General features: G+C 39.9%; 2 protein-coding genes across 3 annotated transcripts; both read left to right on the plus strand.

The window, feature by feature from the left end:
• Positions 1–2364: 2364 nt before the first annotated feature.
• TRIP11 (thyroid hormone receptor interactor 11) lies at positions 2365–31826 on the plus strand (the record flags this gene model as incomplete). The annotated part of the gene is made up of 19 exons (XM_009875982.1): positions 2365–2441; positions 3419–3529; positions 4677–4952; positions 6011–6079; positions 6782–6947; positions 9136–9480; positions 10099–10139; positions 11143–11349; positions 12383–15412; positions 18016–18156; positions 18375–18568; positions 20048–20211; positions 20525–20628; positions 20973–21072; positions 26379–26460; positions 27173–27287; positions 27856–27978; positions 29268–29415; positions 31618–31826. Coding segments are annotated over 19 exons (5702 nt in total), but the record flags the coding sequence as incomplete, so codon positions are not given.
• An 18467-nt stretch (positions 31827–50293) lies between these two features.
• FBLN5 (fibulin 5) lies at positions 50294–97223 on the plus strand. Of its 2 annotated transcripts, XM_009875981.1 has the most exons (12): positions 50298–50376; positions 50548–50744; positions 52917–52971; positions 55433–55484; positions 56635–56877; positions 83266–83388; positions 86664–86780; positions 87751–87870; positions 90674–90796; positions 91342–91468; positions 94338–94533; positions 96371–97223. In XM_009875981.1, the coding sequence occupies exons 2-12, from the start codon at positions 50728–50730 to the stop codon at positions 96530–96532; spliced, it is 1335 nt and encodes a 444-aa protein (XP_009874283.1). In that variant the 5' UTR covers positions 50298–50376; positions 50548–50727; the 3' UTR covers positions 96533–97223. The 2 variants fall into 2 exon arrangements, with proteins under 2 accessions (XP_009874282.1, XP_009874283.1); XM_009875980.1 differs by having other exon boundaries at positions 50294–50744.
• The last annotated feature ends 15027 nt before the right edge of the window (positions 97224–112250 follow it).

Raw genomic sequence — 112250 nt, forward strand, 5'->3', positions numbered from 1 at the left:
CGGGAGAGCGGCCGGTGGCTTTGCTGGCCTTGTTTTCGTTTCTCTTCCGCCCCTGTGACCTCAGGAGCTGGAGGATAAACAAACGTATTCCCAGGCTGTAATACCAGCGGGCGTAAACCTGCTCGGGGTTTGTTACTGGGAAGTTTCCGAGTCGCGGGCAGCGCTGTGTTGGTCAGTGCCCGAAGCGGGCAAACAGCGCTCTCCTCCCGTTCCGTTTGCTCGGGGTATCCCCACCCCCGTTCGATTAGCTGCTTTTGGAGTGGTTTCATGAAACTGCGAAGCAGTAGTAGTGCAGAGGGGTTTTTTTTGTCACCGGTGTGATACAGGTCTGACGTGTCACGCAGGCAAAGGTCCAGTGCGCCTGATGCTTTTGTCACTTGTACTCAGTTGGTCCCAGAGAAACGTGTTGGGTTCTGCCGTTCTCCTGCAGCCAAGTAGGGGAACGCAGCCCTTGTTCTGTAGGGATTGGAAGCTAGGGTGATTTACATTTAAAACAAAGTAGAAACCAAAAGCTGAGACATCAGCGTAAGATATTAAAAAAGTAATAGTAAATTTATTGTAGACTGTAGTATTTTAAAATGTTATTAATAATACTAGCATTTTAATAAAAGTTCTATTTTTTCTAGTAGACCCTTAGTATAACATGGTGATATATATCAGTAGGTTAATACCACTGCTGTTGTTTACCATCTTGAAATTACAGCCTCTTGAAAAAACTGAGCATTTTCAAAATAGTGCTAAGAATAGCAACCACAGAGGACAGCTAAGACTCTGAGTACTTGTCTTAGATGTGAAATTAAACAATTTTACTTTGTCTGCAACTTAACAACTGCGAAGCAGTGTGAAAGTATTGTATAAATCTTGTTGGCAAGCTGATACTACTGGCCTCATATGGATGAGTGTTTTTTGATATACAGGTAAAAGGCTTGAAAGGGAGAAATTTATTCTGATAACTGCAGTTATATTTTTTCAGTTTGCTGAAAGATTTGCTTAGAATTGTTCTAAATTCCAAAATCCATATGTTTGGTTTTGAAACTTATTTTATGCTGTTAAACTGTGTAGTCATCCAGTGCATTTATTTTGCCTTATTGGAAGATCAGGTGAGATTCCAAATCACACGTTTGGGCTTTAGTTTGTGCAAGAAAGATGTGGTTATGTCCAAGTGTGCTTGACTGCTAAATACTGCTGTAAACAACCTCTGTTTCCTAAAAATGTCTAAAGTGTAATAAATTTTTATGGATTATTGACCTTGAGGATGTAAAAATCTAATGACATCCAAGTACTCTTTGGTAAAGACCACATACTATGTGGCCTAAAGAATGTTTTTCAGGCAGGTTCTTACATTCTTTTTTTTATATTTCTCAATTTTCCAGTGTTTCCTAATTTTTAATATTACCTCTAAACTCGCAGCTTTGACTGCCATCTGACTTGAAGATGGTGTTCATGGATTATAGACTTCAACATCTTCAGTTTAGCAGTTTTCATGGGTAGATTGTTGCCTCTGCAGCACTTGAGCTGAATCAGTTTTAAACAGCACATAAAAAAATAAGAAATAGAGTATTTACTTTAAAAATTATTTCAAATTTTGATAAATTGCCCAGGTTGCCTTATTGTCAATCCAGAATGATTTCTCATTAATGAAAGGAAATGTGGTATGTCTATCCATTGAAAGTGGGAGATTGAAATGGGAGAAGTAAACATAACCTGTTTAAGGAAGGTTGATCATTAAAGGAAGAGTATTCAGGAACAGAATTAAGTGCTCTTTATATTAGATAAAGTGGTGTGATAGATTGTGTCACCTTTGTGTAAATGAAAGTGAGTCTTATAGGGGGTTTGTACCTTTGTGTGAGGGGCAGGATTGATGTTTTGTTGTGTGGGTTATTTTGTGGAGCTTGATGGTTTTGTGGTGATACATTTGGGTTTTTTTTCTGGAAAACTTTGTCACTGCTGTGTGCATTTTATAGAACTAATTCTTGTTTTCAAACGTCACATGAGATGAATGAGAAACACGTAACTGTCATGTCATGGGCAAAGTCCTAAATAAAAACCAGATTTGGTGACATGAAATAGGTAAACGATTTTCATTTTTCTTATCTTTAAAGCTTAAGTCCATACTTTTCTGTTGGTTTTGTGATCTGACTTAAACTCTAGATAAGTGAGAATTAAATTAGGTTCAGAAAGACTCTCAGGTCTGACAAATAATTCTGATAGTGTTCTGATAAAAGCAGCTTTTGGTCATTACCTAGGAATTACCATTAAAGCGGTCTAAAGTAAGACACTTATTAATAACTGTGGTCTTAATTGGTGTCTACTTAACAAATTAGAAGTAGTTTAATAAAAATTAAAATGTTCACTTTCTTTCAGATGCTGCTACAGAGCTCCACGTGTCCAATTCCAGACTGAGAGAAATAGAAAGTATCAATGCAGCACAAAAGTTTGAAGTAAGATATTTTGGAACACTACTGTAATTAAGAGCAATAACATTTGTTTCTTGTAGAGGTGAAATACTGCATTGAAATTACTTTTCACTGGCTAAATCTGGACAAAAGAAGGACAGTGGTGTTAGAATGTGGCTCTTTTTTTTGGTGACAAACCGTCATCACAGTTAGGGGGCACATTTGCTCACTGGACTGTGAGTGTGATGTGGTCTTTACATCTTTTAACTACTGCATCGTGTGACTTGGACTGTGCAATAGACTTGACTCGATAGTGCCTGGCTATGCCAACAGCTTGTCTTCTGTAGCAAGTTTAAAATTCTAGAGCGTGTGTGTTCCCTGATGGAGCTCTCTGTGTTTCTGTGCCGTGTGGTCATTTTGACATAGCTGCAGATGCTCGTGCTCTTCTAAAACTGCAAATCCCACGTGTCCTTGTAGGAAGTGACTTTGTGTACTTTTACAAAGGGCCTATTGGCCTTGTGACTTTATTTGTGGCTGTAAACCAGCAACTTTCAGGTGTGTCTTCAGCCCTTAAGAGCATCAAGAAGATTGCATAGTATTTTTGAGAAGTAACTGTTCCTGCCTGTTCTTTTTCTAGATTCTTGTCCTCTGGTTTTGGCCAGTGTCAGAGAGAGTACTGAACTGTCTGGATATTGCCTCAGATTTGTGCTCTGACTTCTTAAATTTCACCCGTGGATCATGCTAAGATGCAATTCAGCCCTGAATTTTACTTCTTGACATTTACCTCTGCTTCACCACAAACTTTTTTATGAAAGTCAGCTGGAGTCTGGAGTCCATGCCATAACAAAATATAAAGTTTGTATATATATGTGATTTGGGGCTCACACCTGGAAGTTACTGTGTGTTTTCAGTGAAATAACATGAGAAATCTGTACAATTTAATTGATTTCTTTGCTCTTCAGCATGCTTTTGCTTTTCTAGCCGTTTTGAATTTCCCAACATTTTTTTTCATTTTTTTCTAGAATGAGAGACTGAAAAAAGTTTGTAGTGATTTAGAAGAAAAGCATGAAGCAGCAGAGCTTCAAATAAAGCACCTATCTCTAGCGTACCGAAATCAGCTTCAACAGAAAGAGGTAGGATACAGAGTAAAATATTTGAGTAAGTATGTCTGATAAACTTACATATTATGCTGTTTAATCGCTTTTTTTTTTTGGTAGTAGTAGTATCTATGCTCTCTCAGGGGAAGTATTGGCCACAGTTATGGTTTCTTAGTTTGTTAATGCAGACACTGAGAGACTAAAACGTGTGTATCATGTAATACAAGCAGAGGTGCCAGGAGATAGTTAAGACGAGAAAACTCCCTGGAAATGTGATACGTATATGACAACTTCTGTTGTTTGTGGAATCACCATGAGAAAAGACACTTAAAGTACTCTGTAATTCTGATTCAGTTATCTTTAAGGAAGGCAGCAGGAGCAAATTCTCATCTAAAGCAATTATATTGTCTGTAGGTATAATTATTTATCATAACATATGCAGCTGAAAGGAACAGAACTAGGTTTCATAATTTGAGAAGTGTCCCTTTGTGCTGGAAATGCCAGCTTTATAAACTATTGTATAACGTGAGATTTCACAGCCTTTTAAATGAAGAAAGTTCCCAGTATGCCTAGAATTACACAAAAAGAGTTTTAACTCTAAATGTATATGGGAACTAGAGGAAGCAGAATTCTGAGTTGTATAGAATTCTGCTTATTAAATACAATAACAGAGTTTTTTTGAGAAAATTACCTGCAAGTAATTTCAGTTTATTGTAAATAAGTACATTTCCAGAGCACTGATTTGTTAGATATAAAAGAAATCAAATGTAAATAACTGGAGAAGCATCTTATAGTGCTCAAGTTTCATATCTGAAGATGCTCTTTAAATATTTGAATTTTTGTGCAAGCTGTTAACCTAAATTTTCTTATAATACTTACGTACCTTGACTGCTGAAAAAAGTCGACAGACGCTTTTACTGAAGTTTTAGATAACTGAAAACTATTAAAACATTTAATATGTGTACTTGTGTGAGATACTTTGTACAACATCAGCTAAAACCACTTTTTTCCATTAGGGGAGTGTTTGGATTTTTTTCTTCCCTTTCTTTTTAAGGGAAGCGATCAGTTCTGGGAGTGGGAGGAGAGTCGTTTGGTCAGTTTACCTTTCTTAAGGCCACAAGTGGTCAAGTATTTTGATACACTTCATACTGAAACAATGCATTTTTTTATTCTGTATATTCAGGTGGAAATCAGCCATCTAAAAGCAAGACAGAATGCACTACAGGAACAACTGCAGAAAGTACAGATGGCTGCTCAGTCAGCACAGTCAGGAGCTGGGGTTTTGCCACCAGCCACTACGTCAGCTTCGTACGTTCCAGCGGTCAGGCACTCCTCAGGTTTTGAAGGAGATGGCATGGATTTCGGAGATATAATCTGGTCACAACAAGAAATAAACAGATTGTCCAATGAGATTTCCAGGCTTGAATCTGAGGTTGACCACTGGAGGCAAATAGCACTGGTGAGTGGTTCACCTGTATCTTATAGGGGGCTGGTTAGCTCAGTGGTTTGAGCGCAGTGCTGACAAGAATGACAGCACCGAGTTCGTGGGTTCGATTCCCGGTCGGTCCCCATGTGTTGCCTGATCTAGTCGAGAGGTGGTGTCCCTGCCCATGACAGGGAGGTTGGACTAGATGATCTCTAAGGTCCCTTCCAGCCTAGGCCATTCTGTGATTCTATGATCTTAGCCTCCCCTCTTCCCTCCACATTAGGGTTGTCCTTGCATTTGTTGGTTTTGGAGTGAGTCTTTTAAAAGTTCATGGCCTACAATTTCTGGAAGGAACATGACTTGATGGAAAAGCTGAAACCTAATGATCTTTGAGTCATTTTTTTTTTCTGTCATATGACTGGGAGCACATTAAAGAGATTAACTTGCAAATGCATTTTAGTGATGCTTTTAAGCATGATTTGTGAAGTTAGGACAAGGATTTCGTAAACGTTCGCCTTGCATACTACTACGGGGTTTCATTTTTGTGCAGCCTTTCCAAAATTACTTTTCTTCTTCCTGTCTGCAATACTGATTATTTATTGACAGCACAGTACAGTTCAAAATGGTAACTGGATACTTGCATGCTGTTTTTATTTTTCTCTCAGTCCTTGATATGTCAGTTATAATGCATGGTCTGCTGAGAGAAAAAAAGAACATAATCTTTCAGGCTGATATGAGTCATCCTTTTTCAAGCTACAGCCTGATTCCAGAGGTATACTTTTCCCATGTGGAAATACTCAAGTAAAATTAAGCAACCCTGTTATTAGCTACAGTAGCACTCGCCACCCCAAACTTTAACATATTTGCATGTAATAGTAAGAAAAAAAACCCATGGAAACCAAAATGTTTCCATTAAAATGTCTTCTTTTGATCAAAATTATTGTAGATTTGAATTTTGCTTCACAACAGCTTTGTTTTCTGTTTTTGAGCATCAGTAGAGGAGGCGCTTAAGTGAAAAGTGCATGTATTTATCACATTTTTCACATGACCATGTGATTTTTTTTTTTGATTTTTTTTTTTTCTTTTCTCAGTCTTCCAAAGTGCAAGGGACACACAATGCTGAACAAAATGAAATATGTAAACTGCAAAACATTGTGAAGGTAAGATGCAACTTTGACAAACTAGTGTTCTCTCATGCTTTGTTCTTGATGGTTTTGTATTTAGTCACATAAGTGTTGTAAATATTTTAACTATAGTCACATAGCTATACTCACCTGTGTTAAAAATGCGCGTGGGTGTGTAATAGTGCAGCAACATTTCAGTCAGCAGAACAATATTTACAGTGAGTTATTCTGAGAGTATATTTATGATTTGAATAATAAAGTACATAAGCTTAAAAGCACTAGTGTTTATGAGGGAAGATTGCTCTCAGAAGCTGTTGACTACCTATGAAACTGAATTTTAGATACACGAAAGAATTTTGCCTCCCTTCTCAGAAACATTTTGCCTTGTTTCACCGAAGATGCAAAATATGATTTGTATGTCATCCTTGGAAGTTACTGGAAATAAGTCCTAGTGTATCCACCTCCCATGAAAGAGTTTTGATCTCTCTATGTTGGTTTAATATTTGCTGTTGTGTAGAGCATACTGTTTGTGTAAACATGTTTTTTAAAGCAGTATCTTTTAACATGTTTAAAAATAACAAAACCAACAAAAAACTTGCCTTCTCCTGTAAGAAACTTGTCTTCTCCTGTGAGAAATCCTTTAATATTGCTAGGGAAAACTCATTTCCTTTTGAATTTCTTCTTTCATAAGCTTACTTACTGTATTTTACAATTTTGTTTCTCTAATTTTATTTTCAGGAGCTCAAGCAGAATTTAAGTCAAGAAATAGATGAACATCAACATGAGCTTTCAGTGTTGCAGGATGCACACAGACAAAAGCTGGTAGAGATAAGTCATCGACACCGAGAAGAGCTGAGTGAATATGAAGAGCGAATTGAAGAACTTGAGAATCAGTTACAGCAAGGTCTTTATTACTGCATGCTTTCTCTTTTATTTAATGTACAGTGAATTTTGGTTAAATCATCTAATCTGTATATAACAGTGCAATAGATGTCAAATGCTTGATGTCACGCTCCGACGTTCAGGACATTGGCTCACTCAGGTTCCTGATTCCCAGGCCAGTATTAAGGTGACTTACACCAAAGATCTGAACAGCAATTTTATTCATCAGTCACCCGACAACAAGGTATTTCAATTGCTCGGTCAGCGTAATCAACACGATTCACAACAACGAGTTATTAGTAAGCAAAAGAAACCGGCCTTGCCATAGCTAGCTTCCTGTTAAAGCTAGAAAGAGAGGAAAGAAAAGTGATAGAAAAAGGAAAGATCACCACTCCTGGATCCAGTGACGACCACGGCACTCGCAGGGATCCTTTAGTGGTGAGTGAAGAGGCACCCAACTGCCCGAGGTTATCGCCTTTTATACAGTCAAGTTCCCGCCACAGACCGGGAACCGTTTTGGGGGATGGTGAGGGCTTCTGAGGGGGGTGTTACTCCTCCCTCTCGTGGTTTCTTGCAGCCACAGCTCCAAGCCCTGTCCACTCCCACAGCTCCACCAGTGCAGGGCTGGGGCAGGGGGCTCAGCAAAGTGCTGAGTCACTCCCGCACCATCAGGGACAGGTGCCAGGCAGGTTCCGAAAAAATTTAGACTGTTTGAGCCATTCTTGTAGTCCCTAACACTTGATGTTTAGGATTTTTGAATTCCACCTTCAGTTCAGCTTCATGTTTAAGACGTGTGCCCTAGTATCTTATATTTGTGCTTTAAATTCTATGCCTCCTGTTTTTTACCTTCCAGTGGATACAGGTGCAGACAAGACATAGGAAGTGGAAGATAATTGTTCTTGTGCTGAAATTTTTTGGTGCTAATTGGGTTACTTGACAAAAGCTCAAAGATTGCCCTGAGGACCATGCCTTAGTCTATGGCATAGCTAGATTGTAGAAGGTTGGTAGTTCTCATGAGGAGCTTGTTGTCTTGTAGGTACTTCGTAGTCCATAAAAGTAGTTATGGCTGGTTTCTTTTAGAGTCATCTGCACAAATATGTCATTTTCCTGTATACCTCTATTTTATTATTCGTTAAAACTCAGATATTCAAAGAGTGTATGCTCTCCTTTTGGAAAGAGAGGTTCATTTTCTTCTTGAAAAGAGAGGAGGTATTTTCACAGTCTCTTAATTTCTAAGGTAGCACTGATAGGGAATTTACTTCTTAAAATCAGATGCCTGTTAAGATGTGATCTGTCTTTTAACTGCATGTACTACATGCACTGAACATAAGTACACCAGCAGGACTGTTTTAATGAAGTCAAAGGCAGGAGTCCCATGTATATTGCATTACAGCTTATCTGTAAAATAAATACTGCTCTTAACTTTGAAAAATTAGAGTATTTAGGTTTGGGGGGTTTTGTTGTTTCTGTTTGACAGCATAATACAGATTTGGATGGAGGGAATTATTAGAGCTTACACTGAAATGGATTCACAAGCACTGTGCTTTCATTTAACTTTTTTGTGCATTTTTGATTATTCCTTTTTGCGCCCTCTAACTTACCTAGAAATCACATTGTGAAGATTGTACAGAACTATGATAGTATGGTAGATCTGTAAAAGCATCAATTCTGCAAAATGAGATCTTCAGGTGAAAAACTTCTGTGCATCATTTAACGATGTACTGGTTTATAGCAAGTTGTTCTCTATAACAACCATTCAGCAAACTTTTGAAATTTAATTAATTAAATTACAAACAGAGATTTTGCATCAGACTGAATTAGGTGGGGATTGATAAATTAATTCTTAGAAAATTGAGGGATTCCAAATCCTGATAAATTAGATTCTGTCATCTCCTCACCAAGAGAGATGGCGATCAAGTATATTTTAATAAAATTGTGAACAGTGTGTGTCTTGCAGCACATACATTCCTGGCTCAAAATAATTTTAAAAGCTATAAGTATTTGAAAAGCTCCTTAGTGATCCAGTAGTATGTATAGCACTGCTTCACATGGTAACGATACTTAAGCAAGCTTTCTGTTGATGATGACCATGTCTTTGGTTTAGACTATCTCCCTCCGTCAGGAGAAAGGATGGAAGAAGCAGCTTTTAAGGAAAGATCTACAGTGCTGGCTTTGGTTAGTATCTTAAACAATCTTTTTTTGCTTTTTAGGTGGTGTGAGTGCTGATGCCGTGGCTGACTCTAAAATTAGTGAACAGAAAAAATATGCTCACAGTCCAGAAGGAGGAAAAGTAGAAGAGTTGCAGGTCATAAAGGACCTAGAGGATGAAATAAGGAAATTAAATCACAAATTGTCTTCTGCCAAAGAAGAAAACAAAATTCTTCTAAAAGAGCAAGAATTGGCAAAGGTAGAAAAAGTCCAAATAACACAAGAGTATGAAAATCTTAAATCTGACTTTAGAGTGCTTCAGAGTTCTGTTGCAGAACAGGAGAAGAAGCTCCAGTCAAAGACATCACTACCAGAAGATGTTATCAGACTACAGCAAGCACTGTTAGGTACAAAGATTATGATACTTTTGTTGTTGTTGTTATTACTTTTAGTATATCTTCACAGGTTTTCACTTTTAATGCTTAGAATTTATTTTAAGAATTTGGAACTGAATATGAGAATATGTGTGTTTTAAAAGTTGCTGCTTTAGAAAAGGATTGTCCCTTGAGGTAAGGCTAAGCAGAAAAGGAGATACAATTAGGACTAGTGTGATTATCGTAGAGGTAATATCTTCTCCTTAAGGAGACACTGAAATATATCTGTTTAAGAGTCATATCTGTATCATAGAATCATAGAATGGCCTAGGCTGGAAGGGACCTTAGAAATCATTTAATCCAACCTCCCTGTCGTATGTAGGCAATGTTGTAATATTGCGTAGCTGATATACTGTAATATTACCAAAGTCATCCTAATGTGGGCTCGGCTGTAAAAACAGTGCTCTACTTTGTGGTGGTGATTGATGGTGAGTTTAAATCTTTTACAGCACTGATGCTTTTACTCACAAAATACCATGAAACTATTCACTTCTGAGCAGCAGAGTTCTGTTGGGACAAGGTGGGAGAATGATGCTTTTGTTATTATTCGGATAGCAGTAAGATGATGTGGTTTTTATTTTTCCTTCATAGAAGCAGAGAATGAAATAGCAAGACTTTCAAGTTTAAATCAGGTAAAGCAAATTCTAAAATTAAGTTGACAGAAAAGTTTATACATGGTAACGGATGGACAACGTGCCTTCTGGCACTATACGTTTTCTAGGAATTCACACTTCTATATAAATAACCTTATAATCAAGGAAATAATTGTAGATTAATTCTATAATTACCTGTGGAATTGACATTTGGCTTGTGAAATTCCACAGTATACTCTCTTAAAGAAAACTAGTGGAGTTCCACCTCTTCCATTGCTACTTAGGCTGCTGTAACATACATTTTTGAAGTATCAGTAGTACATTCTGGAAAACTTGTCTCTTTTCACCTCTTGTACTTTGGCACATTTTGTTGTTGACACTGTAACCAGTTGTAAAATCCCTCTTGCCTTCCATGTAGTACTCTAATAATACTACATGTTGTTTTCTGATAAAGCTAAACCATGGAACATACAGCTTCTCTGGAACACACCTTTTAGTTTTTGGGATGGTTCACTTAGTCCTTTATAAACTCAGGCTGGAAAGATTTGGTTCAATTTACTTTTGTACCCAGTAGTATTTTTCAACTGAGGTCTTTTTTGCATGCATTTGAGAGTTCCCATAGCTTTTTTCATATGGACGTTATTCAAGTATCCTTCTTTAGAGCTTCCTCTCTGACCATGCAGCGTCCTGCAAGTTTAGGGTATCTCTTGGAGATTCTAAGTTTATCCCAGCTGCGGATCCTTATCCCAGAGGTGGATATAGCTGTGCTTGTCAGACCACAGCTGTTTGTGCAGGAGTTTGTAAATTGCACTCCTGAACGTAGCAATGAAAAAATAAATGTATATGTATGAATGGTAGAGGCAAATACTTCACAGTGAAGAAATTTTAACTGGGATAATATTAATGTAGGCTTGGAGATTGTAACATAAAAATACATGCTTTGCTTTTAATTGTTGTGGGGGGAAACATTTCAAATCTAAACAGTTTATAAATTTCAGCAAAATAAATTCTAATATATAGAATTTATTTTTTTAACTTGAAGGAGGGATTTGAGAAGGAACTGACAAGTGCACAACATAAAAGTGAGAATATTGTTTCTGCATATGCTGAGAATCAGAATTTGGAATTAAGTCAGTTAAGACAAGATTTGGAAAGGAAAGAACATGAATTAAATGAAAGTATTGCTGAAAGAGAAACATTAATAGCGGAACTGGAAGAACTGGACAAGCAGAATCAAGAAGCTACTCAGGTAATATTGCAACTAATTATTGGAACTGCCAAAATAAATATTTATATTTGTGTGCATCTTCTAAGTTGATCTTCGAACACAGATAGCAGAGAAATATAAGTTATCCTCTGAGGTTTAAAAAGAATATTGGGACCAATGTTTCTCCATATTTATCATCTCAGTGTGAAATTCTGAAATGCATTTGTTTTGAAGAAAGAAATATGGCATATGAGCTCTCTGAAAGGGATGTTAATTTCCAAAGTCCAGTTAAATGCTAGTAGATTTTCCCTTTCGAGACCTTTGACCATTTTTATCCTGCTAATATTTTTACCTCTGTCTTACAACAGTATGTGTAATGGGAACGCCTTTTTTCAAAAAAACTTTTTTCTTTTCTTTCTGTTGAATAATGAAGTTACTTTATTACAAGTTCTTCGTAAAATGAGCATTTGTGGAACAAAAAAGGTCATGGATTATATGTAATCAAAATGGAATGATAGCTTTTTGCAACTGTTCTGATATAAATGACTTTTAAAAGTAAAGCTGCAAGCCATGTGTTTTCAATATTGGTTTACTTTATGGAATTGAACATTTAAAGTGTTTTCATATGAAATGAATCCCAGCAAGAGGGTTTAAAAATAAGCTCAAACAAGAAATTGAAAATAAATAAATTAAACAGATATGCATTCACTTCTGTAATTTGGTATTTAAAATTTAGTCCCTCGCCATTTTTAAGTAACGGGTGTTTGCTGTGTAGCCATTCCAGCTGCCCTGATGAATTCTGACAGGTTTTTTTCTTAGATAGTTCTCTTTTTGTTCATTGAATTAGGTAGTTAGGGTTCTTTTCCGGGAGACGGCATTCTTGTTTTTAGTGAAATGTAGTCTATCCCTATTTGATACTTGGTTTAATTAATTTAGCATTGACTTACGTTGGCAACTAGGGAACAATTTTGTTTCCTCTCAGGTTTTTTTAATTGTTCAGAGGATAAGAACGAATGAAGTGCATCATTCAGGTGGTTCTTCTCTCTTAATGAATTCTTGTTTGTGTTCATTTCAGCATATGATTACACTGAAAGATCAACTGTCAAAACAGCACACAGAAACGGAAAGTGTCATCAAACAGCTGAAGTTTGACATAGATTTTGAAAGAAAGAAAGTATCAGAGTTAGAAACTGAGAAGATAGAAACTATTAAGGAGCTAAATAGTCAGAAAGAAAAACTAAGCCAATGTTCATATGCACTTAATGATCTGCATGTAAGTAAGCAGCAGCTTCAAGGTAATATTAAAGATCTTCAGGAACAGTTAAGAAAAGCCCAGGACTGTAATTTGCGTAATAAAGGAGAAATCAGAGAATTGCAGCAGAGACTAAAAGAAAGAGAGGAGGAACTTTCTGTGTCCTTGAGCAAGTTAGCAGAAAAAAATAGCCAGGAATCTAACTCCACTTGTCAAGATCTGATTCTGAAAGAAAGAGAAGTAGAAATTGCAAAACTACAGAATGATGTTTCAGAAAATAAAGAACTAAATGAAGACTTGGAGAAATCTCTGTCTAATCTCAGAACAGAAAATGGAAAGCTGATAGCAGCCATTGAAGAACTAAAACAGGAGTTAAGTGATGCCATTTCAGAGAAAAATAAAGTTCACTTGGAAAAAGACACTGTTGTGGAGGCTTTGAAAATGGAAAAAAGACAGTTAGAGAGTGAGTTAAACCAGACAGAAAAGCGGCTTTTGGAACAAGCACATAAGTATAAGCAAACTATTGAGGAGTTATCAAGTGCCCGCAGTATGGATACCACTGCACTGCAGCTTGAGCATGAGCGCCTCGTGAAACTCAATCAGGAGAAAGACTTCAAGATTGCTGAACTTAACAGGAGTATTGAGCAGATGGAAGTGGATCATCAAGAAACAAAAGAGATGTTGACTACTACCTTAGGAGGACAAAAGCAGTTGACAGAACTCATGAAAGAAAAAGAGGTATTTATTGAAAAATACAAAAATCAGGCCTTTCAGGTGAAGCAGGAGCTTGAGGAATATATTAAACTTTCTAAAAAGCAGGATGTATTAAAGCAGAACTTGGAGGAAAAGGACAGATATCTTGCAGTCATGAAGGAAGAAAATAATCATCTGAAAGAAGAAATCGAGCGCCTTAAGGATCAGCAAAGTAGATCTACACCTGTAGTTGAGCCTAAAACTCTAGATATTATTATTGAACTTGAAAGTGAGGTAACACAGCTAAAAGTAATAAAGAGTAATCTTGAAGAAGAAATAGAAGTTCACAAAAAAACAATAGAAGATCAGAATCAAACAACAGCGCAACTTCGGCAGTCTTTACAGGAGCAGAGAAAGGAGATAGATGAGTCTAAATTTAAGTGTGAGCAAATGAATGTCACACATGAAAGACTTTCTTTAGAGAAAGATGAGGAAATCAAAAATTTGCAGAAAACGATCGAACAAATTAAAACTCAGTTGCACAAAGAGAGACAGATTATTGAGACCGATTCCTCTGATCTTTTTCAGGAAACTAAAGTGCGGACTCTTAATGGAGAAAATGGAAATGAAAAACATGACTTATCTAAAGCTGAAATTGAAAGACTGGTAGAAGGTATCAAAGAAAGGGAGATGGAGATTAAGCTTCTAAATGAAAAGAATGTTTCTCTGAGTCAGCAAATTGATCAGTTGTCTAAAGATGAGGTTGGCAAGCTTACTCGGATCATTCAAGAGAAGGATTTAGAGATACAAGCTCTCAGTGCTAGAGTTTCCTCAGCTTCATATAGGCAGGATGTTCTTTCTCTTCAGCAGCAGCTGCAAGCTTATGTTATAGAAAGGGAACAAGTACTAGCAGTTCTGAGTGAAAAGACAAGAGAAAACAGCCAGTTAAAGACAGAATATCGTAATATCATGGATATGGTTGCTGCTAAAGAAGCAGCTTTGGTAAGATTGCAAGAGGAGAATCAAAAGTTATCAAATAGGTCTGAAAACAGCAGTCAAGACATGTCTAGAGAAACCATTCAGAATTTATCTCGTATCATCCGAGAAAAAGATATTGAAATAGATGCTCTGAGTCAAAAATGCCAAACCTTATTGACTGTCTTGCAGACATCCAGTACAGGGACTGGTAATGGGTCAGGAGGTGTTAACAGTAACCAGTTTGAGGAACTTCTACAGGAACGTGATAAGCTGAAACAACAAGTAAAGAAGATGGAAGAGTGGAAGCAACAAGTAATAACCACGGTTCAAAACATGCAGCATGAATCAGCTCATCTCCAAGAAGAGTTACACAAGCTTCAAACACAAATTTCAGTTGAAAGCGATAGCAATTCAAAGTTACAGGTAGATTATAATGGCTTGATTCAGAGTTACGAACAGAATGAGAAAAAGCTGAAAAGTTTTAGTCAGGAACTGGCACAAGTTCAACATAGCATAGGACAGCTTCATAGCACCAGGGATCTTCTCCTGAGTAAGCTTGATTTGGTAACACCATCTGTAGCAGTGCTTTCCACCATGTCACAGCTTTCGGGCATCCAATACAGCGCTCCAGTAGTACTCAGTGATGAGTCTAAACTCCTTCAACAGGAATTGGAACAACTGAAAAAAAAGTTGCAAGAAAAAGATTCAACTATTAGGACTCTTCAGGAAAACAATCAACAATTATGTGATTCTGTGGCTACAGCATCAGAGGTTGAAAGAAAGAGTCAGGAAGGGACTGAGTCAGAGATGAGGCAAATCAGAGAAAAACACGATGTCTTACAGAAATCGCTTAGGGAAAAAGACATCTTAATTAAATCTAAAAGTGATCAGTTACTTTCTGTGAGTGAAAATCTTAGTAACAAAGAAAATGAAAATGAACTTTTGAAGCAAGCTGTGACTAATCTTAAAGAAAGAAATTTAGTTTTAGAACTGGATATTCAAAAACTGAAAGAAGAAAATGAAAAAATAATTGCAAGGGGTAGGGAAAAAGAAACAGAATTCCAAGCACTTCAGGAAACTAATATGCAATTCTCAATGATGCTGAAAGAGAAGGAGTTTGAGTCTCACTCAATGAAGGAAAAAGCTCTTGCTTTCGAGAAGCTATTGAAAGAAAAAGAACAGGTATGTGCATTCATAGTTACGAGTATCTTTTAAAATTAATCACACAGTGATGCTTTTTTTGTGTATATGTAGCCATCAAGTGTTTATATTATACTACAATGAAAACTCTCCCCTTGCAAAGTTAAGAAATTATGTGTATGAGGCTCAAAATTCTGCGGAGTTGACCAGCAGGACTGATCTTTCCATATGCTTTCCTCTAGCATTTGTCATTCCAGTGTGATGCTTCACAACATCGATGTGAGATCAGCACGTTTATCTGTCTTGCTTTTGTGATTGGAGAAACTCCACTGCAAAAAAAATTATAAAAGATTGTACAAGCTAAATTAATGATTTCTTTTCTGCAATATGACATATGGAACAATCTATACTTTTTTCAAAGTGTATGTTCAGAGAAAAGTTGCAGTGGCTTTATAAATTACCGCAAATGGAATTTGAGAAAGAAGTCTTTTTAAAAGACCAAAGAATTATGTGGCATCATTGATACATAGGTCAACAGGACATTGTATGAACTGCTGTTGCTGGAGTTAACAAAGTAATGTAATGTGTGAATTACCATTTCTCCTTGAGAAATATGCATTAAGGGCAGTGCAGAAGTCTTCCTGTAGTTTTGACAAACACTTGACAGCAAAACTCTAGGATGTAGATACTTCTGGTTCGCTTCATAGGCTGTGAAAGTGACTATGTCCTAATGAGCAGTATCTTCCAGTAATTTAATTCCAAACAGATAATTTTCTGTCCTGGTCCCTGTTCTCTTCATCTTGCTTATTCTGCTCACCATTCTTCAGTCTTCTCTTGCAGTTGTCCCCCTCCATGCCTACTGTTCTTACTCTTCTTGTTGCCTTTAGCATCCCTTTTCATTCTCAAAGATTATGAGTGTTGCCCATTATCAGATAGTGGTATTTATGTAAACCATTGCTAAGTAATTTGGCATTATTTTTTCCCCCTGTTTAAGTATAATAAAACATTTCATAGAATCATTCAATGGTTTGGGCCGGAAATAATCTAGTTCTAACCTCCTGCCATGGGCAGGGACACATTTACACCAGACCAGGTTAGTCAAAGCCCCATCCAACCTGGCCTTGAACACTTGCAGGGAGGGGCATTCACAGCCTCTCTAGGTAATTTGTTCCAGTGCCTCACCACCCTCATGTCTCTCTGAAGCATTTTCAAACTACCTATTAAATCTGCAATGTATTTGGAAAAGTAAAATATGAATTACATTTAACAATATATGTCTTTTTAAATTTAGCATTTGGAAGTCTCAACTTTGACGTAATGTATGTGAAAAACTAGGATTGCTTCTTTATGGAGATATTTGACTTAGGAGAGATGTTTAGCTCTGTTTGCTCACAGCAGAGGCTTCCGTTTCCTGTTATGCTGTAGAATTACAGTGAGAGGTTTTATTGTCTCGAAGTACAGTTACATTATGAAAAATCACTTTGAATTACATTGTGACGTGATGTTCATCAGTCTTGCCCATATAAAATTTACTAATACTTTATAAATGCACACTCTTACTCTTTTTTTTTTTTTATGCTAACTTGTGGAAATACACATTGTCTGACTAAGTTCTCTGTGTTGCAAGTGTTTGGCCTGCGACTTTCACTCACTGGTGGCTTAGGCTTTCAGTTTCAAAAGCACGAAACATTTATCTGGACGTTTTTCTTCCATAAATAGGAGAGTTCCTGTTACATGCTTCGCGTTTGCCATGGAGAACTAGGGAAAAATAGTATTCAGGCAGTTTTGCGTGTGTGTCAGAAGATAACATAAAATGAGACGGTTTGCCTGTAGGTTTATGCTTCTACTCTAGAAATAATTCTTCTGTATACAATTTGTTTGATAAAAACAAATAATTGAAGCTCATAAGTACTGGTGGTAAAAATAAAGATTGATTTACTTTTAAATAAAATTCAAAACAATGTATGAGACAAAAGATAAAGAGCACACTGAGAAGTTTCAGATGACTGAAAATGCATTCATGTGTATGTGTGAACTCTGTGTAACTGACACTTCTTTATGTGGTAACATCAGGTTGTAATAAGTTGCATGTGAGTACATCATTCATGAAAATTTGACATCTGAAAACGTGGTGAACGTTGCTATGATTCACTGAAGGCTAAGCTTTGGGGCAAAAATGTTTTGGTTATAAAGATTTTTTCATATATTTAGTTTTAAGGTCAGACAAGTTGACCTACCTAGACTGATGCTTTACATGTGCCTGGCTCTGTAAATGAGTATTGCAGAGAATAGATTCCAAACACTGGGGGAAAAGTGAAATTTTAAAGTATACAAGTGCCTGAGACACTGTACTTACCTACCTATCTTCAGATGAGAGATATGTATTATGTGTTTATTCACAGCAGTCAGTTAAGACAGTGTGTTTTTGTAGTGTCTGTCAGCAATAACTTTGTCTTGTTATGTATCAGTGAAATAACTTCAAAAGAATTTTTTTCTCCTGAATGTTTTTCTGTGCTGTAGGGCCATGGGTATCCCACCCTTTTTCCTTGTTAGATCAGTGTTATCTTTACTCTTTTCTGGGCTTTTCGGTCTCCTTTGGTAAAATTATTTGCTGCATTTGAAATGCTTGTTTGTATCTTCAACAGGGCAAGACAGGAGAATTGAATCAACTGTTAAATGAAGTTAAATCAATGCAAGAAAAGGCTGTTACTTTTCAACAGGAGAGAGACCAAGTCATGGTAGCACTCAAACAGAAACAAATGGAGAGCAGTGCCCTGCAGAGTGAGGTACACCACCAAATAATTTGCAGTTCCAAGAAGTAAAAGAAAAAGTAATAAGAAATTACATCTGTAATAGTTTCTGAATTATTTTTTGCAGCAATCACTTGTAAAAAGCATTTAAAATTGATACATATACATTATGCTTCAATGGACATGTTCACGTTTGCTTAAATTATTTTTATGAAGGATGATAGCACAGGCAACTTAAGGTATGTTCTTCACAGATACAGCATTTGCGTGAGAAAGAGCAGCGCCTGAATCGGGAACTGGAGAGATTACGTAATCACCTTTTAGAAATGGAGAACTCCTACACACAAGAAGCTTTAGCTGCGGAAGACAGAGAGGTCAAGCTAAGAAAGAAAGTTTTTATTTTGGAAGAAAAGCTTGTGTCCTCATCTACTGCAGTGGAGAATGCCAGGTAGTCTTTTAAATTTATACAGCAGTGGCATTGGCTGTGAAAATCAGTTAGCTAGACTGGTCCTGATAGCTTTATTTTTGTGAATTAGCATTCTATAACATGCTAAGCACTTGACAAAACAAAATGATAAGAACTTTGTTTCTTTGAATCAGGAGAGTGATTTGAAATACACTTGTGAACTGTTGAGAACTTAAGAAAGTGTTTTTCTTTTTAGTAGCAACTATTGAAATGTCACATCTTTGACAGCAGCTAGAAACATCAAAAATCCTTCAAATTGTCAATTTAGTTATCTGTCAAATTAAAAAAAAGATAGATTTAACACGAAGTCGAGGCTTCATTCAGTTTGCAAGACTCTTACATGCCTCAGTGCATAGATGTGACTCATGCTTCATTAATTACTTTTGAGACAAGTGTGCATCCTTACTTTATACCTGATACCATGGAAAGTATAAGGAAGCTTTTTTTCTCTTTAGTGCACATATATAAAGAAAGACACATTGAAGTTTTCCTGGGCAGCAGAATCTGGGGTGCTAGAGCCAGTTGTGCATTTTCATTTATTTACCATAATCACATTTTTCAGCCAGAACAATGAAAACCCAAGTGTTAAAATTACTTAATGCCTATCTTGACTGCTTTAGTATTTTGTAATTTAAAGGAATTTAGCTTACTCTGAGCAAAAGAATTCTTTTTTCATCTTACTGTAGTTGTTCAAAAGAACAGGTATTTTAATAAAAAAATTTATATGTAGCTGCAGTCTTACTTTTTTCTTTTAAGTGGCAAAGGTGGATTTTGCTCTCAATGTTCTCAGCAGAGAGATTTCTGAGTTGAGCAGAATTTGTTGTGAAAAATGTGGAGAAAGTTTAAGAGCTGGGAGAAGGTTGTGTAAAAACTTTTCATCAGAATGTTTCTTGATTCTTTGTAAAACTTGTCAAATACCTTTCAAGAAGTACTGCCTATTTCCCACTTGATGTGCACTGTTTAAAAAGACTGACACAGGAGTAAGTCAACTTCATAATGTTTTTGCATAATAGGAAGTTAAATGGGATGTTCGCTGGCCAGTATGGAGCAAGATAGACTTGAGTTCTTGGAGACTAGCTTTTAAGTAAGAATTGGTAGGAACAACTATGATTGCAGCAGACAATTAGCAAGATAGGAATTCTTTTTCTGCTAAAGATACAATTACTGTAGTGAACAGCAAAGATTAGTTTATTGGTTTTTAAATGCACTTCAAACAAAAGGAGTTTGGTTTTTTTCTTGATTGCTGAATTTTATTACCACATTTGTTTAAAATCTGTTGTTAGGTTGGTTTTCTGGGGTCTTTTTGCTGTTTTTTTAATATTTTTTTAAAGAGAAAAACCCTTAATTTATAAAAAATCGAGCTGAAAAATTCAAGGTCTGCTGTTTTTGCTGGGATGTGATTATCTCTGTGATGACGTCTGTTTATTGCCTTCGCAAATACTGTATTTTATTTTCATTAAGCCATCAAGCTAGTTTGCAAGTTGAATCTTTGCAAGAGCAATTAAATCTGGTTTCGAAGCAGAGAGATGAAACCGTGCTACAGCTCACCGTCGCTCAGGACCAAGTGAAGCAGTATGCGCTGTCACTGGCCAACCTGCAGATGGTACTAGAGCAATTCCAACAGGGTAAGTTTTGTCAAGAAACAGCAAAGATTGCAACAAGCATTTTTTTCCACTGGGATAGTTACTGTATTTTGGTGTAATATATTAGTTATCTGGATTCTTTTGGGATAGCTTGAATTTCTGAATTGGTTATCTTTTAAAAAAACTTGTAAAAACAATTCTGGCCGTGTGAAAACTGATGATCAGTATCCCATTGATGACATTTGAATTCCACCTTTACTTCATGAAGACCAGACAGGATAATGCTGAGTGTGTCCCAAAGAGTTACATGTTGAATCAAGTTTTTTTGGTTTGTTTTATGTTTTTAACTCCATAGAAGAAAAAGCTATGTATTCAGCAGAGCTTGAGAAACACCAAAAACAGACTGCAGAATGGAAGAAAAAAGCAGAAAGCTTAGAAGAAAAAGTTGCATCACTGCAGGTGGGCTGAATAATGAAATTAAACTTTATGAAATTGAATGCTAATTCTTGACTCTTTTTTTTTTTCCAACTGCTGTGTTAAGTGTTCCTGTCTTAAGAATACATCCAAGTTATAATTCTCTCTCCCTTGCAAGTGGGATGGGCGGGGGTGTCTAAAAGAACATCAGCAAAGAAGCATTCCTCTGCTGACCATCCATTTTCTGAGGATGTTTACAATCCACTCATTCTAAAGAACAAATGATTGAAGTCTCTGCATCTGTTATGTTTAATCTGCGTTGTAGTAGTGTAATTGTGATAGTGAGCTCCTTTACTTCCCTTCTTGACCCTTTCCTGCTTTCTTTTCAGGAAAGTTTAGAAGAGGCAAATGCCGCACTGGATGCGGCATCAAGGCTTACTGAGCAGCTTGACATCAAAGAGGAGCAGATTGAAGAGCTTAAGAAAGAGGGTAACTGTTTTTTTTTAATCTCTGCTTAAAACATTCCAAGCAGTTGAAGAGACAATGTAGTATTCCTAGAAACTTACCCAAATTTGGCCTCTATGAGGAAAAGAGTAATTCTGTACTGCCTTTTGAGGACTTATTTATAGAACAAGTTTGAAAAAGTGTGTTTACCTTCTGTTAGGGATCTTTCTCAAAAGAAAGTCCTCTAGTAATTGTGGGGTGGGATTTTTTTCCCCCATAAATACCTTGATAAATAAATACCCTTGATTTAGTTCTGTATCTTTTTAAAATGTTTATGAAATGCCAGATGTGGCCAGATTTTTTCCAAAGTAACTAAGTACCATATTTGATGTAGGCACAGGAATTCAGTGAGGTAGAGAGAAAGGGTGTGCTGTTGGTAAGAGATGGAGAGGAAGCAATTCTTTCAAACATGCAAGACTGTCTGAAGGGATTGTGTGAAAGGTCTTGGGCACGTCTGTAGATTTTATTTTTAGGTATCATATCAACTAAACTTCCTGATTGCTCATATTTAGAAAGATGCCTTTCATACCGTTCACAGATTAAGTACTCTAATATTTGATGAATGGCATTAATTTGGATTTGAAGGCAAAACTTGGCCAGATGGTAAAGGAATTTGCCAGAAGAAACAGTTTTGAAAAGGAAGAATATTTACAGTGAGGGTGGTCAAACATGGGAATAGGTTGCCCAGAGATGTGAAATGTCCATCCATGTGGACATATTCAAAACCCAACTGGCCATGGTCCAGGGCAGCCTGCTGCAGATGACCCTGCTTGAGCCAAAAGGGATTGGACTAGATAATCTAGAGGTCCATTTCAACATAAATGTTTCTTTGATTTTGTGATTCTATGAATATTTGGGGATGTGGTTTTGTCTGGTTTTTTTTCTTCTTTTTCTTCTTTGTATTGGCAAGCGATTTACTTGTTTTTCAAAAGATTGAAAGAGGATTGTTGCATAAAGGAAACAACTCTTTAGTGTTGTTGTAGAGTAAATCATAGTTTTTATTAGGAAAAAAAGACCACTCTATTTTCTCTATTTATACAAGAAAACATACAGTGTCGTATTGAAAATTGATGACATGGATTCCCATACGCAATTTTGTTGGCCAAATCTTTTGAAGGATTTCTTTATGGTTTTTTGTATTATTTTTTGTTTTCTTTTTTTAGCAGGAGAAGTGATTTTAACGGAAAGGTATAAGGTGTACCAGATGAAGTTTTCTGGATTGCCATAAATGGTTAACAAATTATTTGAGACTGTCCTAAATGTCTGGTTTACAGCAGGCCATGCTTAATTTTGGCTCAGGTCTTTTTTATTTTTCAGTCTTTTGATACACACAAAGTACATGTTTAAAATCTTTTCAGCTGGAAGGAAATATTCCATTTTAAAAATGTGTATACTGATAGCGTTGCCTATTCCCTGTGGATGGAATATAGCTGTGTAGCTGTTTTTAAAAAATTGGTCCTCTTTAAGATCTTTTAGCCAGGAAAAAATAGAAAACAACAGTAACATTTCAGTTAATTTATTAATACATTTGTTTTAAAATTCATCATGTGAATAAAAATTGAAAAGGAAACTTGCGATTATCTTGCTTTGTAGAGCGGTAGCAACAGCATGAGACTTACTTTTGAGTGATTGTGCCCTCTCAGCAAGTGTGCTGATGACACCAAGCTGTGTGGTGCAGCTGACACGCCGGAGGGAAGGGATGCCATCCAGAGAGAAAGGCTGGAGAGGCAGGCCTGTGCTCAACTCATGAAGTTCAAGAAGGCCAAGTGCAAGTCCTGCACCTGGGTCAGGGCAGTCCCAAGCACAGATGCAGGCTCCGTGATGAGTGGATTGAGAGCAGCCCTGCAGAGAGGGACTCGGGGAAGGGTGAATGAAAACCTGAACACGAGCCACTCATTTGTGCTCGCAGCCCTGAAGGCCGGTTGCATCCTGGGCTGCATCAAAAGAGGGGTGGCCAGCAGGTCAAGGGAGGTGATTCTCCCCCTCTACTCTGCTCTGCTGAGACCCCCCATGCAGCACCGTGTTCAGCTCTGGGGCCTCCAGCGCAACAAAGACACGGACCTGTTTGAGCAGGTCCAGAGGAGGGACACAAAGATGATCAGGGGCTGGAGCACTTGCCCTGTGAGGACAGACTGACAGAGCTGGGGCTGTTCAGCCCGGAAAAGAGAAGGCTTCGGGGAGACCTTAGAGCAGCCTTCCAGTACTTAAAGGGTGCATATAAGGAAGTGTAGTAATAGGATGAGGGGTAACAGTTTCAAACTCAAAAGAAAGTAGATTTAGATTAGATATTAGGAAGATTCTTAGCTGTAAGGGTGATGAGACGCTGTAACAGGTTGCCCAGAGAAGTTCTGTATGCCTCATCCCTGGAAGTGTTCAGGCCGGGCTGGATGGGGCTTTGAGCAACCTGGGCTAGTGGGAGGTGTCGCTGCCCATGGCAGGGATTTGGAACTAAATCATCTTTAAGATCTTTTTCAACTCAAACCATTCTATGGTTCTGTGGTACGATTCTACTTGAAACTTGTTTTCAGATGCTGTTTGTTTATCTTTTTGTGACATTAGTAGTTAACTTTTTGTATTTCCTTTTACTCTGTGGAGAGACAAATAACTTCCATGTATGCTCATACAAATGTTTTTATTTATTGCAAGAGTTTTCCTTCAAGTATTGGGGTACTATTTAACCACATTTACAAAGTAGCATAATTTTAAGTAGGTTTAGACCTTGAAACGATGCATTATCTTTCTTGTGCCTCTCATCCTGGTGTTCTGAGAGTGCGGAGTGATGAAAAGTAGTCATGTTATTGGAATGGATTTCAGTGCATATGGATGTAGTTGTTAGAAGGTATATTGTCATATAATATATATTTTTTTGTTTGGTTTTTAGCTTGTTTTCAGTAAGGGGCTTAATCCTTATATTCCTTGAATAAGAACTTTCCCAATATGACACTAGTTAGTTTGTTGTGCTCTGTACTCTCTAAAATTTGTATTGATGAAATAAAATGTAGTAGTAAAACCTTAGGTTGTATCCGTTTCACAGGCTAGCTCTTCCATGTACATATATATGAAAACTTTGTGCCGTTTCTCCTGGACTTATTGGTGTGGATTGAGAAGCACGTTGTGTCAGCATAGCTGTGGCATGCATTTATTAAAGATTGACATGAGAGTGGAATGTTTTCATGTGAAGGGTATGAAAAGTTATAGAAGTCACTTTTCTTAAAGATAGATACAAGAAAAGTATGTCTTCTCTGGGTTTTGGTTTTTAAATGAAGCACTTTTAATTAACATCAGCTTAGGAAGTGTTAAAATGGTAGGGAAATTAGGTTGATCATTAGTTTTTCCATAGGATTTGAAAATAAGCATTCAACCATATAGAGTGAGAGAGTAAAAAGCTCATAATTTCTGACTATACAACTGTAGGGTAGAGTTGGTCTTGACATGGGCAGTCCATGTTATATTTGTCAAACTTTTGTGTGTGATTAAAACTGACTTGTACTTTCATTAGGAAAAAAAATAACTTCAAAAATAGTATCTTGCAGAATCCTAGTTTGAAAAATAGTGGTTTTGCTGTCTTGAGGTGAAGCCATTTGTAGTGTGTCTTCTTAAGAATTCTTTGTACATTGTAATTACTTGTTGTCTTGTCTGAGAACATTTTAATTCCAGTGTTCTTAAATCCTTTGTCTGGGAATTTAAGTGAGATAAGTTTTTTTCCCAGCGCTTTTTACTCTGCATGTTTTTGTACAAACTTCTGTAGACCTGGACATCAGATGCTTTATCTAGTTTCTAGTATATCTGCATTTTTATAAAGAGAAAACTTTGTGCTTTTTTTCCTTATAGCCAGAATGTAAAATATTTATGGCAGGTAAAATTTTTAGGAGATTTTTTTTTTCTGCATTATGTGCTTTATTTTTGAGTTTTGTGGGAGGTCAGAGGCAAACTGAGCTACTGACTGAATGGTTGGAGTAATTGGCTGTATTCTGTATTTGAACAAGTAAGTTGTGTTAGTGGTATTTTAGAATTGTGGAGAAGTTGGTTCTGTGAAATTATTGGTCAATAGCGAATGTAACGATATCATACCACGGCTCCTTCTGATGAAATGGGCTACTACATTTGTATCTCCCTCATTAAGCACTCTGTCCCGAGGCTCAAGTGTGTAGACAGTAGACAAACCATTGTTTAAGGTCAGGAACTTCAGAAAACTGAGAAGTTGTGCAGCACTAGTGAATGCAGAAACAGAACTCCTCTCTTACTCTCCTAGTAGTTTCTAGTTTGGGTTTCTGGAGAGGAAAAATAGGGTCCTTTGTGTAGGCCAATTATGTGTAGGTATTATGTTATCCTAGATGAACTAATTTCCTTGCAGCCACTACAGAACAGGATCAGAATTGGGAGTCAGCATGCGAAGAAGACAGAAAATCTGTGGAGTGACTCCTAGCACACTCCTAGACAACCTTGTATTAATTAACTTAAAATGCCAGCCTATCCACTTAATTTGCAGGCCATGATGCCTGACTGAAAGTGTTTGCTGTTTTCCTCTCACTTTTGTCTCTGGTTCAGGGTAGCTCTTGCATTTCATCTCTGCCATTTTTAAATGAATGTTTGTATCCTCAAACTTACGAGGACTCTTGCATAAATCTATGCAGAGCCTTTCTTGCTGACATACTGAATCCTGAAGCACAGGCCTGGTTCTAGGATGCATTAGTGTGTCCCAGTGTTTGTTTCAAGAGCTCGCGTTGGTCAGTAGGAGCAGGAAATGTCCTAATAGAAGAGACCCACAACAAGCTACTGGTGAGGTTTTGCTAGCCAGTAATTCTTCTGGGAGCCTGGACAACTCCTTAGTTCTTCAAAGCTTTAGCAACCTGATAGTAAAGTATGCAGAATAGCTGAGTATAGGAACTAATCTGAGGGCAAGTACAGGGAAAAGACCTGCTGCTACCATGCAGTTTTGTCAGATTATGAAGAAGATTGCCATCACAGGACTACAGATGTTGATTGAGATATTTTTTCCACTTCTGTATGATCTAGGAGGAACAGAGCAGTTCATTAGACCTTCTGCAATTAGTTTATTTTCTGTTTGTTCCTGTACTCCAGCATTGAGTATCATTCCAGAAGTTTTAGCTTATGGTTTCATCTAATGTGTTAGGTTGACACATCTCTTATAAAAATGAAACTGATTTAGGGTTTTTTTTAAAGCACCATAACAATATTGGCATAATTTTATTTTTAAATGTGTGTATTATTAATAAGTTTTCCAACAAAGTTTCTATTTGTATTTATCTACTGTTACATACCTTTTATAGGTGAGATCAGAAGAGAAATGTTAGAAGATGTACAAAATAAACTAATGAATCTTATGAACAGCACAGAAGGAAAAGTGGACAAGTAAGTCTGTAATGAAAGGCTTGGCATACATTTTGGGGTTTTATTCCTCACAAAGTACAGGTGTATTACTAACACAGTTGCTAGAGTAGTGCAGAACTGGGCGTCTGTATGTGATCTTGTAATTATACTTTCGATTATTTCAACACTTTTCAATTGCTTGGTGATTGTAAATAGTAATTTTGATTCGTAAAACCAGCATGTGTGTAAATATGGATTACTGATGTGTTTAAGTAGAAGTGCACCTCAATAGCATGAGCTCTGAAAAAGGAGACAAAAGTTCTTAATGAATGTGTGTTCTAATGTTTAAGGTGTGAGCAGCAAGCCCTTTCCTATAGCTAACATCACCTGGATGCTGTGTAAATCTGTCTTCCTTGGTCTTTTTTTATTTTAACCTTGTTAGAACTGAAATATGAATAGGCAAATGGGTTCCCATGTCCTTCCTTACGTCTTTTTTGGGATTACACATAACTGTCTGTTTAAAAGCTCTCTTGAGTCAAGATCTTAGAATAAACATTTTCCCTGCTTACATCAAAGCTTGCTCACTTACAATTCAGTTTCACATTACTGCATAAAATATTTCTAATACTGTCCAAACTGACACTTATAGTTTAAGGAATATTATAACTTGTAGCGTAAGGAAATTGGTGAGGTACCATTTTAGTTCTTTATTATGTGAGAGCAGGTTGTATAACAAGCTTTCTTTGTTCTGCAGGCTCCTGATGAGAAATCTCTTTGTTGGACATTTTCATACTCCAAAAGATAAACGTCCTGAAGTCCTAAGATTAATGGGAAGTATCTTGGGAGTAAAAAAGGAAGAACTCGATCAGGTAATACTCTACAGGAAACTAGACTACTTTCTTTTTTTGTTTGTTTTCTTTTTTTTTTCAGTATCCTTACCTGAAAGTAGCAGACTTGCTGCTAAACTAAACATGACTCTCCTTGTACTTCTTGCGAGGAAAGTATGTTTTTTGTTCCCTCCTCTGAATTAATTTTTTACATGTGACATGATGATCTTAATGGAATCTTTTGATAAAGTAGAATGGATGTCATCTTGCTGAGGAATGCTAACACAGAAAGGAAGGGGTATAACCTTGTGCTGTTGTGCATCATAGTTGTAATGTGTCAGTTACAGAAAAGTAAGACAGTCTTATATGTACCACTAGGTGTTGTGAAGAAAGGGGATCTTACATTTTTAAATAAAGAGCCAGATTTTTAGATTGCCAGTCTTTGGGAGACAAAGAATAAGGTTTTGACACTAATTAAAGATTTTATTTATCTGTAGGATTCCCACATAGTTATGGTGAATTAATGTAATGAGCACAATGTCACCTTTTTTTTTTTTACTTGGTGCTTTATTTTTTGTTTTCTAGCTTTTTTTTTTTATATATTTCCTAGTTATTATCTGAAGACCAAAGAGGAGTTACGAGATGGGTGACTGGCTGGCTTGGTGGAGGAGCTGGGTCAAAGAGTGTCCCTAATACACCTTTGAGGCCAACTCATCAGACCATTTTTAATAGTGTAAGAACCATCATGCATTCTCTGTGTTTGAGTGGAAAAAAATGAGACAGTTGCATATCAGTGCTGATGTTTGGTTCATCTGTATATTGAACTTCATTTACTGATGCTCCAGTACCTTGCATTGTTTCTTGATTTTGTGTAACTGCTTTGGCATAAGATTTTTTCCTGCACTAAAATATGTAGATATTGATAAAAATTATATGATACTAAATGTTGGGCTAATACAGAAATCCCATTACTGTTCCACGGGTTCCTGGGATCACTGACTTGTTACGGTATGGACTTTATATTGCAAACTGACAGTTCTGAATACATGTGAGAGTCAGGAATTCTTCAATACTCAACAGCATAGAAGATCATGATGTCATATTTTGATGACTGTGTTCCCATATGTCCTTTAAATTTCACTTCAAAAGCTTTTTCACCTGCTGCAGCCAGTGCCTCTTATGTACAGCTGTTATTTTAAGCTTTCAAATACTGTAAAGCAGCAGTTCTCATAGCATGATCCATGGGACCAGTTAATCTGTAGAACTTTCCATTTTGAAGACCAGTAAATAATGCACTCGGGGATAGAGCACTGAGGAGTTGGGCTTTTTGGATTAACCTTTGTTTTCTGCTCATTAAGCTAGAAAAGCATGGTGAGAACTGATTCCTGTAAATTATCTTGAAGTATAGGGGTTGGTTTTTTGCCCACTAAAATAATGCAGGCACTTAGGCCACCAGAGGATTGCAGTCTGATAAACTACAGATGTAGAAGATGAAAATTAATGCTTTTTGTATGTATAATACAGGTTTTAATAAGCAAAAATGTATCTTGTGGCGCTACTGACACCTTAATCACTCCATACTTCCTTTATTCAAGACTGTCAAATAAAGCAAGCAATGGATTTTAAGATAAATGTTTGTTTTATGTGTTTTTGGAGGAGTGTTTTCCTTGAGCCATGGACACAGGAAATAATGTGATGTCAGTAGCAGCATGGGATTCTTGAAACAATTGGCTTAAATCAGTAATGGAACCATGGTGAAATTATGGTTGTTATCTTTAGAGTTGATCAATTTCAAACAAATACATTACTGAGACAACAACAAAAAAAAAGAAGTCTGTTTTGAAAATAAATTCATTGTCACTCACCAAGGACTACTTAGTACCAAGTACTTAGTACTAAGTACCAGTATAGAATTCTTTGGAGACTATTAACACCTTTTTCTTTTATGTATGTGTGTATTTTTAATTTGCATAATTTTCAACAGATCATCAGTAAAATATATTAACTATTATCCTCTTGTAGTCTTTTTCAGAATTGTTTGTGAAATTCCTTGAAACAGAATCTTGTCCAAGCCTTCCTCCACCCAAGCTCTCTGTTCATGATATGAAACCTTTAGGAGCAGCAGGAACTGGTAAAACCAGCAATACTCCATCCAACAGTCAAATGCAAGGTAAACTTTGAAGGAAAACGTGAATCTTTACACAAAACGTAAATAACTAAAGATAGACTTTTCAAGGAGGTTTCAATGATTCTGTGCTTCCTCACTTGTGAACTATGAGTTTTATTTCTTCCCCATCCCAATTTCCTACTTTCTCTTCTATTTTTTTATTTCTTCTTCCACCTCTCCTTCCCACTGCTTCTATAGCCTGCTTCCTAAAATCTCAATACAGAGGATTAGAGGGACCAGATTCCTTTTGATGTGGAAAGAGAGTTAGAGCCAAACAGATGCTGTGCAGACAGCTCCATGGGATATACTGGTGAACTCAGTCCCGATTTTCAGTATCCCTTTTGATCAGCTTCAGTCTCAAAGGTGGAAGCGTGCAAGTACTACCAACCTTGTAGTGCCTCTCTGGTATGTAGAACCTGGTTGCTCAGAAAGGACTGAAATAAAATCAGTTAAGTATATGAGCTGATTTGAGATCTCTTTAAGCTGTGCATGGGTGTTAAATTTTGCTTTTTTTAAGGCAGAGAACAGTTATGTCTATATTATGCATATTGAAAGTAATCCACTTGTCAAAGTAATGTAGAATCATAGAATCATAGAACAGTTTTGGTTGGAAGAGACCTTCAAGATCATCGAGTCCTAGCCCTATAACACAACTAAACCATGTCCCTCAATGCAACATCTACCCGTCTCTTAAACACCTCCAGGGATGGTGACTCAGTCACCTCCCTGGACAGGCTGTTCCAATGCCTGACAACCCTTTCCGTAGAGAATTTCTTCCTAATACCCAACCTAAAATTCCCTTGGCACAATTTAAGGCCTTATCCTATCACTCGCCACTAGGGAGAACAGACCAACCCCCACCTCACTACAGTCTCCTTTCAGGTAGTTGTAGAGAGTCATAAGGTCTCCTCTCAGTCTCTTCCAGGCTAAACAGCCCCAGATCCCTCAGCCATTCCTCATTCCTCATGTGACATACATGTAAAATCCAAATCTTCAGTTTAACTAATCCAGGTTGTACTTAAAATAGATGGATGTTACAAAGTATAAATGCCTACTGTGAATTTATCTCTGAAAGCAGTACTTAGTTTTTTAATAAACCTAAATTAAGTTTAATTATCTTTTTACTTCTTTCTTGTAGTATAACAGTAATGTAATAGGTAAAGTACCTGTTTTTCTTGGCAAAAAAAAACAAAAGAATTTCCTTGTTTGGAAGAACTATATTCGTTGTTCAAGAGCTAAATTCCTGACTTCTAAAGCTAGACAACCAGTATACGTATCCCTTTAACTGTTTTGGTGCTGTAAGTTCTTTGTTCCTAGAAATAAGCCAAATAGCAGTTTTAAGTTCTGGACACAAATGTCAATAATGTCCACAAAAAGATCTGAACAAAATCACCAATCCAAAGAATTAGTATGATATGGGAATGTCAGTTTAGTTTATGCTGTACATCTGGTGTGGGAACCTTGCGAATGGGTTACATCCGGAGCTGAGTGAGTGTTTGATGGGGGAAGGTAAGGAAGAACAAGTTGATTGTTAGGTGAAAAAAATAGTTTATTAACACTTTTCCTTATGAAATCTAAAATTTGGTAGAATCTGACTAATGAGTTAAGTTTTGTCCCAAGACTAAATTGTGACTCCCTGGGATGTTTATTTCCAGGGGCTTTCTTGGGGCTGACCCTGGGGTGGGAAACCTACCCATGTGCTGCGTTGTAGTGCGCACACGAGGGGCCCTCTGCCTTTGGGTAGTATTGGAGTCAACGTGACAGGTATTTCTGTGACGTTGCATGCATGAAGCAAACCTTGACAAAGGGTGTTCATGTTGTCTGTCACAGAGATGTCTAGATTTTTGGGGGGGGGTTAACCTGAGCTGTTACTGAGTTTCATCTGCCAACAAGCATGGGACAGTTGGCAGGTCCTGAGAGAGCCATGATCTTTAAATGAGTTTTGTAACTGGTGGCCTGAAGTGTAGCAAAAGAGCCAGTGGCAGATGAGATCCGAGATGAGAGAAAACAGAGAGAATGAAAGTCAGAGAGAGCATCTAGAGCCCATGGCAAGAAGGTAGGATTTTTGCGTTACAAAAGTAATAGGCAATTTTAGAACTTGAGTGTGAACAAGTGCTCTGAAAATGAGTGGAGTTATGAATGCTTTCTAACAATATGTTTCTGTTGTTGGGTTTTGGGGTTTTTTGTTTTGTTTTTACATTTCAGATTCTGCATTCTCAGGAATGAGCAGAAGACCAGATACAAACCCATTTCTAGCACCTCGATCTGAAGCAGTGCCTCTCATAACACCTGCCACTGGTTCTGGACATCTGCTTATGAAACCTATTTCTGACGTGCTGCCTACTTTTACACCACTGCCAGTGTCCCCTGATGCCAGTGCTGGTGCTGTTCTAAAAGACCTTCTAAAACAATAGATAATCTTGTATCAATATGGTGATAGTAGCACTTTAAGGAGAATGAGAACACTATGCTGTATATAATTTATCACAATGAGGCCTTCTATAAAAAGTCATATACTTGTTTGCAATTGTACCTTGCTTTTATTTTAACGATGAAGTAACCATTGCTTTGGAAATTCTAACGGTGGCATGAATAACTGCTTTCTTTATAGTAGGCATTCGTTTTGACTGTGGATTAAATCTTAAACTGAGAAAGAAAATCTGTCTTATTGGATTGCTACAAGACAAACAGAAGGATTTTTAAACCTTGGTTATACTCTGCGTTGTTTCAGTTAGACATAGACAGCATTAACTCTTTGATGTTGAGATCCATTTGTCCATTAAAATAACTGCTATTGGCAGTGGGCCTTCAAGAAGCAGAATTTAAAAAAAAAAAAAAATCTCCAGCCAAAATTGATCTTATTTTACGTGTTCAGTAAATGAGACACAAATTCCAAAGATTAGGACAACGATTAGGAGTGTGATCATTGAGCAGCTGAGTTCTTTCCAGATGATTTATGACATTTATTTAAATGTAGCTAGGACATATATCTCTTATTTGCAGAATTGATCACATTTGGGGGAAATGAGGCAGGTTACTCTCTTTGTGCACAATATTATTTGTTTTTCCCCCTCCATAGATCAGATTCTGATCTATGCTTTCAGCAGTCAAACCCATCAGCACTAGGGACTTAGCTGTGGAAGCGACTGCTTCGATTCTAGAGGTGTCCATGTGATGAAGAGTGGGTAATTTAGTAAAAGATAGGTTCACATATAGAAAGACACTGTACTTTAATGGTCCAAGATGTATATTTGAGCGGCTTTTTATCTTGCAGGATTTTGTAAATCCAAATATAGGCTTAAAGCTCGAACACATGTATAGAATTTAAAGGGAAGAAGATGCTTGCTTATCTCAAATGTGTAAATAGGTCTTTGTAAGACCAAGGCCAAAGTCAGTTATTCTGTAAATTTTGCTGTGGTAACTTGTGCACTTGGTTGGCAGGTAAAGAATGAAGTTGCATACTGAAGGATAAAAGTCATCCTGCAAAAGCCATGTTCGTAAGGAATCTAAGATGAAATAGCTTCAGTTTAAAATGTGTAATTTCTAAATCTTTTTATATGCCATTTCCTGTTTAGTCAGTGTTAAAATAACTATTGTGCAAGTTCTATATTAGAACTGTCAACCTTTAATTCTTATTTGCATTAAGATTCTGGATTAAATTGTTGTAAGAGTTATATTTAAATAAAATAAATTACTCAAACTTGTACAGAATCAACCAAAATAATGCAAGAAATCTTTGCATTTATTTATGTAGAGTTCAAATAGGGAGTTTCTTCTGTTGCCTTTAAATCTAGCAAAGTTTTTTTAATTACTGTATTTAAATTTAGAACCACCTGAGTTCCTTTTCTACAGTATGTTAATATTTCATGGAAGACTTACACATATTTGAAAGTGGATTGACCATATTGAATTTTTGGTTTAAATTTTTTATTCCATTATAGACTAGGTAATTAATTTGGCAGTTTAATTGCTGAACAGGTGGCAGCCACACATAGTATACCAAAGTAAATTATGCATTGCATAATAAATGTAATGAGAATTTGAGATTACTTCAGCTGAGAACACTTGAGTTTAGTACTTCAAATGTGCATCTTCATTTAAACTGGACGGGAACAGGTACTTTTTTTTTTTCCTATAAAAAATATAAAGAAAACTGAAACCAGGTAGCTTCTGTGCAATCTCTTGTTCTTGTAGTCATGTCTATTTAAGCATATATAGCTGCTTCAGAATAAAATTGTCTTCTGGCAAGTCAAATCAGAAGGAAATGTGTAGTTTTTAAAAATTATGTGGCATACATATTATACATTGGAAATGGACTTATGATGCTCACTGTGCTCTGAATGTACTAACTGAGCAGATCTTAATTTTTTTGCGCAAAATTTTTCTGTAATTGCAGAGAACTTAATAAGTACATGTTTCTCTTCCAGGAAGATTTTTAAATGCCAATAAATAAAACAAAGTTAAGACTATGTATTTCTGCATGCTGTAAATCAGATCCATTTATACAGTAAGCTATGAGTTTGAGGAGGGAAATCTAAAACCAAGCAACGGTGGGGAAGAATTTCAGAATTCCTACTCCAGAAAGACGGAAGTCTTCTTCAGGAGAGATACAAGAGGCTTCAGTTTATGAGTTGTAGAAGATCTGTCGAACTGTGGAGAAAATCCCCATGGCTCAGAGGTTTCTATTCTAGGGCTTATTCCACAACTGCATTGTTGGGTTTTGTTGCTTTATTCAAAATCAAACGTACTCTGTGTTCCAGGCAGAACCTTCCCACTGCAAAGTGTAGAACAACTTCATTGCCTTGTTTTTCTCTTTCTTAGACTGTTTCACAGACTATTGTAAACCTTCACGATTTATTTTTATTGAAAGATTAGCGGATGTATTTTTCCTCTAATTTTTCTTCTGCATTTACTTTGTGCATAATAACTGTTTTGTATGTATTGACCTTACCGGTTTCCCACATGTAAGTTTGTGACTCATGCAGTCTGTACTGTTAATTGTGTGTGTCTTTCACACAGCAGTGGCGAGGAAAAAGTTCTCCGTGGAATTTATGAGCAAGTGCAGTAGTTGAGAACTTTTGTTCTTAATTTAATTTAATTGTTCTCTTTTGCCTTGCTTTTTCAAGGAAGAGTACAATCGTCCTAGTTTTAGTCTAACAAGCTGTCAGTTATCTTTAGTGATAAGGTAACAGAATTTTAGTAAGGAATTAATTTTGGAAACTTGTTATGAGGGGGGAAAAGTAGGGATGAGGATTTTCTGTTCCCATTTAGACTCTTTCTTTGCTCTTCTTTGCTTATCCAGCACTTTATGCAAAGGAGAGGAAGGAACTGGTTGATCTTTCTGATTGTTACCATAAAAGAACGCACAGTTTGGGGGGTTTGGTTGGATTTTTGGTGCTGCTGGTTTTGGTGTTTGGTGCATTGTTTTTTATTAAATTCTCCTGCATTAAACCAGTTAGTCACAGCTGCATGATTTGCCCCATTTTAGTGACTGGTGTAAAGAGAATTCTTCTTTATCAAAAGTCAGTTTCCAGTCTGCATTTTAGTGTTGTTTCTTTTTCATGTTCTTGACCCATTTTGTGTAAGTACTTACTAACAAGGCAGGCTACCTGGAATATATATAGCAGTGACTGATTGCTAAAATGGATGAGGCAGAATGGAAGATGTTTGCCTTGTAAGTATTTCACGTTATCACATTCCCTGTGAAAGCTTTGCAGTTTTAGGCTTCAATGTCTTCTAACTGCCAGTTTCGATTACATTATTGCCGTGTTATTATATAAAAATTCAAGACCAATTTTCTCAACTTGTTTAATCAAACATGCTTGTAAGCTTTATGTTGCATCTTCCCAGACGCCCCCAGTCTGGAAGTAGATTTAGTTAGAATAAAATTAAATTAATTCTTTTCTTTTCACCTGCTTGAGGGAAACATACAAACATTTGTTTAATATGGAGATGCATTAATATACTGTGGCAATAGCAGGGATAACAGCTTCATGCATTGTTTCAAAGAGAGAGGAGCCTTTGATTTATACAGACATTCAGAGCAAAGTAGTCTTTGTGTCAATATATTTTTGTCAATTTTTTTTAAAAAAAAAAAACAAAACAAAATACTTGTGTATATATACACATACTGCAGTAGTAGCAGTAAGGTTCATCGAATTAAAAGCGTTGTATGCATTTGCTTTATTTTGGCTTTTTTTCCCCCTTCTATTAAATGTAATAGTTTGTCTCCTCGAGTAGTTGTCTTTCAGGTGGAAGGCTTCTAATTAGCTTTCTTAGAAAATACTACTTAAGAATTAACACGCTTACAATTTTGCTCTATTGTCTGTGTCCTTATGTACTGATGGATTTATTTACAGCCCTGCAAAGCTTAGAAATGGAAACCAGTCTCCAATAAAAAAATAAAGGAATAGACAGCTGCTGGTGTTCTATTTAAAGGAAAAAGTAATTTGTATGTGGTGTGTTGTTTACAGTGGTGGAAGCACTGAGTCTTGGACTATTGTGTTGTCTCAAAGTTATAGAAGAGCATGGCATTCTAAATTTCAGTATCTGAAAACATCACTATCTAACTCTGAAATATGTTTTGTGGCAAGTAATTTTTAAAGCATGTTATCAGCATCCATGTCCAACAAATGTGCCTCTTGTTTGCTGATTGTGTTTGATATGTCGAAAGGCTCATTCAGGCAGATTTATTCTGAGTGGAAAGTTCAGCTGTGCTGCTGAAATTCTCAGACTTTTTGCAAAGCAGAAGAAATTGTATCATGTGGTTAAAGGTTATTTTCCTTGTAGGAAATAACAATTGGAAGATAACTGTTAATTTTTTTTTTATACTTAAAAAGAGATATCAGTAAGTAACTTGAGGTCATTTGATGCCTTCTTACTGAGCTTTTGGCATTGCTGGTTAAATCTCATGTCTTTATAAATGCTCACAGATGTTGTACATCATCCTCGAGTTCTGAGAGTGAATTAATCTTTCTCTACTCCTGTGTTAAGATAGCTGCCATTAAACAAGTTCTCACAGATTAGATTTTAAAATTAGTACTGCTTGCACTCAAGTTTCTGGCAGTCTGTGCCAAACCGCCTTTGTGAAAAGGCTAATCGTTTCTGATCTGTGATGGTCAGCTATTAAATATAAATGAATATCCGTGGTAGCACCAAAAACATTTCCCAGGCTTCTTAAGCAGACTGAAAAAAACCCCTTGTTTCTGTATTTGTAGCCGTTTTCATTTTTGTTCTTTCATGCCTTGGGTTGTTTTGATTGCATTTTTTTTTGATTGTTCTTATTTGAAACCATACATAAATATTTCCCCTTTTGAGGAAACGATGCAGTTCCCCTGCCACTTACAGTTCCAGCTATGTGAAGCGTTGCACCCAGAAAGTTCCCCTTTTTTAAAGTCTGCTTTGGCCAATTCTATTTTGCTGCTATTACCACAGCAATATTTTCTTTCAATGTGAATGTGCGCTCTTTGGAGGTCCTCTTATAAATTCTTACAAATGGTCTGGTACCACAATTTGGATTGCTCCTTTGGTTGCAGAAGCTGAGGGGCAAGCTACTAGATCACCTAAGAACGTCTTTCAGATGTTTGCATGTAGTTGTGGAGTTCTCAGCTGAGAATGGAGTGACATCTCAAACTGCTAAGAGAGCTGCAGATTCGCACCAAGTCAAAAGTTGGAGGTAAAAAAAGAGGGAGGATTGGATGTCACAGGTGACTTGGCGCATTTCTATTGTCACTTATTACGTGAACTAGAGAAATACAGCAGTCAAGAAAAACATGAGTACAGTAGTATGTTCCCAGAGGACTTTTTTTCAAGTGAAATGAGAATAAATTCATCTGATAAATGTAATGTACTTACATGGTGATCAAGTTTACATTGATTACCATGACAAAATTAAAAACTAATCATTATATTATGCTCATAAAATGAAAGAATAATTCCTATTTTAAAAATACAGTGTCTCTTGGTAGGGATTGAAGTTTTGCCACATTTTAAGAAAAAGTCATACTCAACATCTCAAGCTTGAAGGAGCTCCACTGAATTCACAAACAAGGAAACTTTACAGCCAGGGTTATGCCTTCAAGACTGTTCAGCCACATGCCAGTTCAGCTGAGCCCCGGAAGCTGGCAGCAGCCCAGGTAATGGCATTTTCATTAAGCAGTTTGTGGTCACCAGTTGATAGCAGCTGCAGTAGCAGTGTTCCATTTTGCTGGAATTTTGCATTAAAAGGTAAAGAAAGTAGAAGATGGTTGCAGCTTCTTATTCAGCAGTAGAAACTGATCCGAGCTTTGTTTCCTTATCTGAGATCACAGAGAAAGGATGACTTGGGTCCTTGTGTTTTAATTTACACAGAGAGAGACAACTTGCAATTTTCTTGGAGACTTGGAGACTTTCAGTCATACTGTACCTAGTAAGTCTTTCTTAAACCATCAGGAATATAGACATCTTGACCTTTGCATTATGTAGAAATTAGTGTAAACTCTACTTATTTATTTTGCTACAATCCTAAAATGTGTACAATCTCAGATTGTGGTTGCAATGCCTGGTTGGCTGGAAGAGACCCAGGAAAGAAGCTTGTGTGTACACAGGAGTCCTCAGCCGTCTACTTCTAGTGTAGTGTATTTTCATGAAGTCCACCTTTGCTTTGGCAAGACCCAGCCTGTCTTGGGAGTTAAACCCCCTGCTCTGAAGGAGCGTATGTGGAATACATTCCTAAATTGTGTTAGGTATTTTTATGGTTAACTAGTAAGTACACGTAGAATCAGTGACAACAGAGGAGTTATATTTTTGATGAATGGGTGAAAACAAACTAGCAAACAAGTGGGACAACAGATTTCCTGATTGAAGACGTATTAATGCACAATGGTGAAACCCAGCCATAATGTTTGTACAGGGCATGTATTTGAGTAGATCAGTCGCATATGTCTTCTAGGGCCTGTATGCTTGGTGTGCAAGTTAGACTTTAACCTAGTCTGCTGAAAAAAGGAGATTGTATACGCTTCTTATGAGTGGATGTGTACTTGTGAGTGGATGAGATGATGAAATGCGTTTGCTAGCATCCACATTTTTTTACTGATGTCTAACTAAAATGTGCATCTGACAGCAGGAAATCTGAAGGTGAATTTGTTTTTTTCCAAAGAAAAAGGTGTCCTTCACCACCAAGACTAGAAAATGTCTTTCCTGACAAAACCAAAAATAACTGATGTTGTTTGGTGTGTGCTATTTGAGAGTTGTCTTCCTACAACTTCCCACACAGGAACAAATATAAATAAAACCCAGGATTTCTTGTGTGTCTTGCAGCACAACCTTCTCAGCTTCCCTTCTGTCAGTAAACTTCCCCTGCTGAAGTATGTGAGACAGATTGTGGTCTTCTGCTTGTCCGCAGAGAAATACTTGCTTTCTAACAGCCCTGCTAATAAGGCTCAGGCTTTGAGAGGACCATTCTTGTTACCAAGAAAGCAGTATTGCAGTTTAGTCTCAGTGCTTCGCGTGGCTGCTGAATTTGTCAGCAGCAGAGTTTTGCATGTATACCTGCTGGGAATTCTATGCATGAAAGACATTGTATGCAGTGTTTGATAGGGAATGGACCAGAAATCATATTTCTCCATCTTATTTTCAGTGCTTGCAATTTAATGAGAGAATAATTTTAAAAGTACTAGTCTGTGGCAAAAGTGGAAAAATTTTATAATATTTGAGTTACGGTCAACTATTATTTTTTGTCAATGATTGAGAGAACATTTTAGAAGTCCTATCATTTCAGTGGCATTTCAGCAAGCACTGACGGACTCTACAAATCAGTGATATCGGAGAAACAAGCTACTTGTGCCTATTTTTTTGTGTTTTTTAACAGAGTGAGCAAGTCTGACCCTTGCTGTGCCAGCAACCTAGAATGATGTTCTGTCTCCCTTAGTGTAAAGGAAACCTAATTCTTTGGATAGCTGTGTGGAAACAGTTTGAATATCAACCGGTGTTGTCAAGGTAAAGGGAATCCTGGCACCACTGCTGCGTGGTTAAGCCTAAGGTTTTCATTTGAAATACCCGATGCTGGCTGTGTTTCCCTGCAGTGAATTTCAAGATGGTCATACAAGAGGGCCTGAGTTGCAGCATGGCTAAGTTTGGGGCACAGACCCAAGAGGTTTTACAGATTTGAGACAGGTAAGAACTGTTTCTTTACATTATTATGAAATCATAATTATTAGCCATCACTGTAGCACAGCCAGTTCGTATCTAATGTTTGTTGATGGGATAATTAACAGTCCAAGGAGTCAGGGAAAAGCAGCATGTAACACACACAAATTGGTGCGTCTTTTATTGTTTGGCAGCTTTCTGTGAAGGCTGTTCTATCTGGTGAGCGAAGTCAGATGATTGATCTTGACCTAGTAAAAGCAGGTTGGTTGGTAGCTCCTGACTCCCTAGAATGGGAAGCACTGCTAAACACAACTCTCTGAGAACAGGAAGCTGAGAGTTGTAGTACTTCAATTCTAAACTTTTCTACATTAGGGGGTAGGGACCTAAGGACATGCTGAGTTTTTAAGAATTTGACCGTTCAATGCTGCCCAGAGAGACAGAAGCCCACATTAACTTCGGCAGAGGCAACTGGATTTATACAACTAAAGATACCCTGATTAGTACAGCTTAGCTACACTGAATCCATGTGATTTCTGAACAGCAAGTATAGTATTATCAATAAAAATGTATTTAGCATAAGCAACAAAGTGGCAACTGGATGTAAATAGTGCAACAGAAAGAGGTAGTAGCAGTTTTGAGCAAATAAGGTGAGTTAGATAAGAATAGTTGTTCCTAAATGGGAATGTATATAAAAGATGAGAGCTATAGATATCATTTCTCAGGACAGTTAGTGACCATGAGAGCAATCCTGAATGTTTTCATGTGCAGGTGTCTGAGAAACTGCATATAGGAAGGGAAATAGAGGCCCCGGCATTCCAGTACTCATGGAGGAGCCAGCCACGCAAAATATTCGTTGTAAAATTAACCGTTATGTAAAAATGTTTCCCTGTCTCCTGCGGCAGTTTTTTCTATTATAAGATGTTAAAGTACTTCAGTGGTGTTTTGGTTTGTAATAAAAGGGCTCTTTCAAAATTACAAGCAAATCCCTGAGTTGATTCTGTTTCATCCTTATATTTTGATTTACATGCCATACCAAGGATCCAACACTAGATTGTACCAGGAGTAAAAATATAGTGAAGAAAGTGACTTGAATGGTAGACTGGAGCACTGAAAAACAGTCATCAAAACTGAAACATTTTCTCTGGAAATAGAATTGGAAAATATTTAGACTGCACTTTGCTCTGTATGCTCGAGTAGTGGGTGCCAATAAAAATGAAGGCAAACAGAAGACTGCCTTATTTTTGACAATAAGAGCAGAAACAGATGTGTTTAACAGTTTTCAGTTAGCCTAGAGAAGACTTATTATGAAACTACAAAAATTTGAGGAGTACAGGATTCTAAAGAAAATGAGTCATAACTAGGCTTGCCAAATCTGTCTGGATCCAAACCCAGACTCTGAATAGCACAATGGCTGCAGAGTACTCTAGATCAAGGACCTGCAGAGTGCTACCTGCAGGCAAAGATCTTGTAGATAGTACCTGTGTCCTTACTGGACTCTTGGCAGAGTGGTGACTGTGGTGCTGCCCAGAACTTGCTTACTTGGATGGGGGATTCAGGGAGCCCTCGGCACCGTGGCTGTGATGTTCTCCTGAACTCAATCAGTGGCTCCAGCTTCCTTGTACTGGTACTTTCAATAGTCAGATGATTTGACAGCAACCTAAAGCCTGCACTGCCCTGGCCAAATATGACTAGTAAATCACAGGATTATAGAATCGTTAAAGTTGGAAGATCATCCAGTTCCAACCCCCCTGCTGTGGGCAGGAACACCTCTCCCACTAGCCCACGTTACTCAAAGCCCCATCCAACCTGGCCTGGAACACTCCCAGGGATAGGGGATCCACAACCTCCTAATCTGCTCTTTCAGTTTCAGGCCATTACCCCTCATACTATCACTACAGGCCTTTGTGAAATGCCCTTCCCTGGCTTTCCTGTAGGTCCCCTTCATGTATTAGAGGGCTGCTGTTAGGAGCCTTCCTTAAGCTGAACAACCTGAGCTCCCTCAGCCATTGAAGCCTTTCTTATTGTCCTTGACATCCTCAGCCAGATTTAATTCCAGCTTTCCTAACTTGTTCCCTGGCTGCTCAGTCTACTTCTCTGTAATCCCATCAGGTTGCCTCTCCACTCTTCCATGCCCTATAGGCTATCTTTTTGCATTTGAGAGTGTCCAGGAGCTCCTTGTTCATCCATGCAGGCCACCTGGTGGTTTTTACCATTCTTCCTCTTTGTTGGAATGCATAGCTCTTGGGCTTAGAGGGGGTGATCCTGAGGCAGCCCAAGTCTGCTCTCCTGAAATGCAGGGTCATGAGCTTACTGCACACCTTTTTCACTGCCCTGAAGATCCTGACCTCCACCATTTCGTGGTCGCTGCAGCCAAGGCTGCCCTTGAACTGCATGCTCCCCATGAGCCCCTCCTTGTTTGTGAGAACAAGGTCCAGCAAAGCACCTCTTCTCGTAGGCTCCTCTACCACTTGGAGAAGAAAGTTGTCATCAATGCATTCCAGGAACCCCCTGGATTGCTTGTGCCTTGCTGTATTGTCACTCCAACAGATATCAGGGTGTTGAAGTCCACCTTTAGGACCAGGGCTTGTAAACGTGAGGCCACTTCTGTCTGTCTATAGAGAGCCTCATTCAATCAGCCATGCTAGTCAGATGGCCTGTAGCAGAGGCCTGTTACAATGTCGCCTGTTAGTTTAGTTCATGAAAGAAAAGATTTTCATTAGAAACTAAAATGGAGAATTGGGAAACGTTAGAAATCAAAACCTGAATGGCCAACCTTTCAGTTCTGGAGGTGTAAAGGAAACTCTGCTGAGAAGCCAAACTGAGGCTGAGTTGAGCCTGTAACTCACGAGGAGAAGGTTACGTGTGCTGTGTCACGGCGATGTGGTTTTGACTTTGTACTTGGCACCGAGTCCCCCAGTTGCTAAAAGTATTGATGCATCTATGGCTGCCACCAAAAATAGAGTGCAGAGGAGAGGACATGGGCTTATTGCTGAGAAGTCCCATTCCAAAAAGCAATTGGACTTAGCTTCTTGGGTCCTTCCCTCTTTCTCCCCTCCCTGGTTTTCTAAAGGGATCCCCTCATGGCATATCCCAGTGCTGGGACGCACAGGAGTCTTAGCCACACCTAACTCATCGTCGGTGCCCCATTTCATGATCTCTTTCTTGGGCTCCCAAGGGTGACTACAAAGGATGGAGATGAAATCCAGGATGTAAAATCAGATGACAACTATTATACCCAAAATCCCAAGTTTCTGCTGGAAAAATTTAATGTTTGCTATTTACAAGTGTCAGGAGTTGGCTGGAGCCAGGTTCAGTTGCATGGAATAGCAAAGTAAATTAAAAAATAAATCCATGTACCATGGATCAGATCTAGTTTTCAGAGATGTGTAGTTGTTAAGAGTAATCTCCAAGAAGATGTATCTATGCCTAGAAGATCAATACCGAGTCTCCTGTGTTGTGCTACTGATTCATCTGATATATTTGATTTACTGTTCTGTATTTAATTAAGCGTTATATGGAAACCTATTAAATACAGTGTTGTATTTGGTACCTTCTGTTCGTCTAGCACAAAGGCAATTTTGTAAGAGGTTACACTTAGGATAAATAATTCAGCTGTTACATGCCATCACATTCAATTACAACACTTAATTTCTAAATGTCAGATGAGTTCTGATAAATGGTTACTCTTCATTTTTCTGACTTGTTCTACAACCTCTTCTGCTGACACTTCAGTTTTAAGCAGATCCACCCAAGTATGATTTTTTTCTTTAGGTTTTACTTCTTTTCTTTTTTTTTAATTCCACTATGGGAATGTCTTGAAGTTTCTCTAGCAAATGCAGATGAAGAAGAAGTACTTAACTTTCTACTGTGATTTTATCTTTTGTAAGCACTATTTTTATACCTTGTTCATCTGTTGGCTTTGCAGACTGTTTGGCAGCTTTCCTGCTTTTGATGTGTCTGAAAAGGAATTTATTATTAGCTTTTATGCCCCTTACGATTTGTTTCTCAAACTTTCTTGGCCTGCTTTTCTTTTTTTACATTTAACCTGTCAGAGTTTTCATTCCTTTCTGTTTGTTTTTTTCATGTGGCACAACTTCAGCTTCTTGAATTTTGCTTTGAAACAGTGGACAAAATGGGGACTGATTGCTTTGTCAGTCTCCAGCTACAGGCTCTGTTAGCAGAGGCACTTACAAGTGCCTTCTGCTGTGAAAAGGTCCGGTGCCACTAATTTTCACATGGCTGCTTGAGGTTCTGGTCCCCCACAGCACCCAAATGGATCAGAGCCAGGCTGCAGGGGGAGCTCCCAGTACTGCTCCGTTCCTTTTGCTATGACAACTGGTGCAAGTCCAGTCAAAGGCTAACAGGTTTGGAAAAAACAAACAAACAAAAATCTGGGCTGTAACCTGCATTCTTTTACGAGACTTTTAAGTGCTGCAGCACACGTACATCAGAACTAGCAAACTGCAGTAGCATCCTCTGCTGGGTGGAAATGCTACCTGTGGCGTTCTGAGTTGCTTCCCTGTAGCAGCCTCCATTGCTGCAGAGCAGTGAATAATGAGTCTGAGAAGCAGACAACACACATCATTTTTATTACTCAGTTTTGTAGCCAATTTATTTCCAAACAGCATGGTTAAATTACAAAACCCCAAAAGTAAACAGGCAAATTGTGAAATGGTGTAATCCCTGCTATGGGAGTAAGTAAAATAAGTGTAGTAGTTGTTAAACTGAAGAAAAGTTTAAAAATACCTTCTGGGGTTAGGAAAGCAGTTGAATAAGTGCAAACCAGTCAAAATTGTCCCTCTCCTCAGACAGAAACTTTCTGCCACTTTTATATTTGTCTAACATATAAACCTGGAAATAATAAGGTAAGGAAAATATTCAAAAATGTAGCTGATTGTTTTATTATAAAATGCAACCAGAAGTCTCTGCTTGTATGTGCACCTATAAGAGCAAAACATGTTTAAAAGGGAATATTTCCTACCACTTGAAAAGAGAGAAGCTGTGGAGGAGAGGGCTGATGTAAAATATTTTTTTTCCTCTGGATTTGCCAGCAGGGTTCTGGCAGGTACCCTTACAAAAGTTATACACATACTTGTAAACATTTAAATGTCCCTGTTGAGAGATGGCATTTCCACACACTTGTTTGGCTTTGTTCAGGACCTGAAGTGTTTTAATGGAAAAGGCAGAATAGGCTTGATGCCACAGAAGACAATCTTCTGCTCTGGGTAAAAACAAACTGAGTGGCTTAAGCAGACTGAAGGAGATATATAAAAATAAAATAAAATAAAAACAGGGAGAGAAAGAATGCTCAACTAAATCTAGAAATAATAAATAAATAAATAAAATAAACTTGACCAAAAATATAAATTCTCTGTGATGGCAATGATCTACCTGGGAGAGGAGGAAGCACAGGTGAAGCTAATGCTTTCCCAGCACACATGGCCCAGCAGACTGGGAATGCTTCCAGGTTAACTTGGAAGGGTGAAGTACTGTCTCCAGTCAGTTGCTCTAATGCACAGCTGATGCTGTTGTGCCAGATGTGCCCAGTGCATACAGTGTGGTGTACAAGACAGTAAAGAGTTTCAGAAACTGCAAAAGGCACTGCGATCTGGAGGCTTTTAAACATAAAATAATTCGATCCTGAGGTTTGAGTACATACTTCTGTCTGGTCATAATTGGAGACCAGTGGCCTATGTAGTCCAGGTGCTTGCAAAGGCTGAATATTGGCTTGCTCAAATAGCGAAACAGACTTTAGTCTTGGTGCAGAAGTAATAACACTTTTTTGTCTTTATTTATGGAAAGTCATTCTTAGCTGAAACTGGCTGTAAAGGATTTATGCTTGTTATTAAAGCAGGCTGATAAATATCTTGTCACAAAATTAAAGAGCATTCTTTTCAAGCACACTGTCTAGACCATTTGACTGGAGTACTGTGTTCAGCTCTGGGGCCCTAGTGTAAGAAAGACATGGACCTGCTGGATCAGGTCCAGAGGAAGGACATAAAGATGAGCAGGGGGCTGGAGCACCTCCCCTATGAGGACAAGCTGAGAAAATTGGGGCTGTTCAGCTTGGAGAAGAAGTTCCTCCCCTGCATCTGGGGAGGAACAGTGCCAGGCACCCGTACAGACTAGAGGCTGTCCTGCTAGAAGGCAGCCCCATGGAGAAAGACCTTGGAGTCCTAAGGAACAGTAAGTTATCCATAGGACAGCAGTGGGTCCTTGTGGCAAGGGTTGGACTAGATGATCTGTAGAGGTCCCTTCCAACCCCTAGCATTGTGTGATTCTGTGATAAGGCTCCAGAGAGACCTTAGAGTGGCCTTCCAGTACTTAAAGGGGACTACAGGAAGGATGTGGAGGGATTCTTTCTCAAGGAGTGTACTGATAGGGCAAGGGGTAATGATTTCAAACTGAAAGAGAGTATACTTAGATTAGATATTCAGAAGAAATTCTTTGCTGTAAGGTGGTGAGGCACAGGAACAGGTTGCTCAAAGAGGGCAGAATGTTGTATTCCGTTGCAAATTAATAGTAATAGGAAGAGACCTGCTGAGAGTTGTCATGTTCACGAAAAATGCTGTGAAAGATTCTGTATTTGTCCTGGGGAAGTTAAAAAACCTTTTACTTTTCTTGCTTACCTTTTGTTGGGAAAAAAAAAAAATCCCTGAACCACACTGAAGCTTTCTTCCAAGAATATTACTCTTTTTTTGCCTCAGATAGCCTTCCTATATTACCTTTCATGTAATATACCTGTAATAGTTTTGTCTTATACCAGATGCGGTTCATTGGGAATTAATTTAATCTGTCTGAATTTTGGTATGTATGTGCTAGATTCCACTATTCCTTAGTTAATGGGACAACTAATATGTTTTCAAAGCAATAAAGTGGAATCAGATACTACTCCATGTTTAGTGTTACATTTCAGAATGGATTAAGTAGTGTCTGGGTTTTCCACCTGTAACTTCTTTCCAGGAAGAAATTGTGCTGTTAGAATCCAGTATCTGAGTGACCTGTAAAGATAGTCACATCTATAAGATGTAGAGTTAGCTAAAGTAAAACAAAAACTTGAAATTATGTAGTCTGTCTGGTGGAGTACTCTGAGACCGTCTATTACAACATTACAATGGCCCTCTGCTTACTGCTCTGGGGAAGCAGTGATACCGTCAGCAGCGTTTGCGTCCCAAAGTAACGCATGCTTCAGAAAGACGGGTGACATGCCCATGCAGGAGGGAAAGAAGAGATGCTGTATTAGCTCTTTTTTCTGTGGCTATCTCACAAGGATGATAACTGTGCCATGTTGAGACACCTGAGGCACAAGAGACAGCAGCACAAGAGGGACTTTTACACTTTCTCCTTCCTGAAAGCCATAGTGTGAGCTGCAGATCAACATGACATCTCAGAGACTCTTACATTTCTGGTACATTTTGGTTAGCACATATGTTTTTACAATTACATATTATGTTAATTTTCACTATTAATTCTTGCTTGTGTTATGTTTGGCTAGGAAGGGAAAATATGTGTGGGACTGTGCTTTTGATCTTCTGGCCTGAGCCGTCTGGAACAGGTTATTGCATCGTTCATGTTATGAGATAGCAATTACAATTCAGACATTGAATGAAGCAGATCTCAGCTGATAAGCTGAGGTAGTCTGTAGTTGAAAAAGGGGAGGGAACCCTCCCCAAATACCAAAAGTTTGCAACTGAGTTTTTTTTCTGGGAGGTGGTAGAAAAAAGCCCTACCCTCTTCCAGGCAAAATTATGTTTGAGACAAAGTTTTCCATGTACTTAGTGCTATTCATGTGGCAGTAGGGTGAGATGTGTGTATTTCAAGTTGCTGCCTGTCACGTACTATATCAACATGTGACAGTAGCAAAAGCTTGCTTATTTGGCAAGTGCTCCAAGAGCACTTAGATCAGTTTCCACAATCAGGCAAAAGCCCAACTTGTGAATTGCGGTATTGAGGTACTGTCAAAATGCAACTGTTCCTCCAAATGCCCAGCAGCTGTGCTCTGAGTGTTTTACCAGTTTTGCTGGTAGAAAATTTGGGTTTGTAAGGTTTGGTAGGAGCAAAATGGACATTTCAAGAATCTGACATACTGGACATATAGTACCTTAAATTGTCAGTTATCAGCAAATTCCTTTTGTGAATTCAGGTCTGCATGGCTGTGTAAAAGATGTTTAAGACTTGTCGCTTAGAATTACTTTGGGCTCTCACACCTACCACCGTACAGATCTGGGTGATCTGACTCAGCTCCTGCAGTTTGACAATGTTCTTGAGAATATTCAGAGAGGGTGAACTTTAAAAAATGACAAGAGCATCTAAGAAAGGTGTTTGACAGATGTAGTTCTGGAAACGCACGAGTATAAAAACCAGGATTTTAAAAGGAGATGCAATGTTGTATAAGTCAGTAGGTGAGGAATGGGGTTTGTGAGGCAGATTTTTTGTTCAGGATTGCTGAGAGTAATTAACTCTTATTGAGTTCCTTGACCTATACACTGCTTTTGTTGTAGCATTCAGAAACTGTTAGATTATGTTCTCTAGTGCTGAGGGTCCCTGTCAGCCCAGTGCTGTGCATTATCTACAGGAGCATGCTGCAACTCACACATTCAGTCTTCTAGTCCAAGAAGGGTAGAGTTAAGGTTGCACAACATAGTTTATGTGCCTTTTATGATTATATATTACAAAATTTTCAAAATCTAAGTCTTAAACATAATTAGAGATATAGTTTCAACCCCAGCTATGCACAAAGTAAACTTTTAAGAACATGCTCATTTATTTAACAGAGCCCCATTTTATACTAGAAACTGCTCTGCACCTCCTCATGAAGACAAAGAAAATGTCAAGGTAATCTAAAGAAAATAGCGGATTTTATAACGTTGGGGAATAGTTGAGACCACTGGAGTGAGAGTGCTGCCAGACCTGAAGTTTAGCCACCATCTTAACCATAAATGGTGAAGATGTCAGCACATGGTGTTGAATGATGTATTGAATTGTCCATGTTTTCATGGGGTGAATAAAAGAGGTTTTATATGCCACAAACATTTTCCTTCATGCAACTCTTCATATCAGAGAGTTGTGAGAAGGATGTGGCTGCATCTCATTATTTTGTGGCTGATGGTAGTTACAGAACGTGCTGCTTAAATTCTACTTAGCCATGGCATCATATCCTTTTATTTGGGGGGGGGAAGTCACCACACTGTAAACTAGCCCAAGTTGGGTTTTGGCACTTTTTATACTCTGCTTTTTATCCACTCCAGCTGTCAGATGGAGAAAGGATCAATCAAAATCCTTGTACAGTATTACTTTTTAAGGGAGACCTTTAGGTGGTCAGGTCTGGATTCACCCCATCTGCAGCGCTGGACCACGTCTGCCAGTTGGCTGGTGAATCAGAACTCTTTAGTCTGAGCAGTTGTTTGGGAACAGACTGGTGCTGCACTCGTACAGTGGTTCTGGCATGTGTGCAATGATTTTGCCATGTGATGGTGAGAAGTCAGTGATCAAGAAGTGAAGTATCAAGAAATACATGAAGCAAGCTCCTTATCCATACAAATGGATGCTCCGAGCATGTGCTTTGCTATAGAGCTGTTTCTCATAGTTTCAGTAGATGTCCACACTCCTACTGTACAGTAAGCACTGCTACTTTTAGACTTGTTAGCTCTCCAGATCATTGTGTGTATTGAGAAACACTGGACTTGGAGTAATGAGAGTACTCACTGTTAACCTTCTGCCACAATGAATGTTTGCCATCTTTGCTTTCTATCTCTTGCCTGTTTACTAACACAGGACAAAATTTTCCTCTTGCCATACACCCAACAAACTTTTTCAGAAGTCCCTTCCATGAGGATTTTGTTGAATTTTGGGAAATTTTTGAAAATTTTGGACAATTAGAGCCAATTAGTGAGGTACCTACAGAGCTGTTGCATTTTCCATTGGCACTGACATGACTTGTGAATGCTCATCAACCATGAAGCAGCTCAGTCTTTGTATCTCAAGCTGGATATCTATGCTTAGAGGCCAGTTTTATTAATATCTAAAAACTTTTCTCTGTTGCTCAGTCTGTTACAGAGAGATGTATGACAGATTTTTATCTCATTGGACTTTTCAGTTTCCTTAGAAATAAAGGGTTTCCTCAAATGGAAGACTCAACAGAAATTTAAGGTTGTCGTTTAATGTCTATGTCTGAATTTAATTTCATTGTATTGTGTACCCCTCACATCTCCTAAATGTTCTGCTTGACTTACTAAAGCTCTACCTGTGGCAAAGTTGCGAAACACCTGAAAAAGTGCTTTATTTCCTTCCTCATCAATCATAACTGGAGATCTGCAAGATATGTCTTTCCTGAGAAATATTTCATTTCAGAAACTGCTCCCTTAAGCGTGGGGTGAGTTTAAAAAGGGCCAGTATTTGGAGACAAGCCATTTGTTTTCCTTTGAACATTTAATTTGTTTATTCCTGTTTTCAAATAATCCCCAAGCAGTATAGTTCCTGTAGCTGCAATCGTCATGAATTTAAGTTACTCACCTCCCAGAGGGTCAGACCTTTCATCAGTATGCCATTGGCATGAAGCAGCGAGTGCTGCATATTCATCGTCCCAGACACTGGCTAGAGGGCTTCCAAAAAGCTTTTTCTTTTTTTTTCTTTTTTTTCTTTTTTTTTTGTTCTCAGAGCAAGGAAAACAATCCCTTCCCTTTTCCAGTCCCTTGATAAGGGTTTTCATCCAATAACGGTGCTCTCTGCTCTGAGGCACATTTAACTGTGAAGCTTGCAGCGGGAGAGGCTTTCCTTCAAGCTGTTAGTGTTTTATCCTGGCAGGCTCCTCGAGGTTGTTGTGAGGAGTCTAGCCAGTTGGTGAGCTTTGTAATCTAAACCAGCTGTCCCAGGCTGAGGCCCCCATTTGCATTGTTTAACATACTTAGAAAATGAAGTGTTCATTTTTAACATTCCTCCTCCAATTGGTTTAATGCTGAATTACAGAAGAGAACTAAGCAAAACCAGGTGCTTTCTCTGTATTCTCTCCAGTGTCTGAGGAGGTACAGACGGCTCCCGATCTTCTCCATTACTTGCTATTTCATTCTTTGGACTATAAATGACTGAGAAACTGAAGTGCTAGCAGAGGGTAATGTTTGGAAAAACTTTCTAGTTATTCGTCAGTACAGACTCGTTTTTTTTTTTTCCCACCTTTTCCCAACGATTTTGGACATGCAAGGATTTAAAAGGTAAGTGGTATGCATGAAACCTCTTTACTTACCAAAGAGAAACCTACTTGTGGAAAATATCTGCGGCATGGCTTTGGTATGCCAATCCACTTGCTAAAGCCATTTGCAAAGAGACGGGATCTCAATGGTCAGAGGTGGGGAAAGATGATCTCTCTGTTATTAAAGCTGCGCTGTCTCTGACGAGTTCCTCCTTGATCTGTGCGTATACTCTGCACTTTAGGAACCCCAGCATCTGCAGGAGTGCTGAACTGCGACAGCAAACGATCTCACTGGCTACAGTGATTGATTTGAAGCTAATTAGTTACTGTTGCGGAAGCTAATTACTAGTTTAAAATATTTTGCCTGTTAGGCAAGCTACTGTGACCAGCTGCATATAGTATTGATAGGCTGTGCTGCATGTCTGCTAAGAACTCTTGAAAGGATTTGAGAGCTAAAGTAAAGAGCAAATTGAGATCGTGGCTGCAGGCAGAGCACATATGAGGCAGTAAGGTCACACCTCCATCAAGAGGAAAGAATATATCATTTTATAACAACGGAAACTAGAGACTGTCTAGAAACAGATGAGTTTTGTCTGACCAGTTTTATAGAGGATTTTGTTAGCGTGCACTGCTCTGCAATAATGTAGAGCGTAGCCCAGTTGCTAGGTCTGTTAACATTCAGCAATAACCTGTTGTATTTCCTTCCAGTGCTGTTCTTGCAATATGCAAAGTGAGTATGCAGTCTTCATACCAGTGCATGCTTTAAAATCTCTTCCAAAAGATTTGAGGAATCAATAAACGAAGTGCAAGCCTAAATGGATAACCTTGTACTTTGAATGCTCTGTATCCGATTCTAAGGAAAAGTCCGTGCAGAATTTGCCTTTTCTTGTCACTCAAATGCTGCCAACCAGTACAATCCCTCTGCGCAGCACTATGAACAACCGTTTTAGGGTTTATGTTTACTTTTCAGAGCTTGTGCCTGTCTCTTCGTTTAAATGTGTTCAAATGTGTTGGTCACTATTTGTGTGTGGTTTTGTCTGATGTATTCGTAAGTCTTGTTCAGCAGCTCAGTTTGCACTGGAAATTAGAGACAGCTCTAAGAAAGAAAGTTGGCAGCTTGCTTGGGTAGCAGAACTAAGGCTACCTAAAAAAGCCCTTGCTTCCTGTACTGGTTTTGTAGGAATGTATTGTATACAATTGCCATTCAGAACTAGAATCCAAAATAAGCATGATGTGGTCTAACTGTATTGAGAACTTTTATATAAGGCAGTGGCAAAACACTGAAATCCATAGTATACAGAAAAAAAAAATATTTCTAGCTGTCCTTTCCTAGTTTTTTGTCTGTGAGTAAACACTTAGGGCTAGGAGTTTAGTTGACCAGAATGTTAATGCTTCACGTAAGAAGTTCCAAAAATAGCCTTAGAGCTCTGTTAACGAGAGATCATCTTCTTTCAGTTGCAGTGAAGAGACCCAGTAGGTCCCACTAGATGCTAAGATGATATAACTGGGGAAGGTTCCACTCAAGATAGCAGCTTCTAGTCGCTGATGACCTGGCACAGTGTGTCTACTTGCAGAGCAACGTATTACTCAAGACTGAGTAAAAGGACAGAATCTGGTCCTAAGAAAATGGATTAATCTCAGATATGGTCTCCTGGGGATGAAATGTGGTTTAGCGGTTAGAACAACTGGCTTGAATTCAGGACCTCCTGTGTGACATGTCTGCAGCCCTGCCAATGCATTGCACTCTTGAGCTTAGACAGGGTCTGTGCTCTAGTTTTATCATGGCTAGGCTCTAGTTTACCCCTCTGTAAAATATGCATAATGTGCAAGAAAAACTTTTATATTCTCTAAAGAAAGGTGTCAGAAAGGGGCAAAAACACTTTAATGAATATTGCACATTTGTTCATTAAAGGGCTGCTGCATGGGGTATCATGAAAAAATAGATTAGTTAATAGGCATGCACAGTCTGATTCTGATCCCAGTTGCATAAAACAATAGTAAAATTAGTGACTGAGATCTGTATCTGGCCCACAGTTATATTACTGTATTACTTCTCCAAAGGCCAAATTCTTGTTAGCTAAACTGTGAAATACACTTAAGTGTCACTAGAAATTAATTTGTCCATATGTATTTAAATCTATATGATGAGCCTGGATATCAGAAGGTTTTCAGCCTATTTTCTGTCATGTTACAGGATACTAACTGCTTTCACACTGGCCGTCTGCCTTTCAAGCCCTGGAAAAGCACAGGTGAGAGATGCATGCAGAGATCTGCATACTGGTTTGTACTGAAGTGCTATATGACATAAGACTTTATTGGCTAGCAGGTGAATAGGAAGCTCTGTGGTCTGGAGTTTACATGTAAAGGAAGCTATGTGGTCTAAGGGTTTAGAGAGGAGAACTTGGAGCCAGCAGGATTCTGGAGTTGAACATGGACTGAGCTTATTGACTCATCCTTGCCAGCTCAGCAAAATATCCCTGTAGAAACCTGGACCTCTCTGAAAACCTGATTCTGCCTCTGAACTGAACATTTCTGGAGAAGAAAATAAGAAAAGCCATCCCATGACAGCAGGGACAGCTCAGTTCTGTGGTGGGGAACATCCATGCTTGGAAAATATATTCATATAAATAGGCATTTTCTGTGTATAGCAGGATCTTGTCGTAAGACTGTTGAATTTTGGACTGTGATCCTGAATAACTGTATCCTAGTTTTAATTTTCATTTGTGCCCAAAACCATTTTTGTTTAAGAGGCAGGGCTTTTGAGGGTGGATAGAAGTAAAGCAGTCCAGTTCTTTAAACAGCAGAAGCATTAGTTCTTTGTGTTCTTGGACTCCATGTGGACTTTAAATTAGGAAAAACAGTTCCCAAATGCATGTTAAGTTTGGATTGCTAGTTGATAATCCAAATATACTCAGTGTCCAGAGCAGTGTTTCTAAAGACCTTTGCCGAAGTCTCTGAAATGTAGTTGCTTTTTTTCTATTACATTGAAAATTTCCTGCACATGGCATGCTTACTGATATTTTTGTGAATACTGGATCTGTATGGGAAATGTTTTTCATGCCCCTGGAGAATTTTTGGGATGTCTTTAATAATATAAAAAATATTGTTTCTATTGTGATTTTTATAGAAACATCATCTACTGTAAATTGATTTTTGAAGTCTAAGCAAAAACCAACTTGAAACCAGAATGATAGCAATAAATTCTTTCTGACAATATTGAAACTGATCCTTTTTACAATATTAGAATCTTTTCTAGAATAAAATTCTAGAAAGTTGTTGAAACCAATTCTACAGTAGTTTCAGTGCTTCTGAATCATCATTTACTGTCCAGAAGAAAATAGTTTTGTTAAAAACTATCTTAAAGTTTCTTGCTAACCTAGTTGTAGTGTATACACCATAGCACAGAAGAGAGAACAAAAGGTAGAGTACATGCATTCTTTAAAACATGAGGCTGATTATCCCTTCTCCCATCAGAATATCTTGGCTTTCCACAACATCATACCAAAACATCTGAGAATGCCAAAATAAATGAAGGCAGAATTCCTTCATACTTGTTTGACAATTCTAGCCGTGGTTTTGTATATTCGTACGTGCAAGTGGCAAGTGCAGTCCAAACTGTGCCACGTGTTTTGCTTCATGTCCCCTCCCCAGATCCTGCAATGGCCCAGTTCCACTGAGTCATCCCTCTAACGCCTTGTCTTCCATCTGCAATTTGCTACTTTTCCAAACATGAACCAAATACTTTACTCTTCCACTGACTTCTCCCACAAAGTCCAAAAATAAGTGTCTTTGTCATTTAGCAACAGCAAGGAAGGAAGAACCCTGAACACACTCCATCCTCCACCCCTCTGGTCTCTGGTTACTTCAGTGGTCCCTGTTCTCTCTGGATATCTCTTTCTTACATTCCTCAGTGTAACCTGCTTACTGGCAGGACCCTGTGCTTGTGTCAACTGCTTGGCATGTTCCTAAATAGCTGGAAGTGCAGGCTAAAACTAGGGAGAGCTGGAAAGTGTTTTAATGGGCTTTGTCACAGTCATCACCAGGACTGCCATTGGTCTAGAAATGCTGAGGGTCATGGATAAGATGCTGAAGACTCAAGGCTGTGACCCTGATAAAGACCAGAACCACAGGATAGGAAGAAACAAGGCTTCCAGTAACCTTGCGTGCCTAGAACATGTGTCGTCTAAAGATTTATCCTTTAAAAATCAAAAGGTTTGGTGTAAAGGAAAAGCTTTACTTTTATTAAGCTTGTTATGTTTTTACAGATGGCTAGCATGTTGAGACATAGATACTGAACGCTCGATCTGTCTGTGAAGTTTTAGAGCCTATTAGAGAGGTTACCTGGTAGCTTTTAACTAAATGCCCCTGTTCTGGCAAAAAAGAAGACCCTGAAACAGAAGATTGTAACTTCTGTGTTAACAACTGGTATGGAGCCCATTGCACATCATGTGTCAGTTCCTCCTGGGGAGAGGAAGACCCTGACACTGTCACCACCTGAGGGAACTACCTCCTGAATCAAGGGGCTGGCCTATGTGCTGAGGCCTCGGGTTTGGGCCTTGCTGACTGTCCTTTGAGAAAGGGACTTTTTATTTTTGGTGTACTCTATATTGCTGAACAATTGAACTTAGCATAATAATCCAGATGAGCATTTGACTCTGCAACCCTCTCATTTCACATTTTCATAGTGTGTCCTTTGTTTTCTCATTTTAGCAACAATGCACTAATGGGTTTGACCTGGACCGTGCCTCTGGGCAGTGCTTAGGTAGGACTTTAATTAAATTAATACATTTAAATTGGAGTTCAGATATCCTGACTTTATTGAGTTAACATTGTGCTGCTGATAGTGTGTTTTAGTTGAAAAGTTCTTGCTGTGTGACAAATATGTGTGTTTGTGTATATCTATATACAAATATATACATAAAAATGTGTGTTTACATAGCACAAGTATATACCGATCTTTGATACTGTTGAGATACTAATTGGCTGTCAGCACTTCTCAAAGAGCAAAGATATATCTTGATGGGAGTTCAGTCTAGTTGTCAAATGACAAAGCTTGTTCACCCTTCCCTCTCTTTCTCCTCCAAACTCAGTACTTGCTGTCTTTCTTGGCAGCCTCCACCCCAAGGCTTAGATAAAATCTACCGTTGCACAGCGTTGAAACTCCAAGTAAATTAAGGGAATTTAGGGAAATAGGGAAACATTCGCTTTGCCCTATAGCATCTTTTTTATCAATGGCATTGAGTCTCCAGGGCAGCATCTTCTGCCTGCATTAAAGTCACTCAAACAGTAAAGGAAAAGCCGGCAACAGATTGCTTGCTCTGTCTTAGCAGCCTACTGCTTCTGTGCCTCAAGAACCAGGGAAATGCTCAGTTTGTATATTTCTAAATTTATTTCAGCAATGATCTCAATCAGAGCAAGAAAGAGGCCTGATCTGTGTCCCCATGTCTGAACATCCCTAACTTTTTCTGTGAGAGGGAGCTCAGGAGTTCCAGACTAGGATCCAAGTTTCACAGCTGGGCAAACCAAACCACCAACGTTTGAAATCCTGATCTTCATGTTGTGGTTTGGACAGACCCTCTAGCAGGAACAGACAGTAGCATGCTGTAGCCATGTGAAAATCAGTGTTTAAACTGAACATTTATGAAATAACAGAACAGGCTTTCCCCTTTCCCTCTACTCTCTAAGAGTGAAGTAAAGCAAGTAGAACAAAGGATATTTTGAATATATGGGGTGTTTCCTGTTTTAATATGATCTAACTTCAAAATGAGGCTCCACAAGGAAGGATTAGCTTTTCCATTTAAAGAGAGTATAATTTTTTTTTAGCCAAGTCTTGAGAAAAATATGTTAATTATTTTTGGGGTAGGTCCCATTAAGAAGCAATTGCTCTTTTAATTTGTGCAATTTCATTCCAGATATTGATGAATGTCGGACTATTCCTGAGGCCTGCAGAGGAGATATGGTGTGTGTCAACCAGAATGGTGGCTATTTATGCGTACCCCGAACAAACCCAGTGTATCGATCACCATATCTGAATCCTTATTCAAATATTTATCCACCGCCCCCAGCACCAGGCCCTGTTCCCAACTACCCTACTGTTACAAGACCTCTGATCTGTCGATTTGGTTACCAGTTGGATGAAAACAATCAGTGTGCTGGTAAGTAGTAGAAATCTTTATTCTATCTTTTTACTTTTATTTAAGCTTGTCTGACATTAGAGAAACAATTGTCCTGCAATTGTCCGTTAGCTACTGAATCACTCAAGGCCAGTGTTTTGAAGTTCAGCTACATTTTTTTAAAGGATGTGAGCCATGGGTTTTATATAGTCATCGTTCTGGGCAAGCTAAGATAGATATTTAGTCAGGAAACCCACTTTTATGAGAGAAGTAATGTTTTTATGAGATAGACAACCATCTGATGGTAGGTGATTTGTCAGTGCATCAGAGGTATGCATTTAATACTTAGGATTCTGTCTTTGAGAGACCTGTCCCTCCATTTGAAGTGTTAGATGGCAAAAGGAAACCTTGATTGAGTTCTTAGCCGTATGTGACCTTGCTCAGATTTCTGGACCTCGGTCTTCTTCCTGTAAATGGTATAAATAAGAGTTGTTTTGTGCTTTGTCACTTAGACTACGAGCTCTTTGGAGCGTATATAGGATCATAGAACAGTTTCTTTTGGAAGAGACCTTCAAGATCATCAAGTCTAGGCTTTGACCTAGCCCTATCAACACCACTAAACCATGTCCCTCAGCACATCTACCCATCTCTTAAATGCCTACAGGGGTGGCGACTCAACTACTTCCCTGGGCAGGCTGTTCCAATGCCTGACAACCCTTTCCATAAAGAATTTCTTCCTAATATTCAACCTAAACCTCCTCTGGTACAACTTAAGGACATTTCGCCTCATCCTATCACTCGCCACTAGGGAGGACAGACCAACCCCCGCCTCGCTACAACCTCCTTTCAGGTAGTTGTAGAGAGTGATAAGGTCTCCCCTCAGTCTCCTCTTCTCCAGGCTAAACAGCCCCAGATCCCTCAGCCATTCCTCATACAGCACATGCTCCAAATCCTTTCCTAGCTTGGCAGCCCACCTCTGTACCCTCTCCAGCACCTCGGTGTCCCTCTTGTAGTGAGGGGCCCAAAACTGGGCACAGTACTTGAAGTGAGGCCTCACCAAAGCTGAGTTCAGGGGCATGATCACCTCCCTGCTGCTGCTGACAACACCATTCCTGATCCAGGCCAGGATGCCGTTGGCCTTCTTGTGCGCCTGGGCACACTGCTGGCTCATGTTCAGTCGGCTGTCCGTCAACACTCCCAGGTCCCTCTGCCTGGCAGCTCTCCAGCCACTCCTTCCCAAGCCAGTAGTGCTGCCGGGGGTTGTTGTGGTCGAAGTGCAGGACCCAGCATTTGGCCTCTTTGAAATTCATGAAATTGGCCTTGGCCCAGCGATCCAGCCTATCCAGATCCCTCTGTAAAGCCTCTCTACCCTCAAGCAGATCGACACTTTACCCAGCTTGGTGTCATCTGCAAACTTACTAAGGATGCACTCTGTCCCCTCATCCAAATCATTGATGAAAATGTTAAACAAGACTAGGCCCAGTACTGAGCCTTGTGGGACACCACTCGTGTCTGGCCACCAGCTGGATTTATCTACATTGACCATGACTCTTTGGCCTCAGCCATCTAACCAGTTTTTCACCCAGCAAAGCGTGTACCCATCCAAGCCAAGAGCAGTCAATCTCTCTGGGAGAATGCTGTGGACAATAGTGCCAAATGCCTTCCTAAAGTAAAGGCAGACAACATCCACAGCCTTTCCTTCATCCAACAAGCAGGTCACCCTGTCATAGAAGGAGATGAGGTTTGTGAAACAGGACCTGCCTTTTCCTTACGTAGAGGGTGGTACACAACAGTTAGCACTAGCATTGCATTAATGACTACAGACTTCGGCTGAGACTGGAGCAAACCTGTTCCAGGCACTGCACAAACACACAGGGAAAGAATTGCTGCCCCAGCAGAGTGCTGACATTATTCAGCACCTTGATATTCCCTGATCTCCACTACTAAATACAAATAACCCTATGAAAAAAATGTCTTGGTTATTTTTCCTGCTTTAGCATGTTTTGCTAGATTTTGATTCCATTTACTCCACTTTATGCTGTGTTTAACTTAGATATAAGCTGCTCATGTGTTACTCAGATTTAAGGGAGATTTAGAATATTCAACAGAAAATTTTGCCAGTCTGTAGACTAAGGAACTGCATTTAACTTAGAACATTTCTGTTTTGAATGCTGCTGCAGAACAATACAAGAGCTAAAACTGACTCGTCTTTTGGGCTGATTCTGCCCTATTGTCTGAAATTTCTGGCAGGACTTGCTTTCAGATGATGTACTTTGTGTCATTCCCTAGTGAAGAGACCATGGTGGTTCATGGGAGCTGTGAGTCTAGATTTAAATTCAGCTACTTTGGGGCACATTTTTCTGTACTGAAATCATTGCCCTCATTATGTTCCAAGGTGGGAAAAATGTATTTTCTAAGCTGCGCTTAGAAAATACTGGAAAATTTTTAAAAAATGGTTTTTTTAATGAGGAATTTTGAAATGGTGGGATAACAGTTTTCTGTAAAAATAAGTGTGTATACTATCCAGTCCTTTGAAAACTGCAGCTAGTCCTTCTCATCTTAGCAAATTGATCAACCCCTTATTTTATCTACTGATTTGTAGATTTCCAGCAGTGTATTAATTTTGTTAGCTGTGCTGTAGTTGAATCAGGAAATGGGCAGTTAGTGTGAAGTGCATGTACGTTCCTATCCATGCTGATAGAGATGTGAGGTCTAATGTGTTCTTCAGCCAGTGCTATTCACTTCTGTCACTATAACTTTCAAATATGGAAATTTAATACTAAGGGCAAGTTTGGTGAATAGACATATTAACAAGAAGGCATCGGAAAGGACAGACTGCCTTTTGAGAACCACGGTTAGCTGCGAGCAGCTTCTCAAAGTCTACATCAGGTTTGAATTTGGGCAGATGATGGATCATACTTGTGTTAAAGGAGGGAAAACAAAACTTAAAACAAGGCCTGTCAGAGTGAAGGGGTCTCTGCTGGAGTTAGATTTCATTTTTAGTTTAGTGAAATCCTCTGGAGACATTCACTGTCGTGATGCGGTATTTATTTTCTTATCTATGTTCTCTAGGATGGAAGATATGGTCATGTGGGGAGGTGGTACGAGTACAGGTCTCATGGCAGCAATGGTAGAAAGATCTGATCCCCTGTTTCTAGGACTTCTGGTGCAGTTAATAGCGTGTTGTGTGGTTTTGTGCTTGAAGGACTTGGACAGATGACACCAGGGAACCTTGACAGGGTCCTCAGGAGCAACCAAAATTTTACCCAGGTCATCCAATAAAGTCTGAATCACATGAATCATCCTAATATGAACCAATTACAAGCATTGCTCATGTTATTCGTATTTAGGTCGTTCTGTGCTTCTCTGCTTGTCAGCCTTCAGTACCCTTTTAGGATATATGAAGCACTTTAAGGGTTAATTTTGTGGTGGAATGGTTGAAAAGAGTAAACTGGAAGATATTTTGCTCGGTAGCTGAGCCACTAGATAACTTACAGTTTTGTTATGTTGGTGTTCTGGCATCACCTTCCAGCATTCTCTTTCTGGATAAAATTAATCACAAGTATTTCCATTGGAGAAGATGAGACTTTTGGCTATGGACTTCAGGGGAATCAGAGCTATTGTAGTGCCAGATTTTCTGTCCAGTTTTTAATAGAGTATACATTTTTTTGTCTGGTCAGATATGGGGTAACAGGTCCAGGCCACATTTCCTATTGCTAGGCCAACAGAAATCTTTACTTTCACTTTGATTTCCAGTCAAAACAGCTTATTAAACACAGGAACCTTCCCTAGGAGATTTGCAGCCTCAGCTTTGAAGCACTGAGCTTGTTCAACAGACTTCCAAAGTGAAACAGGATAAAAATTTGATCTGAAAGCTGCATGAGATTTAACAAGCTGGGTCTTTTTTCCCCCTTTTTTTTTTTTATCCCCCCTTTGCTAGAGCTGACAGAAGCTCAGGAAGGCAGGGAGAGGGTGGCTCTGTCCCGGCCTGGCCCCTGGCCTGCCTGCCAAGGCCCCACCTTCCCTGGCTCTCAGAGGAATGTGCACCCCGGGTGGTTCAAATAATATTCCCCCTCCTGGGGCTGCTATATTCCAACACAGCAAAAAAAGAAAGATAAGCCGTTCTTCTCCCTTTTAAGCTTTTTGGGCCTCATCCTTTCTGGCCTGGATGGTCATAGATAGGGATTAGGTGTCCGTGTTCCTTCCCCATCACGTTCACCACTCAGTCTTAGCACTTTTATTAGTCAGTACTGATGCTTTTATCTCCAGATCTCGTTCTTTGTGAAAACAAAGCCTTCCTGGCACAAGTGCCTCTCAAAAACTCCTGTCAGTGATCACTTTGCCCACTCCACTGTCCTGTGAGTGGTATGGAAGTAGCTGTAGCCATTTGTGGCAACAGACAGAGAAATATTTTAATGATAATTACTTTTTAAATCTTATGTGGGTTTGTTTCATGATACATGGCATTTTTACCCCTGGAGTTGCTCAATGCTTTATATCTTGTATGTATAAATGTACTGTATTTTCAACAGCACGAAGTCTGTTTAAACTCATTCCAAAGCAGGTTGGGAATGATTTATATCCACAATTAATGCTGGAATAAAAGACCACATACAGGAAAAAGCAAAGAACATCTAGCACAAGAGCACTGCTTGAACTGTTTGTCTTCTAATGCTACTTCTCTATAAATACAGAATGGTTAGACATAATAATGACTTTTTGTTCAAGGAACTTAGTCTAGTAACTGTTGGCAAGATTAAACTGGAGCGAGGGCCCATGTTCTTGCATTATACATTCATAAGCTGAGAGCTCTTTCCAATTTCCTTTCACTCCACCTTGCCGTTTCCTGATTTACAATGATCTTTAAAACATGCCTCAAACACAGATCCGTCTGGGCATTGTGGAAAGAACTGTAATGGGTGGGCTTTTATTTTTGCTTTCTCCCCTATTAATGCACGTGCACAACGTGAGCAGACGATGAGGGTAGGGAGGCATCTAAGAGGGTTGAATGGAGGGATCAGAGAAAGCAGACTGCACAGAGAAACAGATGTCAGGAAAGGTGTAAGCGTAAGGCAAGATGAGTATGACCTAGAGACAGAAAGAAGGGAGGAGGCCAGAGGAGCTAATAAATAAAATTTTTTTTAAAGGCATCATCTTTACTTTTAAAGCAAAAGCTGAAAAGGAAAAAGCATGAAAACAGAGGGAAATTGAAAGATGCTCTTTCTAAGCGTAAGAGAGAACTGTCCTTCAAGGCCTCATCTGTGGAGTAGTCATTGCTTCAGCTTTCCTCATTTCTTAGGCTGCCAAGACCTCCTGCATTCCCCATCTACAGGTCCTCCATCCTACATTTGTGGATTGAAACTCCTTCCTTCAAACATTACCTTGCACAGATGGATTTTAGATCATTATCATTTATATTGCAAGCATAACTAAACCCACATCCAAGCCTGCATTTGTACTGCCCTAGCCTATGCCTAGATGAGTTTTCAAGCAAAATAAAGGAACCAGATGTGTATGTCTGGGAGAGGGTAGGGAAATGAAGATATGGGGCACTGAAAGGAGGTGCCCAGGTCTTGCAGCAGGCCCATGGCTGTGCTGGGGTTAGAGCCCAGCATTCTATATACTTAGCCACTAACCCAGGCTGCTTCCTAACAGTGACCTTTCTAGTGATCTCCCTGGGCATATAGAAATAAGAGAAGGAAAAGGAGGGAAATGCAGCAAGAGGATTATGACCTGGAACGAGTTGTTCAAAGGAAAGACAAATGGAATCCACTCCTGCCATTGCCTTTTTTTTCAACGCAGTTTTGTTCAGCTCCGTGTCTTTCTCTTTTCCTCTTGCTGTGTGAGACAATTTCTTTTGCTGTTCCAGAGGGCCAGTGGGCTATGCATTGTCCCTGTTAGAGCAGTACTGCCATCATGTCCAAATTAACTAGGAAAAAAAATAAAGATTGCATGAGAATAGGTTCTGCAAGAGGTTGAGAGCAGCCTCTGAAAGGATATGTAATTGATTACAACTCTTGTAAATTAAGGGCCATGATGTGTAGCCTTTATTCGCAAGATGATTTTCCTGTCAGATTTTGCATGGGGGAACAGAAATTCAGACTTTATACTGCCCTAGCAACAGAAAAGTTGCCTCTGAAGCATCTGAAGAAGCAGCTGATAGTTGGTGGCTAAGGCTTGTGTTGGAGGATTTTAGATTCAGTTCCTGACTTTGTCATAGATAAATGTGCTCGGTTTTGGGGGCTTCAGGTGATTCTACGTAAACTGAAATAATAATTCACTTTCAGAATTGTACCAAGGATAATTTCACAAGTAGACAATAGGTGCTGAGATAACAAGTATCATGTAAAACCAGGAGAAAAAAGGCCCAATTTAATAATCCTACAACAGTGAAGCTCAAAGTGAAACATTTAGAACTTACTTCCTTAGTCCATTAAACTGGCTGGAAATCACTGGGCATTTATTTTTGCCTATGGCTCTCCATATGTTGTATCAAAGGAGAAAGGAAGTCCCAGAACTTTATCAATATCTCCTGTTTACTTCGGGAATACCTGTGCTACGAACACTTTCTGAGATTATTTGATCCTGGAGTTTTTCAGCAACCATCTACTTATGTTGTGCTCATTTAATGTTTTAGCACAAATCAAGGTGGTTGACCCTTGATTATCTTATGTAATGAGACTAGACAAGCCAGGTAATGGAAAATATAAACTATGTACATTAAGGCAGAAGACTGTATGTCAGGGAGCTAATGGAAGAAGGATCATTAACATCATAGAGTATAGACATACTTTGCATAGCCCTGTCCTACTGCACAGAACCACATTGTAGAGCTCCAGACAAGCATAACTATAATTCTTCTGGATTCAACCCCAGTGCTTCTGAGCTGATGGCCTGATCTATTCACGACTCTAAAAAGTCTTCATAAAAGTAATTATGGGTTGACCACAAAATATTCATAGGTAAAAAGGTACGTCTGAAAATACTCAATGCTCCTTCCTCCCTCAGGAAACCATTGCACCAGCACAAAGCATGAGCTGGGGCTGAGGAAAGGCAAGATTCATCTAGTCCTTACAGTATGGTCCAGCAGTAGGCTTGTTCTTACAGGAGTTTGACCATCAATAAACATACCCTCCCCCAACAGAATTTACTAAAGATGATGAGGGTGGAAGCGCTGCTTTACGCTGAAGTGAATCCATTTGTGGTGGAGGAGTTGGCTTGACAGAAAAGGTTGTTGTACGTATCTGTCTGTAGCAGGGTAAACTGAGCCTTCTGTGGCTTGGATTATTCCTTCTTTCATTCCTCACTAAGTGCAGTGTGGGAGGAGTATGGTCTGGTGGTTAAAGCAGAGGCAAGTGCTTCATTTATTTGTGAACCTTCTAATATTCACAAAGAAATGAGTAAAATTGAACCAAGAAATATAACATGGAAGCCAAGAAGGCTTGCACGTTATAAAGAAAACTGGCATCTCCATACTGGAATGAAAAACAACAGGCTCCTGAGTATGGCAAAGTGTAACAGTAAGTGCAGGTCCAGCATTCTGCATGTCAGCGTCATTCAAGCGTCACTAACCATCTGTATTTATGTGTGATGATGCAAGAAGGGAAAATAAAATAAACATAACTACAGCATAGCCACAACTGAACTTGACTGAACTATGGTCACATTGGGTAGATAGATAGTCAACTAGAAACCAAAAACTCTTAGACCTCTGATTACAGTCTCTACAGACTTTGCTGAAGATTTTAGGATCTCGGAGCACAAATTCTTGCAGTGAATTTATTAGATTTAAGTTAATCTGTCTTGAGCCTAAGCCACTGACCCTAAGTCGTTCACGGTCAGGGAGTTTGGTATGATATTTTCCTCCTGCCAAACTCCTGATACCATGATAAGTTTTCCTAGACATCGTTAGGAAGGAATACACAGCTGGTCAGAAGATCACCTTATAATTAAAAACTGTGACCACCAGGAGTGTTTGAATTTGCTTTCAACTTCGGCTTGAGCTAAACTGATTCTGTCTGTGGAAGTGTCTTCACCTGCTTATTAGAGGTGATTAAAAGTTTTCTGGTTTCTTTGCTACTGAGGCTGGAAGCCAGGAAGGAAGCACAGTGGCATAGGGAGGGGGACAGCTGAAGGAGAATGTGTCACGTTACAAATCATAACTGGTTTGTATGCAGAGAAGGGGCATAAGCACAGTAGGGACAATGTCCATGTCTTGTTTGATGTACAAGCCACAGACGCAGGAACATAAAAATATCTCTTGACTCTGACCTTTCTACTTCATGATGCAGTTCAGTTTTTCCTCTTTCTTGGAATTGTGTGATACTTTGGTATTGCACCAGGGGAGGTTTAGATTGGATGTCAGGAAAAATTTCTTTACTGAGAGAGTAGTGAAGCATGAAACAGGCTGTCCAGGGAAGTGGTAGAGTCACCATTCCTGAAGGTCTTCAAAAACCATGTAGACATGGCACTTTGGGGCATGGTTTGTGGTCATGGTGTTTGGACTTGATGATATTAGAGGTCTTTTCCAAACTTCATGCTTCTATGATTGTACAGTGCAACAAGAATCCAGGAATTCCATCTCCCTTGCACTTTGTAGGCTGTAGGGAGAAAGGGTATGCAAGGGAAAGAGGTTTGACCAATTCTCTGGGGTTTGGTTGATTTAATGGCCTTGGTTAAGTTTGGTCTCTGAACTGGGGTTATTAGTCACCAGGCCCTGAGCCAGATAATACATAGACTTCACTTGTCACCAAGAGCTAGTTGGCAGGAGGTTATATCTGACTCATTTCAGAGAGTAATAATCATGCCCAGCCTGCCATAGCCTCATGCTGGCCAGGGCAAACTCCTGCTGTTTATCTCTGAATGATTTCTTAGACTCTCTGTTAACAGGGTTTTGATAGATGGAGCTTTGTGTCCGCCTTGCCTTTATTATGTCTTACTTCCAGGGATTTCAGCAGTGCCAGATCAGTTAACACCACTATGTACTGATTAGCTCTGTCTGCTCTGGAGCAGATTTCATGAGCTTTCCTTTATGGGATAGCTGTCGTGCGAGGCAGTCCTACCAACTAGACAATTACAGGGCTTACAAGAAAATTAAGTCACTTAACGGTGCTGGAAGATTGACACACTTCATGAGTACCCTTCCCCAACTCATTGTCTCTGTGGCTTGTTCTCTCATTTTCCCCTGGGTGCCTGTTTTGACTGTGGATGACAGTCCATACTTAGCTTCCTGCTGCGACCCTCAGGGACTCCCCTACCTCCCTGTGGCCATAGCATGCAGAGTTCAATATGTGATAGACTGTTTCTCCTTACGTGGAAGGCTTATTTATTTTCAGTGCCCTTCATAGCACTCAGGCCTTCATCTGCTCAGGCCTATGTTAAATTTTGCATATATTTGCAGCACCCTCAGTGCCTAGAGATGGCAGTGTTCTCAATAACTTAAAAGTAACAATTTTTCTTGGCCTCTCCCTTATATTTTTTGGTTCAGCTTTGTTTCTTTTCACTTAGTTCCAGGCTGAAATTGGCCATGGTTATGTCACAATCAAGATGTTAAGCCAAAATATATAGAAAATAGGAATTGGCTCCCTTGCCAGTATAAATCAGCCAGATGGACCATATGTTTTGCCAGACTCTATAGGCAGAGCTAATGTGCTGGCATTTCTTTGTCTTGTCCCTAAGACACCAGACCCATGACGGAGCTGCCATGCAGAAATAGAAGAGCTGCCTGATGTGTGGAGTTTTTAACATGCTGTGACACCTTCATCTGCCAATTGACCAGCTTCCCGTTTTACTGCTTCAATGAGATGAGAGAATTTTTCAAAGAAAATAAAGCTACCAGAAGATGAATGGAAATTACACGATTCTAGCCCAGTTCAGGGGAGTAGATTCAGTGTTCTGCCTCTTGGCCCAGATATGCTGATGCTGCCTGTTGGGGATGACAAGATGCAGTCCCATCTGCAGTTTTAACGCCAGCAAAACTTTCTCTGGTTTTAGCTCTTTTCAACCGTAACTTATGGTTGCAGGTGCCCTTGGTATAAGGCTATGCTGCAGTGTGAGGAGAAGGATGATCTAGCTGAATGTAGGTGATGGGACAGCTGAAATGAAGGCCCAGGTCCCCAAAGCTTGGTTAGGTCCCTTGCTCTTGCTGACCTTCATCCTTAGTGGAAATTTAGCATGTAAATGCCAATTGACCTTGCCTGCAGTCTTTGCCACAGGCTGCCAGTATGACCCTAGACCTCTTTGCTCAATACTATTTTCAGAAATGACTACTTATCTGAGGAATCTCAGTAACTGTCTGGAAATGCTTGAGGGGTCTAGGTTTTCAGGCAGAGGCACTCAGCACTTTCTGAAAGTCACAGTGTATATGATATCTTTGTTTGGGCACCTGCAAGTGTGTCTATACAAACTCCTAAGCCCTTCTGGCAAATTTTCTTAGCCTTTCTATGGCTCAGCTCTACATCAATAACATGCCACTACAGTGAGAATAAATCTGTGTTCATGATGCGTTCAGATACTGAAAATACAAGAAGTACTTCAGCTAAACAGGAAGAGCTTAGGAGGGGGAGAGGAGTGCATCGTGAACTGGCAGGTTCTGAATCGTGATCAACTACTTAGTCTGATACTGTTTGGTTTGGGTTTTGTTTTTCACAAGAAGAAATCATTTTAAAGTCTGCTTTCTTCTAATATTTTGAGCTTGTTTCCATTTTCTGATCTTGTTGTTTTGTAGGGGTTTTTTTGTGAAGTAAAATTCTTGTTTTCCATCCAGCCCCCTGAGTAAATGAAGCATTAGCTGGTGAGATGGTTGGATGAAAGGCATTAGCTGTTTTTTTGGTACAACCCCAACACATCTATAGGTGACATTGAACATGCAGTGCAAACAGTAATACCTGGAAGTCTAGAAAAGCTACAGTTATGATCAGGAAATTAAGTGACTAGGAACCTAGCAGCAGATGAAAAGATAACCTAAGATAACCTGGCCATCTGATTGAAGATGAACAGTAGAAGGCAGTGATGTCAAGAGCAGTGTAGCAGGGAGAAGTTTCTGGCAGTGTTGTTAAGACTTGTTGTCCCAGAACAGAGAGGGAATAGTCCTTCAGTATGTTCCACTGAGAATAGATCCAACCTACTGACATCAAGACTTAAGCACTTTGCTACCCGATAAGGGTAGAGAAGTTTATGAAAATCTCTGTATAGAGCAACAGTAAATTGGAGGCATTATTGAGGCTGACTTTGATTAAAAGAGATAAGTATATTGTAAAGTTTAGGGTAAGAAGACAACAATTGGAACTGTAAATGTCAGAGAAGCAGTTGTGGGTGGTGCAAAAGAATGATTATTCCTGAATAGGGTGTAATTTGCTGAAATAACGGAGAATTGCTTCTAGACTGAAAGCCTTTTATAACAGTGCAGTGTATCAGTTTATACAAGAATACACTAGGTATGTTGTAGTGGAGGAACAGTACAAAACATATCGGCAGAAGTATTTAAAAACTGCCTGGAATAATTGTTAGCAAGAAAGAGTCTTGTAAAAGTTGAGGGTGCAATAGATGTTATCAGCTGTCTTTAAGTTGCTGTACTTCTGGGTCCTTTGATGTATTTCCAGCTTCCAGTGTGCACAGAGGCACAGAAGAAAACTGTTTGCTTTGTCTAACAGTGCAGAGATAGATTTGTAGCATGGGCAGGAGTCTCCACTCATTAAATACAAGTTATTGTCCCTACAGTGGAGCAACACAAAGTTGATATAGCTTCAACGGATAGCCTGACATCCCCTTTCTGAAGAAGGAATCTTGGAGCAATGCGGAACCGGTTTGCCAGATTGCCACTCCTTACTCCTGGAGCAGGAGCCAGGCAAGGGAGAGGAGACATGGTCCAAAAGCTGTAGCACGCCTCTAAGTTCCTGCTATTGCAACCCCTGTGGGGAATCCCAAACCAGGCATAGGCTGGAGCTAGCTTGGATCATGGTCATGTCTTTCAAAGGCGGACTGCAGCGATATATCCCACACTTGTTGCCAGCAAATTGCTAAGCACTGCATCTGGGGCTTTAATTCAGAAGCAGATTGAAATTATTTTAATTAAAACCAGGGCTGACTTTGTGATGGAATAGCCCAAAAGTGTGTATTGACAGCTATCAGTTGATTTTATGCAGTCATCCCAAAGGACTGTGGCATGCCAGCTTTAGGAAGTGTTCTTCCCCACTGCATCAGTGCTATTTGAAGATAGGGTTTTGTAAAAACTGTATTATGCTATTCCGGTAGTACATTGCATTTTTGGACAAAATTCTCAGTGAAACCAGTGATTTTTTTATTGGTTTTTTTTTTGACTTGCAACATGAAAATTTGGCTCATTGGTATTTTCAAGATATTTAACGAGTCGTAGACGAAAAGTGGCATAACAGAGTAAGAGTTTTTTACAGGGTTACACAGAAGACTTCTAACACTACCTGTGGTTTTAATTGAAAAAAAGTAAAAATTTTATCTTCATATTCCAAAATTTCATATTACATTCTCTAAGTATAATTAGCAGCTGACAATTTGCAGTATATCTATTAACGGCCCAGCAGGTAACGTGCATTCTGAAGCTGATAAGGGATGTATATCATCACAAGATACAAAATACCATCACACTCTGCTCCACCAGAATTTCAAGCTGACATGTAGAAGCTTAGGACATGAAACCATTTGAGAAATACATGATCCATGATTCATTCCCTGTGACCTGGGGAGAGACATGAAATGCTAGATTAAGCACTGTCTGTGGTATTTCATTGGAGATTATTGGAAAGATTACACATGTTAAAATGCTAATCATACTAAGGATTTGCTAGGCATGCTTCTGTGCTGGAGACTGTGCCTTCTAAAATATGTCTGCTCTCTTGAATGACTGAGTATGACCAGAGACCTTGTGGTAACAAGGGGCTAATAAAATAAAGTACTACAATAAAGGAAAAAATGTGATTTAGCTTTTCACTAGAACAGTCCCACAGGATGGAAAATTCACTAAGATGTGCCTTCTGAAGAATAAGAACAGGAGTTTGCTCCAGGAATAACCACAGACATTAAATGTTCCTGCTGGTTAGGAACATTGCCTTTCTTGTTTATTTATTTACTGCTTTTTTCTTTTTTTTAATTACCTGAAAAGAACATGCTTTTTTTCAGGCCAAGCTAGTTGGAATTGAACCATTTGGCTTGGAAATGTTCAATGTGAACACGTGTCTTTCTGAGCTTTCATAGATACTCGGGGAACTGGTGGGACTTCCCATGACATTAGTAATATGACTGGCAACCTGTTCAACCATTAGCGCTAGTTGACAATTTCTGAATTCTGGTGCGAAGAAAGTAGCCTCGCCTTGACGCTTTGGGGACAAAAATGTGCAGATCTGTATGTGTCAGTAGGGCTGTCCTGGTTCTAGTTGAGTTTGCACAGCATCCAATGAAATAGTTCTCCCGCTTCAAAGTTTTCTAGTAAATTAAGCAGAGATTCACAAAATATTGCTACTGTGATGAACCACACTGCTAATGAGGCTTACAACTAACCTGTATATACAGGCATTCTAAGGATTTTCTCTTAGCCACCTCCAGGAGAGAGCTCAGCATGCAGTGAATACCTGTTGCTTTCACAGACACCCAGTTCTCCCAGTCGTACTGGTTCCCTGGTATAAGAAAGACATGGGCCTACCAAAAGGTGTCTACTGAATGACCATTATGGTGGTGAGAGGCTGGGAGCACGTAATGTACAGTGAGAGCTTGAGAGAAGTGGGTTTACTCTGCCTTAAGAAGATGAGGCTGGTGAGGGAATCATATTTAGTGAGTGCCGTTTTCAGCTGTCTAATGTGAGCGTGTAGAGGGGTTGAAGCCAGATTCATCTCAGCCCTACACACGGACAGGCACGGGCAAAAGTTGTGATGCAGGAAATTCTTGCTAGACATAAGGAGAAATGCTACCACTGTGAAGGTGCTCAAGCACTGGAACAGAGGTTCATAAAGTTTGCGGCTAAAAGTTCTATCCTTGGAGCAATTCAAACCTCATCTGGAGAAAGCAATGAGCAACCTTGCTGAGTTGCTCCTGCTTTGAGTGGAGAGTTGGATCAGATAATTTCCAAAGGTCAGCTCCAACATGCCTTGTGCAGTGGTTCTGAGACTGCAGTGCCTGATGTGCAGGAGTCTGTGCCTGATACTGGTTCTAGCCTTTAATTTGTCCAAGACTCCCATAAACCAAAAGGGATATTCTCGTTGTCACATAGACTTTGAGTTTTAGCATTGATTTTAAAGTGCTGTAAGATCTTTGGTGGAAGACAATATAGTGAAGCAGAAGTTATAGTCAGAAGTGACGGATTTTATTTTCAGCTTTTTGGTGAGGGGAATCTTGAGTTTCACAGAGTGCAGATTCAGTCAAGATCATCCAGATCAACACATCTGTTCTATGCCAAGATCAGTGTAGGGGAAGAAGATCTGCCCTTATCGCAGTTGATTCGTTGATCAGCAGGCAGGGGGCAGGACTCCTGCAAGTATTATGTAACTTTTATTGGAAATTTTATTTGCTGCAGTTTCGGCCTCACATCTTGTCCTGCCTGGGAGTTTCACAACCATCCAGAACCTGTCATGGTCCTGCTCAAAACTAGCAGTTCTTGGGGCTAAACAAACACAACTTTCTGCCTGTGAAGGCTCAGCACAGCTGCTTTGAGAGTTTGTTACCTCAGGGTTTCACAAATCCTAAAAGCTTCTGTCTTAATTCTTGCATTAAAGGTAACTGAATAGGGTTTTTAAACAGAGAGAGAAAAGGAAAGAGCCTTTTGAGATGAAACACCTCTTTTTGCAGGGAGCCATGCACTGAGAGTAAGGAGAGCAGGAGAATTGCCAGTAGACATCCACATCATACACTAATTGGAACAAAGTAAACCTCCCGTAATCCACAGTTTTCATTTATCCAGGAAGGTTTGCAACCCAGTTGGCTGGCGGCAATTTTTGGAACGTTGCAAGCAAATGTGGCTTAATCATTATAGAACAGTGAACGCCAAATCTAAGTTAAAGCCAGTTATTTGAGCAGGGATTATAGGCAATTTCCAATGATCACCACCACAGAAATAAATAAATAGATGGCTTGCTATGTATACATTCAAAAAGAAATGTTGCCCAACTTGCATAGCTCTTTGCTATTACCAGTAATGAGGACACAGCTGTCTGAGCCTGGAAGCCAGTATTTGCAGAGGATAATTCTCAAAGATTTTTCTTCTCAACTGGCTTTTGGCCACTACCCATTCTTTGCTTACAAAAGAGCCCAAAAGGCCCTAACATTTATACAAGAATTACCTTGGCTTTGTGGCGCTTGTGAGATTGCTCTAAAGCATGCTGACACATGGTCAGATTTGAAACTCAGATGAAATATGAAAAACAATTTTCTCCACTGATAAGCTCCCCAATGCCCTTAGTGCCAAGCATAACACTTTCTTCATAGACAGTCACAACAGCTCCTAGAGAAGCTAGCAGGGGCTGCTGCCATGGGTAGAGATCTGAAGCTCTCCCTTCCTAAGAAGAGCTCCTAACTCCCACTGCCTGCAGAGCTTGTGGCTGTGCCTGGTCAGACTAGTGTTGTGAGTTTTGAGTCGTGTAGAGCTGGTCAGCTCTACAGAGCCTCTAAAGCAAATACAAACCTGCCCCACTGTCCAGACATGTTTTGTGAGCACAGTAGATGCAGCCAGGCTTTCTTACTTGGTTTTATCATCTAGGTTTAGGGAATAAGGTCTTAGATTTCTGGAGGAAGACAAAGCACTGTAGTCTCCATTGCTTGTTTGACTCATGCAGTTCAGGTGAAATGAGACAATCTACAGCCATGCCACTGCCGGCTGGAGACTCCCTGCATACTCAAGCAGCTTTGAATCCAGTCTACTCTGGAAGGAGATGCTGGTGATGATTGCTGAAGCTTTGTGAGAGATCAGTTAATGACGAGTCTCATTGTTATTCTAGTTCCCCATGACAAGAGATCCTTTTTTTATGTAGAGACATAGGGTCTTCTTTTTTCATTTTTATTAAAGATTTCAAGGTATCCCATGAGAGTGACTAGAGCATCCATACTGAAATCTCCCTAGGACTATGTACATACTGCACACCTAGAATCTCTCTTGTATTTTCAGGTCTGCAGTACTTCCCTCCCATAGCTGTTTGCACAACATGCTTGAGCAATGGTTACAGTTTTTGTCTCTGAAGCGGCTGCATTTTAATGGAAGAAGCAACCCTTTCAGTAGAAGTTTCCGTTATATCCTGCAGGTGGATATTTGCATCCCTTTGTTTTCATTGCAGCTTTAATTTCTGGATCCATTTGGAATAATTTCTCCTGCGTATTAAAAGTAGGGCTGCTCTCCTCTTTACTAGTTACTGTGGTCTATTCAGTCTCAGAGCTATTTAGTCTGCCAAAACACTTGGAGAAGGAGAGCTTAATGACTCAGTTAAAATGTACGGTCAAGAAGTTCACTTATTAGAGGAAATGTAAACTGACCACCAATTGGCTAAACCAGCTGGCTGGACTATTTGTGCTAGTGATTTCTCCAGGCTCCCTGGGGCGCGAAAGTGGGAATAGCAGTTCTCTTATTTTAGTTCTCTCATGCTCTGTACCATAGCAGAAGAGCCTTTTAAAGAATTCGATGGAGGAGAAGCCAGTAGGATTTCACAGACATGTTTAAAAGCTTTATAAATAGTGCTTTAAACTTCTATATTTTAAATTTATTCCTTGTTATAGCATCTTTTTAAACTGTCCCATAGGACTGCAGAGAAAATAGACAATTCAGCCACAGAAAATTCACTTTTTCACTGTTAATGGTTCTACCCCCCTTCTGTGAAACTTTATAAGCTTTCTCTAGAGGTTCATGCATGAGACTCTTTCATAGCATGCAGCAAAAGGAGGACTGGAAGGACCTTTTGCGAGAAGTATGTTTTAATTCCTTATTGTGCATTTCCTGGCTCTGATCGCACATCTTTTTCATTTCTATGCAATACAAAGCGTCACTTACATCATCTTCTAGGAGCTGAGAGTATTCTCAGTAAGTGTTTGCCGGCTCCGCTCGCCACTTTGCCAGCAGATCTCAGTGTAGCATATGATCATAGAAAATAGGTGATTTTGAGAAATGAGTGGTACAACAGTAACACTCCATTTATTCAGCTGAGAAATATGTTTCCTGCTGAATGGTGAGCAACAACTGCTTGGTACCTGCTAATTCAGCAGGCTCAGTGTCATCAGTGGGATGCTAAGGTGTCTCCACTCTGGCAGAGTGCTTTGGTCGCTCTTGTTCTGCTGTACCACGGCTGCATGGAGTAGCAGAAGTGCAGAAGGGGAATAACCGAGATTTTCAAATCATATGCACTGACCATGGATTTCGTAAGCTGTGTAGAATCTGCAACCATGAATCACGAATCCAGAGAGTACAGTTACGCTCCAGTCTGTGGAGCTTCCATGTTTTAGCAAAGCCTTTAATTGAAATCAATATTTTGTCTCATTTCTGATGATAGAATTAACTTGCAGACTATGCATTTGTGCAAAAGCTCTCCCAGGACTGCAGGAATAGTCCACACAACCGGGTGGGATCTTGTAGAAATAGAGAGTCTTGGGAATTGGTGGGAGCGAGGAGCTGTGGCCAGGCAGGTAATGCCAAGTATGTGAACCATGCACAGGTTGGTCTGTTCCAAGCAGAAGGGGAAGAGGCTGCTGCCTCTTTTGTCCCTTGCTATGGACTTATCTGCATGGCTGTCCTACAAATCTCAATCACAAAAGCAGGAGTAGAACTGCACTCAGAGAGCAAAGTCCTTTAGCAGTTTAGCTGTTGTTTATCATCTTTGAGTACTGTTAAAAGCATGCTAAGGAAAGGCTCAGATAGCTGGCAGGAGATCTAGAACCTGTGACACATGTTGAGCAATTTTCATACCAGGCTGAAGGAGCAGCATTACAGATTCATGCCTCACACTATTTAGTGTCCACTTCCAGGCTGACCATCTATGTGAAAAAAACACTTTAATCTTTGTTTAGCAATCGACCAATAATAAAATACATATGGGATGCAGATAAAAAATGAATTCAGCAATCAACAGCCAGTCCTCAGACACTGAAATAAACAATTAAACAGGTGTTTAGGGAGTTGATCTTGGATTGTGTCCAAGCTTAGCAGGGTCAGTCGTCCTTGGAAAAAAACACTGACCCCACACAGCAGCAGTTTGAATTTGGCTTCAGTCTGCACTTTAGGAATGTGGCATTGTTATTTCTCCCTTTTTCTTATCAGATGTAATTATCCTGAGAAAAAAAAGTTTTGAGAAAACATGTGATTTCACTGAGTAAAAATCTACTACTGAAGAAATTATTTCTCAGTGTCCAAATAAGGAGTGGGGGAGAAGTTTGGGGAAAGTGCTCTGTTCCAAGTAATCTTGGAACTGATACCCATGTTACTGAGCTTGGATGGTTAGTCCTGGCCTGCAATTACTCCTATTAAAAAATAGACATCCAATATTTGTATTATTTTAAAATGGAGCCCTGAGGGTTATAAATGACTGAACGAGCTTCAGCATTTGAGCAGAGATTCTGGAACAAGCTCACAGCCTTGAGCCTCTCTGCAAGAACTCTATGTTGAGAGTGGAGTGAGCTCCTGGGGTTGTGATGCTACAACAGCTGGACTAAAATACAGACAGAATAAAATGACAAAGTAGGTCCCCCAAATCACCCACACCTCCTAGTAGAATGGAGAAGATTTCCCATGCATACTTGTTTCAATCTGCAAGACCTGTGCTCTCACAACTGTCAAATTAATCTTTGGTCTTACTGTGTTGAACCCCATGGTGCCAATGGGTCTCAAATCATGATGACAAAAACATACCCAGTTTTGTCAATGGCTGATCAAAAGAAGGAAACACAGCCATAGCTACTACTGTGACCCACAGAAATTTGTGGCACGATTATCAGAATTCATTACTTAAGAAAGGAAGTCATGCATGCTAAATGTGTTCCAAATAGAACAAAATGTAACAGTCCATCTGGAAACAGTGCACATTGCCAAAAGCATATTGTCTTGGAAATCTGCTGTCCAGATTGGCTTCCCTCTTGAATACAGAGTCCAAGCAAAGTTCCTCTTCTAATCACCAAAGTCTCCAAGAATGTGATTCTAGCTCAGAGATAAGTCCATGCCCTTCCATAAGTGCTCTCTGCTAGAGGTGTTTCTAGCTTGCTGACCAGCAGGGAGAGGAGCTGTCACAGAGAGAGTGGAATGGTCACAATACCCTGAGCATGGACCACATCTGTAGAGGGACAAGTGTAGTCATGGATCCCACCACTTTCAACACCAATAGCAGGTGCAAATCTTCTCCATGGGATAGATTCTTTGGTAAGCTTTCCACAGTCATTTAATCTATTGTGTGGTATATAAGCACATGCTCATAAACACCAAAATGAAACTCATCAATATATTTAACATCTTTTTTTTTCCTTTCACAAGTAGCTTTTTGTCAAGAAAGTCTTTTCACGGAGGACTCTGACATTGTCTCTGAATGGGTGAGCTGATCTTAAGGACTTTGTTTCTTCTGAATCCTTTAATGCATAAAGTCCTGTTTATGCACAAAGTCCTGTTCTTTTTCAAGCAGAAGAAGTGCAAACGGCATCTGTGATTGCAGTTTTTGAACGTCATCTTCTAGTGGGTAGATGCTTCCAGTTCCTAAGCACCTCTGCTCCTTCTCCTCTTGTCTGCTGGCTTTCTTCCCTGGCTCTCCACCTCTTAAAGTCACTTAGCTTGCCAAACAATCTCCCACTTGCAGCATGTCCACCTCTCCTAACCTGCAGTTTAGTCCTCTCTGGGATCTTTGATTCAAGAGATTGTCTGTGGTAGTAACTTGGATTTTTCCTCTTTGTCTTGCTTCATAAAGACACAATCATTCTATGTGTCCTGAAAGGAAGGTGGTGGAGATGCCTAACATCTTTAGGCTGATGGCTGAACATCTTATAGCATAGGAATGTTATCAACATTTTCTAAGTTTTATGTGGTTTTTCTGCAGAGGTACAACATCTCTTACTAAAAATCAAATTTATTCATAAAAGTTCAAACAAACAATTAAAAATTGCACATGAGTATGTTTAAATCTTTTCAAAGGAGAAATCACTTGGAAGAACTTTACAAATGTCTTTCCCCATTTTCAGTAGTTCCACTGGCCAAGTAGTTTCCTAAAGGCCTAGGAAATGAAAAAAGATACAAAGCAAGCAGAAAATCTCAGGTGTGATGGTTATGGATATAGATGATAATAGCTAAACGTTGAGTGGTGTTAAATCATTCAGTGAAGATTTTAAGACACCACTTTGACCACATGATCTGTATTTTTTGTGACTTAGGCTATATAACCTTACCAAGCAATTGGTGTTTCAAGCACGCTTTTTTTTGCTACAGCATATTTCAAAGAAGAAATGTTGTTGAGGTACAAGGCCCTAAAGTAAGGGAACATCTACCATGTGCTTTATTATGTTTTCCAGATGGTTAACCAGTAACACTACTGAAGTTGTGCCTTATTTTTATTCTGAATTTGTCTTCTGAACACAGAATTTCATCTCATTGTCTTTCACCAGCTTTAGTGATCATCTCCAGCTAAAAGCTTTGTTTCCATGAAGATGTTACAGATCTCAGGCAAATATACCATGAACCTTTTCTTAAACAGATTATTAAATGCATCATTATCTTTCTCGGACACAAATTTTTGTGACTTGGAATTACTCTCTGGAGATTTTCTGATGTCTTTGCAATATTGTTTTTTGAAGTGTTGACACTAGAAATGTACTTCAGTAGTTATTTTACTAATGTAATATAGAGTGGTAAGAACAATTTCCTGTGTCTACTCAGTGTTCTCATGTTTATGCTTGTCCTTTCAGCAGCACTGTGTCAGGAAATGTTCGTGTTCAAGTGCTTATCATTAATGACCCCAGAGTTATTTTAATGACAAACATGTTTTACCCTTCATATATGACCTTGCATTTGTCTGCCTTTAAATGAACTTTCAAATGCACCCATCAATTTGAACCTAGCAAATTACTTTTATATAAGAGTTCTGTTCACTTCTTAACTCCTAACTTCATCAGCTTGTGATCCTTTGCATTTTATCCCAAATGTGGAAAACAGTGAACCAAAACCCATTCCTCAGGATCCTGTAGACACTCAGAGCATGATTCCATATTTCTGATTCTCTTTTGACATTTCTGGTCTTCTAGTTTTAGCCTCTTTCATTTGAGAAATATTGAATATGTCTGGTGTTAATTCAATGGATTAGAGTATTATTTTTCTTTTTATGCTGTGATTTCTTGCAATATTATTGATACAAAAGAGAGTGGCCTCAGCCCTACATTCTCTGTGGACATGAGTCAATATGAAAGATCACTATGCCTTCTGATAAGAATTAGCCTCTCTAGTGAGATGTGGTGTTGTACTACAGTTTGATATCTAGATTTTCTTTCTGACTATATTAATCTGCTGCCTTGTATTTGTTATGTGCATGACTTTTAAATTATTTCTTTTTATTTTTAAGCTTATGGGCAATGAATTAAAAATTTCATTCATTGTTCTATGATGTGGCTAAACTCTAAAGAATCCGTGAAGATTACTGCTAGCTTTTACAGATAATAAAACACAATGCCAGCAATTTGCATGCTAAACACAATTAGTTCATTTATTTATTTTGACATAGTAAATGATTATCTATCCAGTTACTAGGCATCTTGCCATCCATTAAAATACAATCTCTACCAATAAAAACAAATCATCAGCACATCACATCCCACAAAAGGCAGCCAGGCAGCCAGAAATATAAAAACCCCACTTTCTCCTTCCTTCCTTCCAATCCCCAAATGAAAACCCATTGCCCCAGCCACCTCACCTCTGTCAGTATGTCAAGTAAACAGAACATCACACCCCAGGGTTGCTAGACCAAACCACCACAGCCATAATTTTTTAGGGCAAATACACTAACAGAAGAGGATGTGATTAATTTTGGACTATTTAGTCTTGCAGCAAAGACTTCCTGATGAATGTACATGGAGATGCCTCCTACCTGTTCATTCAGTCAGTAAACCAAGTATCTTTAAACATCATGGTTTAGAGCTAGGAGGCTCTGTGTTCATTCTAGGTGGTATTTCTTAGGATACAGGGAGATGTGGTCTGGATGGGCTGTGTGGTTGCTCTCAGTATTCGGTTGGGAAGTAACAAAGTGAATTGTTCCCACATCTCATTCACCACAGTAGAGGCTGCACAAAATTTCTGAAAAAGTCCTATCTGTCAGTGTTTGTATAATAGGGACAGGTTGTACTGGGCTACGTGAAGGACTAAAGTCAAAAGTATCTGTGGCTTGTTGTTGTTTCTGTCTTGTTGAGAGGTTGTAGGCTAGTTCTTTAATTCTATAGTCTTGAAATTTCTTGGTTAAAGTCTAGGGACACTGATACTTATAATCAAGTAGGACATTGCAGGGGTTTGTAGTACACTTTGATTTGTATTAGGTTTGGAAGGCTTCAAATAAAAGTGGACTAATTGTGAATTGGTTTTGTATATAAGAGGACAGGCTCTGCTCTGAATAGTTTTAGACGCTAAACGGTGAGGGAAGGTGGACTACGACAGATTTTGTTATCCCCATTTTTCAAATAGGAAGCATGGCAATGGAAGATGAAGAGCAAGGATGACTTCCCACAGGGTAAATTCTCAGCACGTGAGTTACTGTGTGGTCACTGCCACTGTGACGGTTCCTTGTCCTGCATAGTAACTACCAGGGAACCTAGCTAGTTTTCACTGAGAACAGATCTAATTTGTATTTGCCTCCTAGTTCACCTTGTGACAGTTCTTCTTGTAATCTATGTAATCTAGACAAAATCACAGAAGAGATATGCAATAACACTAGGGATTAGTAAAACCTATACTTGCTCTTGGGGTGCAGGTAATGTTTTCGAAGGATCTTGGTGATGAAAGCTACTAAAAGCAGGTTCTGTATAATGAAAATGATTCTTGGATATCACTGATGGGTGATGCTGTCCGATGTTTTTATGGTACTGATGCTGAAATCATCCAATATCACAATCTATTAGCACCTTGAATGGTGGGCAGTGAAGTTTCTAGTGTTTCTTGCTAGCTTCCTTTGCTTTAGTAACTTTTCTGCTCTCTGGTTGGTTAGACTTTAACTTTGTGGCTCAAACAACTCATGGGGTATTTATTTCCATGGTGAAAACTGCAACACAAGTTATACTGAGTCAGAGGCACTCTTCCAGGCTCCAGAAGCCTGTATCTCAGAGACTTCTTAGCCACATGTGCTATCCTTGTATTGATTAGTCCTTACAATTTTTTATTCTCTGAATTTGTCTTATCTGCTTTGAACCTACAAAACCACTGACAGTTTAGTATCATATACATTTAGCATCACCGTTTTATTGCCTTGGGAGTGTTTTGATACAGTTTCTATGCTGGTACTTTTTTTTTTTTTAATTTCCCTGTCAAATGTCTACTTTTGACTTTATCAACCACACCAGTTCTCACTGTATACTGCACTGCGTAAATGGACTGGGTAAGGCACTCTCCATCTCCCAGCTATGATATTCTTCAAGAGGATGCCTAATGGTTAGCCAGTTGTTGCACCAACATTAGAAACTGGTGTGGGAGCATCAGCTTTCACTTAGTGAGCCCATGTAATGTTAATAACTCATGGCAGATAGTACTATCTTTTTGAACTGAGAAGGAAGTTTGCTAAACATAATTTATTTGATTGCATTAGCTGGGTCTGTCAGAGTTTAATGGTGCATCATGGTATGGGGCAATCTTAGGGAGAGGCAGAGACATGTAATATGGAAATGGGTGTACGTGCTCAGGCCCAAGCAAAAAGATTTGATACTACCGGTAAAGCTGTTTCTACCTCTTGATCGCATAAAACTTCATTAGTGAAGTCGGTGAGGTATTTCTCAGTGTAAAACGTGGGGAGTCAAGGTGTTCTGTGTATAGAATCACAGAATCATAGAATGTTCGGGGTTGGAAGGGACCTCTAGAGACCATCTAGTCCAACCCGCCTGCAAGGCAGGATCCCCCAGGGCAGCCACACAGGAATGCATCCAGGCAGGTTTTGAAGGTCTCCAAGGAGGGAGACTCCACAACCTCTCTGGACAGCCTGTTCCAGCACTCACAGTAAGAAAAGTTTTGCTCATGTTGAGGTGGAACTTCCTATGTTCTAACTTAAACCCATTACTTCTTTTTCTATTGGTGGGCATCACTGAGAAGAGATTGTCTCCTTCCTCTTGACACCCACACCTCAGATATTTATATGCGTTAATAAGGTCCCCAACCTTAGACAACTTCATGTTGATCAGATTTGCTAGAGACAGCAGAAACTCCATGGGTGGCCTCCATTGTAAAAACTTTTGCCTTCAAACGGAAATATGTCTCCAGTACCACTGCAAAAGGTGAAGACTGGGAGTAAGCAAATAAATCTGCTTGGTATATAGCAAAGAAAAGAAGTGATTTTACCACTACTCATGAAACTGCTGCAAAGATGACTTGGGAACAAAACCGATCCTGTAGCCACCCATGACTTTTGGTGAAAGGGCACATGTCGTGCCCCTGCAAGAAAGATACACCACAGAAGAGTGGAGGTTCTACAGTCTTCAAACAGCATTGCTACCATATGTGGTGGTAAGACCCTGACCCTCATTTTGTCTCCAGTGTGCTTCACCTATGAATATTACTGGAAACAGGGAGCCGGTAAAATTTAAATCTCCTTTTTAAGCTCGGTGTAGTCTAGAAGCGGTAGAATTGGCCAGATCTCAAGGTCCCACTCCTAAAACAATAAGAAAACATTACAAATAGAAAGATTTTTCATTTAGAAAACATTAATGTCATTCTTATTAAATTTTTGGTTAGATAAAATCTGTGTTCAAATACTACCAATTATGTGTGATACAGTGCATAGAGGGAGGATCCAGAATTTTTAGCCCAATCACAGAAGCAATAGCTGAACTGAACAACATGTCTGTGTACCTATATAGGCGACACTTGTTATCTTACCTTTCTCCCACTTCCCCCAGCATTTTTCCAGCCTTCATTTGGCCAATAAATACATGGGAACCAATTTCCGACAGAATAAATTACCTCTGATTGTGCTACTCTTGTTATCTTACCATGTTTGACTCACCATAAATTGCTCTGGTACAGATGTTGGCAAGATAAGTAGTCTAGACTCTTTCCATATATGTAATATGTATGTATTTATTTATATACCGAAACACATTAGATATGCTCCTGTGGCAGATTGGATCAGTTATTTCATGATTACTGGGATCTTTCAGCTGGCTGACTGTGCTCAGTGCCGCAGGGGCAGATCCTGAGCCGTAATTCCTGACTTTTGCTGCCTGCTCCAGCCCGGTGCGTTTGTGAGGTACTTTCAGTCATGACCCAACAAAGTCTGGGTTAATAAGAATCAGGGCAGGATCAAGGGAGTAGCATTGCTTGGAGGACATAGTACTTCAGCAAAGGCCAGTGCACAGCATGCTGGAATAAAAAATAGTTTTGGTATCAATAAATAAAACATAGAAATCTGAGTTGGCTGAAAAAATAACACTATTTATCTTTTGATATTTCCATTTCTGACATCCAGAGGCAAACCTGACGCCAAAAACGTCAGCAAAGAAATTGAGCAAGGAGGGATTCAAATTGAACTTCTGACTCTGCAAGGCATTTTTAATCAGTTAGGTTCCAGGGTCCTGGCTTATATAAATGTAGGAATGCTATTCACCTCCTTTGCAAAAAAAAAAAAAAAAAATTTAAAAAATAGCCCAAAACAAAAACACCCTAAGGGCTTGTAATAAAAACCCAAATACATTAAAAACAGTAAGGATGGTAAAAAAAATTGAAAAGAAGAGATTTTTATTGTCAGGAAATTGATTCCAGGAAAGTATACTTTTTTTTGTCAGGTAAAGGTTGATTTTGATTGAATCTTCTGTCAGAAAAATTACAGTGATATAATCTATGGTGGTGAGGGTAGGAAGTTTGGGGGATTTTTATACCTTTGAGTCCCATTCGTCTCTGCAGTGGGGTTATATAGCCCTTTTAGCAGCTTTTCCCTATGGCTGGACACTGCCTGTAGCATGGAAATCCCAGTTCAGTGACAAAGCAAATGTTGAAGTAATAAAAAGCTTGAGGTAATGCAATCCCTTTCTTAAGGAGCTCTGAGAAACACTGGGTCATCTGCAAAAGGAAGAGATTAGATGAGCACTCTCAGATCTCACTGCCCTCGGACATTTATTATTATGAATTTTACTTCAGGTTATGGTCATTCTCTCTACTCCACTACTCTGTGGTTCCTCACACGGAGATGGTGTATACATTGTGAATGCAAGCCCCTGTTCAGTGTGTGCAATCATCTGGTTTGGGCATTTTTAACATTTTCTTGTTTTGTTTCTGTGTTGCAGATGTGGATGAATGCGCTTCAGATTCTCACCAGTGTAACCCTACCCAGATCTGCATAAATACTGAGGGGGGCTATACCTGTTCCTGCACTGAAGGCTATTGGTTGTTAGAAGGCCAGTGTTTAGGTAAAAACCTTGTGTGATATGGTATTTGAGCACCTGTGTATGTGTACCTATGAATACCTGAAATAATGTCACTGAGCATCTCTGTCAAGTAATGGTTAAATCTTCAGCTACGTGGAAATTGTCTTTGGTCTCGGTAAGTGCCAGTGGTATGCTTGGCAGAGAGCTGCCCTTGCAGAACAAAAATGTAGATGTAAATGCCATATGACTGCCGTTTGCGTAACACATCAGATTTTCCTTAGTCCCAGTCTGAAGGATACCCTTTCATATAAAATCAATCACAAGCATGTATTCCAAAAGATTTATTCCCAAACAGACCTGTCCTTTCCACACCATGGTTGTGTGGACCCAAAGGGATCAGTATTTGATACCAAGAAACAGGTCAGTATATCCCTAGACTCAACCAACCCTTTTGTTTGGGAGTGAAAAAAAAGTTACCTCTGAACTGAGTGCCATTTCAGTAGCTTCCAAGCAGTTTTATTTCAACTTTATTTTCCTTGTAGTGATGGCCTGTTCATCCTTTTAGCTCAGTCTTCTTGAAAAAAACATGCCTCAACAAACAACACAGGAAAACTTTCCTGCTTCCCTTTTCTCCAGCCCATTCTCCTCACTTGACATGCCCATGGGATGATGAAGTAGATGGTAATTTTACGTACACAGCTAGGACCTAGGAAATAGGATACAAGTTATTTTTTAAAAAAGTTTGCTCATCATTATTTTTGTCCCCTCAGTGCAGGCTGTTTGCCTGCCAGCTCTGCGGAGCTGCGCTGTCCCGTCAGAACACCTCTGCTGGAAGGAGAGCGGGCTTTCCCTGCCCATTCATCCCTGGAGCCCCTCCAGTTCTTTTCCAACTTTCTCCTCCCAAGGACCAATTCCAGTGAAGGACTGACTCATGGCTGCTTTTCTAACTACTGCAGACAGCTGCTGTGTAACTCACCTGGCAGGGACAGAGCTGAGCCTTATCCAGGCTGCGGTCTGTGCTGCCATAGCTGCTTTCAGGAGTTGCTGCCTTGTAGTTCCCCTGGGATATGAAGTCTCCAAGCTTCTTGCTCCTTAATATCTGATCATTTCTCCTCTCTTGGGAAAAAAACCCCTCATGCTGAGAGCTGTACAAGCGTACATGATGGTGTGGGGATTGGAGAGGGCAAAGAGGAAGATTCTGCTCGGCATCACCTGTTTTGTTACCCCTTTTCTTCTCCCAGTTATGGCCCAAATGAAAGGGTTGTGTGCAGCACTCAGGATTTGGACATGGATCTAAAATACTTTACTACTTGATGGATACACCAGAGAATGAAACGGCTGCATTGCTGAATTGGTTCAAATATCTGCTTATGCTATTTAAAATAGGAAGTAGCATCCCACTGTTGCCCACTTTAAGTAATCATGAGGGGGATTATTACAAGTCAATGCAAAGAGCGAAATGCAAATTGTATGTAAAGCTGCTGTATTTTTCTCTAAGTGTCAAAAATGCTCAGTTTTCCATACCTTCCACTGGCCTTTGAGAAGTGATTTTTGCTGGCATAAAGCAGTAGAAGACCGTTTCCTGTAATCAGAGGGCTGGGTTGGTTTTCAGAGACAGGCTTTCTTTTTTTTTTTTTTGTGCGCTGTTAGCAAACCACATTTACAAAAAGCTACACTTATATCTGTTGTAATTATCCTAGTATGGTTTATACAGGAGGAGCCAGTACCACAGTATCCACACAACCCATCCACAAGAAGCAGCCCTGTAAAAGTCCTTATCCTCAAAATGTAGCATGCTTGAGATAACAGTCCTACAAAAGCCAAAGCATGTGTTTAAAGCATAATGCATTGTGTCCGTGAAATGAGGTATTAATTTACTGAAAAAACATGTCACTTTTTGCAGGATTTGGGCCAACCCTACTGCTGGTTTACATACCATAGCTGACCCTGGCCTTTAGGTTATCTTACTATTTAGAATGCAGTGGGCAATGAAAGCTAGTAAGGGCAAAACTGAGTGTCAGTGTCCTTCTTATTTTACAAAAAGGGAGTATTTCCAAGACTTTTGACATTTTCAGAATGGTCTTCTGAGACTTTCTATTTCAAAACTGCCCCAATGAGGCCAACAACATAAACTTGAATTGCAGGATATAGCTACTTTTACAACAGATTCACAACATTGTTGTTTTTATGATATTACCACATCATGTAAATGTTCAAGTTGTTCAAGAATTCAGTTTCCCAACACATTCTTAATATTTAACACTAAAACAGGAAGCAGCTAATTTAGCTGACAAATGAAGAACTGCTGGAGTTCAAGCAGATATATATGTATACGTGCAAACTATAGTCACAGTCAGAACCATACTGTGATTTTGATTTTCACATGCATTAGAACCTATGGTTGAGGACATTTCACCAAAATCTGTGCCTTCCAGTTTTGTGCCTTCTGGAAAACTTACTGGAGGTAATATATTTTGTTTTCTCCTGCACAAACTTAACTTCAAAGCTTTGAGAATAGCCTTCAAAAAAATCTCCATGAATCAAAAGCCAGTTGATACCAAAGGAAATGTAAAGCCTTGGAAAGGAAAACTACTTCAGGTGTTTTATTCCAGTTCTTAGTCCAGGGGAAGAATTCTTCTAGCCATCATTCCTATCTTACAGCATTTTCCTGTGCTGGAAACAGTCAGTTGCATGTATTGCTAATGCTGCAGTTCAGCCCAAACTGCTACTTTGGCATTAAATTTACTATTTGCCTTTTAGAGTGTATAACTTGTCAGTTAAAAAATCCTATAAAATTTTAATGTGACTGTTAAAAAAAATACATAATATCTTCTCTAAAAAAATAAGTATCTACTAACATATACTTGTTGCTTTTCTGGTGAGTAGTTTCGGTGTATGTGGAGATATAAAAGGTTTCTATCTTGATTCTGACAAAACTTGCTACAGTGCTGGCTGTGCTTGGGCTGATGGGCTGTGCCAGCCATCAGGTATGCTTCGACGTAGCTGCTTAAAGGGACTGACTCTGGGCTTTCTGGTGTCATCACACTAAGCTGAATATTACAGCAATGACTGTCGGTTCATAGGACATACTGATAGGTGTCAGTGGTGGATAAAAATGCATTGCTACATTCTTTTGTGTAGAAATGTATTTTACCTGTAACTCTGTGTCTGAACACCTGAAAGTTTGTCTGTTATATCCGTAACCAGTATGCTGGGTTATTTCTGTGTTATTGGTATCATTGACTCAGATCGTTTGCTGGTTCATACCTGCATGTGAAGTTGCAGACCGCTCTACTTCTCATCTTTCCCATCTATAGATATAGATGAATGTCGCTACGGCTACTGCCAGCAGCTGTGTGCCAATGTGCCCGGTTCCTACTCCTGTACGTGCAACCCAGGCTTTACTCTTAATGATGACGGAAGATCATGCCAAGGTACTGTGTGCATGGTGAACCATGACTGAAATGTCCAGCCCCAACCCAGCCACACCATTAAAACTGGAGTAGTTCATGGTATACAGGTATCCTTCCCAACACTGCTCTTGAAAATGTTCATAGGTTTGTCAGCCTGAGATATTTCAGTAATTTTACAGTACCTCAGTAGGATATGAATGCAACATGACTGACGTATCTGGTGAAATATGCACAAAGGCCCAAGCCCCCTAAAATGTATTTATTCCATTTTCTGAAATACCAAGAGTCTAGGCTCTGAACTTGCTTTTAAAATCTGAGGATGTGTCACCCACCTTGAGACAGGAGAACTCTGTCAGATCAGTAAATTAGATCTGAGTCTCCCAAGTTCCCGGCTCCAGTTCCAAGTTCCAGGTCCTGAGCAATAGACCACCTTTGCCATGATATGCTACCTCAAGCCAAGTCAACAAAACCACTTCATAGAGCCTCTACCTAGCTAAGCAGGGAGCATCCTCCTGCATGCGGCAGGAAATGTCCTGTGCTACTGATGTGCAGAAGATGCTAATGTCCTTAAAGGAAGAAAAAAATAAATCGGTTTTGTCTTAGCTCTAGGTTTTCATGAGGGCCGTTCCTCATTGCGTTATCTTCCCACTGCATTTTTTCTCAGACCTGTTACGAGAAAATCAGTTCAATGATTTTAAAATTGCAGGATAAAGACAGAAGCATTTGTAATGCATATTTCACACCCAACTTCCGTGTTGTTTTTTTGATTGAAGACATTCCCGAAATGCTTCATTTCCACGCATGTTGTGTTCCCAACATGCTTTTTCTAGGCATCGGCCTGAATCTTAATAAACAATACTGACTTGGTTATATTTTTCACAACAAATCATTCTGACTGTACAGCTAATCTCTTTGAAATGCTTTACAATAATGAATTGAAAATAGAGTTTGGGGAGAAGTCACTGATACATTGGGCATTGGTTTCCCGTAGATGTGAACGAATGTACAAATGAAAACCCTTGCACTCAGACCTGCGTCAATACCTACGGCTCTTTTCTCTGCCGCTGTGAACCTGGCTACGAACTGGAAGCTGATGGAGTTAATTGCAGTGGTAACTGTCTTTAGTTATTTTTTAATTTGGTTTCTTTAACTATATTTTGTTTTTCCAATGTATTGTTTTGCACAAGCTTTTTGAAAATATTTTTGCCTTGGTCCATAGATAGCAGCAGGATAGCTCCAGCTCATATGATCTTCTTTCCAGTTAAAGCACGCAGCAAATATCCAGAAAAGCACGATGGAGGAGGGCTGCAAATAGTTTTACAGAAATAAACTAAATATAAAAAGCTCCAAGATAACAGCAAAGCACAAGAAAACATTTTGTAATGCTGAACAGGAAGCCGTACTAGAGCAAGAAAAGCAGAGATAGGCCTAGAACATTCTTCCGTGATTAAAGAAATACTTCCTATAAAGTGATTTTCTGTTTGTCTGTTGAATGCATGTATTCATTTTGCCTTTACAGCTGCACGCTTTGCCTGAAACCTTCCCTGGTTTCCCCTGTATGGTTCTGGCCACACTTCAGAAACAGTGTATGGTTTCTTGGTACAGCTATTGCTAATCTGTTCAGCACATAGCAGAAGAAACTATGCTTATGTCACTGTACTTTTTCCTCTCTTGTTTTTGTTTTTATTTTATTGCTTTATTTTAATTGAAGGCAAAACTTATTTCTGTGCTTAATGTTCTCACAGCCTGATAAAATTAGAGAACTCAGCCAATATTTCTTGGAAGGAAAATTTCACTGGAAAATACTTGTTTTTTAATTTACAGTAAACAGATGTAACATGCTGTTTCTGAGGGAGAAGACATGTGATACGTAGTACGGGTATAGATTAGTGTTTCCAAAGCTCTTTTTTCCCTGCAAACCTCCTTATTATATGGGAAAAAAACAAAGACTTAAATCTCTAAAGGGTCTTAAGCACTTAACATTTAGAGCTGCAACATCCAACTTAAGTTTTCTGCTTTCTAATGGAGTTTCTCCTGCTAGGTTAGACTCCTGCACCTTTATATGTGCTCCTGAGCTAGTTGGAGGCCTGAACCATTTAAGTTCAATGCAATGCTACATAAACATTGCCAGATGGTGACAGAAGAGGTGGTACTTAAGCCTCATTTGTGTCTGAGAGTTAAGCCAGCAAAAGGGACTTCCCACCACCCAGATTTAGAGCAAAAAACCCTTTCTTGACAATTCTGCACAAGACAATGCGTGTCAGAGCGGGTCAGATTTCTCTGGATGAACTTTTTTGCCTTCACAAGCAATCACTAGACATTGCTAAGGCTCGCAAAGCGAATGTCTCTTAGGAGGACAGTCCTGTGAGACACCCGGGATCTAGATGTACTTCCACAGCCGCCTAGTGGCCAGTTCACCTTGAAGATGAGTGGCACCCCTGCTCTAATTAAAGGAGAGAGGCAGAGATTTCAGCCTGGCTTTCCCAAGATCAGCATTATTTTCTAATCACAGAGGTCTTGCACATACATTAGATGTGCTGTGAAATGCCTACCATCTTGTCCTCTGCAAGGAGTCAGCAGAATGCCAGAAGCGTTTAGGAACAGCAAAGATGTGTCTGTCCTGTGTGGGCTCAGTGGCAGAAATGTAGGACCCGTGGAGCTTTAAGTCCCTGCAGCACTTGACTGCAGCTGAGCACAGGTCATACGAATCTGATGTGCTGGAGATCTGGCTAGGAGAGCTCAAGGGAGTGGGTGATAACTGAGTCCCTTTGTGGAGTCAGCCCTCAGTCCATGTTTTGTCAGGAAGGTGTTTCTTTCAGTGAACTTGCTGAGGCAAGTCACATAGTAATAGGACTATGTAGGTGTAGAGGTCCTTTCATCTCCCTTTTGATAGCGTAGCTGCAGCCATAAAGGCACTTTAACATATTTGGACTTCAAATACTTTCCAATCCATCTGCACAAAACACCAAAAGTGGATAAATGGATGGAGCCCAATTTAGGAGAAAGGGAAATTCAGTCTGAGGAGTAAAAGTGATTTACCTGGGACAGTCAGTGTGTCAGACCTGGGAATGAGAACATGGGAGCTCCTGGCTGGGGCTCTGGCCTTTGTTTCTTTCTTCCTCTGAACAGGAAAATAAGGAAATGATTAACTGCAGCCTCCCTCAGTCTAGCGCCTTTGCATGTGTTTTCCCCTCAGTCAGCCATGCCTCTGTGTGCAGCTCTGAAGTGCATCTTTCTCACTTGAGCACAGTTCCTCAGAATATAGTGACTGGTCAGTTCATGAATGCAAGGAGAAAAGAGCACAATTTCTGCTTTCAGTCAGAGATTTGACAGACTGCTTAGCTTCCTGGGTATCTGGGAGATGGCTGGGCCTTCTAGCAGGTCTGACCCAAGCTGCAATGAGCTCTGTAGTCTTGCTGGAATGCCTTGGAAGTAACTGGCTAAAGGCTAAGAAACGTATAAAACAGCCAGGACTGGCTGCAAGAGTTCTGCTGGGACCCATGTGGCCCTGGGAAAGGGAAGTTTGCTCTCCAGAAAAAAAGAGGAAAAAAGAAAACCACTGCCAAGTCTCTCCCTTCAAATTACAGTTGCAGCTTTGTTATTGGAGTAGTTCTGTCTCTGACGCAAAACAGAACTGAAAACATGGCCAACTGGTGACAGGTATTTGAAAATGAAAATAAATAAATAAAAGCCAAGCATTGTGTTCAGCATCAGCTTTGGTTTCCCTAGGAGAAAAATGTTGAACCAAGAACTTGTTGTATAGCATTTTGCCAGGTTGCTGCAGAACTCTAGGGAGCTGGAGGGTGCCAACCTCCAGCTATGGTGATGGGCATGTAGTCTGGATGGCTACCTGCCTATGGGACTACTCTTTTGACTGAAAATACAAAGACACTAAACTTTTTTTACCACTACAGACATGGACGAATGCAGCTTCTCAGAGTTCCTCTGCCAGCACGAATGTGTGAATGCACCTGGTTCTTACTACTGTGTCTGTCCTTCAGGCTATAACTTGCTTGACGATAGCAGAAGCTGCCAAGGTAAGAACATTCTTGTGCTGATTAAAACCCGAGGGGACCAGAAAATAGATCCTGTGTCTGGAAAGAGATTTTCAGGAATTGAGATGCTTGGTCTTGGCATTGCACAGTGAAAAACTCGTAGGGGCCAATTATGTAATTCTGGTAAGAATGTCATCACATGAATAGTCCCACTGAGGTCAACTGGTGTGTTGGTGTAAGTAAGACTTTACTGACTAGGAAACAGCTACACAGGAAAGGCCTCAGATGCTCTCCTCTCTGCTGCTCGTCTGTCTTTAGTTTTCCCATTCTCTCAGGTCAGAGAGCTTGAGCGGCCAATTTCTTTTCTGTTTTTACAGCACTTTGTGTATGCGAGCTCTCCAATAAGCAGAAATGAATGGAGTAAAGACTGATCTTAAAAGAGGGGCCAGTTATGAAAAGGCTACTTCTCGTGGTGCAAAATTGTTATGAATTTTGGGGCAACTCCCTAAGATGGAAACTGATTTGAAAGAGTGTTGTCTTGCATGTATTTCCCTGATTTAGCCTTTCTCTTGTTTCTTGTGTTTTAGATATCAATGAATGTGAAACCAGAAACTTCACCTGCACTCCGCAGCAAACGTGTTTCAATATCCCAGGAGAATATAAATGTTTAGACCCAGTAAGATGCGAGGATCCTTATATACAGATTAATGAGAAGTGAGTAACCTACTCATAGCCACAAAAGCAAATTCTGTGTGAAGTGTATCTAGAGTGAACAAAATAAGCTGCATTTTTACAACGCAGCCACGAAGCGTGTCTAGAGAGCTATACGTACATGCTGTTGCTGCATTTACCATTGGTAAGCTTTACAAAAATAATAAATTGCAATTCCTTACTAGGTCAACAGATGGGATATGATATGATATAATATGATATGATATGATTATATGATACTCAGATGTGTGGGAAGTTAGACTGGAAAAACACTTATCAGTGAGCAGAGAAAACAGCAAGGTTTGTAATGTGATAAAAGACATTTACTTACATTGCTAACTAACTTTATATATGCTAAAATGCACCCTGTTTATTAGTATGAGTATTTCCTGTAAATATTAACTAGCTTATGTTTGGGAAGTACATTAAAGCATTAGATGATAGTTATAGCAGGTTGCAAGTAATTTCCAACTGCTTTAAGGTTAGAAGTGCTGAGAAGTCCACACAACAGATTTACCTCGTCCAGAAATTATGTATGTCTGGATGGGGCTGTTAGCGCGAATACCATCTAAATTCAGAATTATTTGAGCAAGCAAGCAAAAAAAATCCCACAAATTGACTATTGCTTTTACATTTTTGTAAGTATTTGCCTGGGGCTCAAATATTTGAGCTCCAGACAGATGTTTGTATATTGCAGCTACAGTATTTCATCCATGGGGTTTGCACGAAATCAAATTACTTGGGATTCCTTGGTAGCCTAATGTATTTTATAGAAAGGCAACAGATGAAGAAATCAGTTTCTCTCCATTTTAAGTCATTCATGTCTTTACATTGCTTTCTGAACTAGGACAGCTGAGGAGGGGATGCGTTCTGTTCTTTCTTTTTTGGATTTACCTCTCTTCAGAGGTGATAGAGCCTTAAACTGGAATTTGAAATATTTGAAGCTTCTCTATCGAAATTCCCAAAGCCCAACTATAGAAACCTCACAGATCAGCTTGCACCAGAACTCTTGATCTCTGAGCTTTGTGTTTGGTGGCTTTGGCTCATGTCTAGATGTGACTGCATTTAATTTGTGGCATATGTCTAGAAGTGGTCAGTATAAAAGCCAACCAAATTCCTTGCATCTCTGTTTTCTGTGACAGGAATTGGGTGTTTGTAATGCCAGGAGTCTTTTTATGGGAGACATGCCAGATAAACTGTCTGACATTGGTGTCAGTAGTGGAGTTTATAGAAAAAATGGGCAAAAAGACCCAACTCTTTTCCAGTAAATTCCACATCATGGCTTTTATGAAGGGACATCCTGCTGCTGATTTCTTCAGAAAGCTCTAATAAAGCATGTGGCTAGGGCACATGGGCTGATGCAGTCTGTCTGGGTTACCAAAGGCTTCTGAACAGAACCTCACATAAGATTATTAGAACCTCACGGAAGGTTATTATGGAAATTAAGCAGCTGTAAGTAAGAAATCCCTGGCATAGAAGAATAAGAAGTTGAAAGATAAAATAGTATAATAAATATAGTATAGTATAAATATAGTATTTGTCAACTTTCATGGCGAAATTCTGCGCAGATTTGAGCTGGACCTACTTCGTCCAATACATTTGTAAGCAACCTGGGAAAAAGAATAAAACGTAAGATGGGCAAAGTCTGTAACAGTATCTGAGGACAGAAAAGAGTAAACAGACAAGAATTGCAAAAAGGAGCCTCAATGACTGTGCAATAAAAATGGCAGAAATTCAGTGTAGATGAATGTAAAGTAAAATTACAGTCCCAGGTTCACCTGTCTTTGTTATAGGTAGTGCCATGATCGGCAGTACTCGCTAGAGGTCAGAAAAGCAATCTGAATTTGAGGTGTTAATAGGTGTTAATAGAGAATATCCTTAAAGCACATGCCAGTGCATACCTGTATCTTCAAGACTGTGCAGTTCCTTCCCCTCCTCTCAAAAGAAATATAGACAAAGGTTCATAAAGAGCAGTGAGGATGATCAAAAGTATGGAATGGCTTTTTTGTGAGAAACAACTAAGTTACGACTCGTCAGCTATGAACGAGGTCAAATATGAAACCCTGAGTTGCATGAGGAGGAGGATGAGCAGGGATTGACTGGCTGCTCTCCTGTAGTAGAGGAGCTGGGGAGCATCAGACAAGGTCAGCAAGGGACAGTGCAGAGTGAGGGAGAGGCCACAGGGGGCTGTGGATGCCAAGCATTCATATGAGTGTAAGGGGAAGCTGGACAAGCTGATGGATAAGAAATGCATTAAGGGCTGATGAATATGCAGAAGACACCTTTATTTCAGGAACTTCCTCAGTCACAAACAATTGGAGACCGTTGGTGGAAGTGTCATACGCTTGGCTTGCGATCCTTCTCTTCCTTAGGGCTCTGTGTCTGATGCTAAAGCTTTGGTTTAATCCAGGATGTCTCACTGTACGTTTTCAGGTAATATATAAAAGATTTTTAAATAAAGAATACAACATTTATGTAGCACCATCAGTGAAATGATCCAACAATTATCATTATTTTGGGGACAGTTCAGTTTAAATTACTATGTGAACAAGCACTTAGTGGGTATTGTACACCTGCAGAGCTGCTTTAAAGAGAGTACAGATTTTCTGAGTGATCTAAGGAGACAAAGGATGCCAAGATATTGTTGCTTAGAAGACGAGAAAAAGAAGTCAGGGATATAGGTAGGCCAGAACAGCAGTGCAGAGAATACTAAAAGTGAGAAATTTTATTACAGGTTTAATTTATTCTTTTAGCTGGTTGCCAGCATTATTTGCCTGTTTATTTATGCAGCTCTATTTGTATATAAAGAATCAAATATTACAGTATTACAGCAGTTTGCAACCCCTGATGACAATCTGTCTCTGATAATTAGCCGCTGCATGTGTCCAGCTGAAAACGCCGGCTGCAGAGATCAGCCATTCACCATCTTGTACAGAGTGATGGATATGGTGTCCGGGCGGTCTGTGCCTTCTGACATTTTTCAGATGCAAGCAACAACTCGCTACCCTGGAGCCTATTACATCTTTCAAATCAAATCAGGAAATGAGGGCAGGGAATTCTACATGCGGGTAAGTCTGGCACTCACGAGAGAAAACATGGACTCTCTTGTCCTTAGCTCAATACCCTTCTGATAGCAGCACTCACTTTTTAATGAATATCATTTAAACCTTCAGGATGAGGCATTTGTACATGTAGACCTGCAGAGCCGTATGGTGATCTGCAGGGGCTGCTGGCTCCTTCAGGAAGGTAACCTACCCAAAGCAAACACACTTGTTTTATGAGACGTTAGGTTCAGGAAAGTCCAGGGCTCTACCCATGTCTGAGAATATCTCAGGTCTTCCACGCTCAAGAGAAAGGATTGTGCCAAACCTTTTTTTATTTGATGACAATTGGTAATTGTCACTGAAAGAGTCAATGTTTATTCATTTGTTGTATTAAACTCTGAACTGGAAAAGAAAAAAACCTAAAGACAAAACAAAAGTAGCCCCAAAACCCTCCACTTTATCCCAAGATCTGACTTTTGGGATTCTTTACTTTCATTTGTTATGTGTTTTTTTCACCAAGAAAGCAAATTTTAAGTAGACAATGTTAGAGAAAACACAACTACTGTTTTTTTTCAATCTGAATTTTCCTCAGAAGACATCTCTCTTCCCCAGTCATCTTTACAGCACCTCTGACATGCAGGGGTGATGGGAAGTGTCTGCACATAATGAGGGACAGCCACCAGGGATGATGGCATTCAGAAGGGTGATTTGTAACCCTAGGCAAAACCTGGCTTTGATACTCACATTAAGTGATGTTCCATGGCTATGGATGGTTCCCATACCTCACAGAAACAGCAGTATGATATATTCCAGTACACATTTCTCACTGGAGCCTCAGATTCTCCCTGTAAAAAAAGGAAAATGTTTTAAAATCCTGAAATGACAGGTGATCCAGAAACTATTACTTACCTCTCACAGGAGCTTTCCTGTTGTCATGTCATTACTGACCCCACTGACCTTCTCCCCTCCTGGAGGTCAGTCCATCAGATGCTGAAGCTCCAGTGGCCAGTGTCATCACTCATGTCTGCTGGTTTTCTCATGTTCATTTATCACACACTCATCTGTTTTGTCACTTAAAGCACTGGGCTCGCCCCAGCTGCTATCAGCAGCAGCACAGTTCCCCTGGCAGGCTGGGAGCTGGTGCCTGCCTGCTGCCTTCTCAGAGCTGTGTCAGGCTTCTCTAATCACGCTCAGTTTGGTGGTAAACTGGATCCCTCTCTGTGTACATAAGTTTCTGCTGGAAAACAAATTGCACTTGTTTTTAACATCTGAAGCTCTGATTTTTAAATGCTCATAATCCACTGTTCTGGCCAGATATTTCAAAATTCTGCTTGCACCTACTAAAAGACTGATTTTCTGAAGTGCCTTCAGGCACTTAAAGCTCTCTTCAGAGGGTAAGGTTTTGTGACATTAACATATACAATTATGCAACAGATCTTGATCGTGGTCACGTAGGAACATCTGTTTTCCAAGCTCTGTTACCGTAACGTTTGTGGTGTTAGCTGCATCGAAGTAACAGTGTTCTTTACGTGAAGCAAAACCATATCTCACAAAAAAAAAAAAATGCCATTACTTGTTTTCACCCTAATTCCATGTTTTCATCTTTTTCCGTTTGGACATTTCGATGTTAAATAGCTCCTTTCACGTGCAGAACTCCCAAAGGCTTTACAAATTGTAGAAGGTGATAGTTCATACAAAACACTGAAATGGAGCCAAATGCTGAAATGAAACTACCTCTCCTGTGAATTGCAGTCGTTTCAAATAATACAACAGAAACCAGTTATTGAAACCCATAACGAGACAACAGTTTTCAAAAGCCGTGTCTGAAACTCTCACCCGCTTTCTCTTGTTTTGTGCACAGCAAACAGGACCCATCAGTGCTACTCTAGTGATGACCCGCCCCGTGAAGGGGCCCCGTACTATTCAATTGGACTTGGAAATGATCACTGTTAACACCGTCATCAATTTCAGAGGAAGCTCTGTCATCCGGCTGAGGATATATGTATCACAGTACTCCTTCTAAACCTTGAGTTTGTGCCCTGGAAACATGAAAACAGAAGAGACGGTTCCTCCTCTGCAGAACTCTCTCCTCAGAAGCCAGTACGTATAGCAGCTCCAAACCAAATCAGTATTTCCACATACCCGGTGACCTGTCTGAGGAGGGAGACCTCTTCATGCACAGTTCCTGCCTACATCTGAGGATATATTGTCAGCAGATCCCATACGATTCTATATGTGGTCATATATTTTAAGGACTCTTCTTTCCATTGTAAACACTTCTAGGGCATGAGTCTATGTTTTAAAGACTGTGAACCTTTGTAGCTCCAAGGCTGCTTAGCAAAAAGCGACAAAGAAACTGAGGAAAAAGCTGGCTTTTGCAATCTTGCCTTTTTTTTTCTTCATTATAAATAGAAAGCAGACAAGCAGAAACAGAAACAAAACACCACCTATTGAAACAAGGGATCTCAGAAGTGCTAACTTATATTCCAAATTATCTCTGGAATTATCAGTGAGGCACTTTGTCTCAATTCACCCTGCATTTGTCTTAGTTTCACCTGTTTTTCCTTTGACGCTATTTTATAGTTAAAATTCATTGTAAATTCATTCCAAAATACATGTCGTACTATGTAATCCTCTACTTTCTAATGAAGTGTCACACGTTTGGGTTCCTTCCTGCATTAAATCTTTCTATATAACAGAGTTCATAGAAATCCAGGACTGGATGGTATGCTTTACAATATTTAGGATGTTATGCTTATTTACACCCAGGCCTCCACTGCCAGAATAGTGTCCAGGAACTTTAAAGCAGATAAGAATCTTTATTTTTCCCTGTTTTCCTGAGTGTAATAGTTCCAAAAAGTTTCTGATGCTTACAGGGTAGTGATACTAACTCCCTAGCTAAGGCTGCAACTAATCTTCTGTTCAAAGACCGCTCAGCTCAGACCCCTCCAAATTCCTTCAGAAAAAAATTAACTGTTTGGTTCTCGTGTAGTCTCTCCCTTACATTCCCAATATTGAGGAAAATAACCTGAAAAGGACTTGGACCAGTCTTATCGTTCATGCCTCTGCCATGAAGCAGACCCCACTACACACCAGTACCCAGACATCAAAACGATGGGATCCCACTGTTTCCATAGGCAACGTCTTCTCAGGTATAACTGCTGTAACCAATAGAAAGTTTCTCGTAAAGTCTAATCTGAATCTCTGCTGTTGTAATTTAAATCCACTGCTTCTTAGCCTGCTTCCAGCAGAAATAGAGAACAGTTTATCTTCCCCTATGCAGCATTCTTTAACGTGTCTAAAGACTGTTGTCATGTCTCCCCTCAGACTGTTCCTCTCTAGTCTAAACAAACCCAATTCTTTTGGTCTTTCCTCATACATCACATTTTCTGGACCTTTGATCATTCTTGTTGCTCTCATCTGGATTCTCTCCAGTTAGGTCACATCTTTCTTGAAGTGCAGTGCCCAAAACTGTGAAAAGTATTCCAGCTGAGGCCTCACAGTGCTAAGCTAAATCTATATATATGTTTAGGAGTTTGAAAAAAAGTAAAATTAATTGTATAGTTTGCAGGTATAATGCGTACCTTCCTGAAGCCACTGGCAGTTTGGTCTTTTATTTGAGTAGGGATGAGGGCTCACATGCCTTGCTCTTAAAATTTCTCTGAAGCAAGCTCTTTTGCCTCTTCCCCCTGCTTTTGTCTTATTGGCTTATTCACTCTCCAGCATCACTAGGGCAGGAAGGATAACCTTTGCTTTGTCTTTTAGAGGACTGGGAGTGCTTCATGATACTTGGGAAAAGGTTTTATGAAGATTATAATGTGAGCAGGCTGGAGCACAGTAGAAGCATTATGTGAGGTCCTCAGTAAAGTGGAGTATTAAATGGGAGAATACAGACTCAGAAAGTTAGCATGACACAGACTGCATGGCACAATCAGAAAATTGACTCTCTTGTTCCTAATAAGCTTTGTGAGTTAGTCTGGAGATTTTTTCACTAGCTTTAGTAAAGACTACCCTTTTTACCTGTGCTCAGCTTGAAGGAAGTCCTGATGCAACGGCTCACAGCAATGAAACATTGAATTGAGGGTGCTTTAGTAGCTTCCATTTTTTAATGGTTTAAAGTTTTCTCCATGCTGCTACAAAGCCCTGGGTTCCTGTGGCTCAGAGCTCTGTACACAGGCTGTCCTTTATTGTGAAAACAAAAAGGCCGGAGCCTGACTCTAGGGTTTAGTGGGCCAAGCTGAGGGCAGGAAGCCAATGAGTTTTGCGAGTAGCCAACTTGGAGGAGATAAATGTAGAGGGAACGTGCAGAGAAATATCAGAAACAATAATGTGTTTCCTGAGTGTATCATAGCTCATTATATACTGTGATCTTGGAGGGGAAAATAGAGACGATCAGGACAGAGGAATGCTAGTTTTGGGGGCTAATAGTGCTTGTGTGTCCCAGATGATGGAAGTGAGACATGGGAAACAAGCAGGCTCTGCCCAGAGAGCAGTCAAGGAACAGGCAGGGTCTTGCATTAAAGACTTTAAGCTCTTAAAACAATGACAGTTTTCCCAGTGCTTAAAAGCCCCCTTTTCCTCCTTTTGTGCCCTTATGTTACAGCTTCTGCGTGCCCAGTTCAGGAGTCCTCTCTTTTTCTGCCATCACATCACCTCCTGGAGGGGAAGCATACCTTGTTAGACATCAGACGGTTTCTCACTTCTGGGCTGTTCTCCCGTGACCACCGTGTATCAACCTGATTTAACTCTGATTTAGAAACATCAAAAATCAGAGGAATTCCATAACAAAACATTTTGTTAAAAGAGTAAAGCTTGAATGCTTGGTTTTAGCAGGGTCCAGCAAATACTCATAAAACAATATTACACTTTCTGTATAAACATTCTGCGCCTTAAAAAAAAAAAGTGAAAAGTCTGGAAACAAAGGAATTCAGCCACTTCTCAACCGCCATAACATCTTTCATCACTCACTATCACTCCAGCCAACTTTAACTTTGCCAAAATATATGCCAATCTCAAAATAATAAATTACTAGCAGTTTATAACATCTAAACTCTCCATTTCCTAGTCAGGGATCTGTTTCCAATAGACCATCACAGGCTCATATATTACAGCAATTCTCACCAAATAAAAAAAAGGACTACGCATGTCAGGTTTTTACAGCACAAAGTTAAAAATGCGAACTTGCAACTGCTGTACACACTCGTGTTCTCCTTTGGGGACGGACTTCCCTAAAAGCAGAGGATGTTCTAACACAAAGGGTTTTGCCATATGGTTAATAGACAATGTTCTGGTTGACATCAGATGAGGGCACTGACCCTGGTCTGGGTTACGTGTGGCTTCCCTCCAGCTCTGCCCTGAGGTGCTCTTGGCCCAGCGTGGCAGAGCCACTCCCTGACCCTACTCGAGGCCAGGGGGGACAGCAGTTCTTTGCCTCTCCTGCCTGGCGGCTCTCTTTAAACAAAGGTCCTCAGGAGAAAGGCTGCCTCTCACTGTGTGCTTGTACAGCGCCTATTGTCACTGCAATAATTGGAATAAAAGTAAACATAAGCAGAAATGGCAGTAATCTTTGATGCAGATCACAGTAATTGGGAAGGAGAATCTGTTCTGTTCAATGAACCAAGTGATTCGTGCTAGCTGGGTTAGGTGCCAGAAGGAGGAGAATGGCAAGAGACGAATGGTCCAGTGCTGTAGAGCTGAATGGATCCTATCATTTGGTTTATGTTTAGGGGGTTTACTTTTTTTGACACGGACAACATGTTATTTCACCTGAGTTTGTTGGAGCCCATAGAATCACTATTCAGCTTGTGCTTCTCTGACGACAATAATTTTGTTGAGAATAACTAAGCTTTTTTGAGTACCTCAACTGATGTTGGTGAAGACACATAAGGGAGAGTTTGAGTACAAGTCAGGCACTTCTACACCAACAAGTGAATAATGATGCAGTAACCTTGGTGTAAGAATTGAGGAATGTAGCTGAGTAGCAAAGGGATCTTTAGAAAACAGTTCAGCAGTCAAAAATTCCTGAAATATTCAATCTCTCTCAATTCCTTCCTGTACCTTGAAAGTCACTCGTTCTCCCTTTTGAGTTTGCCCTGGATGAGTGATCTCATCATGGTTGTGCACTGCAAACACATGCTGAGTGAGCTCCACTTCTCCTCTGGCACTATGTAACATTTTTCACTTTGCTTTTTTGAAAATCACTTGTAAGCTATGCATCTTTTTCTATGCTCTGACTGACCTCAGTTGTTTTTGTCGTAGCCAAGGCAGATCTTATTTCGCTGCCAGTTTCCTCTGCACCCACCATCTGTATGACAATCTCTTTATGTCTCTCACTGGAAATGCAGGCTCTGCTGCTGACCCATCTGCTGGTTTTGTGCCCCCCTCCCTCTGCAGTGTTGGTAGTATTACAGCAAATTATCAGGTCTGAAAGGCTGGAGAGATTGCCCAGCCTGCTGGCAGAGCCTGCCTTTAGGAAGAGGATTTTAAAAAAAAAAAAAGTAAAAAAAACCCCCAAACAGAAACCTCCAGTTTTGAAAGTGATAGATGCTCTTTTAGGTCCTGACGAATCACCTTTTTTCCTGAAATTGCATCTATGTCATGATGATTTGATAGCCTAAAGGCTGTTTAGAAGCCTGATAACGACATGCTTATGTGATACATCCTTAGGCTCTTTACATCTTGGATGAGGTTTCCCCAGTTTACAAAGAGAATATTTGGCCCAGTCAGAGAGAGTGCAATGTAATCGCCACTGTACTCAAGTCAGTGATCGCCAGGCACCTTATATCAGGTCTGGATTTAGCCCAGTTTTATTTTAAGTCTTGAATCTCAGTGTTAGTGATATAAATATAAGCAGATATGTTTATTTTTACAGTAGAGCTGAAAGATTTTTTCCAGTAAAAAAACCCAGTAGTATAATTGCAGTATCTCTTTCTCTGTGGGCACTATATTTAGGTACTTTAAGATTTCCTTGAGATATCCTTTGACACCTCAGAATTTCCTCTGGTATTTCAAGCCAATCATTGATGTGTTTCTATGAATGATTCCTCACTCCTGTTCTTCAAAGGCCAACCCAGACATTTCACTCCACAAGCCACACCCAAGCCTTTGCAGAGTCACAGCTCATGCATCATTCATAGAAATTCTTCCTCTACATAAACCTGTAAGGGTTTATCTTGACTTCCTCGGGATGCTGCAGTGTTCAAAGCACCCCCATGCTCATGCATGTGCATGTGTCCTTCAAGACTGGGACCTTAGTCTGGAGATTGTTCATCAGCAACTTGCTGCAAATGTTCTGTATTCAACATGTGAAAGTTAGTTTTGACAAAATCCTCAAAACATATGGTGTTTCCTGGCTGCCTACACATGATGTAAACACAGTTCAAAAGTGCAGCACTCAACTTCTCCAGTATTTATAAGAAATCTCTGGTTTTAAGAAACATTTTGGTCAGTAAAGTAATTTTGTAGATTATGTGAAATGCAAACAAAGTGGTGAAAGGCTTGCCAAGATTACAGCCATTTGTTATTCAAATAGGTATATCCCCAAGAAAACCCGAATCTAGTTCATCATTTAAAAATATTCCTTTGAACTCTGACATCAAATGCCATTCAGGTAGGGGAGGGGCACAGAAAAACTAGCTGCTTCCAGAACACAGCAGCTGCTCTACAGAGATCCTGTGGCTCCTTACAGCGATCAGAAACACCTGTCAGCCCAAGAGTGCACCCCAGGTCAGTGAGGAAGGCACAAAACTCATAGAGACATGCCCTTAGCTGGAGGAAATACATCTTGGTGGACTTCTTAATGATGTCAAGTGGAGATTTACTTCATAATATGTATAAAATTTCTCAGTGACAGGACCAAGCTGTTGCCTACTACATGCACACTACCTGCGGCAAGCCCTGTGCCATTCCGCAGGCTTGCACGTACTTAGAATTAGCCAGTCTGATTTGGTGTGAGTTACAGCAGTGTAAGGGATGGCATTTGGCTCACACCAATGTAAACTCATTCCCATAGATGAAAAAAGAGAACTATTGAGGGATAAAATTACAATTAATCCAGAAAGTTGATAAAAAAGACCTTGCTTATTAGTTAGCCTTCAGTGCATTGGTTATGATGCCATTGCTATGGACAAAAATAATCAACCAGAAACCCAAAATATTAAAAACAAGAATATGTCCTTAGGAAGACAAGTGCGCATGTAGCCTACAAATATCTCTGGAATGAAGACATCCCATGCAACATCTGGAAAAGAATTCAGTCCTTGACGTGCAGCATCCCTGCCTCCCATTGGCAAGATTAAGCACAGTTGATCTTTGCCAGGCTACAGATGTGACGGCTGGCTGATGGCTGCGCCCAAGAAAAGGGAAGGACAAACCAAGATAATGTAAAAGTACTAAGGAATGCTCCCAGGGTGCAGGATCGCTGAGACAAGATCTCTCTTGCTGTACAAAGCATTTTAGCCTTGCCTAGGTCTCTGAAAGACAGAAAAGTCACTTCAGTAAAAATAGGGCTGCATTCATGTGTTTGTTTAAATGCAGTGTAGGTTTTCAAAAAAATAACACTGCCCTGGCCAACTCGTTACCTGGACACTGGAAGACTATAAATACAATTTAAGGTATGGCACATATAGCACCACCTTATACTAACAGTTTGTCCTGTAACCAGTACAGGTGCAGCGAGGACTCACTGCCCACCTCACCTGATGCTCCACAGAACTTCTGCTTCTGTTTAAACAGTCATTTTCATAGCACTTACTTGCAGGCTGTCCAGATTAATAAGTATGTTAGATTTTGTAACCTTTGTTCTTTTCAGAAGAGGAATACTGTAATTTAAAATGGATGGTTTCCATGTCCCTTGTCCTGCCCCTTTAACCTATAACCATTACTTCATTTGAGGCAGAGAATGAGCTTTTGAGTCTTGTACTGTTTTACAACTTGTGAACAATTTATGTTGAATTCACCAGTAGGGATAACTTTAGGGCTTTTTTTTTAAATAAAAAAATATATTGCTAACAAAATTTTTAATTGAATTATAGTTTATTTTTTTCATTGCCTGGTTTAGTAGTCATCATATGGGATCATTGCAAGCATTTATGCCAGAATCACGTAAGCCTTTTGCAAAGCAAGTTGAATGAGGTTCAGTAATACTGGTACATCTATTGGTCATAAATGCTAGTAACATATATAAGTAGCAAAGAAAACTGCAAAGCAAAATACAATGAATACTCAAGAGCCTAATTTTCTTTCACAGTTTTCATGCTGTAAACTCGTCCACACTTGGACGCACATGTGTGTATTTTACCTTCATTTCCTGCTGGGTTTATGCATGATAAGTCTCAAAGTGACATTTTCTGTAATACCACTTCATCTGTACCAGGAGCTGGGCATATCTGAGGCACTTCTTTCCCCTGCAACTCCACTGAAGCAGGTCATTGTTTCTGATGGTGGGGATGACTCCTTGCTTGGTTCCCCCAAACATCAGCCATGCTTTACTCAGCACAGATTTGTAGAGTGTATGGGAGGGTGTACAGGCTCCATGCTGCGGCCCTGGAGATGTTCCCGGAGAACTGCAGGAGATGAGCTCTTCTCCCAGCCTGACGCTGTGCCAGGTTGCCCTGGGTCTTGGAGGCACAACATGGACCAGTGAAGGCACAGTTTGTGCAGTGAACATGACCCCATGGGCAGAATTTGGCTTAGATCTGCAGAATAAGCTTGTCTCCTTAACAAGTAGTGTTCGTGTAAGATAATTTAGACTAAACTGGTTTCCTCATACATAAATCGTCAACTAGTAGCTGGTTCTCACTCCCACCTGCACTACATAGCTTGTGACTTTAGTACAAGAAAGGCTTTTCCACCCACTCCATACTCAATGACCCATGCCTAATAGGGTTTGGCTGTTCATTGGTTGGGCTTGTGTTTTGCAGGTGGAATGTTCCTATTTCAGCAAATCACAAGGGCAGCCAAGCCTGGCTGTGGTTGGCTTTGTGGGAAGTGAATGAACTTATGTCACACAGACGCTTTCTTGCATTCTCATCACTCAGATAACTCACTGCAGAAGTGAGGTAGGTAATACGCCATTCACTGGGCTTGTGGTGATTTACAAGTCACTCAGAAAGCTGATAAAGATCTTTATAGCAATTTTGAACTCAAAGGAACTGCTGCTGCTCATTTACAGTATCACAAGAACACGTCAGTTCCCTGCACCACACTGCAAACGCATTAATTCTGAATTACACACTCAGGAAAAATTACACGGAAACAGGCACACCTGCGAAGTGAAGAAGGAGAGGCCAAGTGCAGGAACGTTGGGCTACAAAATTTTGGAAGAAGCAAACAGCTCTCTTGAGCTGCTGAAAGAAAATGAGAAAGTAAGTCTGTGACCTGTGATGGAAGGTTTCTGGTTCTTCAGTCCCCTCTGAAGGGTGCCTTGGTAGAAGTGGCCTGACCGGTGAAGCTGCTGAACAGCTGGGCTTTCCACCCAACTTGGTAGAGAAGGGCACTTTAGGGAACAAAGTTGCTCAGATTTACCTGTTGGCATGCAGCTCAAGTAGCCTAACCTGAGATTTCCAGACCTGAATCATTGCATCCTTCTTTCTCTAGCTGCTTACAGTCTGCTTTTCGGGTTGTTCTTACTGTATAGGTTGTCATGTTGGTCTTAGAAAGGATTGTTCATAGGACTGAACGGTGTGACCCCCCTCCCCTTTTATTTCTCTTTTCACAATACAAGACTGATCTGCTCTGACAGCATCCTCCCAGCAAAGGGTCTCTCAGATCAGCAAGAGCTCTGTGGATAAGGCAATAGGATTTCCGGAGCTGACTCACAAGCACAGACAGGAGGAGGTTGTACTTTCTCTTTTGTCAGTGCTGTCCAGCCAGCTGGTAAAGGACACTGTGCTGCTGCAGAGACGTGGTTTGGCTGGGCTATAAAACTGATGTCCTGCAGGCATTTAACCTCCTGCTGCACTTCCTTAAGGGTGAGCTATGAATTGTATTTCCTTGAGAAGTCCCATGGGTTGTATTCTGTGTACCAGAACTCCTGCCTTCTCCTCTTCTCTCTGTTTTTGGTGGCACCAGTTACTCCTTGGGCCCGCAGGTGCTGCTGAATGCTGTTAAACTGTCCTCAGTGTCAGCCTGCACATAGCCACATCAGTGATGGAAAAAATGAGCACTGCATGTTTTTTCCAGGAAGCCCAGTGGCAGCTCCTTGTCTCATACAGCTGAACATTTTATCATACCAGTAACTTGTTAGGACAGCAGGCATGAACTCAGCTCTTCCACACCAATGCAAGGGTTCATAGTCTGTGTGACTGATCATAAGGACTGTCCCAAATGGCAGCTGATTGCTGTTAACAGCACTTCTGCATTTAATTTTTTCCCTTTCTAGCCTGTGTTATTTCTCCTTTCCTGGGCTCTTGGGTTCAGTCACCATAACATTACAGAATAATCAGTAAGACTCCCTAAAATCCAGTACTGAAATACAGCCTCCATCTGCCTGCTAATGAAAAGCCTTTATCAGTCATGGGATCACCACATCAGTTTAAGTGAGGGAGCAGACAAAGTACTGGCTGAGAAATATTTGGTTAGGTTTTCTGAGATCTTGAAGAACTAGTTCAATAAATCCTTTCTTGCTTGATTGAATGCACGTTCCATCTCCCATCCCATCTTTCATTATGTCACTTGGATACAAATGCACGTGGTTTTAATGTGAAGTTAATCCCTCAGCTGCAGTGAAATGATTAACTCTTCACCCTTGAATTCCTTGCTACCATATGATCTAGTTCTTCTGGAGCTAAGAGTTACAGCAATAGTGACAGCTGAAAATACTTGAGGCGAATGGATATTTGCTCACTGTGGAAGGTCAGCCTTAGTCATGCATAAACTTTTCGGCTTGGGGGGCACAGGTAAATAACACGGCAGAGCTACTGCGTCCTGCAAAAAAAATACTTGTACCTACAGTTATTACTGCTGACTTGGGATTCTTGAAAATAATCTGTCAAGAAAATACTGTTGAGAATAAATATCCTGTAGTTTGCAGCTGTTAAACTTTCTGTTAAAACACAGGTTGGTGACAGCTGCACCATTCAGCCCAGGTGTACTGAGGTGGTAACCCCGTTCAGTCTGTTCAGTAGCGTGGGCTCTGAAGGGCTGTATGTTCTCTCCTCTCTGGATATTTATCTGTATAACTAAACCTGAGTTAAATATGCATAATCCTCTGCTTTGGGGTAACAGTGCATGCTTATTCCTGTCTTAAAATCCCTAGTGATATTGTCAAGGGTTGTGACCACCACATGTTCACTTCTCAGTGATTCTGGGTGTGCTGCTGAGGAGCAACCAACACTGCTGGTGAGTCTGAAAAGTGAAGGCCGGGAGTGTGAACTGCACATTGGCTTTGCTTTATTTTGTGTACCTTAAGAGTGCTGTGTATTGCTGTGATTGCCTGGGAACTAAAAACCCTGCAGCTGGATTAAAGCATCAAAATTAGTGTAGAGTGGGGTGGTAACTGCTGTGTTGAGTTACAGTGTTTCTTAAATGGCTTTACATACCAAGCGAGACTGGCCTGTTTTTACCTTCTTGTCTTTCCTTGAGGGATGTGCCTGACGTTCTGGCTAGAAGGTCAGCATGTGCTCTTGTTTTGAACTGAGCAGTTTTAGATGGAAGAACAGCATTCCAGCTTCTGTGGGCGACCGGTCACTGGCCTTCTCCATGGAGGTTCTTCCCGGCTCCCTCATTCCCACGGGGCCAGCAGGCTTTCAAGTGCTGCGATTTCTGGGATGGCTTTTTGCCTCTCTGCCTTTAAGCATGGTAAATTAAACTTATTAATGAAATAGAAGAAGAAAACAGAAAAAAAAAAAGAAAGTGTTTTACAACAGGAAACAATAAATTATTTTTCTGTTTCACAAGTTGGGCTTGTTCTTGGCTCAGACCCTTTCAGGGAGGCCCTTTTGTGTGTTGCCCTTGCTCTGTGTGTGGGTGACACCTGGCCAGCCCCAGCATCCTGGGGAGAGGAACATCTGCTGCACCTCAGGCAGGCCTATGTCTCTTTTGAGAGAGAGGCCAGCTCTGACACCCTGAGCAGACCCCAGAGAGATGATAGTGTGAAAACACAGGTCAGGGCAGCAGCACCTGGCCCTGAGGTTCCCCAAAAGGGAGGGGAGGAAAAGGGAATGGGCAGGTGTTTGGACATCTGTCCCCGGGCAGGCTTCCTGCCCTGCCCTTTGCTTGGCTGGGCAGGTACCCAGGCCCAGAGGAGACTGGGAGGACCTGGAGAGCTGCCTCTCATCACCTCTTCCATGTTGAAAGAGGGATTTCTGGGCAGTGTCACAGGCAAGTGAGATGTTAACAGTGTTTGGGAAGACACCCCAGAGTCACCCCAGGAGGTGACACCTTTCCAGCCCCATGGAAGAGAACCTTCTGAAGAGGTGCCTGATGCCTGGGACCAGGCTGGGGGTCTGTAGGGGCAGCCTGGCTTCCCCCTCAGCCCTCGGACACGCCAGCTACCGAGGCTCCCTGCCAATTCCCACCTCCTCATAGAGCGGGAGCATAGCAAAAATACGGACGTGCATTTAAGCAAGTGCCTGCATTTGGACCTCTCTTCCCAGCCTGTTTCTAACGGCAGTGCTTAAACCTCACAGATTTTCACTGCTGAGACTCCTTGATGTGCTTTTGAACCAGATGAACTAAAATAGTTCCGTGAGATCTATTATGTCTCTGGCTTGTAAAATACAATAATTTCTTACTAGGTTACACTAATATTTCCTAATTCATTCTTAATATTATTCTTCAATAAAGCTCTGCACAAACAATCTATCCCACAGGAGGAACTTCTGCCAGATCCCAGATGTCAAACACATTTGCTTCAAATACAGCAGTTCGTGACCTTTTATGTTTGTAGTGTGACGCCATGGAAATTATTTATAATAAATAAGCACATTTAGAGTCAGGTGCTCCATGGGGCCTTTTTCAGTAATACAGCAGCCTTTCCTGAAACAGGTCTTTCCTGTTTTGGTTTTTTTTTTCCCCTAACAATGAAGGTTTGGGAACAATTTGAAACCCTGTTATTGAACTGAGTCCAATGACTGCATTGAAAGGTAGACAGGAACTCAAAGACATATCTCAGATTTAAAATCTTTCCTGAAATCAGCAACAGATAAGGTTCTTCCTTTCTCTTTTATCTTCTACCCTGAAAATGCAGTTTTCAAAGAGTAGACTGTATGGATCTAGGCAAACATTAAATATATTGTCCTAAAGCACCAAATCAAACCAAAAACTACTGGAATTGTTTCAATCCAAATGATAGATTTGATATGCCAAGTAGCATGTTTGTGGCATGCTCATTTTAAAGCTGGGGTAGCACTGTCTACCCACAATCTTGCAGGTACAGGACCTCTAGAAAATTTCTGAAGGTGTCAATAAGTGGGTAACAAAGGATGAGCCCTCCTTGGATTTATTATCACAATGTATTAATGATGTGCATGTGAACAAAGAAAATGTGCCTGATAGCACAAGGCAAGACACAACAAGCCAGCAAATCTCTTTTCAAATTCACAGTACATCAAATTTAACTGAGATAAAGACAGGGTCTAATTTTGACAATGAAGCATCTCCATGCAATTGCTGCTCTAGGCATCCTAGCAACATTTTCAAAAGATGCTGGACATGTGCAATAAAGCTGTTCCTCTGCAGCGCTGTGGGAGGAAGCAACTGGCTGCACTCTCAGATGGTGGACAGAATTACAACGGGTTATGTCAGGAAAGCATGATGTTAAACGTGCATTTGAAAAAAAAGGAGAAAACAAATGCTAATAGCCACACACTGAATTATAGCAGCTTTCTATAATGAAGTGTGTGGACCCCACCCAGCATCTGTGGCAGAGGAGGGAAGGTGTCTGTAAACCCAAAGGTTATGATGGGAATGGAAAAAGCCAGGCTCCGGCTGAGAGTAGGACAGGGAGGATAAGGAAACAGTTTCATGTTTCTCCCAGCAAAATCTCAGGGGATAAAGATTACTGCTGCAAAAACTTTAATGGTAGTAAAACCCTCTGGCTGCAGAAGTTGTTTATAAGGATAGTGTATTAACTGCTTAGAGACTTCAGCTGAAAAGGAGTCTGCCATTTCACTGAAATCTAAGTTGCAAAATCCTTTTTTTCTCTCTCAAAAAGCATCTGCTTCAGAAAACTTCATTTAGTGGCTACACATGGAGTTTGCTGTGAGATTTTCTATGCTGTGTGCTGGATGTGTCCTGATAACGCCCTGCTTTAGGTCCCAACAGCTGAGCTCATCACTTGGCTATTGCACTGTACACTGGATTTTTACACTGATCATAAGCGCATCACCTCATGTTAGTTTCTGAAACTAAAATATTTCACCAGCAGTAGTGCTAGATGCTTACTTACTCAGAATGATTCTCAGCAGCTCTGTGGAAGCTATTTGCAATCGCTTAATTGTATCTCATCTTTTGAAAACTAGGCAAGAACTACTAAGCAATGACATTTTCCACCTTGAAAGACTTCAGTGTGCTCTTGCAAACATGATTCAGCCCCTGAAACACTTGATTTTTAACATGGAAGTCAGCACGACGTGCACAAATGGTGGGATCAGGTTTCTGATGCAAAGGATCATGAGGGAAAATTCAGCCTTGATTTATGAGAAACTGCAGCCTCCATCAGCATTCCTGCTTAAAACCTTATTCACTGGAGTATGAGCAAAAAAAGTGAAGAAAAAGGGTCTTAGTCTGTTTGAAAGCTTTTCCAGATATAAAGATTTACTCAAGAACATTTGTGTCAGTATTTACACATGGGTTTTTTATTGTTTCAAGTCTACTTCCTAAAAGTTTGAGGCCTGAAGAGTGCTTCTGCTTGTAGCTACTTTCTACAGTCTTCTCTTCTGGCTACTCTTTCACCGAGAAAAACACTGGGAAGTCGTAATCCAATAGCATAAACAGTCTCAGCAACAAGTGAAAAAGTGTGCTGTGCAGAGGTTCACAACATGTGAGATGGGTCTCGCTGGGGGATGTGGGAGGTGAAGCATAGCCCAGACCCATAAATTCTCCTCTGTTGGCTCTGCACGGGTCTGCTCAAGTGCCTCAGCCCTGCATTTCTGGAGCTGAGAGTGCCGTGGTTTGGCTCAGCCAGCCAAAAGCAGCCCAGTTTATTAACTTGGTCTTAGTATTGGGACAGCCTGGGTGGAGGGAGCACGAGGCGGCAAGAGCAGCTGCAGAGCGCCAAGAACTAGTGAGGACAAGTGGCTGCAGTGTCAGTGTGGGGTGGACACAGAGTAGAGAGGGACTGAGAGCAGGCACCAGTGAGGCATGGGCACATCGCTAGATTTATCAAGGGAGGTTCAGTTGCAGAAAGATTAGGAAGTGCCAGAGCAGAGCATGATCTACACATCTATGCTGCCAGGAGGCTGGCAGGGAAGGAAGATTGTATTTGCAGCTGAGAGAGAGGTCGAGGGAGCAAAGGAGAAAGGTAAATTGATTTCGCTGCTGATCTTCAGACTACATTTGTTAGTTTCAAAGATCTTCTAAGGCACAGGGGAGGTTCTTTTCCCATTCCAACTCAAAAAAATCACAGCAATGTTATCCCTCTCCATACAAAATCCATTCAGCCATATCCCTTACCATGCACAGCTGAATTTTGTATTTATTGAAACAAACTTCCCAATTTTCAAGCAGCCGAAAGCAGAATGGAATGTCCCAAACTGTCAAAAGAGCCTCAGGGATGTGAGAACAGGCCCCCTCAAATTACAGATGCCAGTCCCTTGCTTTGAGAATGGTAGCCTTGCAAACTGCTTTTTCTTTGCCTTTAACTGCCTTGCCATTTTTACGTCCCTTCCTTCATCGAAGCAGCAACTTGCCGTCCCAACGGCTGGCTGCTATAGCATTGCTGATTCCAGCAGCTGAAAAGCCGCTCAGGCAGGACTGGAAGTCGCTGAAGAGCCTGGGAAAGCCTCGAGCACGAAAAGGCTGACGTAACCTGATAGCAGCAAGCTGCACACAGGGACCTTATCAGTAGTTAAACAACACACTTCTATGAACAATCAAAATAAAGCTGTTCACTCACGTACATTAATTTAGTGAGATGCCTTGAAATTTCAGCTTAACACGCCCCTCTGGAGGACTCCGATAATTTTTGAAGCGTATCACGTTACTGGTATTTCTTTAAAATCGTAATCACACGCAATCGTGCGAGCTCCATTAACAGGAATCAGAGCCACTCCACTGTGTTCTACCCAGTACTGTGGGACAGGCTCTGTGCGGAAATGAACAGAGATGCTTTGTTAGCTCAAATATTCCGAGTCTGTGCTTCTGGCAAAGGGTCTCTCCTTAGAGCGGCTCTAGAGCTCGAAGTAGCTGTGTTACACTGCATGACGACAGACATGAAATTCTTAGTTAGCAGCAGTTCTGTGGTCCTATTAAATTTAAAATAAAAAGTACCATCACAGAAAAAGTACAGTCTTGGTGAATAGGGAATCCCCCAAAGGCCACGATTCCAGAGGTATTAGGATGACTGTGTGAAACTTCACTGAGTGGAAATGTTAATGCTCTTAGAGTGTAAACAGCATTCTTGAGGAAATACTCCCTTTCTCCTACAAATACAACCCCCCTCCCTGCTCATACTTGTCTCCTGGCATATTTTAGCACTTCTACTCCTGTATCGGACACTGGAATGGAGGAGAGGAGACCACCTTGAGTCTCACAAAACTTTTGCTTCCTGCAAGGAAACTTCTGAACCAGAATTTCCTGCT

Source organism: Apaloderma vittatum, unplaced genomic scaffold (assembly GCF_000703405.1).
Source record: "Apaloderma vittatum isolate BGI_N311 unplaced genomic scaffold, ASM70340v1 scaffold13949, whole genome shotgun sequence".
Lineage (NCBI taxonomy): Eukaryota > Metazoa > Chordata > Aves > Trogoniformes > Trogonidae > Apaloderma > Apaloderma vittatum.

Excerpts from the sequence above, each read along its gene's own strand:
- FBLN5 (XM_009875980.1), top strand. Across the intron at positions 87,871-90,673 it reads TGATGGAGTTAATTGCAGTG|ACATGGACGAATGCAGCTTC; the intron begins GTAACTGTCTTT and ends TTACCACTACAG. Across the intron at positions 91,469-94,337 it reads TATATACAGATTAATGAGAA|CCGCTGCATGTGTCCAGCTG; the intron begins GTGAGTAACCTA and ends TCTGATAATTAG.